Consider the following 144,179-nt stretch of genomic DNA (forward strand, 5'->3'; position numbering starts at 1 on the left):
GACTTTTTAATTGTGGCTTAATACAGTTAATTATGGCAACTCTTCCCCATTTTCCAGGAGGATGAATTAATATTACAGATCATTAATGCTACTAAATTGGCATAATAATATACTAGATTGAACGTCGCAGTTATGTTAAGACCTGCTTTATAATTTGGCTCTTTTGTTATTTGCCTTAAATAGGAACAGCATGCATGATGCTTGCCTCTGAACAGTGGGCTTCATGTGACCACTTGTGTCCTTTCCCTTAATAAATTATTGATACATAAAGTCCCAAATGGAAGACTTCTTCGTCTTCAGACTGTATGTGAAGCCAACATTTTCTTTCTAATATCCACTTCATCGGTATAAAAGTTAGCAAGCTCTCTGACTCTTGAGCCAGGTTTTATAATTAGACAAGACTGCATTTTACATCTGCAAAATACTCATGCTTAGTGGGGAAAAAAATGAGAAACGCGCTATGTTCCATTCTATTGCAATGGTTATACCATTTTAATCTCTTAAGTTCAATATATATCCTCTAGCAGGCTATACTTCTAGGATTTCATTTTTAGATCCTTAAGGCTGCATATATCTGTCAAACCGACATAATGAATTTAAAGTGCTAATGCCAGAAGACCAGAAAAACATTGAAATATATCCTTGGTTGATTAAATTACCACCTCCAGCTACTTTACATCCTTATGTCCAAATAGATTTTCTTTTTACTTACCAAGTGCCGGATCTGGAAGATGTGGAAGATGTAATTTTATGGTAAAAACATGCACATGTCTTTAGACAAGAGCGTTTTATTTAAGCATCTTTTTAAAGTCTGTCCGGTATTTCTGTGATAGGACTTGAAATTTGATTACGGGTCCTTTCAATTACGCTCAACCTGCAGGTTAACCGGTAACTTTCAAGTGTATTCTTGGAATGGAATTCGTGTTTAATATCTGGAGTACTAGTATTCAAATGCGCATGATAACAATATTAGAAATATGTGAACTTGCTTTGCAAAAATAGAAAGACAGCAACGGATCCTAATCTTCATGTTAGAAATTGTTTCTTCAGGAACTGCCTAGATTGACCAATTGACAACTTAAGGTAGCAAAAATGACTCAGTCCTTCCTCCTAAAAGGGGATGCTTAGTCATCTAACTAGTCTGTCACAAAAGGGAGACCGGGTGGAAAATCTTATTCTTACTTGTCAAAGGTGCAGTCAAAATAATTCTAGAAATAAAAACGCTATGGATCTCAGTAAGGAGAAAATACTGGTTTTCCTTTCAACTTTTGCTCCTGGAATTTAAGGTAGAATCGAAGCTGAAAGATAGTCATGTTTTCTATATGCCTGTCATCGAAGACTTCGAGTACACTGCCTTAAACAACTCCACACACCTTCCTGTGTGCTCTTATCACACGGTCTGGTTCGTACACACTTACACACCCAGGCACACTCAATTACACAATCACAACTCTCAAATATACGCATATTTCAGTGATCACCCGCACACAAAGGAAACATAGAAGCAAATGCGGCTGCAGTGTATGGGGTTCATTTTCTATCAGAAGATGGCCCGCTATGAGCATCCGCATCCGCATCTGCTACAAGACACCCTTCCCTGGCCATCAGGCACGGGGAGGACCGATTCTGACCACATGTTCACCATCCACACCCGTCCAAATCTGACCGAGGGTGGGAGAGGATGGTTCTTCCATCTCAAGGTTAAGTTTCTGGAACCTTGCAGAAACAACACGCAATGCAAAGACAGTGGGTATCAGTGCTTAGACATCAGGGTGCCGTCACGTCTGGGGGTGAAACTAAAGACTGCAATGAACGTGAAATCAAATGACGAGTATCAGAGGAAACAGGAGCAGGGACCGAAGGCAAGAGAGCAGATTTGTAGTGCTTTGAAATGAAACGTTATAATCCCTCCGACAATCCTGTTGACTATGAGCTATAGCACTAGGAGTACAACGCAGGAAAAAAGATACATTGTGGGATAAACAGCTTCTTCTAAGGTAAAACTGAATGGCCAAAATAGATGAATAAAGACACACAATGGAGAGAGAAAAAAGAAATGAGTCAGTGGCAATATAAGCAAAAGGTAAAAGTGAACAGAGGACAGAAAGGCAGAACAGAAAAAAAATGTAAATGAGTGAGACAAAAAAGCCAAGAGACGAAGAAGAGAAAGAGAACGAGAGGGGGGAAAGAAGTAATATTTTCCTTGATAAAAATGCACAAAAGGGAAGATGAACTTTGTTCTTTTTCTCTTTCTACTCTCCTCTCTTTTTCTGCTTTTCGCCTCGCAGCACGCCAGCCTAAGCTGAGAGCTGTAATGTCATTAAATTGCAAATGCTTTTTCATTTCCGACACACACTGTTTACTTATCTGGCAAAAACATATGTTGGAAGGAATCCGTTAAATTCTGCCCATTGCCTTGGGTAAAAGTGCAATGGAAACGGACCCACCGAGCGTCCTCTTTCTTCTTCTTTAGCACTCCCCTTATCTACAAGACGGCTTCGCAGAAAACTGGCTAGTTCAATGAAAAATGAAGATACAGCGGGAGATTAGGGGAGAACACTGAGCACAAAATTCCTGGAGAGAGGGTCACTCCATTGCAAATGATTTCACTCCTCTAGATCTGCATAAATTACTATTTTTAAGGCATCTCCAAAGTCTGTATATTTTTCTCACTCTGTCAAACATTTAATTTCACGCCCCGTGTTCTGAATATGCTAAAATGCATATCTCTGATGCACCTTTAAGCCAGAAAAACGAATGCAAAATTGAAGATAAAATGATGTGATTTGCACTACAAGCCTATTACTTGAGGTATTTACATATAGTTTACCTCTGCAGTTCTGAGGATGATTTATTAAAAAAAATCTGGATTAAGCTCATATAAATATGTATAAATCTTTGTTTAGAAAATAGATTTTGCAGCTGTTGTGTCAAAAAAGTTCTTTAAGATTCTGTGAAGAATTTTCCTTTTAGCATGCTTTAAGAGGGAAAAATGGGGGACAGAATTTGACATTCTGCTTGGGGGGGGGGGGGAGTATATCCCACCATCCAGCAGTTATAAAGACTCCTTTATTACTCTTCTTTGCCCAAAGCAGCTTGGCCCGTCCTCGCTCTTTTATTATACTTATTTAATTTTCTTCTTCTTCTTTTTTTTTCCTTTTTGCTTGGGCCCAAATAATAGTGCCCTGGATTACTAAACTCAAATTAAATATCGCTGTTTAATGACTGAAACAATCGTGAGCCTTTTGGACTCGTCCCCAGCCCCTGCCCTGTGGCCTTTCCCAAACTCGCTGTCTTCTAATCAATACATCCTCCAAGAGTCTCCTCACTGACACCAAGCCCTGGACCTACCCGGCGAGAGACTTGTAGCTACCGCCTTGGAAATGATTATTAACACACTGCAAGTAAGAGATCTTCTCCACTGGAGGAGCAATTCTAAAAATACTGGCGTAAAATAAAAGTTATTAAATAAATAAACAAACTGGCGTTTCCTTTAAACAATCCCCACATGTGTGTGTTAGCATCCCCCCGGCTAAAATCTAGAGTTTTGCCTTTTTATCTGAAAAATGCTTCATTTAGTCTGGCTCTCGAATGCCCCCTGATCCCTGTCCCTCTGTAATCACTGTGGGGGGGGGGGGGCGGGAATTACTCTTTGCTGTTTTCTTATTACGCTTTGGGTTTGGGAGAGTTCAGGTAACAAAGTTGACTGGTTCAGAGCTGAGCACACCCCAGACCCTGCACAGACAGCACCCCACTACGTGATGAGGGCTGGGCCCAGCTTCTGCACCGCACCTGCCCAGATGCTGTGGGAACCGTTGCTTCTGGAAGCACGTAGTGGGAACAGCTCTGTCTTCAAAGCCCTCATTAATCCTTTCGCAATTAAAACAAGAAAGGATGTTTGCAGGCATTTGATCACTTTCGGTGGAGATACGAGTTTGCTTGCAAAAGATTGAATTCCAGTTCTGGTGCACTGCGCCTGCTTCAAGGTGACTAATGACGATTTGAAAGAATGAAACGGCATCGTTCTCAAAAGTTAAAGAGTCATTCTTTTTTGCACAAAATGGCTTAACAATCCCCCCTAGTGGTCTGTTTCCTGTTACTGTGATTTATGAACACTGCTTTCCCAAACTGCCTGCTCGGTTTGTTATAGGTTCATAGCAAATAACTGCAAAAAAACAACCCAAACCAAAGGGAGCCTGGAGCTGGGATTCCCTCCTCTCCGACGCCTAGGTGCTGCTTGATTTTCTCCCCCACACAGAGATAGGACTAAATCCCGCAAAGCCTAGCTTTCGATTTCGAGGGTGTTTCTCTGAACTGATGAACAACCCCAGCTTTCTGGTGCTTACGATCTGGACACTGAAATCAGTGGGTGGACTGACCATCATGGGGGGTAAAATGCACTCAGGCTTTCCAACATTTCCAGTGCTGGGTTTGGGTTCCTGAAGGGAAAAGGAATGAATCATAGAAGTGGTCTGTGCCCTTCTTACAGGAAGGTTTGGCTCAGACTGGATTATTTTAATCTTTCAGGAGAATTATCTTTACATGATCAAAAACCCTATTTGTTTTTCAAGAGTCCACAAAGAAAATGCCTCGTCATCACTGCCACCTCGTATTCTAGCCTTTTCTCTACTCTGCACACTAAGGGCGGGAAATCCTGTCTCCTTCAGTGTTTGCAGGTGCCATGAACTCTGGCCTTCTCCTCTGCTTCCTTCTAGACCCCTGTCAGTACATGAAGCTGGCTCACACTGAGTTGGGGCCACCTAAGTATTTCAAGCTTTGAACACTGAGAGGGAGATATCCCATTCACCTGAAAGCTAGCTTCATTTCCCTTGGCCATGCTGCCATTCATGCTCCTTTCACACTCTATGTAGAAACGGAATCTAGCACATGTTGAGGTCATATAGCATTGCCCCTTGATAGCTCCGATGAGGACAGCATCAAGGTTTCTTATGTTACGGTGATATCTTTGTTCAGGCTGCTATAACAAAATACCACTCACTTGGTCACCTCACAAACTGCAGAAATTTACTACTCATAGTTCTGGGGGCTCTAAGTCCAAGATCAGGGTGCCAGTGTGGGTGGGTCTCCATGAAGATCGTCTTCTGACGGCTGGTTTCTCCGTGTCTTCACGTGGTGGGAGGAGAGGGTCTGTATGGGTCCTTTATAAGAACACTAATCTCATTGATGAGGGCTCTGCCCCCAGGACCCAATCACCTCCCAAAGGCCCCATCCCCAATAGCATCACACTGGCGGATGAGGATTTCAACGTATTTATTTGGGGGAGACACAAACATTCAGAGCATAGCCCTGGAATATAGGGCTATGTTAGATATTTATTAGATACACATTTACAAAAAAATAGTACAAACAATGCTAAGACCCTAAGCCCCGACTCACAAGAAGCTTACAACATCAGGAAAAATTAACATGTAAAAATGAATCCATTGCCAACCTCCATGCACTCCAGCCTTGGTTTGCAGACTTGTATCTAGACTATTCCCCTCAATAATGCTCGGACCGGCATTCATTTCCCTCCTTTCAGTTTCTTCAGTCTCCCTCCAGGTGCACAAAACCATCATTTCTTGCTAGAAATACTCTGGGAGCCCCAGCACCTCCTTTCATTTACTTGGTAACTCATCTTAGCCCCAATAGCAAGAATGTTTACCTAACTGTGCGACTTTTCTTCTCAGAAATGTGCTCCAGTTCCTAACTACGTTGTCATGAAACTTCATCTTAGCTTTGAGGCCCCCTAAAAGGACTGGCCTTTTCAAGCAACCATTTAGTAGTGTAATTGTCACCTTCTTCTGTACTCTAGACCATAGTGAGTTCAACCTGTTTGCTCTTCCTTGGACCACAGCTTAGGGTTTTTTTTACACCTACACATACCTCTCCTGCACAGACAAATTGACCAAAGAGCTAATGACGCTTAGGCCTCAGGGCTCAGCCTGGCATAGGCCATTTCTAAGGCCTCCCACCAAATTTTGTGTCAGTTTTCTTAAGGAGGGTCCCCAAGATTTTATAAGGTTCAGGCCCCACAAAATTAGTACCTCCTCCAGCCCCTTTGTTGTTTCACCCAATGTGGACATCTACTCAGTCCAGAACCTTCTTGGGACTTGCACATATGCTTGTTCATTCTCTCCTTCTCTCTAAACTACATATTGTACTTGTGTGTATTGTCACTTTTAGGAGTTTGAGGATTTCCCCCTGCAATTGTGTTCTCTCTCCCATTAGATGACATAATGATTCCACAGGAGGGACTGTCTCATTTTTATATTCTGTACAGAATCGAAGTCTTGGTTTCACATTTTAAGCATACTAAACAAACATTTTGACCAATTGCTTCTGAGGAAGTTTTAAACAGTTTGTTTGTAAGTATCTATATTAAAGATTATTAGAGGCGAAAACTGTAATTTCTCAATACCAAGGTATTTCTCAGGTCAAAATCAAAATAAGCAAACATTCATGGAGCATATTCATTGTTGTATCTTTAAACCCAGCAAGGATAGGTAATAAATACTTCTTGAATTCATCATATGTAAGTCAGGACTGGAGGTAGAGGGTAGAGATTGTTACCCACTGACTTATATCACTAAAGAAACCAGGGCAATTTAACAGGCTTCTGGCATGGGGCTGGACCTAGAAATCACTCTTCCTCCATTGGTTCTACATCTGTGTTGGATTCACTCCAAGCAGGTCTAATCCACACACTGACATGACTTTTAGTACCCCTAAGCATACATCCCCAGAGTGGGAGAGGAAAAAAAAAAAAAAGCTCCTTTTCCCCAAACTTTCCAACAAAAGTTGCAAAGTCAAGTCTCATTAGGCCAACTCGAGGCACAACTTGTCCCTCCTGACTTGTGCCTGGAAAAAGGACCAGAGCTGGCTGTGTGCCCTCTGGAGAGTGGGAAGGAGGTTAACCCCCATGGAAGCCACAGGGATTGGGAAAACAGTGGGAAGTAGCACCTAGCAGAAAATTGAGGAGGCCACTCCCACTTATTTATAGAAAAATGTGAAGAATAATTAGAAAGCAAGAGAAGTCTCTTTTTTATTTCTTTTATCTTTTTAATTTTTCTTTTTATTTAAATCTAAGTTAGTTATGTAGAGTGGAATTATGATTTCACCCAGTGCTCATCCCAATAAGCATCGTCCTTAATGCCCCTTGCCTATTTAGCCCATCCGCCGACTCCAAATGCCCTCCAGCAACCTTAAGTTTGTTCTCTGTATTTAAGAGTCTCTTATGGTTTGTCTCCCTCTCTGTTTCTATCTTACTTTTGTTTCCCTTCCCGTGTTCATCTGCTGTTTCTTAAATTCCAAATAGAGTGAAATTATATGATATTCGTCTTTCTCTGACTGACTGATTTCCCTTAACATAATACACTCTAGTTCCATCCATGTTGTTGTAACTGGCAAGGTTTCATTCTTTTTGATCACCAAGTAATATTCCACTGTATATACAGACCACATCTTATTTATCCATTCATCAGTCGACGGACATTTGGGCTCTTTCCATACTTTGGCTATTGGCGATAGTGCTGCTATAAACATTGGGGTGCATGTGCCCCTTTGAATCAATATTTTTGCCCTTTGGATAAATACCTAGAAGTGCAATTGCTGGGTCATAGGGTAGTTCTGTGTTTCATTTTCTGAGGAACCTCCATACTGTTTTCCAGAGTGGCTGCACCAATTTGCATTCCCACTAGCAGTGTAAAAGTGCTCCTCTTTCTCCAAGTCCTCGCCAATGTCTGTCGTTGCCTGTGTTGTTAATTTTAGCCATTCTGACAGGTGTGAGGTAATATCTCATTGTGGTTTTGATTCGATTCTCTCTGATGATGAGTGATGTTGAGCATCTTTTCATGTGTCTGTTGGCCATCTGGATATCTTCTTTGGAAAAGTGTCTATTCATGTCTTTAAAGCAAGGGAAATCTTTATGATCTGCTGGTTGGAATATGATTTGGTAGAACCACTGTAAAAATAGTTTGGGGTCATGTTGTGAAATTAACATGTGTGTTGTCTGTGACCTGCAGTCTCACTGCTCAAGTGTGTCCCAGAAAACTGCTTTTAAAATAAAAACAGTTTATTTATTTATTTTTGAGAGAGAGCAAGAGAAGGGGAGGGATTGAGGGAGGGGGTGAGAGAGAATCCCAAAGGTGCTCCATGCTGTCAGCACAGAGCCCAACTCAGTGCTCCATCACCTGGTTGGTGAGATCATGACTTGAGCCAAAATCAAGAGGTGGATGCTTAATTGACTGAGCCACCCAGGCTCCCCACAGAGAACTGCTTTCACACAGGCACAGTGACGTCCACGGCAGCATTGCACAGAGCTACCGATTTGGAGGTGGAAAATGGTGATCATCTATCATGCCAACTCTCTGTTTACGAGCTGGAATACGTGTATAAAGAGAAATCTTTCCTTATCTACTAATACAGTTCATATAGGGAAGACAGGGTAAATACTTTGTCACCTTTTTGCTTTATCAATTTTCAAAATCATGATTTAGCTTCCTTCAATGGCAATCAGGTTTTTGGTATTTCATGTGTTTAACCATGTTTGATGCATTTCAGTCCGTTGAGGTTAACAGTCTTCTTGATGCTCATGTCGGTCCATCTTTGGCCATGGAGAAGCTTTTCATGTTGGTTCTCAAGTCTGTTAGAAATCTTTGTTTTTCTCTTTCTGGTTCAACAAGATGCTCTGGCATCATCTTCTACATTCCCTGTGCCAAACCCAGGGCAGCAGATGCTCCAAGGAGTCCTAGTTCCTTTGAGTGAAACATGGCATACGGAGAAGGCCTGGAAGTGTTCATGGCTACTGGGCTCACCACCGGTTCTTGGTTTTTCCAATGGACAGCACTAGGAATGTATATATATTAAAGATACATGATATCAAGAGTTCACAGTGATATTTCTAATTTAAATTCAGGGCTACAGGGTTTTACTTAACCTCTTCTATACTACATTGTATCTCTCTTTTCCCATGTTGAGAATGCTACTTCTCAAAGCACTTAATACTTGATTTAAAAAAAAAAAAGCAACTTCTTTTGAATAGTTGATCATTTTTACTAATTGACCAATGTAATTGGCAATAATGTTTCGATTTCTCTTATGGTTCTAATTAAGCTCACTCAAAGAAAATTATCTCAAAGATATCATTTTTTTCCTAGAGAAAATTTTAAATCGAAGTATTTTACCTTTACATAGTTCCAACATTATTGGGGTATCCATTTCTCTTGTACTAATGCTAGTAAAATATGCAATATTGGCAATGTTAGTATTTTCCAGTTTTGGGTCTGAAGTCCACAAATTATGACTTTTGAGTAGTCCAATTTAGTCAGATAAGTGTTCTGTTCACAGGTAAGACATGAGCTGCTTTGTCCAAGTAAAACCCATGCTACTAAATCAGACCAGTGATTATGTAGTCTTGCACCAAAGAATGTCTATGAGAGAGCCTGGTGATGGCTTACAATGACATCAGTGTATAAAAAGGCCCAAACTTTCAGGTCCTCATTAGCACAGTAAAGATGTTATCAACTCTACCAAGCAGGTTAGTGGAGAAGTAGGATAAAATGCCAGTCTAGGATTAAACGCCCAGAGGGTGCCTTCCTTCTCCCTTGGGAAAAGTATAAGAATTTGAATACAACTTGTCCAAAGTTACATCATTAAGTGATACAGCTGGAGTGATCCTTGAACAAGAAGAGCCCAATATCCATACATGTTCTTTCCACCAAAATAAACTGTTGTGATTGTAAAATATGTGTACTAGGGGCGCCTGGGTGGCTCAGGTGGTTGAGCGTCTGACTCTTGATTTCGGCTCAGGTCATGATCTCACTGTTCATGGGATTGAGCCCCACATCGGGCTCTGTGCTGAGTGCTGACTATGGAGCCTGTTTGGGATTCTCTCTCTCCCTCTCTTTTTGCCCCTCCCCCCAAAATAAATAAATACACTTTAAATAAATAAATAAAATATGTGACCTATACACGTGCCTAGCTCTCTACATACTCATCCTTTACCATATTTGTATATATACTGTACATGTACACACCTGTGTGTGTGGGCATAAACTCATATAAACACACATATATGCATATGTACACACACACACACACACATACATTCGTATATAAATAAGATAAAAGAAAGTAGGTAGAGAGTTAGGCATGTTTATAATTCACAGATATATCCAATACATACATATGGCTGACATGGCTTCTTTGGGTGATGAGTCTTACATATTTACGACATGTTTTAACAACTTGCCTTTGAAGTATATGCCTAATACAGATCATAAGCCAAGGACCGAGTTTCCCTGCCATCTTGCACCTTATTTAATTCTCAGTTTGTACTCAAGAAATATTAACATCGTGACCATAACATTATAACAAACAAACAGAACAATTCAAAATCAGAAGTCACAAGAAGGAAGAAATTAAACTGGTCATTTATGGAAAACTAAGCCATAGTCATTCCGATCTCATCTCTTCTAACCAAGATAATACTCGGAAAAAAAGAACAAGTAGATTACACACTATAGGAAGTATACTTATGACTGTAATCCTTCTTTATATAGACATGTAATAGAGCAAAATCTCGCTTCTGTAGTATATGTTCCTGAGGCAGGGTTGGGCACCTTAATTTTAGCATTTCAACTATAACTTTAAATTTCTTACAATTCAAGTATCTACTGAATTCACTTTTAGGCACACATCTATTAGCATTTAAAATAAGTTAGACCTCACATCTAGTAAGTATGAAGACTCATTTGTTGCAGTGTGGCTAAAGCAAATGCCAATAAATTTTGTATTTCTTGGTAGATGTGAGGAGAGTGAACGAAACTGTTCACTTTCAACACACCATCCCACAAATGTGGAATCCAATGGGTGAATTCAAAATAAAATGAAATGAGACATATCTGAAAAGTAGCTGCTGTACTTATGTGCTAATCACACCTCAAAGCATAACATTGCTTGTTGTTTTTTTTTTTTTAAATAGGAGCAATAAAATCCTATTATGGATTAATCTTGTGCCAAATTTTGTTTTTTAATCAAATCTATTTTGAGCTAAAGAAAATACAAAATGCAAATGAGGGGCCTGATCCTCCAGATCTTGTGAACATGTAAGGGCTGATACACTTCAAAGATTTGTTTAAAAACTCATCAATTAAAATCCACACACGACACAGCAAAACATGCTTATTTGTAAACCTTTTAATTTTATATTCCATGTAAAGTTCCAACCTAATAAAAGTCTTTGGGGGAGAAGGTTTTAAAATTCCTAAAACTAGACGTTCATAAATAAATACTGGCCCAATTTAATTTCTTACATATGTACCAGACTCTCAGGCTGCAAGTTAGAATTTCATGCTGTAAACAAAACCAAACAACAACAAGAAAACCATGTTGAAAAGGGTCGGTGCTCTCAAATATGCAGCCCCATTCTCTCCAGTATACACACCACTTGAACACAAAGGGTGGGTGAGTTCATGGAAGGGTTGTTTGTGCGGCATTTCCCCTGTGTGCTTTCTCCATCTGGGATGAAATATTCATTAGCAGACCTAAACAAACTCTTCAGAACATTTTTATCTCAAAGTGAGAAAATGCTATTCAAACAGGCTGCTAATGAAGCCATCCACCATCTTGTTTGATGTTCTTGTAGTTAAAGAGTGCTCTGAAAGGCTTCAGGCAGTCCCTACTCTCAGTTGGCAACTGTTTCAACCGCTGTGGGGCCATTGTGTAGCTGCAACACAGACTCCTGTAAAATGCCAACCCACATGCTGTAAATGTAAAATACAACAATATTCATGGACATCAACTATATAACATTAGGTATCACATAAACTACATTTTACTACATGAGATCACACTCATAATAACATATCATTATAAGGATGCTGCTTCTGAGAATTCAAAGCATAAGAAGGAATGTGTTTCAGTTTCTGTCCTGAAGCCAGAGAACACAGAAAATATTGGGACATAAATGTATACTGTTGATGAAATATGTAAAACAAGTAGTTTGTGCATATATATACTTCATAGGCATATCTCACACTACGTAAGAGGCAAATATGGGAAATGTATATTATTCCAAGGTATGTGTGGATATGTGTATATACGCAAAACTATAAGTAAAATTAAAGTCTGTAAAATGAAAATTTATACTAATATTGTGATGATTCAAAGAAATTAAAAAAAATTTTTTAAACATTTATTTACTTTTCAAGGAAGAGAGACTGAGCGTGGGAGGGACAGAGAGAGAGGGGGACACAGAATCCAAAGTGGGCTCCAGCCTCTGAGCTGTCAGCACAGAGCCCGATGCGGAGCTTGAACTCGTGAGCCATGAGACCATGACCTGAGCCAAAGTTGGATGTTTAACCGACTAAGCCACCCAGGTGCCCCAAAGAAATTTTACGATGCTTTTATCATACAGGCTATTACTACTTTGGTTCAACTGGATTGGTACAGTTATTCAGAAGATGATTTTGCAGCATTTGTGCTGAAGTGGAATGTGTGCCAAAGCCCATAGGTACTGTGTAGAAAGTCACTAAATATAACAGTCTACACCCAGATGACACACAGGTATTTCAAATTCAATATGTTAAAAGCTAAACACAACATTTAATCTCAATAAAATTGTCCCTCTTCACGTATTTTCTATTTCAATTCATGGCAATCTCTAGGCAAAATTCTAAGAGGTCTAATGGCAACACCCATCCATTGGTGTTGGGTGCTGGATAAGGCCTGTGAATCCAGTGGGATCATATTCATGGGATCACTCCCATGGTTATGGTACACTATGTGGCAAAGGTGAAGGGATTTTGCAGATGTAATTAAAGTCCCTAAATGGTTGACTTTGAGTTATCAAAAAGGAGATGAAGCTCGGCAGGCCTGATATATTCAGGTGAGCCCTTTAAAAGAGGGTATAGAAGGTTGAGAGATTCTCCTTCTGGCTCTGAGGCAATAAACTACCATGTCCGGAAAGGACTGTCAGAGGGCCACATAGCAAGGAACTACAGATGGCCTGTAGGAGTTAAGAGCAGTCCCCAGCTGACAGGTAGCAAGAGAACGGGACCTCAGTCTTACAAGTGCAAGGGACTGAAATCTGCCCACAACCCATGAGCTTGGAAGAAAACCTTGGGCTCCAGAAAGGAACATGGCTCAGCTGCCACCTTGATACAGCCTTGTAAGACCTGGGCAGAAGACCAGCTAAGCCATGCCTGGACACTCGACCCATGGAAACTGACATAAGTGTGTGTGGTTTAAAGCTACTAAGTTTGTAGTAATTTGTTAAACAGCAATAGAAAACTAATAAATACATCAACCTCCCCAGTTTCCCAAGGCAAGGCAGAAATCTTGGGCGTCATCCTTACCACTCATTGATTATGACTGTTCACAATCGATCTTATTTCCAAAATACATTTTTTATTCCTCTTCGGTCAGGTCTGCAGTACTTCTCACCCTTGTATTCTTAGTCTGATAGTCAAAATGCTTCCTGATCGGGCTACTACCCTCATCGCTAGCCTCATCTTCTGGCACTCTCCAACTTAGACTTAGCTCTCTGGTCTTACCAAATGACTGTATTTCTCCATGCACGCTCATTCAAGCCTCTGCGCTTTGCACAGACCCATTCACTTTGCCTGAAACATCCTTCCTTTCATGGGCTACCTGGAAAACCTCCCCCAGTCTTCAAGATCCTGAAATCTTCCCCTTATCCTTCATTTCCTCAATGAAGCCCTCTCTACCCCCTATCCCTAGACCTGGAGTTGCTTTCCTCTACAGTCTTTCTATCAGATTTTGTGCATAATTACTTCACTTTTACCTTGGCATAACATCATTATTGGATTCCATGCCTACCCTTTTCTGTTGTTGTTTTTTATTTTATTTATTTTGGTTTTTGTTTTTTCATTGTTTTTTATTTTTTAAGTAATCTCTACTTTCAAACTCACAACCCTGAGATCAAGACTCGCGTGTTTTTCCGACCGAGCCAGCCAGACACCCTTCCATCCCTATCCTTTATCTGTAAAATTTCTTGAGGACAGAGCCTCTGTCTCCTTTGCCATTGCTTCCTATCTCTACCTCTAACACACTACTTGGTACACAACAGGCGGTAAGTAAAAATTCACAAATGCAAAAAGAGTAGAACCCACTATCATAATAAAATATTTTTTGTGAAACTTCCGCCTGCATTTGGCATTGTGCAATGTGCCATGTAAAGTTTAAAAGGTGCAATGAGTTAAGACCACTAATGAATATTGCTGTAAGACAAATCATAGAAACACTGCAGGCAGGAAGATAATAAAAGCAAACTAAAGACTGAAAAGCAGGAATATTGTTAAATTTGTGCTATGCATTGGAAAGGAAGACAATTAATTTGGGCATTAAAATACGCAGATCCGGATAAGAAGCATAGAACTTCACCCACAAATGGGAAAGACCATTATCATAGAAACTCATTCTCTCCCTCTTGTATGTCATCATGTAAACTGAGTGCCTGCCCTGTGCCAGACAGGGCGCCAATAAAACAGGTGCGACCCAGTATAGCAGAACATTTGGTGAAGATGCATTTTCTTTATTCCACATTCTCCGGAAAGGGCTGCTTGCCTTTACAAATCCTGAAGGAATAATTTAGCATTTTCGTAACAATGGAAAACTGAAGAAAATCCAATTGTTTCAACCAAATGTCCAGAAATTGGCTAAATAAGTGGTGGCATGTTTATACAATGGAATAATGTTCAAGTATTGTAACTGATGCTAAAAATTAGTATATCCTAAACATGATGAAATAATATGGTAGTATCCCACTTCGTATGTGTGTGGTGTGATATTTAGATTATGTTTGACAATAGAGGGGAAAATCTTTTGAGAATACATACAAATGTATTAACGGTGGTATGGACATAGAGTTTTATTTTGTGTTTGGAATATTCTTTTCTTGATTATACTTAACATTTTTCTTCCCTTAAACTCATCTAATTTTCCTATGTATTTAGTTTTGAAATGGAATATATTAAAAGAGGAATTTCTGATTAAAAAAATAACATGGATCCTTTTCTCCATACGTGCACATGGCCAGTAGGAAGGAGGTCATTGTTCTTGCTGACAAACTTTAGATAAATGGTCATTACTCAACAGATACTTACTGAAAACCCACTCCCCTGGTTGGTCATATTCAACGGCAATCCAACATGATTTTGCTTGTATACCTTGTGTCTACCGACTTATGCCCCCATCTTATGTGAAACAACTTTGTTGGCTACCTTCATAGCTATGAATACAATGCAATCTTTTAAAAATACTCTTTAGGTGAAATTTACATACAGTAAAATGTGTGTACATTTAAGTGTGCAACTTGGTGAATTATGATAAATGTGTTTATCTATGTCACAACATCCCAGTCAAGATAAGATGGTTTCTAGCAACCAGGAAGTTCTCTTATGTCCGCTTCTAATCAATTCTCGCTGACCATGTTTCCATGGCCATAGATCAGTTTTACCCATTCTAAAACTTGATATGAACGTGAGGATACTCCATGTATGGCTTCTTTTGCTTAACATAATATTTTTGTGATTCATCTATGTTGCTATGTCTATCAATAGTTTGTTGCTTTTCATTGCTGAGTAATATTCCATTATATGAATATCCCACAATTTATTTATTCATTCCCCTATTCATGTTTTTCCCCCCAGCTTTTGGCTATTATGAATGAAGCTGCTATGAACATTCTTATTCAAGTCAAATGTCTTAATGACATATGGGCTTTTTCTCTAAGATAAAGGCCTACGAGTGGAATTGCTGGATCTCAGGATCAATGGTTTAACTGTATAAGACACTGCCAATGAACTTTCCAAAGTGGTTGGGTCAGTCTGCACTCCCCACAACAATGTATGTGAGTCGGAGCTGTGGCACGTTCTCTCCACCTGGGAGCTGTCAGTCTTACTAATTTCCGTCATTCTGGTGGATGTGAAGTGGTGTTTGGTGGGATTTGTATCTCCCTGAGAGCTAATGCTGTGGAGCATTTTCCCATGTGTTTATTCATCATTCATATAGCTTTTTGCTGTCACATCAGTTCAAGATTTGTGCCCACTTTTAGAAATCAGGTTGTGTTTTTTTATTTATTTGTAGGGCTCCTTGATTTACTCTGGAGAAAGTCCTTTTAGGGACAGATGTACTGTGAATATTTTCAGTCTGCTGCTTGCCATTTGTTTTCTTCATGGTGTCTTTTGGAAAGCGTAAGTTTTGATTTTGAGCCCATTTTATCAACTGTTTTTGACGCTTGGTGCTTTTTGTGTCTTAAGAAATGTTTTTGCCTACCCAAAGGTCACAAAGTTTTCTTGCAGAAGTTTTGTAGTTTTAGCTTCTCTATTTTGGGCCTATTATTCCTCTCAAATTAACTTTTTGGGTGTGGTATGAGATAGGAGTCAAGGTTCATTAGTTCATTGTTTTTTCACATATTTGTGCAGTTGTTTTAGTAGAATTTGTTGCAAAGATTTTTCTTTCCTCATTTAACTGCCTTGGTATTTTGTTATAAAGCAATTGACTACATAAGTGTGGGCCAATTTCTGGACTCTATCCGGCATCCAATGATCTATCTTTATATCAAAACCATATCATCTCGATTAAGGTGGCTTTCTAGAAGGTCTTAAAATCAAGTCCTCTGAGTCCAACTTTGTTCCTCTTTTTCAAGATTATTCTTTCTATATCTTTAAAGTTATATGCTGTTTAACACTAATAAATATAATTTTTTTAAAAAAGTCAATTTTATGAAGTGAACAATTCCAAAATAGTTCTTTTGGCCAACAAAACAATAACCAATGCAATCCTTCTTTATCCTGAGGGTCTTGCCAAGTCTGTTTAAATAGATTAGCAGCCTTATATCCCACATTGACATTTGTACACAGAATCATTCAAGGATGTGTGTGAACAGAACAAACATTGACTCAAAGTTTAGAGTTTTTAATTTTTTTTTATTTTTAAGTTTATTTATTTATTTTTGAGAGAGAGAGAGAGAAAGGGAGATATCAGGGGAGAGGCCTTAGAGAGAAAAGAAAGAGAGAATCCCAAGCAGAACACACACCATGTGCACAGAGCCTGACGCAGAGCTCGAACCCATGAACTGTGAGACCATGACCCGAGCTGAAATCAAGAGTGGGGCGCTTACCAACTGAGCCACCCAGGTGCCCCAATTTTAGAATTTTTAGAATTAAAAGATACCAAAAAAAAAAAAAAAAAAAAAAAAGAAAGAAACTGTGATGAGAGAGCCACATGGCATTGCTAACATACTATTGCTAAAGGGAGCATTTTATAGCTCTGACACAGAACATCTTTATGGAATACAAGGCTATATATTTGTAAAGAGATTTTTAAAATGCTGAAAAGCTACACCTGTTAATAATGGGATGAATAAATATGAAACCTAAAAACACAATAACAAAAGGTAAGAAAAGAATCTAATTTTTTAAACGTATCTCAAGGAAAGGATAATATTTAATAAAAATGAATGATAATCTGGTTGATGAGAATAGTCAATGCTATGAATAAAAATCAGACATATAGTGACCTAGGAAAATTGAATGCCTTTTCCTCCCCTTCCCCACAAGCACAGCACAAAATCATCAGTGAAAGATCCCTCTCACCAAGTGTGTCCCCTCCTACTTCTCTCCCAAAGGGGCTTTGAAATTTTTGGCAAGTCTGTCGAACTATCTCTTGCAAACATGAGAGGCCCGGGATGTTTGTCTTCTTCTTCTTTTTAACGTTTATTCATTTTTGAGAGACAGAGAGAGACAGAGCACAAGCAGGGGAGGAGCAGAGAGAGGGAGACACAGATTCCAAAGCAGGCTCCAGGCTCTGAGCTGTCAGAACAGAGCCTGACGCGGGGCTTGAACTCATGAACTGCGAGATCATGACCTGAGCTGAAGTAGGACACTTAACCGACTAAGCGCCCCAGGTGCCCCAGGATGTTCGTCTTCTATGTAGTACAGAATACCTCACTTGAAGTTAGTTCTATTTTATGTTATTTTTAAAAAGATTTTACTTTTAAGTAATCTCTACACCCAACGTGGGGCTCAAATTCACAACCTTGAGATCAAGAGTTGCGTGCCCCATTGACTGTACCAGCCAGGCGCCCCGAAGTTTTTTTAATCATAAGAAGCGAGTAGATTGTAGCAGCTAATAAGCTTTAGGGCCTGACACACTCTCAATTCTGTCACTTACCTGTGTAACACTGGGAAATTACTTAATCTATTTGAACTCATTTCCTCTCAAGGTTGTTGAGAGGATTACATTAAATAACATGGACTTGGTCTCTCCTTGGACTCTAAGTGGTGAATAAGTCGTCAATGCTAGTTTCTTTTCAGATTTTTCCCAAAGAAGGTGAGGCAAACATCCAAAAACACATAAGCCAAAATGACCACACAGTTTATAAATTCAGTCCTCTTAAAATTACTTAATAACTCTAATCTTCCTCATGTCCCTGAATGTCAGGAATATGAAATAGCAGAAAGGGCACGAGACTGGGATCCAGGGGTCTGGCTTCCATCTGGGCTCTGCTGCTCTGTGACCACGTGATCTGCAGCAAATTATCTACCCCCAGAGGCTCTCAGTTCCTTTTCCATAAACTGAAGGGATTGTTTTAAGAGAATCTCTATGACTCCTTTTCAAATATAGGATTTTCAGATGTGACTAAGCAATATAATTGCCACTGTACTCAGTTCTAACAAATCAAGCATTCAGGATAAAACATCTCATATATCCTCCCTCCACTCGAGCATTTGGGGAAGGTGCCAGACCTATGGCAAAGTAGTTGCTGACATCATTTAACCAATCTCAGTGCTTTGGCAGAAGAACTCTTGCTGGCTACGTTACATTTAATATGACAAAAACAAATGTCTCCAAACAGGTAATTCGAATGTTACTCAGATTGGTAGGAAGACATGGCCTCTGATAAGTCACGTATAAAGTTCATCCCCCACCATAGTACTTTTATCAATTGGACTAAATTATCATATAAAGCCTTTCTTCACTAATCTCAATTATAATATCTACAACTTTACTATAGTGTGTAGAACAATCTGGGTATTAAATCCAAATCCTGCATGTATTGGACAAGAAAATTTCCTCCTCTTTCTGTATTCTCATTTAAAAGAATAACATCTGGGCGTCTGGGTGGCTCAGTGGGCTAAGGGTCTGACTCATGATTTCGGCTCAGGTCATGATCTCCCAGTTTGTGGGATCGAGCCCCGTGTCAGGCTCCACATTGCAGCATGAGCCTGCTTGGGATCCTCTCTCTCCCTCTCTTTCTTCCCCTTCCCTGTTTTGCTCTTTCTTCCTCTCTCAAAATAAATAAACTTTACAAAAAAAATAACACCTATATTTCATTGATACTAAGATGAATATATTTTTCAAGTTTTACGATCTTGAAATTGTACGTGTTAATAGTGTGTTTGAAAAACATTGTACCATAATGTGACTAGCCACACTTTTTCTTTCTTAGTTAAATTAATGGTGAGTCTTCAAAGCAATGGAATCTTAGATTCAGTTAAATACAGTAAAATCCTGCCAACCAAATACAGGAATTATTGTAAGGCTCTGATGAAATAAATGATCTTCAAAAAGTCTTGTCAATTATAAACAGGAACATGGACTGACCATTGTCTAAAGTTCTTAGTCTTTAATGTCTTTAGAAATCCAATATGAATTTACGATCTTATTACTAAAATGAATTCCCTATGCAAAGTAAGGACATGGGCTAACACAAGCTAAGATAAAACCATACTGGCTGTTATGATTCTCTCATTGACCAAAGCAATAAAAAACTGAAGTATATAGATTCTTTTTATCAATTTTCCCCAAACAGTATTTTATTCTCAGAGATAAGGCAAATAAAATATTTAATAAAGTCAGTTAAAATTCAAATCAGTATATGTATATAAAATAGATAAATATCTATCTATTTATAAAAACATAAGCGGCAAACTTAGCAAACCAGTGCGTATGTCTTCATCTAATAAGACACCTTTGCAAACGATAGACTTGCTCTAATGATTCTATCACATTTATAAGGATACTTTTCTATGCACTATTTAAAAAATAATGACTAAAAATTAAACTTTTTAAAAAAATTAAGGTTCCTTTGCAACTAATTTTTTTCTCATATTAAAGGATAATACATGCTTCTTATAGAGAATTTGGGAATTGCAGAAAAAGATAAATAAGAAAATTTAAGTCTCACACCTCTTAGATGATTACCATTGAGATGTGAATGTATTATTTAGTCTTTTACATAGTACTATATACATTAGTATAAACTTGGAATCAGGGTATTGGCATGTGTGTGCTTCCAAAACATCTTTGAGCGGTGGATTGGAACAATTTGAGCAAACGGAACATTGGATGCATACATGACTCTTTACACAGCGATTCCTGACTCTGGTTGCACCTCACAAATCACATGCAGAAATTCTAAAACAATGCAATGGCCAGACTCTCTCCTCAGAGATTCTAAATGAGTTTTTCTGTAACGGGATCTAAGCGTGAGGTTTTTTTTTTTTTTCTTTTTCTCATGTAATTCTACGGCATAGCCATGGATGAGAACTATGGTTTTCCACCAAGACAAATTTCAAATAGATTCAAAAGTTGACTGTAAAAAACCTGTGGAATTAGTGAATAAAAATATAACTGTATATGTAATCTTAGGGTACTAAAGGGAGAAATATCAAAGGAAAATATTCACATATTTAGCTACATAAGAATCTTTAAATTTCTGAATGCCAAAAAAAAAAAAAAAAAACCCACAAAACCACAAACAAAACCAAGGCAAGCAAATCGCAAAGTAGGAAAAATACAGGTAGAGCTATTAGAAAGTATAAAGGAAAAGATAAAGAATAGAAAAGGTTAGGTATAGGTAAATCACTCACGAAAAAAAGTCACGACATACATATATATATATATATATATATATATATATATATATATATATATATATATGGAGATAAAAAGTATTTCCTTTTTAAATGGCAAGCTGATCACTTCAGAATATATTCCTCTCTTCCTGACTCTTCCCCTGCCGCTCATAACTCAGGGGCTATATAGTAGCATTTACATTTATACCCTGAAGCTTTACCTCATTAAAAAAAAAATCAAACTCTAAGCAAATATATTAAAACTAAAATATGAATACATAAAGAGGAAAGTCACACTGACACATAAAGGTCTCATAAAATCAGATGCAAAGGAACATAGCACCACTTTATTACTGCCTGAGTCCAACTCTGCACAGGCTCAACTTGCAATAAAAGGAAGTCTTTTCAATCTTCTGTAGTGACTTTACCCTTATTAGAATGCATACTCATTATTTTCTCATTACTCCTCTACATAAAACATACCATTTTGCACCTTGGTTCCCACACCCCTTGTACTGTATTCATATTTTATCTCTAAGGATTGTAATATATCACTTCAAACACAATAACCCATTTAAGAATGGATTTTACAGGCAAAAAGGCACACCTTTCGTGATGTGATTGCAATCATCAGCCGCTCCAATCCTCAAGCACATATTACACGGCGCGCACACAAACGATGCAGAAGCACAGAAGAAGCTACTGCAGGCTGCACGAGCCAACGCAAGCCAACGTACTTCCTGGTTTCGGGAGGTAACCATAGGAACCCTTTGAAATGTTTTGTTTTATTAATTTGGCTCCTCTCTATTTTTCGCGAGTGCCAACACTTTCAAGATCATGCGGTTTAGACATGTCACAGCTGTTGAAACTCACAGCAGAAGCTTGAGCTGACAGTGGTGTATCCTCAAGAACCAGAAACACCAAAACAACATTATGATAAAGAGCAGAAGTATGAAAACGAAGAAGAAGACAAAGGGCAGGAAATATTGCCTTACCGATTTAAAGCAGAGCCCTGGGGGGAAACATCTGGTTCAGAGCAAACAGTGGTTCTTTCAGCACAGCAAGGGGGTCCTACTGGAGAGAGTGAGGAGTGGCCACAGGTGAGACCCGGAGACCCGGAGGCTGAAGAGCAGGCGGCGAAATGTTGTTCTCTGTAAGGGAATTTCACTATTTAAAGAGGTGAGAGATCTAGGACTTTGAAATCCAGATAGGAGCCATAATTTACGATTTTTTGCTACTGGGTTGAAAACCTGACCTATGACAGAAGCGCTTCCTCTCTTGAGTTCTCAGGTTAAGTGTACGAACCATTTTACACACTCTGAGGAACAAAGGTAGACTTTACAGGGGTTTAAAAGTATTGTTAGTTTGGAAATACTAAACTTGAACGAGTATCGAGTATCACTTATTTCTACAAAACCTGTTGTCCTTACAAGGGGAAAGAAAGAATCTTCCAGTTTACTAATTTGATGAGGAACTCCAGTCATAGCAATTGGTGTATCTGAGGAAAAAAGCCACTTTTCATTTCAAAAATTCACCCCCCCCCCCAGTAAACCTTTTACAAACACTCTTAACTTCTAGGTGAGTCTTTAACATTTATCTTCTGAAAGATCTGTAAGGCTCACAGGCTAGGCAAAAGATTTAAAAGTTTATTTTGTGTGGGTGTAAGTTGGAATGTAGTCGTGTGTAAATTAGATAGAATCTTGAACGTATTCCAATCACGCCTACTTTCTGTTCTAACCACATATGTACGATTATTTAAAGCAAACACTTTCATCTCCTGGACATTTAAATATTATCTCCATGAATGAACAGATTAGGAAGAATCTCAGGTTCACTGAAAGTTTTGCACACAACTTTCAGGACTGTAAATAAAGAGCACTGTACTGAGTAAGCATGAGTGCCACACATAATCTTTACAACAATCCCGAGTTAGTAATATTAAAACCCATCTCTCACATCTGGCCACTTCTCATTCTAGTCGGAGGACCCCTTCTCCGTGCTAAAGGAATCACTGTTAGTTCCAAAACCAGGTAACGAATGAGAGAATCATTGAAAAATGGCAGAGTCTGAATGTGAAATCAGTCTGTCGCGCCAAAACGTCCCTGCTCTTTCCAGTAGATCATAATACCTCCTAGACATAAAAGAATTCAGCACCTTATTTATACCTAACCAGCTATACTCCAAAGCATCTAGTGGCAATAAACCTGAAATATAAGTGACACTTAAGGCAAACATTCACAATAATAATACAACTGACTTTAAATGCACTTTTCAGAACAAACACGAGTCTTGTCTTTCCAAGACAACCTCAAGAAATGAATCTGAATATTTTCATTTCCAAACTGCCTGAAGTTTCTATCCTATGAGATACCTCAGATATTAAAAAATCTTATCAGACTGGGGTGGTAAAACTTCCAAAAATATATTGAATGATGATTCTACATAAGGAAATTTGTTAATACTATTCACTACGTTAATAGAAAAAAAGAAAAATGATATTATCATTTTTTTTTTTTTCGGAAGTAAGCTCCACACCCAGCATGGAGCCCAACTCAGGGCCTGAACTCACAACCCTGAAATCAAGACCCAAGCTGAGATCAAGAGTTGGATGCCCAACCGACCCAGGCACCCATGTATTATCATATTCCTAGATGAGGAAAGGATTAGATAACATGCAACATCCGTTTTTAAAAATTTTTTATTCTTTAAATTATGACACATAAAATTGTCTTTTTTTGGTGTACAGTTCTTTGAATTTTAATATGTGTATAGATTCAGTGAAGCCACAACCACACTCAGTATACAGAAAAGTTCCATTACCCTCAAAACGTCCTTGGTGTTACCCTTTTGTAGTCAAACCTTCCTCCCACTGGTAACTCTGGACAATGACTGATTATTTTTTCTATCACTACAGTTTTCTCAATTTGAAAATTTCACTTAAATGGAATCATACAATAAATGACCTTTTAAGATTGGCTTTTTTTTTTTTTTTTTTTTTAGTTTATTTATTTTGAGACAGAGAGAGAGAGAGAGAGAGAGAACAAACTAGGGAGAGGCAAAGAGAGAGGGAGAGAGAGAATCCCAAGCAGGCTCTGCACTGTCAGTGTGGAGCCCTGTGCCGGGCTGAAACTTACAAACAATGAGATCATGGACCTGAGCTGAAACCGAGAGTCAGACTCAACCAACTGAGCCACCCAGGTGCCCCAAGACTGGCTTTTTAAATTCATCATGTCTTTGAGACTCCTTGAAGTTGTGTGAACCAATAGTTTGTTTCTATTACTGACAGTATTTTTTGTATGGATATATTATATTCTGTCAATTTAGGACATTTGGATTTCCAGTTTTTCATGATTGTGTATAGAGGTGCTATAAACATTAGCATACAGACATTTGTGTGAATATACTTTTTTACTTCTCTAGGGTTAATAGACAGAAGTGGGGTTTCTGGGTCATATGGTAATTTATTTAACTTATAGGCAACTACAGGACTGTCTTCCAGAATGGCTATACCATTTTGCATTCCCACCAGCAATGTAGGAAAGTTCTAGTTGCTACACATCCTTGGCAAGACTTGGCATTTTCAGTATTTTTATTTTAGCCATTCTAATAGGTGCATAGTGGGTATCTCGCTATGATTCTAATTTACAGTTCCCTAATGGATTTTACTTCTGTTGAACACCTTTTCATGTGCCAATCTGTCATCTGTATATTCTCTTTGGTAAAGTGCCTGGTGAAGACTTTGGTCCATCTTTTTTTTTTTTTTTTTAAACTGGGTTATCTGCTCACTAAAGGGTTTTAAGAGTTCTCTATATATTCTTTATGTGGACTTCTTTATTGGGCATGTATTTCCCAAATATTTTCTCCTAGACTGTAGCTTGTCTATTCATCTTCTTAGCATTATCTTTTGTGAGCAAAAGTTTTAAATTCTAATGAAGTCAAATTTATCAATATTTTCTCCTTGGGTTTATGTTTATGTATTTTTTTAAATGTTTACTTATTTTTGGGAGACACAGACAGCATGAGCAGGGGAGAGGCAGAGACAGAAGAGAGGATCCAAAACAGGCTCTGTGCTGACAGCAGAAAGGGAAATGCAAGGTTTGAACTCACGAACCATGAGATCATGACCTGACCCAAAGTCGGACACTTAACTGACTGAGCCACCCAGGCATGCCGTGGGGTTTGTGCTTTTGGTGTCTAAGAACTCTTTGACTAAGCTTTCATCCTAAGTGTCCTGAAAGTTTTATGGTTTTATGCTTTACATTTAAATCTGATTTATTTTGAGTTAATTTTTGTGTAAGATGTGAGGTTTCAGTTGAGGTTCATTTATTTTGCAAATGGATGTCCAACAGTTCCAACGCTGTTTGCGGAAAAGACATTCACTTTTCCACTGAATTGGCTTTACATTTTCTCTCCCTTCTATTTTTCTGGAAGAGATTATGTAGAATTGGTGCTATTTCTTCTTTAAATGTTTCATAGAATTCACCAGTGAAACCATCTGGGCCTGGAGATTTTCATTTCTGAAGGCTTTGAAACAAGAATTCCTTAGTTGTTACAGGACTATTTGGGATATTTAGTTCATCTTGAGTGGGTTTTGGTAGTTTGGTGTTTGTGGCAGTATGCTATGGGCCCTATGCATCCCTGCATACCTTGCTGGTTATGCCAAGAATGCAAAGCTCTAACAACTCTTCATTTCGGCCCTTTCTCAGGACTGTGAGCAGAATGAAGTAACATTTTCCTCTCAACCCAGCACCAGTTATAAAAGAGATAAATTTCTCAACTTCGGTGTTTCTTGGGGGCTACATGAATCCCACTGCCATGGACTACATCTATTGCCACGATGGACTATATCTATTGCCTCCATGGATGTAGGAATTATGTGTAACCCATGCAAACCAACAGGAAGCTCGTGATATTTGCCAAGCTATGAGTAACAAAGTCCTTCATCTCTGACCTAGGAGTCTCATGTGCTCTGCAGCCTTTATGAGAGTAACAGGTTAAGAGTTAGCTTCTTAATAAAATCTCACACTCTTCGTAGTTCTTGACATACACTTTCCAGAGAGTTGATTATTTAACCTAAACTGTCCTATTTATGTAGATTTTTGCAGTATTTCCTATTGTCCTATTAATATTTGCCAAGTCTAATACCTCTTCTTTCATGACTGCTAATTCATATTACCCCTTTTCTTCCTTTGTCAATTTTACTAGAGGCTTATTAATTTTACTGATCTTTTCCAAGAACCAGTTTTGATTTCATTAATTTTCTCCATGGTTTTCTGTGATCAAGTTAATTGAAAGCTACTCTTTATTATTTTCTTTCTCCTGCTGCTTTGAGGTTATTATTTATTTATTTTTTGTTTTCTTAAGTTAAAAGTTTTGGATTATTGATTCAAGACTTCCCTTCTTTATAAGCATTGTTTTTTTGTTTCTTAAAGATTTTATTTTCAAGTAATCTGTGTACTCAACGTGGGGCTCAAACTTACAAGCCTGAGATCAAGAGTTGCATGCTCTACCAACTAAGTCAACCAGGCACCCCTCTGTATAATAGGTATTGAATGCTATAAATTTATTCCTAAGAAATATTTTAGCTTCCTCTCATGCATTTTGATATGCTGTATTTTCATTTTGTCAGTTCAAATTATTTTTACTAAGCCATGGTTAATTTGTTTGTTTTTCAAGTATTTGTAGATTTTCCAGTTATCTTTGTGTTACTGATTAGGCTCAGAGAGACTATTTGATAACTTCAATTTTTTTTTTTTTTTTAGATTTGTTATAATTTATGACCCAGGTTATAGTCTATCTTGATGAATGGTGCATGCATACCTGAAAAGACTATATTCTGCTGCTCTTGGGTTGAGTGTTCTACAAATGTCATGTAGCTCCCATTGACAGTGTTGTTCAGTTCTATATTCTATTCAGTTCTATATATGATGACTGAAAAAGGAGTGTTGAAGTCTCCAACTACAATTAAAGGTTTGTCTATTTCTCTTTTCAGTTCTGTTAGTTTTTGCTGTATGTAGTTTGAAGATCTGCTGTTTGGTGTATATATTTAAGACTGAGGTGTTCTTGATGAATCAACTCTTATCTTTTTATCCTTTGTTTATCCCTGGTAATTTTCATTACTCTGAAGTGTATCTTGACATTAATATAGTCATACTGTTTGCATGGGTATATCTTTCCTGTCATTTTAACTTACCTATATCACTATATTTAAGTGAATTTTTGTATACAGCATAGTTGGGATACAAAAAAAAAATATTCTGACAATCTCTCAATTGGTATATGTAGAACATTTACATTTAGTGTGATTATTGATAAGTCTGGATTTGGGTCTATCAGTTTGTTATTTGTTTTCTGCTTATTTTTCTGTTTTTAATTCCCATTTCCCTTTTCCTCTCTTCTTTTGGGTTATTTGAACACTATTTTAGCATTCCATTTAAACTTTCATATTTTAATTTTGCCAAAATATTTGGGTGTAGGGGTGGTGGTGGTGGTGGTGGTGGTGGTGTGTGTATTTTAGTTATTGCTCTAGGGATCACAATAATATGTACTTAACTTTCCAAAGTCTGCTTGGAATTATGTCATGGGGATGTAGAAATCTTACTGCCATGTTACCAAAACCAATTAACCCTGTTTTGAAGATACTAGCAATAAGGGGGTAAAAATGAGAGGTAAAAAAGGGAAAGGAGAGAAAAAATATGATCATTATATGCAAATGACACAACTGTTTGCCTAGAAAATACAAGAGAACCAACTAGAAAATTATTACAATTATTATAATTCAGTTAGAATTGGGAGCAAAATTAAAATACAGAAATTAACACACTTCATGTGTAAAACAACAGCCATTTGCAAGACAGAATGAAAGAAAACACTCAAGTATCCAAGGGGTATAATGAAATGTACAAGATCTATATAAAGAAATCCTTTAAAAGTGATTGGCAAACACATGTTCACATTAAACAAATAGAAAAGTATTTCATACCACTTTCTTGGATCACTATGAGAGCAATCACAGGTTCACACAGTTAATGAAATGCTTGGCTAAGGAGCCAAAAAGATGAGCAACCATCTGTGGGATTAATATCCAACATGTTAATAAAGTCGTTTCTCCCTAATTTGATATAGGAATTTAGTTCATCCCACTAGAAATAGTAAACAAGATTTTTCTTTTAAAAATCAGAAAAATTGATTCTAAAGTTCATTATGAAAGAAGTGGTAGGTATAATCATAAAAATTATAACAAAGAAGAGCACTAACAGGTAAATCTCCCCACCAGACAATATGGCATATTTTAAAGCTACAATAATTAAAATAGTGCAGTTTTAGATCACGCATCAAACAGTTCACTGAAATAGCCTTAAGCCCAGAAATAGACTAGCAACAAATCAGTAAAGAGAAGGTAGATTACACAATATATGATATTGTAAAAGAGGGCAACCATCTGAAAAAAATTAAGTTGGATCCCTAGCTTATATTTTATAGCAAAATAAATTCTAGGTGAATCAAAACTTTAAATAGATAAAAATGTAAATCTACTAGAAAATATGGACAACTGAAACATAATTTCAAAGAGGTAATGCTTTTCTATCTGTGACATAAGAAGAACACAGAAGCCATAAAAAAATTGAGAATTCCACTGTATTAAACAAAATAAAAACCAAAAAAGCTCACCTGAGCTTGGTGTCGGGTTTTTGTTGGGCTTTATTACATAGGCATAGCCAACTGAATCATTGGCCACAAGGCTGAATTTAATCTCCAGTCCTTCCCACCCCAGAGGTCAGGCTGTTATCATTGTGCCCCAAAGCCCCAACTCTCTAATCACATGGTTGGTATTTTGGGTGTGGCTAGCCTTCATCCTGAGTCATCTCATTAGCATGAACTATCAGGTTCCACCATGAATAACAAAGACACTTCATTCACTCTGGAACTTCCAAGGATTTAGATCCTGGAAAGGGGAGAGGGGCTGTAGTGCTGGGAAGAGGGGAAGAGGCATATTTTTTATCCATTTTATTTTATTCCAAGTGTTTAGAAGCTACTTGTAATAGCAAAAGAGTGGAAACTAACACTGTCCAGTGGCAGAGGACTGATTTAAAAAAATTAAAATATACCCATATAATGGGGTTCTATGCAACGAATGAAGAAAAATGGGGCAATTCTGTAGGTAAGGACACAGAATAAACTGCTGAATATGCAAAACATTGTGTACGGTATACTATAGTACCATTTGTGTTTCATATATGTGTGCGTGTTTATATACACATGAGGCCATCCAGAAAAATAAACAAGAAACTGATAGCAGAGTGTGGATCAATGGAAGGGAAATGGCTGACTTAATTTTTTACCCTTTCAACCTTCTGATTTTTGCACAATTATGCACATAATACCTACTTAACAAGAATAAAACATCACCATGTATTTGCACATTTCTCTGAGGATACTGAACATTACATGTAATTTAATCTTTGATTACTAAGAGCCATTGTCGGAAGTTATACTGAACAACGAAGCCCTAAGGGTCTATTCAGGCCACAGGGCTGTTTTCACCCACACTGCATGACCCCAGGCTCCTGTGATTTGAGTTAGTGCCATTTTTAGTTTTTCCGATTTCTCCCAGCTACTTCTCACTGCCATCAACCTTCTTCCTCTAGTTGACTCAAACTTCTTTTAAATTGGTGCTTTTAGTTGTAGTGGTCTGAGAAACAAGGCACATAGTTCCAATACTATATAAAATAGAGAGAAACTGCCTCTTTGACAACTTGAGGAAGCCTCTCATAACTGATGAGTTTTAGAGATTAAACTTCAGAACAACTACTTGGTTATGCAAGATTTGTACACATTCTTGGTTCCATGTAATTAAATGAAGAACAGGCAAGGAAGGCATTAAGTCATTATGGGAGGTTCTATGATTTAATTCATGCCATACTGCTAAGTGCATGTCTGAAACTTTTTCAAAATTGCTTTCATTAATTCAAGAAACATTTTTGAGCATCTCGTGTGCACCAGGGAATGCTCTAGGTGCTAGGGATACAGCAGTGAACAATCCAGACGATGGCCAAACTCCCTTAGAATTTACATTCTAATTGGGGTGAGAGGCAACAGGCAAAGATAAAGTGGGAAGTTTAACAAGAAAAGGGGAAATGTGACAGAGCAATCCGGATGGGGTAGCATCTGTTCGGATGACCTCTCAGTTAGCATCTGATCAGAGAAGAACCACTAGGGTATCACTCACACACCATTTTTAATATATAAAAGAAAGGATTTGGAATAGGGATTATAGGAGGCTGTTCTTTTGTGACAGGGAGACCCCAAAAAGGGAAGGGGGGACGGATGTGAAGCGGGGGAAGAGAGAACATACTGGGATCTGCCAAGAGAGGAGAGCAGAACCCACGGGAACTCAGTGGAACCCATGCCAGTCTCCCACTGCCTCCAAGCCTCCAACCTCAATGACAGGGTTGTGCTGCAGAACCTGGCACCCTCTGTCACAGAATGAAACACACACCTGGCCGAGGAGTCAGAGAAAGTAAAGGAGGTGATCCAGCAGGAGCTGGCGTTTCTGCATGCCTGGTTGTTGGCCCACAGACCAAAAAGATAAGCCAGCAGATACGCAATAATGTGGGTAAGCCACAACAATGGGTGCCCTGCTTGGACCTTTCAATTATAGAAATCTGGATCTGGCTACTTAACTTCTGCCTTCTGAATCTCACACCACACATCTCTTGTGACCCACACGATCCTAAAATTATGCAGGGAGAATTAAGAGGAACATATCTCCAGCTTAGCTATACTGGCACCACATAAAGCCACTACCGATGGTCAGAGGTCTCTGAAAGATATTTGAGCTGAGAACCTGGAGAGCAAGGAGGATTCAGCCACACAGCCAATGCCAAGATTTGGAAGAGAGTATTCCAGGCAGAAATAGTTACTGCAAAGGCCCTGAGGCAGCGATACAAACACGGTATTTTTTGATGATGGGGTTGGAGTATGGTGAGAGGGAGAGTGGTATGAAATGAGGTCAGAGAGGCAGGGATCAGGTCACATGGGTCCTTGTAGAATATGGTAATGAGCATGGATCACTTTTTCCTAAGTGCAAAGGAAAGCAAATGGAGAGTTTTTGACAAGCCAGTAGTAGTTTGGTCTGATTTATCATTTTAAACTCTGTTTTAAAATAATTTCGAACTTAAAAAAAGGCCTAAGATTAGCACAAAGAATTCTATCATCCAACTGATTTCCCTTCACTGTGCAGAGAATGGGCTTTGGCGGGCAGGGCCACTTCTCTCTAGGACTCCTCCAGATCTCCTGGTTTTCTATGTAAGCCACACTCCTAGAGGACGCTGTGCACGATGCCCTGGGGAGACGTGCAGAAAAGGCTGCCGGAGTGTGGAAGCAGCAATATTCCTTCAAGAACTATTCAAGAGTTCAGGCCAGTGTGCTTCCACACTGCTTTTCAGATTTCACAGGAAAACCAATTTTGTCATTTTAGTCTCAACTCAAGAATTCATGTTGGTACCAAAAATGGTATTACCTTTTTAGATCTGGTCTCAAATTGATTGGTTATATTACTTCTCAAAACAAACAAAAATCTTGAAGATCTGACACCACTGAAGCTATTTAAATAGAATGTTACACAAATAATTCTGGATTTCCTAAGAATTTCCCGAGAATCGGCACTGCCTCCTCAGGGAAACGTGCTGAAGGGGCCAGGGCTCATGTTGATGCATGTGTTCTAGTCTCACTACATCACAGCTGGCCTTGGACTTGCCAATCTTCTAGTTTCAGTAGACTTAGCCTACAAGTTGAGACCACAGACAGCCTTCCTAAAACAAACTCTTTTGCCTCTAGCTGAAAGCCAAGGTTCAAATACTGAAGTGTGCTCAGTGCACACTTACACGTGAAACCTCACTTCTGACCTCAGTACAATTTCAGGTTTAATGTTAAAATCAACAGCCAAAATTAACTATGGATAGCCACGCATTCTCACTGAAAACATACACACCTAATAGGTGCTCATTAAATCACGAGGGTGAAGTAGAAAAATGAAAGAGAAGTCAGGTGCCTTTAGAGAACTCATTTATTCTCTCTCACACGCAGTTGAAGGGGAGCTCTGCCAGCATGGTAGGGCTCAGTGACGAAGATAAGGGGCCTGACGCACAGCAGAATTCAGTTACGTACGAGCTAGTATTGTTACACGTGTCAACAGAAGTAAATATTTTCTTTACCCTCCTAAAGGAAGAAATAAAATGGAAAAAAAAAGGAAAAAAAAAAAGCTCTGGACATACTCATCTTCTTTAAGAAAAAAATGTAAACACAGATTTAGGAAAGCATGATCTGTCAGAAAGAAAAGTAGAGCAGTTTTGATCTTAAGGAGAGTTTGCAGTCTATCCTTCCATGCTCGGCGCTGACAGGTCTCCTGCAAACATCCAGCAAGAGAACAGCGATGCTGTGCCACGACTTACGGACTATAACTTCTGAGCTCTGATTACTAGATTTATTAACAGTGTCTTAGGTGTTATATGTTAATTATTAACAATTGTTTTCCTTCATTTAACAATGGCTCCTGAATAACAAAATAAATTATCAACAATTCAACCATAAATTAAAAGATAATTAAAGTAAAAAAAGACCTGTTAAAGTTTCATATATGCAAGCACAACAACATATTTCATATATTCGGATTACAGTTTCTGTGATCTTTGCGTAAGCAACAGAAAAGTTACTCCCTTTCCACTGTTGCAGGTTCACAACACTTAGGAAAAGACTTCACCTTTTTGTCCTGCTTAATTAACTGCACCTCAGTTGAACGCGACAGACAGAAACCGGGGTTACGAGCGAGACGGGCTAAAAGAAAAGGCTGTGACCCCACAGCAGATCACGTAAACCTAAAATATACTTCGGACTTTCTAGTGGTAACCTGCAGCCCTCGTTTATTAGATAATTTACAGAGAACTGTTAGGAAAATGATTTAATGAGCAGGCTGACCTCTGCCATTCTGCCAGTTTGCTGCTCAAGAACATATGCATCTTGCCTTTAAAATGAAACAGAATACTGTTCATTTCCAATGAGACTAGGTGTCAGGTAAAAACAAAGACGAAGCCATAGATATATTAAAGTTACGCTACGTTAACTACTTAATTAAAAACTTTAATTACCAGATCAGTGCACCATTTCTTGCTTAAAAATGTAATACCTTTGACAGTTGATAAAGAATATTTTTTTTAAAGCCAGATGTGAAAATGAAAAGGTCTGAATGACATGACACACAGAAACAGAATCCTTTCCAATCAGTGACTACTAATGGGAATACTCATTTTATACAGCAGGTATTGACAACCATTTAGCAATTCTTTAAACAGGCACTTGATAGAGTGTTTTGCAGCTAGCATACTCAATACTGGGGCATCACATACACACAAAAAAAATATGGCTTTATTACAAAGGATTCAAGATGGCAACTACTTAGAATCCAGTGCCAACACGGATTATAACAAATCCAGTGAGTATTTTGTTTTTCAATTATTCATAGAAAATTTAATCCTGATTAAGTATCCTTGGGCAGGAATTCATGGGTAGTTGATGACTGAAACCAACATTTATGTGAAATGCTTCTGTTAATTTAATCTGTGTATACGGCTTAATTATGATTGGGGATTCAATGTAAGAGAAATGAATTATATCAGGATTAAAATTTTAGTACCTATCACATAGTACTTTTTCCTTCTTTCTTTTTAAACATAGAACCCTGTTTGTCTCTTCACCTAAGTGCTTACATTTGAGAACTCTTTGTAACGAATAACCTATGTAATGTATCTAAGTGTTATTTTTCATAAATTATCTGTCAGAAACCCTTTGCTAATCAAGCTAGAACCTGAACTAGAGCCAGAAGTGATAGAAGAAAATGGAGAAGAACCCCACACACAAATAAACAAAAGCTTATTCATTTAGCTATAAATATACTTTATATTCACATTCTGAAGTAATTTCATTTTCAATTCCTTTAAACTCCAATACGAAATGCATTTTCCTCAAAGCATAAAAAGAAGCAGTTTTAAATCAGTGTATTACACTGACTTTGTAACTGGAGTTAGATATGTATAAGCAAGTAATCATTTAACTGATTACTTTTCACGAGACTATCAAACCTGAGTTAACTATTGATATGAGACGAGGCATTGTAAGTGGTGAATCTCTTACCAAAATATCATATAATTCTTTTTCATCTTAATTTCCACAGAGAAATTGCATAAATCACCTTATAACAACACTCTTTCTTCAAAGTTTATTAAGCATATTTCAAAACATTTATTACCTTTTTTCAGTTTGATACTGCTTCAATGCAGTTGTATAAATAACATGCTCGGCCTTCTTTGTTCAATTTTCCATACCACAAGTATGAAAGAAAAGTCACTGCATTTGGATCCTTATTGCACTCTCAAATCAATTCACTTTTCCTTTAAAGAAAATCAAGTATCAGAAGTGAGGCCGACTTTTGTGCCCAGATGATATGGTCAGTGGTAGTGTTACTGAAGAAAGTGAAGAGACTTCCCAGTATAGACTGTGGGACAGAAAGAGTCTGTAGAGAATAACCATGGAAACGGACTGGCAAAGGATAACACCTATTGTAATAACCTGAGAAGAAAAGAAAGGGAATGCATTTACTGCATGCAGCAACAGACAAATTATATTCAAGTTATCATGAACCCATGTACTTTATATTTACATACATCCATATATATATATATACACACATAAACTACTCCTCCATCTTTAACATGGGTACATTTTATCAAAGAAATTTTCAGTAGGAAAATATGACCAATGTTCAGAACTGTAACTGTTCAAGGCAAAACTTATTTAACAGTTTATAAACACACTCAATTTGCTAACCCATTCTCTCCTCAGGGTGCACACACCACAGGAAGAGATCCGAAAAATCAGCTTCCTGGATAATCTAGTAATGAGAATGAAGCATGATTCAGGTAGGGACCTGAATCTTGAAGAGTACTCTAAAAGCCCTTTCAGAAATTCTCAAGTTGCTTCTTTATTTTTGTAGACTACCTTCCTATCTATTTACCCCTTGTAAACACCTCAGGTTTAAGAAACATCCATGTGTTCAAGCACAGACTGCATTGCTTGTAAAAGGTACCCGGCAGAACACTTTGAAATGATGGAGTCGTTTACCTTCTAAGAAGGTGGGTTTCAGCACAATGAAAATGGTGGCACACTTGAGCGTGGCATTGCAGTCTGCAGTCTGTTAAAGCAACTAGACTGATTTTTTTAAATCTATTTTGATTTTTCCACTATGCTGTAAAACATCTTAATCAATTTTTCCTAACAACGACGGATTATGAATCGCCTCATTTATAAAATAGTATTATGAAATAGATTAAAATTAACAAAAGCTATTTTTATCATTTTTTATTAACTAAATTAAACATTTTTCTTTTACACTTAAAGTTCTAATTTATATACTCGCCAGTTCAATATTTTGTTTCAAAGCTTTATTTTAAAGAGCTCAATGTGGCGCCTGGGTGGCTCAGTGGGTTAAGCGTCCAACTTCGGCTCCGGTCATGAGCTTGTGGTTCATGGGTTTGAGCCCCACACGGGACTCTGTGCTGAGAGTCCCATCCGGCTCAGAGCCTGGAACCTGCTTTGGATTCTGTGTCTCCCTCTCTCTCTGCCTCTCCCCTGCTTGCACTCTGTCTCTCTCAAAAATAAAATAGAGCTTAAAAAAATTAAAAATAAAATAAAATACATAAAAAGCTCAAAAAAACCTCTAAATGGAAAAAAATAGGCCTTTTCACCTTTAATAATTTCCCAATAAACACTATAAAAAACCACTGTGATCATGTGTTTTACTTACCTTATCTCTTTGGTAGTCACTAAAAACGACAGAAATACATGCGAGACCTGGATGGCATAAAAACCACAAGATACAGCCCTGAAACAAATGAGAAGTAAGTCAAATGCAGGCAGCTGTATCTTTATTTTCAGAGTAACATTACTAGCATATTTAGGAGGTCCTGATTGACCTCAATTGATCTTCAGAGTAGAGCTTGCTACTCTAAATATAAAAAATAAATTTGATGCTGCTAGGATAACATTTTGTTTCTAATCACGTGGATATTTAAAATTTTGTATTTGTACATCTCTTACATGTACACATTTTAATATACTTAATAGTGTACACTATGTTATATATTTAACCATGAAAATTCATGAATATAAGCAACATCAAGCATTGAGAAAAGCAAAGTACAAACGTGTACTATTTCTGTAAAAGGAAAAAAGTAAGACCATGCATTCGTATTCGCATGTAGATACAGGAAGAGATTCTGTAAGAATGCCAAAGCACTGACAGTGCTTGCCCATTTGTGAGCTAGTACGCAGGACAGCGGAACTGGGCAAGGAAGGATGGGAAACTTTTTAACATTATACTTTTCAAGCATCTTTTTCTATCTTCCCTAGAACCACGGCACTGTATTCTATCTTCCAAAATTAAATGTTAAGTGAAATAATAAGTTAATAATAGGAGCTGTTGAGACACCTGGTATACTGAAGAGAAGGGAAAAAACAAGATGTAAAAAAAGGTGTTTAGTATACTACTGTTTGTGTAAATACGGAGGGAAATACACAGGAATACATACATGTTTAAAGTTCTCTAGGAGGGTAAGTCAGGAATTGATAGCAGTGATTATAGGAGGAGATAATAACTGGATAGACAGACGAGAGGTAAAAAAAAAACAAAAAACTGCTCTTTAAACACTTTCAGATGTTTGAACCCATTCAAAAAGTTAAATTAAAACATATAAAAAATTTTTAAGAAAAAGTTTGTTACTATCTGCAATACAGAATGAAAGAGGAAATTTAGTTTTAAACCCCCTTAAACATATATTAACTTTTCAAACAATACGCAAACCCATCCATCCCTGTGACAAATTCAAAAGCAAAGTGACGTGTTTTTTTGCCCGTTTGGCACTCAGAAAGCTGACGTGGGTTCCTGCGGCTGCAACAGCAGCTTTAAGATGCTGAACACTGGGAATGAGGAATTTGGCCCTACTTCCACAGCCACCTCGGAATGGACGCTGAGCCCTGTGGACTCGGGCGGGCAGACTAAACGGCTTATCCGAATACCGTTCTGGGTTGCCAAGAGGAAGGTGTACGGATTCTGTCAATCTGACCGAAAAACAGAACTCTCTAGGAGGTAGACTCCTACAGCATTGCTGCCCCAACTTCTCTCATCTTTTCCTTTGTTAAACGGGTAGAGAAAAAAAAATCAAATTTGCTTTTAGATCCCACGAGGGTAAGGGACACAGAAGAAGTAATAAAGTAAACATGACCTCCTTGGGAGGCAGTGAAATGGCTGAAACATACTATGTCCCCAGGCTCCTGCTTCATCTACTTTTGCTGAGAGCTCCTTACGGCTTGTTAGAAAAGACTGCATAACTCTGCATGTGAACAGTTCATAGTTAATAACTGTTTTTTGAGAAATGTAAGCTGTATTCTAATGTAATTTTTAAAAAACTCTGATACGGAAAAAGAGTGTAGAATTCCTATTGACAAAGAAATTATGACATAGGCAAACTGACCTAAGATTACATGGAAACTACTATCGCAAGGGTTCTGTAAAATGGGATAATACCTACATCTCACAGGTTGTGAAGATTAGATGAGCTGGGGCACATAAAGGGCGTATCTCAGTGCTTTGGCACAGAATACAAGCTTAACCAATATTAACATGGGGTTGCTTAACTTCCCCCAAAAAGTAGAACAAAGCTGATAATCACAAGAAGCCATTTTCTACCCAAACCCATACCTTGGCAAATGTGATGTAAAACTCCCTTTTCAGCGTGCTTCTCTCCACTGTGATGATCTGGTAGAGTCCACAGCCTAATGACAATGCTAGGCAAATTCTTAAAATGATTAGCAAGATCCCTGCTAAGTTGTGATGTGAATGGTAGCTGTGAGGACTGGTATCTTCAAACTGTTCCCAAAGTAGCAAAATACTCTGCAAAATACAATATTACATTTAGAGAGAGAAAAAAAATCATGTCTACTTATAAGTAGAGTACTTGCTTTTTAAACACCTCCTTAAAGCATATATAAATATTCCTAAGAGGTTCTAAGACTTATCACACCATAAAGGTTGTTAATAAAACACAGACACCCAGCACAGACTTTACCCCCCTGATACCCTACCCTACAGCAGAGAAAAGGGATTTTTATTGAATGAGACCAACATACAGAAAATAAAAAATGTGAATGTTACCCCAATACAAGATATCTTTAAGGATGAAAATAAGTTGAAAAGGTTAAGAGTAGAAATCTGAACTTTCTTCTAAATCTTTCTTCCTTCCACACTATATGAAGAATCAAACTGCCCTGTATTCAAGCACCATTGTATCAGGGTGACTTTGAAACATGTCAGTATCTTCTGTAATCCAGAAGTGAATGAGTCGGAGCTGTTGATTTCAGATGTAACCTCTCAGGGTAAAGGAGGGTACATTTTTTATATTCACTAGAAGCAGCCAGGCTATACTCAGATGACCAGCATCGTTACTTATCCATTTGTTTGTTGACTTTTTTCCTCCCGTATGGTTACTATTACAGTAAAAAAAAGCTCACCAAGTTCCTCATTAGCTGTTCTGTGTTTTGCTCTTTTGTAGAAATCACTTTCCCTCCATCTTTTCTAAACACTGATCACAAGCTATTATAATATTTTTGCCATCACACATGTCAGGGGTCCCCGTGTTTCTTTGATTTGCCAGCTCGGCCCTTAGAGTGGTCTTCAGTGGCTTGCAAAGAATTTAGATCAAAATTCAGTTATTAAATCCAATTCTTAGACTTTATGGGGTTTGTCAGAAACCCCTTCCTCTTCTCATTCTGAAATCTTCCTGCTTCCACGCTTGACAGCTGAATTTCTCTGTCATCCCCCACACCTACATTTCCTTCTTAGGGTGAAGATGTGCTCTCCATGACTGAAGTGTTATTTCTTCACTCCACCAAATTACTATACCCATATGATTCCCTAACCTGCATTTCTAAACTTAACTTGTACAAAAAGAAGTCCTATTGTAAACTACTATCTCCTGGTATCTATGTGAGGTGATGGATATGTTAACTAGCCTGATTTTGGTGATCATTTCAAAATGCATACATATATCAAAACATCAAGTTGTATGTCTTAAAAATGTACAATTTCTATTTGTTAATTAACCCCAAAGAAAACCAACAAAAAAGAACTATTATTTCCCATGATTCGCATTTTTACATCCTCAAACCCCACAGTTTCAGATATGTATACTAGCGTGTGACTTGTGGAATATACATGTGTATTTGTACTTATGTAGTCTCATTCACCTTCCTTGTCTGGCTGGTTGAGGACCAGGGTCATGTGTCATGTATTCATCATAAACGCTGACATAAACTCTAGAGAAGTGTCATAATCTCAGTTCTCAATTCCTATTTGTCTATGATAATGGATTAACATTATAAGGAAATCATGAAAATTCAGTTTTTAAAAAAGCTATTTATTGAGAAATGAGAATTTAGCCTGATATGAACACTAGTCTCCATAAGCCCTAGATCAAAAACATTAACTTGGTAGAATCTTGCCCTTATACTTATCATTTCTAATTCAGTTGTCATTAGCCTTTCCATCTAATGCCTGAGAAAGGCATTATTTCCTTTATAAATATTACCACCTGTCATATGGTCTCTTTCTAAATCAATCATGAAATTCAATACACGTATTTCACTCAACACCTATACTAAATAAATACTATGAGTATAAAGATGAATAAAGCACAGGTCTTATCATTCATTAATGAAATTTTCAATTTATTTAATGCATTAAAACTTAGATATAATGTCCTCTGCAGAGCCCAGGTGTAAATTTCATTTTCATCTATAGCTAGTGGTGGTCACGAACTCAGTATAAATTTTTGTTTATACCTTTCTTTGTAATTTTTATAAACTCCATTGCATATAAGCATATTGAGATCTGAGAATAAGAGAAAACAAACAAAAAAAGGGCTAAGAGGACTGTATTTGTTTTTGCATTTGTTCTCAAAAACTAGATCCCATTCTTTCTCATTCTGTAAATTGCTTTTTCATTAATCTCAGATATTCACTTGAATTGTTTCATGTATAAAGTAGCAGAACTGGACCTAAAGATCCATGCCTATGGATGAATCTCAGATTCATTGATTCACTCATTTAAAATGTTGAATACTTACTATGTGTGTTAGAAAATATAAAAGAAAGCTATTAAGTAGGAAATGAGAATCTAACCTAATAGTAAGCATTCTGCACTTGAATAAGCTGAGAGAAATCTCAAATTCAGATAAATTACAATTACATTCTGCAATCTATACTAGCACTCAAAAGATGAAAAGACTTTAAAGTGACAAATTGCTCATGGGTCCCAAGTTTTACCTTTGAAATGAGACATATTCACGTTTGCATTTCTGCATATTGCAAAGGACAAACACTGAGGATTAATCCTCACCTGTGTTATGACGATGAATACAGCAATGCCAGTGGATGCAGGAGTAGAATCCCACTGGAGAGGTCTGCTTTGAGACTTCTTCATCCTCACTATTGTCCAACCCATACACAAACTCAGAAGCAGGTATAACATTTGAATTTGGGAAGCAATGTCAAAAACTAAATGGGAAATGAAAACCAAAGTCAACCAAGTTTTCATAACACGAAGGATCTGGTCTTTTTTGTATTGAGAATATAAAGCAATTATTTTTTAAACACAAAAAGATAGGCATTTTCAAAGAGAAGTTGATAAAATTCAATAATTAGAGATATCCATGTCGAACTCTAACAATTAAAATTTTGCCCTTAAGTTCTTATTAACGGCAATATTCTTTCTCTCTCTTTCTCTATACATCTCTATTAAGACTAACTTTGGGATGAGCACCGGGTGTTGTACGGAAACCAATTTGACAATAAATTTCTTTTTTTTAAAAATTAAATTTCATATTTAAAAAAAAGACTAACTTTAAATCTTTGTGTTTCCCGTTTTTCTTAATTTTTCTAACTACATAATACTGTTCTCTGTAACTTACTGCTTATTAAAATAAACACATTTTAAATGTAATTTCTGCAATGTGGGGCATACTAGTGTCTTCAGTTCTAGGTTGTTAATTTTTTTTTTTGATGGCTGAACTACATAGTGTGAACTTATTTTCTCAAACTGTTAGCAAGAAATAGCCATGACAACAAAATGCACGGCTGCTGTAGCATTCGGTGATGTTGAGTCCGGAAGACAAACGAAACGAAATGATCCGTGCCCTGGTGTGATGTGCCACCAGGCGGCCACCATGTACACTGCAGGGAAAGGCTGCTACTTTAAACAAGTAGCAAGGAGACCACCCACATCCGGTTCCAGCTTCAAGAAAACAACAATCTCCAAATACTCCAAGTTCCATGCATTTTTACTTTGGAAGCTGGTATTTATTGATTTAAAAAAAAAAAAGATGATCACTTTCTCACCATAGTATATTTTGATACCGACTTTGGCACAAACGTGATCAGAATTGAACAAAGTGAAACTTTCTTCAAATTGTCATCCATACCTTGGATGTTTACAGCTTTTATTTCTTTCATATAAAGATTTTCTTGTAGAAATGGATAAAACTAGCTGTGGTATAACATATTAGCAACTTATAACCTGAAAACCTATTCATGATACACCTCTTCAGATATATAATGACCACTGTTCTGCCCTCTAAATTAAAACTGAAGACTCTACATTTATGCTCATATACTTGTAATAGTGAGTTCTGATAATGAACTATCATGACATTTGAATGGTACAAAATGCCATGACCTTTCAGATCAAGCAGTTTTCTTTCACCACAGATTTCAAGTGACAGTGATGCCAAATACTTTTATTAAACATCTCACAAATACATATTCAGTTACTTAAAGAAGCCAGCCAAAGAAATATTCCTGCATAAATTGCTAATTAGCAAAAACAAATACCTGGGGGGGGGGAACCCTGATGTTCTGGCTCATTTCTCTGTATACTAAGTAATACACATATTGATAGAATACCATAACTGTAAGCATAGGTAGAACACTGCTTATCTGTTTCTGAAAAATAACTATAAATAAAAAAAGCAGATCACACAAAAATCCCATTCTGTGTGATTTTATTAAAAATCTTGACATTTAATCATTAAACCAAATTTGTTGTCAGAACACCAAAATTTAGCAACGCTGATTTACTGTAATTAAAAACACACACACAAAAAAACCTTTTGCTTTTAAACCTACAGTGAAGATGCCAGACAGCCAAAAAAAAAAAAAAAAAAAAAAGTGTTTTGTATATAGCAGACACTCACAAAAATCCAAAAGTCTTTGATTTTGGTAATAGCTTGCCCGTGATGGGCTTTTGTGTGTTTTACCTCTCTAAAATGCATAAGCTAAATTATTTCTAAGGTTCTGTTCAGATTTAAAATTCTACGGTTCTGTTAAACATCCTAAGTCACCTAAGAGACAAGAGCAAGAGAAACCAGAGTTCTCAATAACGTTCAAAAAGAAGCAACTCTTTTTCGTGGCCAGGAGGTGACCAGCACACATTCTCTTCACTAGGAAAACAGGTTCTAGAAGGTTTAGAATCTTAAGACAGGCAGCAAGATGAGGATAAATGGGTCTTCAGATGATTACAGAGATTACCATAAGCTACCCTATTAAAGAGGAGACCAGAACTATGGAAATATTTAAAAAAGTAAATCCTAGAATGGTTTCATATTCAGAATCTGCTTTTTTAGAGCAAATCTTGACTATTTTTCCCATCATGCTTAACTGAAAAATTACTTCATGAAAGTTCCTCATACAAATAAAAGAACGAGATGTGAGGTCAGTTCACTTATAGGTGTACTCTATGGCTCTGGGTCAGAAATAGAAAAAGAGTCAAAAAAGGGTTGAAAATAGGACTACAAATGTCAGCTCTGGGATCAGAAAACTTGGGTCTGACTTTTGTCTTTACCGCTCAAAAGCTGCTGACATTTGGAAATGTACTTCCTGTCAACGAGCCCAGATTCTTTATGTGCAAAATAAGGCTAATTGTATCTACTTCAGTGAGTTTTTACTTAAAGTGAGAGAATGTATATAAATATGCTCCAAAAACAATGAAGAACGACGCACATGACTGATAATTAAAAAGAAGTTAAACAGGACACATGGGAACTGAATCTGTAACCCTGTTTTCAGTTGAGCTGAATTCTAACCAACCTTGGATAGAAAAATTGTACTATGACAAAAAACAATGTACAAAAAAGGAAAACAAACAATAAACAGATAGCAAGTTTATGTTTTAAAAAATGAATCTCAGAAAGATACTCACATTCTGCCAAACTTCCCATAAAAGGTATCCCTAGTCCATCTTTGGAGTAACTGAGGAATTGAAGAGAAGAGTATTAGTGTAAATTACAAATGTGAAAAGATTATTCGTAATCAAAGCAGGCATAATTTTGGTGAACTAATTAGGATTAATTAGACATAATGATGAACACAGTTTTAGTGGTTTGGAGTTACCTGGAAAAATGAATGTAATTAGCTAAAGCCGAAGCAGCTTGTAACAGCAATGCAGTTGTCAGGACCTTTAAAATCATGTGCATGGGTCCTCCTTTCTTAATAGCCTGCCACAATGACTGAGCATAAATGCAGGCAATCACAAAGTACACAAGGACTAGGAGGAAGAAGAACTCATGTAGCCCTGTGGAGAGAAGAAAGGAGCTTGCTTCAGTCAAACAAAGCCACTTACAGTGCAGGGTTGCTTTCAAATCTTCCTGCCAATATATTTCTAAAACTTGTTTTTTCACTGGAGTCATAGCATTCACTTTTGTAAGGAAAAAAAAAGGGAAATTATTGAAACTTAAAACAATTTTTTTACTGTGGGATAAAGATTTAAACATAAGAAGGCAGATTAAACTAAAAGCAGGTAAAGTCAATATATAAAAAAGCATAGCAGCCGGGGGATAAGCCCGAAGACTAACTGTAAGATCACAGTTTTGTTAGGAAACAGTAAAAACAAGGGTTTCAGCATTGTGAGACATACTTTTTACCCCCAAAGTGGATTACTTCCATATGAAAGTTAGGAACAGATTCAGTCAACAACACTTTAATATACCCTGACAATGGCTCTCAAAGTGTGATCCCTGGGCCAGCAGCAGCAGTAGGGAACTTGTTAGAAATGCACATGCTTGGGCCTCATCCCAGATCTGCTGTATCAGAAATTGTGGGAGAGGGGACCAGCAAGCTGTGTTTTAATAAGCCCATCAGGTGATTCTGATGCAGAAACACAACTCTGAAATGTACCATTACCTTACATTTTCAGTTGGAGAGTTTCAAAATACCTGTTACGACCAGAGTCCCCTTCTGAAGTCAACTGTCTTCTGCTCTTGTCAAAAAGGAAATCCTATGGAGACCATAAGCCTCCAGTCTACAGTTGACTTAAAACTGTTTAACACCTGACCAGATGGCCAGCAATCCAAAGACGAGCCACTGGCCACCAGTCTAATTTGGTTCTCCAAGGTAAGTTAGGCTAATCATATTCTCTCAGGAAATCAAACCACAAAACATGGAAAGAATCAGGCAATAGAAACTGGAGTTGAAAGGAGCTGATGTTGGGACAGACCAAAGAAGTCGAATGAGGTCACAGTGAAAGAAATATTTTGAGTAAGCAGAAATTTCCAAAGAGCAAAGGGAGCTGCTTGGTAACGACAAGAACCAAGTAAGTGAACAGACTTTATATTAAAAACGGTGCCAGTCATTAAGCAGGCTCTAGTTCCTACTAGCAGCTTGCCAGTACAGTCTTCGTGCAGCCACAAGAGAAATACCCCTTTTTCTGCAGTACCTGGAATCTTTGAGCTGTGTTATTTTTCATAAAATTTGGAAAAAATTTATCATAAACCAGAGGGCTAGCTAGTCTATAATACTACGATTTTATATTATATTCTATCTAAACAACACTGGCGCTTAGTGACGGTGGCTGTGAGCAGAGCTGCCTCTCCTGAGCCTGGGGACGAACAGTCTAAACCGCAATCACCTCTATCGATCATGAACACCGACTCTGCTTTAGCTTCCCCTTTGAGGTAAACTCCAATCAACAGGCAGAGAAAGGAGTATTCTTTTTGAAAAAGCAATCCAGAAGATGCAAATAGTAGGAAAAACAGTCAATAAACAGTTCGATCTCAATCATGTTTTTGGCATGGTCAGGAGGAAAAAAAAAAAAGGTAAGTATTTCAGCCACTGGGTGTCTCTCCTGCTCTACATATATAAATGTCGCTAGTTCATTTCTCTCCTCCAGGTGAAAAAGCATGTTTAGACTTCAGGAAGAGAAGATCAAATAACTGAAGAGGCATAATTTCTTTTTAAACTCCTTACATAGAAAAGTATTCCAGCTTTAGAAATAATGGAACAATAAGCCCAGAATTGTTATAGTAATGGAACAAGACAGAAAATACACTAAACATATTATCACTGGGTCAGTAAAATTCTTTATGCTAGTCTACCTTTCGAATCTTCGTTATTTCTCCTCCTTAGTATGAAGACTTAATTATGGCATTCTTTCGTTCTATTTATTTATAATGCTTTACAGAATATCCATTACAAGATAAAGTTTCAGACTCCATTAGGTTACAAATCTACCATGAAAAGAAAATCCTCAGACTATGTACTGAGTAAACAGAATAATAAAATCGGAGGAGGATACTTTTGAAAGCATGTCAGTAGCAAAAAAATGTTTTAGGATTATTCAAGATTAAGTGTACCTTCCAGAAAAGCTAACATTGTAACTAGTAAATTATTTCATTCAGATAATATATTAAATAACTTGAACTAGCTCAGGACACCTGTGCCCTGTACTTTGTTCATTCAGTTTTGCATAAATTATTCTTACCTTGACCCTGTCCACAAGACAGTCTAAAGATAAAATGCTGACTCTGCACTCACTGTTCTTTTAAATAAAGTTGCTCTCGAAAAAAAAAGTGGTTTTTTTTCTCTTCAGTGATCAATTTTTATTTTGCCACCATCCATCACAAGAAAGCAGTCTGTATCTGTTCACCGTGAGATTAGATTCTAATCCTAAAACAGACACTAACTCTCACCTAGATACGGAAGAAGAAAAGTGCCATCAAATGAGTATGCAGCAGGTGGCAAACACATGCGTTATGAGAAAACGTGTGGGTTTTAAGGCAAGCTGCACGGCAAGAAGCGCTGGCCAAATTCAGCAGGAAGAAAACTTACAGCACAGCTTCAAAAAACCCAGCTGCAGCTGAAGGACGGGAGATGAGAGGAAAGAGGGTAAGACAAGGGGAGAGTCACCGGCCATGGCCACGGCACTGGCCCACTCCCGCCTGCCCGCTCCGCTTGCAGCCTCAGAGCCCCGGTGTCCACACCACCCTGAAGTGTTTCAAGATGGATCTGGATCAGTCTCAACTGATCACAGAAATTCCAACACTCCTGCCAGTAAGAGGGAAGCCTAACCCTTTACTCTGACACGTCGGTCTACCCTCTTTGACACCTTCACTTACATTTCTCTTAGGATGCTGTAGAGCAAAGGCATGTGACCCCGTTCTGCCCAGTGAAGTGTGACGAGGGAGCCTCTGAGGAAGGTGTCCTTGCTCTCAAAACAGATACTGAATTTTGCCGTTATCTAGATGCGATGCCCACACAGTGAACCGCAGTTAACTCTGAACACGAGGGAGCTAGCCTACGGATAACGCGGACAGTCAGAAGACAGGAGGACACAGACACGCTGACTAAACCACCATGAGGAAGCCTCACAAATTCTTGTTATGGAAGATAATTAATTTCTGCCTGATCATTCATTCATTGTCTGTACCACCTGCATTTGAGTTTTCTGTTACTTTCAACCAAAAGCATGCCAACATGTTACCAGAGCTAGTATCTGGAATCTTGAAAAAACAGTGAGATGGCAGACGTAACAGAGAATAATATTATAATATTATTGCGATGAAAACCAGTCTACTTCAGATGATAATGCTTTAACTCTCAGGAGTCTACTTCTGTTCGTCTCTAACAAGAACACAGATACAGTGCTGATTTTTTAACAAAAATTCTAATTTTTTTAAGAAGCAGTTCTACTTTATTCTACCTTAAAGCATAATATTCCTATGTAGTGTTTTGTCAAGTGGCATCATACTTGTCTTAATGGTTTTTTTTTTTTTTAACCTAGACCAATCTGTGAAATAGGAGCTTAACCGAAGTTTGATAGACACAAAACACGTAATTGGTTTGAAAGAAAACAAATGATAAAATCTAACCAGAATAATGTGTAGCATTGATTGCAGCTATCCGCACCAGGTTATGTAATTCAAACCCCTCAGACATACAGCTTAGTAGTCAATTCTCAGTAAAAACCATAGCAAATCAATTTTCCCTACTCAGGAAAGAAAGACAAATGAGAAGAAGTTTCTAAGACGAACTAACTGGGGATTACTCCCTGGAAATAAATTCCATACCTTGAGGCTTCCTATACTGTAGGAAGAATCCCTCTCAAGACTGTACTGTAAAACCAATACAATACCAAAACAATGTGGAATATGGACTTTTAGGTCACTGGTTCTGCACATTAGAGTCAACTTGAAGCTCTGACAAACTATAGTTGCCTGGCTTCCACTCCAAAAGCCAATCTATTGGAGTCTCAGAGGGTGGACATTTATATATTTTCTAAAGCTCTCCAGATGCACAGTGATGGGTTGAGAACCACTGATTTAGACTTCGATGTAAACCATCACATCTCATGGCAATGTGGAATTAATCATATTTTAAGGCTCCTAGGCATTTTAATCAATAAAATGATGTGATCCCTAGGAATGAAGCCAGCTATATAACAAATCTGAATACTTCTGAGTATTTCTGGCACTTGTTAATAATCAATCCCCACAGATTAGCCTTGCACAGAATCCCATGCTTAATGAAAATACATACTATAGTGACATTTTGCCCGTTGTTTAAATGTAACTTTCCCCATTCTAGTATAAGACAGATTTTAGCCATAAGTATAAGCATCAAATCAAAATCAGTCATAGGAGAAGGTAGGTCAGAAGGAGTCAGGACTAAGAGCTGAATCGGAATAGTTTGTATGAACACTAAAGACAAAGCTAGCCATAATTCAGGATGCTGGGAAAAACAATGGAAGATGTAGGCAGGGTTCAGGGTGAGCCAGGGCAAGTATGACTGATGTTCAGTGGCACAGGCCACAAACGTGATCATTCTATGGCCTATAGTCAATGTTCAGAAGTCTAATTAGGAATGAGAAAGAGACCAAAAATGGGAGTCTGGGTAAGGAAGCCAAAAAAAAAAAAAAAAAAGCATATCAGGATGTAGCAGAGTCTCATGGATCCACACAATAAATAAAACCACCTCTTGAATTGAAGCCATATTGCTGGAAGGGCAGGAGGGGAAAGGGCTATTAGATTTGAACTCTGCTTCAGGCTGTAGGGTTTGCACATCCAGGGACCACAGGAGAGCATTACCTCCCTCTGAGCCTTTACCAGGCCTAAAAATTAGTGTCATAGGAAATAGTGAAGACTTATGGTTAAAAGGGACCATACAAGCAATTTAATCCAACTGTCCATCCAATGCTATCAGCAGACCTGGATTTCATCAATGCGTTTCCCAATACAGAAAATGTTATAAAGATAAAAGAAACAGTAGGACTAAATTAACTTCCAATAATGATCCATACTGCTCCAAAGCACTATTAAGTAAAATTTAACTTTTAAGTTCATCTTCATTCAAAAACAACTTGAGTGGCTTACCCTTATGTCATTTCCTTCACAGAAAGAACTTTTTAACTATTTAAAAATGTTTCGCACTCTGTCACTATGTAAACATTGTTTTTAGACTAAAAGATAGTTTAAAAAATTCATCTTTCCACATGTTAAGTTACTGGTGACCTACTGCCCATAACACATGCTCCTCGAGTTACATTTCTAGCTGTGACAATTTACACTTTGAACTAAACAACTGGTTTAATCTAATGTAGCCTCAATTCCTGTTCTTCCTATACCCACTCACCATGATGGTCAATGAGATTTAATGGGATTGAAATTTTTCTCTAAGCAGACTGATTCTTCCAAATGGGTAATGAACTCAGTAAGAAGTAAACTCCTAATCCTTTTCTTTGATAGACAGTCTACAGATCTTAGTTTTCATTCTGACACGCTGATTTACAAGTCTGCTGGAATACTTTATAGCATGTCTATCATTAATCGCAAGAAGTCATTCATTTCTGTTTGGGCTAGGAATCTTACTTCCATAGAGCAATACACAACCAAAAATTAAAAAAAAAAATTTTTTTAACCTTTTAAATTTCTTTTTGAGAGACAGAGAGAGACAGAGCATGAATGGGGACGAAGCAGAGAGAGGGAGACACAGAATCCGAAGCAGGCTCCAGGCTCTGAGCTGTCAGCACAGAGCCCGACGCGGGGCTCGAACCCACAAACCGTGAGATCATGACCTAAGCCGAAGTCGGACACTTAACTGACTGAGCCACCCAGGCGCTCCACGACCTAAAATTTTGATGGCATATTTTATGGGAGTAATTCTGATTTTGGAAAACATTATAAACTTCGATCACTCTTAAAATGGTTGCAAGCTCCTATGAAGATAATCCCTAATCTGTTTAAACAAGTTGGGAAAAGTAGGTCAGTTTCTATCTCACTTAAAAATTGGTTTTCCAATTTAGATTGCTCAATTTATTAACATTTTTCTGTTTATAAAAATAATGCTACGTTATCATAAAAACAAAAAAAGGTTTAGAATGTATAGAGAAGACCAAAAATCATCCATAATACTACCACCCAAAATATAGAAACATTCTGTTAATATTTCTGTACTTCTCTCTGCTTAATTCTGTGCATTCTGTAACATACTTGAAATCGTAAAATATAAAATTTAGCGTTCTGCTTCTTTAACTTAATAGTATAGCTATTAAAATGCTATTAAAGGATTCATTTACCATCTGCCTACTACTACACACTTAAGTTGCTTTTAAGTTTTAATATTCTAAAAACACAACATGAAGATATTTGTGCATCAATCTTTTTCTATACTTAGAACATACATTTGAGTATATATTCTTACCAGATTCTCCAGCACTAAAATGATCAAATGGATTCCCTTCGGCATCCGGGTTTAGTAACATCATTTCAAATGGGATATCTTCTGCCAGAGAATTCTCATTGTCATCTTTGCACGTATACTTGTCTGCATAAAACACGTGCCACGTTTGTGGATATGGAATCTGGGACACAGTCAGATTATGTTCAGTCTGATTCATGGCCACTTTAAAAAGAAAGAAAATAGCACTTTCAAAGCAAAGTTCGCAAATGTATTCGTTGTTTTAGTCATATAATCAATTCGCAGTTTTGTTTAGTTCTTATTACCTTGAAAATCAAACCCCTGGTGTAGTTTTGGAATAAGGTCTGTAAATCCTAAGGTAGATAAAAATAATGTTATCTTAACCAAAGGAGTCATTATAAAAGTCCTGTGAAGCATCACAAATGAGTAGAATGGTTTCAATGAAATTCTGAATTTGAATTTTAAGTATGTCAAGATTTTCATGTGGATTAGCAACACTAAAAATAGTTTCTTTTTTATTGTGGTAAAACATGCCTAACACATGACCGTTTTAACCATTTTGAAGTGTACAGTTCTGTGGCATTAAGTACATTCACAAAGCTGTGTAACCGCTGCAGAGACATTTTTGAAAATTATATTTGCGTTAAATTTAAAATGGAGCATTCAACTCAGGGAATCACTGTACCTAAAAACTATGACCGACATATACCTTCAAACGATTTTCCAAAATCTTTTTCTCGTTGATTATTCATTAAAAAGATACTCAAAGTGGAAAAATAGAAATGATGGGAACGTAAGAGTTGTCATACTGGGCCCGGTCTATATCGTGGGGGAACAGGGAGATTCATGAAAGTTGGCATCACACAGATCTGTGTTTGAATCCTGGCTTCCAATACTTACCTACCATGTAAACTTGGGCAAGATGTACAAGCAATGACATTTACTCTCTTCATCCGTAAAATGGAGATAATACTTGGAGCAAGGAGCGGAAGAAAGCACTGAGGTATAGGAGTTACGTATGATGGTACCTGTCATACAGTAGGTGCTGAATAAAGGATAATTCTCCTTTTCCTTTCTTTAAAACAGGTAGTTATACCAATAAATGGTTCTCTATGCAGGGTAATCCTGCTCCCCTCCAGGGCATTCGCAAATGTGCAGGGACAGTTTTGTTGTCACAATAGTGGACAAGGTCCTTGGAGGGAGGCTGTGCCAAACCGCATGTAATCCAAGGTAAAATTTCATACAATAAAGACCTGTTCCACCGAAAATGTCAACAGCACCCCTTCTGAGAAACACTTAATGATGTCTAGTATGCATTCCAAATCTGAAACTATGATTCTGACTTACGAGGTACTCTCACGTAGGAGGGTTATGTCTCAAACACACTATAGAATAAAAAAAGTAGCAGAGTTGGTGCTATTACTTAATAACTTCATGACTCAGCAAATAAATTGCTTAACCTCTCGAAATGTGCTTCTTCAGTAGTAAAATTAAGGTACCCGACCTGTCTGGCTCACAGTTCTTGTCAGGAGCAAATGAGACAGTATATAAAAATCCTACCTAAAGAGTCTGATTCTATACAAAGTATTCTTAAAATGTAAGATAGTGATGGGCCCAATCTCCAACTCTAGATTGCCCCCACAGCAGGCCAGCTAGTCCTGATCTTTTTCTCAATTGAAGAAAAAATACTTTTTAATAAATAAAAGACACTTGTTGAGATAAACTTGATGATCTGCATGTGGAAGAGATTTTAGAGGATATTACGAACTTATTCCTTTTCTTAGGCATCATAATGGTAATGCTAACGGAAGAATTTCCTCACTCTTATAAAATACATGCTGGGGCAAACTGCTCATGACATCCACAGCTTATTTTCTTATGCTGTGATTTAAAACAAAAATCACACACGTACGAATAAGAAGCAAATGTAACAAAATATTAACAATTATTGAATCTAAGCCAGGATATACAGATGTTAGTTGTACTACACTTTCAACATATCTATATGAATGGAAATGTTCCTAACAAAATGTTTAAAAAATACTACTTATGGATGGTCTTTAAAATGAGATACAGATTTATCTAGTCAGGATTCAAATTTTGAGGACTTAAAACTTTACAATTGGGAATTTCATTAACAGCAGTTGAAGTGGACAAGCTGATTTTATTAATAATGCCACAGCATTGTTTTTTGGGGGCTATCTTAAATTGGCTGGCATTTATACTGCGTTTTTTTTTTTTTTTTTTTTTTGCTTACTTATTTATTTTTACTGTATAGCTTCTTGAAATGGGTAGCAAAGACTCTAGTTTCTGATAAATATTTGAAGACCTTTAACAAGAATTCAATATATGATCACCAGTGGTTCAGAAATTAGGCATGTGAACTGTGCAGCTCACAATGACATAATTTGGACCTCATAATATAACGGTTCTGCTACTTTGCTATTTCATCACTTGTGATTTTTTTCTTAGATGACATAAAAAATAAAAATTAACTATTATATTTTTCACCAATATACTCTTTAATGTTTCATTTTCAATTGTGCAGATTTACATCAAATAAAAACAAAAGTGTGCTTCAAAAAGTGATACTGGCCTTCAGTTTTTGTCTTGTGGCCTTTTTTAGCAGGCCTGGGAAACAAACCTCTTCACAAAACTGTATGTTCATTGTTTTTGAGACAAAAGACTACCACACAGCATGCATGTTCTATGCTGATGTAATTAGTATCTCAAATATTAACAAAACTTGAATTGCAGACAATAACGTTAAATGGCTAGTTGCCGAATCATGTTATTAAAGAAAATGAATACTGTTAACAAAAATACACAAAATAATAAAATGCTAATATCTTTAAATGATTTATAAAACACATCAATTGTACAAAGGGAAATCTTATGCATATGATGTAAAAAAATAATACTGAAAATGTTTTATATGCAAAATATTTAGCTCTTGTAATATGACAGCAAATTACCCCAAACCTCCTTGTTAAATATTTTTTACATACAGTTGTAATTTTCAGTGCTTTTAAATGTCTCCTTCGCTTGCTTTAAAAACCTACAAAATAGTTTTTACCATTGTTTTAAAATTTGATGTTTTATAACATTACTGAAAGAGGAAAAAGGAAGACAGAAAAATAATTTCTCAAACATTAATTTGGGGGAATATATATACTCACAAGCAACATCTGACACTACAGGATTTTTCAAATCTGCTAGTCTTTTCATAGTTCACAGTCACAAGGTTTTTCAAAGGAGTTAGAAACAGTTAAGGAACACATTACCAAGTAGGTAAAAGGCTATTCAATCCTCAAAGTCTCATTAATGGCCAGGAAATGAGAATATTTCTACAAGAAATTACTTAAAAATATGTGGTACTACTACACTGTCATGCATTTAAGGATATGTTTTGTGTTTCAATGCACCAAAGCCTCTAAATAATAACATACTATAAATATGACCACTAATATGTAAAAGGTAGAGAATATAGATTTTCTTAAGACTTGGCTTTTGGTATTGGGAAAAGAATTGATTAGATTTGTAAAAAGCGATATATATATATTACCAGTACTTAATTTATTTCAGGTCCCCAAATTTAACAAAACAATCATCATTCCCCACAAATTCTTATTACCTGAGATCTTCCATTCCAATAATACCCTTGCAGTCAACAGAAGAACAGAAAAGAAGGAAAAATAGTCTAAGAAACATCTGCTAGAGATTTTACATAAGTTATAGCCCTATATAGATTCAACTCCATCCTGAAGAGTTATATTTAGAATTACATCAGGTTAGGACTTTTGGGAACCTTAGCAAAAACTAACCCAACTTTCCTGATGTACAGATAGGTAAAGTGAGGCTCAAAGAAAACAAGCCATAGTTCTCAGTTTAGCAGCCTTTCCATCACACCATACTGTCTCCTTGTACCCATAAGTTCTGGGACTGAAGGTATATGACTGATATAAAAATTATGTTTTTGCAAATGTATACAGGGTATGGTATAATATTAACAAGGTAATATAAAAAAACAAATCAATTCCTAGAAGTCAAAGCTTTAAATGGCCTCATAAGTTTTTACTGGAGAGAGAAAAAGACTTTGAGGTACCAAATACAAAGCAATCAGCCTACCAACCAGAAAAAAACCCTCAATATCTTCAACAAATGGTGTTGGGAAACCGGGACAGCTACATACAAAGGAATGAAACTGGACCACTTTCTTACACCAGACACAAAAATAAAAGTCAAAATGGATTAAAGACCTAAATGTGGGTCCTGAAGACCTGAAACCATAAAAATTTTTGAGAACACAGGTAGTAATTTTTCTGACACTGGCCGAAGCAACATTTTTCTAGATATGTCTTCTGAGGCAAGGGAAATAAAAGAAAAAATAAACTATTGGGACTACATCAAAATAAGAAGCTTCCGCACAGCAAAAGAAACAATCAACAAAACACAAAGACAACCTACTAAATAGAAGATATTTGCAAATGACATATCTGATGGAGGATTAGTATCCAAAATACATAAACAACTTAAAATACATAATACAACTCAATACCAAAAAACCACAATCCAATTTAGAAATAGGCAGAAGACACAAATAAATATTTCTCCAAGGAAGACATCCAGATGGCCAACAGACACATGAAAAGATGCTCAACATCACTCATCATCAGGGGAATACAAATCAAAACCACAATGAGATATCATCTCACACCTCCCTGAATGGTTTTAAAAAAATGTAAGAAATAGCAAGTGTTGGCGAGGATGTGGAGAAAAAGGAACCCTCATGCACTGTTGTTGGAAATGGAAACTGGTGTAGTCACTATATGCAGAATGGAGGTTCCTCAAAAAATTAAAAACAGAACTGCCATATGATACAGTAACTGCACTACTGGGTATTTACTCAAAGAATATGAAAACATTACTTTGAAAAGATATACACACCCCTATGTTTACTGCAGCATTATTTACAATAGCCAAATTATGGAAGCAGCCCAACTGTCCATTGATAGATGAATGGATGAGGAAGATGCGGTATAGACATACAATGAAATAATACTCAACCATGAAAAAAATAAAATCTTGCCATTTGCAACAATATGGATGGATCTAGAGAGTTACTGCTAAGTGAAATAAGTCAGTCAGGAGAAAGATAAATACCATCTGATTTTTCTCATATGTGGAATTTAAGAAACAAAACAAACTAACAAAGAGACAAAAAAAGAAAAAAAGACTCTCATCTACAGAGAACAAACAGGGGAGGAAAGTGGGGGGACGGGTGAAATAGGTAAAAGGGATTAAGAGAACATTTATTATGATCAGTACTGAGTAGTGTATAGAATTGTTGATTCACTATATTATACACCTGAAACTAATATAACACTATGTTAACTACACTGAATTAAAATAAAAACAAAAAATGGGGGGCCTGGGGGCCTCAGGTGGTTAAGCATCTGACCCTTGATACTGGCTCAGGTCATGATCTCACAGTGGTGAGATCAAGCCCCATGTCAGGGTGGAGCCTGTTTGGGATTCTCTCTCTCCCTCTTTGTCCCTTTCTCACGCACCCTCTCTCTCAAAAATAAATAAATGTTAAAAAAAAAAATTTTGTTAACATTTATTTATTTTGACAGAGCATGAGTGGGGAGGAGCAAAGAGAGGGAAACACAGAATCTGAAGCAGGCTCCAGGTCTGAGCTGTCAGGACAGAACCCGATGTGGGGCCCGAACCTACAAACTGTAAGATCATGACCTGAGCCGAAGTCGGATACCCAAAAGACTGAGCCACCCAGATGCCCTTAAATAAATAAACTTTAAAACAAACCAAAAAACCAAAAACCAAAAGCCCTTCAAGCCCTAAGCTCTATGACGATTCATCCTACAAATACTTAGTAAAAGCTACAAAGACATATTATAAGTTTTCATTCTCCTAACACCATGTGACTAGCATCCATAGTACTTACCACAATTGCAATTTCATATTTATTCACATTGATCAGATTCATTCCTGTGACCCCCACTAGCCATAAAGACAAAGAGAGTGTATTTTAGTCTCTGATTTATCCTAAGTGCCTTGCCTAGTACATGAAGCATGAAAGTGCCCAGTGTATGCATGAGTGAATGGGTAGACCAGAAGAGCTTTGCTTCTCTCGCTGATTTTATAACAAATAAATAAAATGAAAAGCGGTAACTATAATATGTGCTGTGGAGGAAAACAAGCTGGAAGAGCTTTGCTTCTCTCACTGATTTTATAACAAATAAATAAAATGAAAAGCGGTAACTATAATATGTGCTGTGGAGGAAAACAAGCTATAAAAACTCACATGTTAACTTAGTGTAGGAAGGAGCCAAAAAGGGAAGGAAGAACAAGAGAGGAAAAGCCTGTGCAAAGGCCCAGAGTAGCACTGAAATAGAACAAGCCCACAGATAAAATGAGGCAGGAGGGGACAATGCTGTGAGACGGAACTGGGGGGCAAACACTGGCCAGACTATGATGGCTTTGCTAATCAGGTTAACGAGGCATGTCTTTGTCCTAAGAGCAGTAGAAAAAGACAGATTTATGAGTGTGGTAAGAAGTGAATGTGACGTGATCTCTGTTCAGAAAGATCACTCTGGTTCCGGGGGGCACCAGCACGGCAGCAGTGGCCACATGGGAGACTACTGCAATGGGCAAGAAATTATGGCAGACTGGAATAACATGGTGGAGGCAGAGATGAAGAAAAGTAGATGAATTCAAGAGAGATTTAGAGGTCACTCACTGATAGACTGGAAGGAGATGGAGAGGTCAAAGATGGAGTGTTGGAAGACTCCTTGATTTCTAGCTTGCTTACTGGATAGATGGTGGTGTTGGTTCCTGAAACAGGGAACACTGGAAGACGGTGAGGTCTAGATGGGCAAGAGGATGAATTGGTTTGGGACATTATAAGAAGTAGGAATGGAAGGCCAGAACTTTTTATACACATGTGGAACATTCAGATGACCAAATTGGTATAGAAAGGAAAAGATAACTGATAATGAGCATTTGCACAAATTTCCCAGGTTAGTTCTAAAATTCAAGGGAGAGGTAAATAAGTTTATATAACTATCTCTTTGATATCTGAATCCAGTCATTTGAGACTTCTTCAACATACTGTTAATGCCATCTCATAAATCTAAATAAGAGATCCCTACACGAGGTGGCAAGGACTGGGGTCTTCTACTCTTAATCCTACTGTAGCTAGCTACCTTATGAGGGACCTAAGAGAGCTGCTAAGACTATGAAGGCTGAAAGTTTAGAAATGGCAATGTTTTACTTGACTAATTAAAAGAAGATTCAGAGACTCACTGATATGCAGAAGACAGTAGGGGAAACAGAGGGATAATTCTGCTTCCCTACAGAAGGGAGAGGGGAGAGAGGAGAGGGATAATTCCTATTTCTTCTAATGGAAGTTTCACATTTCTCATGTCTTCTACAACCAATTAACTTCCAGCGGGTAACATGGGTAGCATGGTATATGCCCTTCGTTTATACAGAAATTAAAAAGAGTTGCACTAATTCTGGATAGTGCACCCTAATACATAGGATAGTCTTGATGAGAATGGAAGGGCTCCAGGATACAGGCAACTAGGATAATAAAAGCAGAGCTTCTCTAGAGGCAAATCTAGAAGTTTACAAATGATGTGGTGCTTGTACATCCCAAGATGACATACTGTGTCACCACATGATTAGGTCCCATGTTCTAGTAACATGTTGCAAAACAGCATCACTTGGGCTAAATTATACAATTAACTGAGATAATACATGTTTAGTGCTTTGCTCAGTGCTAGCAGATAATAAGCATTCAACAAATGCTATCATTCATTCCATGCTGCCACTGGGTCAAAATATATTTGCCATACTGGTGTGAATTATGTGACTTGTAAGAAGTCCAAATGAATGAAAGTATGCCTTTATAAATTAGCTAGATATTTTTAAAAAATTTTTAATGATAAAGGGAGGGAAAAGACATTCTACCCCTTGATCAAGGAAAAAGTCAGTTTCCTTAAACTTCAGCTTAAAATGTACTAGACAAAATGTCATCAAAGCATGATGTGTCATGAAACATCTTGGTATATAAACAACAGACTTCAACATTCAGGAGTCAAAAAACAGATCCAATGATCAAAAGAAAAAGGAGATACTCACTTGTCAACTGAGCTTTGGACAATTTTTCATTGCAACTATAACCATGACTGCTTTCCTGGAGCTTTAGCCATTCCTGGGCTTGGAACAGGTAGAGTTTAGCTTCTTTCCCAACAGCTCCTGCTATGTTGTTGATTCTGACACACAGAAGAGCATGGTCACCTTGACATTAAAACAAAAATTATCAACGAGTTTGGTCTTGTATGGAACTGAAATGACAAGACAATTCAACATCTGTATTTATCAAAACAGGAATTTAAAGAGTTTTTCTTCAATCTCACTTAACTAGGTAGATCACATGAGAATGAACAGCCCATTCAGAGGCAAGTCAAGAGACTATTCATATGAATTATCCAAACTTAACCTGTGGTGTCTCCATCTACTTCTGAGGAAAACTGATGACATTTCACTATATCTGGACATTCACTGTCACAGAATTTTTGCCTCATTTTTAGAACCACTCCACATGGCTTTAATCTTTGTTTATAAACCATCTACAGCAATTTCCCACCAAAGTTGCTCTTGTTTTCTAAAGTAACATGTATGTTAATATTTAGCTATACTTTTAATGTAAAAAATAAGCATAGCTAATAGCAAGAAAGTTTAAATAAATTAGTTTGGGGGTAGACATTTTATACCATGTAAAAAATGTGACATCTGTGACTTTTACAAAAGAACTTTCAGAACAATAGATACTGTAAGACACTACAGAATAAGCCTGGTTGCACACACTAACTACATTTAAGGCCCTAACAGAAATGGTAAAAAGTTGTTGCCTCTAGGTGAGAAGAAAAGCTGGAGACTTATTTCATTCTAAGATATATTCTTCTGTTGCTGTCATCACTTTATTATAATTTTACTCTAATTAAACATTTTAAATAAATTTAAACGTACAGTATGTATCAAAGAATGTCCAAGTCTCCTACATAAATTGATCACATTACAAATTATCAAAAATTTTATTTTATTTTTGATTTTTTTTAAGTTTATTTATTTTGAGGGAGGTAGAGAGTGAGATCAGGGGAGGGCAGAGAGAGAGGGCAAGAGAGAGAGAATCCCAAGCAGGCTCTGCGCTGTCAGCGCAGAGCCCAAAGCAAGGCTCGAACCCTCAAACTGTGAGATCATGACCTGAGCCAAAACCAAGAGTCAGACACTTAACTGACTGAGCCACCCAGGTTCCCCCAAATTATCAATAATTTTAAGAGTGACTCAAAGGCTTACCATCTTAAATTGCACTGAGTTAGAGTTTATTATTTCAGTGTAGTTTAGTAATATTATTCTACTGAATTCAAATTCACTGAAAATTGGTAATAAATACACACAATGAGAGTGTGTGTGTGAATATACTTGAACACTCAATTCCTCAATCTTCCTTAAAACACCTGGATTCCCAGCGTATGTTTCTCCTCCATGTTTATGGAATATCATGATGATATTCATGAAATATCATCATGAAATATCCAGGTTGTCTAAGTCCTCTGCTCGTCTTGAGTGATAATCCAGGTTGTAGCTTCCATATAGCCTAGATTTTCCAGCACTGTCCAGGTTGTGCCATTTATTATAATGTCTTTACTATCACTGTCAATATTCAAAGTACAGTTACAGCCAGTTGATTAAAAAAACTAAAAATGTGACCTAAAATATAATAACAAAACCGTTTCTAGAGTTTCTTCTTCACTCAAGATCTGTGCCACACTGGATTTTGGAAAACTGGGTTGCTTTTCTTTTCTCAGTTGTTTTAAACACTTTGAGTATTAAAAAAAAAAAAAAAAAAAAAAAAAATTCAGGTTCCTCTTCCTTTCCATCACCAATTCTGTACCTTCCCAATACTTTAAATTCCCTACACCAAAATAGCTTCTTGCTCCTATTATCTTCTCCTAAGAATCCTCTCTAGGACCACAGTCTGACATTGCGTCTTTTCATGCTAAAAGCTACATTAATCAAGGATCCCAACCTCATCAAGGCAAATAATTATTTGCAATATAGTACTAGTCAAATAGAGTAGCAAGAGTACATACCAAGAAAATCACTTAAATTTCGAGAGTGCAAATAAAGCAAAAATCAGAATGAACTGCAAATTCATTCATTCAAGAATTATTGATTTTTGAGGGAGACCAGAAAGTACGAATCAAATGCACTTCTCATTTCAGAAGGTCCAAACAGGATACAAATTATGAAGCTCCCAGGACCCATTTACAAGCATTTCTGTGAAGTTAATTCTGGGCCTCCTGGTCCAGAGTCAATCTCCTACTTTAGGCGATTTGACCTAGCAATTGTGACCACCAGATTAGCAGGTGTTTTATTTGGTTTCCCACACTTCTCTGCTTCAAGGAGGTTAGAGCAAATTGATCTTAAAAACAAAAACTAAACCCAGTAAATCTAAGTTCTGGGGCTTCGATGAACGCGTAAGTACAGTGCCTTAGTGTCTACAACCAGTTTGAGTCAGGGGTGAGCAAACCCTGCTTCCTTGAGGGAAAGATCTCGAAAGATGCATTAGAGTCTCCGTACTTTCGTGCGTGTGGGGAGGGTTGGCGAATCGGTGTTCCAAGCGCAGAACACAATCACTCCTGGGGGAGGGTGCAGACTAGGGAGTGGGGAGCAGCAACACCAGAGCTGGCATTCGAGCAGCCCAAGATTCCGGCAGCTGCGGTCGGGGGAGGGCTGCAAGCGACGCTGGGAGTCCGGGTGGGCTGGGAGATGGGGGAGGTCCCCGCGTCGCCGCCGCCGGCTCCAGGCCTCCCGAAGCGAGGTGGGGAGGCGCGGCCCGCGAGATGGGCCCACGCGCCTGCATCCCGCTCCCCGCCCCCGCACCTACCGTGGAACTCGAAGTGGCCGATGCTCTGGCCCTGAGCGTCTCGGGCCGCGGCGCTGCTGAAGCTGCCCCGCAGGGTCTTACCCTGGCCGCCCGGCGGCCACCAGCAGCAGGTGAGGGCCACCGCCAGCAGCCGCAGGCCTCCCATCCCCCCTCCCGCTCGGGACCCACGCCCCGGCCCCTAACAGCCTGCGGCCGCCTTCCCCACGTCGGCAGCCGGGGGTGGGGGAGGAGGGAGCAGGACCGGCGTCGCGGACCCGCCCCCGGGAGACTGACAGCCTATGTGGCAGGTCCCTCCACCACGAGCCAAGTACATCCCCCAATCAGAGGCTGAAATGGGCGGGACGTGCGGAGGCGCGCGTCCCATCACTCATCAGCCTGTTGGCTAGTTCCCGCCTTTTTTATGGAGACTCAGAAGGATGTTGCTTCAGGTTACGGAAAAAGTATCCCCCTCCGTCTCTGTGCGTGGTGCCACGGCGCATGCGTGGGATCGCCTCCGCGGCTCCCGAGGGCTCTCGGGGGAGTGGAGGGTGTGGAAATTCGAAAGAACTGAGAAGCGCACGATGGCACCGTTTCTGGCGAAGAAAGGAAAGCCCCGGCAGAGCTCTAGGTGCCTATGCAACCTGCTGGACGTTTCCGCTTTAATGTCTCAAAGACACGTAACTGTACTCGTCCAAGTTTAACGCATGAATTCTCTTGGCACCTCTAACCGATTTTAACCTCCTAGGTTCCCTATCTTCTTGAGTTATGTCATCAGACACCTGGGAAGTATAGCTTAGACCCCTACATCCAATCATCTCAATGAAACACATGCCTATTTAGCGCCTCTTCTGGGCGGCGATGGTAGGCAGCGCTGCCATTTCTATCCAGGCCATCACGGATACATCATCTTACTTGGCCTGTGGCAAGTGATCTGGCACCAGCCTTAATTTTCTCCAGTTGGTTACACACAGCCCATCTCTACCCTGGAGTCACAGAAAGCTGTGGGAAACGCAATCTGACTGCATCACTTTCCTTCAAACGCCTTTGATCGCCTGTAGTACACAAGTCAGACTTTAGAATATAGCTTTCAAGGCTCTCAAATTTCCATCTCTCAACTTTTTGTCTCCATCCTTACGGAGCCACTGTCAGTTTCCAGAACACTCCAAGTTGTCCTCTCTGAGCCTGGAGCACTTGCAGATCCCTATGGCTGGAAGGCTTCGCTTAGTCTACCACTCAACCTCTCCATCACCTTCCATTTTCTACTTTAACTCTTCTTTCCCAATTGGCTTAAACAAACAAACAAACAAAACTTTTCTTGGGGCGCCTGGGTGGCTCAGTCGGTTAAGTGCCCAACTTCGGCTCAGGTCATGATCTCCCGGTCCAGGAGTTGGAGCCCCACGTAGGGCTGTGTGCTGACAGCTCCCAGCCTGGAGCCTGTTTTGGATTCTGTGTCTCCCTTTCTCTCTGCCCCTCCCCAACTCATGCTCTGTCTCTCTCACTCTCAAAAATGAATAAATGTTAAAAAAATTTTTTTTTAATTTCCTAAACCTCTAAGGCTGTGTTAGATACCCTGGGAACCAGAATCCCTTACTTTCCTACACTGTGTTGTAAATGTCTCTAGATGTCTCTAATCCTCCATTATATAAGAAGCTTCATCTGGTCAGAGACTGTATCTGTCTTGATGAGAGCAGAAGCTCAAAAATTTCATGAATAAATGTATATAAATTATTTTCATTTCACAACATGCTTTCATTACATATAAGCAACTTCTCACAACAGACCTCACTATTTAGAAAAAAAAAAAAAACAACTTGATGAAATGCTTTCTATAGTATACCCAACATTTTCTATATTGCTGGTCAACCAGGAATAAACTAAAGGTATTAATATGAGATTTTTAAAAATTGCACTCTTTTTTTATTATAAAAGTAATTCATGTAACTTAGAAAAAAAATTTCACAGCCAATAGTGTATGAAGTAAAAATGGAAGTCCTCATTTTTTCCTTGCCCTGCCTGATATGGTAACAAGGTAACCCCTGTTAATAGTTTAGGGTAGATCTTTTTAGACATGTAGTTACAAATGTACATGGTATTTGCACACCAAGGACAGGAATAAAATTGGTCCTGGAAAAAAAATCAGAACATAGGCCATGAATGCTGTGAGGCCCTTTCTGTCTCTTCTCTTCATGATCAACTCTGTTTTTCTTTCACTGAAGACAGATTTTTTTTTTTTTGATTCCTCACTTCATTTGAATGAAAATGGCCACCAACTAGTCCCAGATTTGTAGGTCCTCAAGAGTTCAAGAAGAGCAACCAGATTATACTAGAACCTTAGTCCAATTCCAAATCCCAGGAAGATGCTTCAGTTGGCCTAGTGTGAGTTCGATGCTCCTGTGACCTTCTGAGGTGGGGGAGTGGTCAATTTAGGGTGATTATAAAGGGTAGGAGAGTCTGGTCAGATAAAACCATAAGTATCCACTACAATATATTTTGGTCCTCATTCCATGTGCGTACATTCTTTTGAAAGTGTTTATTTCAGCCCATGGTATTTATTTATTTATTTTTTTTTTTTTAACGTTTATTTATTTTTGGGACAGAGAGAGACAGAACATGAACGCGGGAGGGGCAGAGAGAGAGGGAGACGCAGAATCAGAAACAGGCTCCAGGCTCTGAGCCATCAGCCCAAAGCCTGACGCGGGGCTCGAACTCACGGACCGCGAGATCGTGACCTGGCTGAAGTCGGACGCTTAACCGACTGCGCCACCCAGGCGCCCCTATTTCAGCCCATGGTATTTAAAAGGTGAGACTGGATCTAAAATATCATTAGATTGTATCCAGTTTTTCATTACTACATATAAGCAATATAGCAATGAACATATTTGTGTTTATTTGCAATTATCTATATTATACATCATGGAATTTGGGGATCATAGGGTATGTACATTTGAACTTTTCATATATGTTACCACTTTGCCCCTGAAAAAAGTTGTAACAAATGGCATTTCCACATATACTGCGTATTCTCATTCTTTTTAGACTTTGCCAACACATTACATGAAAAAAGAAAAAAAACCAACAACCAACATATCTATTCATCTATTCAACAACATTAACTGATCATTTATTCTGTCCCAGGCCTTGTCCCATGGCCTGGGCATTACGGCAAAAAACAAAACGGAGCCCCTGACCTCATGGAGCAGTATCAATGAGCAGTTAATTGACATCAATGACCACTATGTAGAAAATGAAAGAAGGATAAAGTGGTTCTGCAGGGCTGGGGTAGAGCTTGCTATCTTAATCGGGGTGGTCAAAGAAGGACTCTCTAGAAGGGTGACATTCAGGCGGAGAACTGACGAAGTATCGGTAAAAACTAGGCAGATATCTGGGGAGAGGCCCAGGAGAAGTAGCAGACCTGACAAATTCAAGGAAGAGCGAGAAGGGCAGGCAGGCTGGAGCATAGGGATAAAGAGGGAGTGTAAGGGCAGAATCTAGGAAATATCTTTACCACTACGGTCAGCAGCCTGCGTTGTCGGTAAAAATATTAACAAAGTAAAAGGCATTTTGCAATTCTAACCTCCTATTTCCACACTTTGCAAGAAGAGAACGCCTGTTCTCAGCTCAACTGGTGGTAAACAGTTGGTGGAGATCGTTGCAGTACAAGAATGAAAAGAAGGTAATCATTCATAACTCCGACATCTGCGTATCTAAGTAAAAACCCGATCCATACTGGTGTCACTTGTCACGAACCGTACCTGACCTCATCTTCCCAGCCACCCCAATTGCGCTTAACCTGGTAGGTTTGAACGGAGAAGAGCTGCGCCTGCGCAGTAGCGCTGCACCGCCCGCTCCCCCGCGGGCCCCGCCCAGCCCGCAGTGGGCGGGGATAAGTCGGCCCAGCTCCGGAAGCTGCTGCTGCCCACCCCACTGACGTGTCGGGGCAGCGAGACGTGTCGCGAAGAGTCGCGGTGGAACTTACCTACGGTGTACAGATCTGGCGCTTTACGCTGCTAGGCACTGCTGAGCTGGGAGATGTCGGCTGCGGGCAGGGCGGAGCCCTTGGGTCCTCCCGGCAGCTTTGCGAAGCGGCTCCTGGTGACCGGGGGTGCTGGTTTCATGTAGGTAACGGCGTCGCTGGCCGAGTAGTGGCTCCCCAGAAACCCCAACCTTTTCCTGCACCTCTACTTGCTCTTGGCAACTTGGGACCAGCTTAGGGGGTCTGAAATGGGAAGGGTCTTAACGCATGACTAGGATCAGCCTACCTTCTGCCATCACCCCCCTCCCCGCCCCCCGTCCCCGCCTCCGCCTCCGCCTGAAAAGTCTTGGTTCCTTTGAAACTCCGACTTCTTTAAGATGCTTCCCAACCAAAACCAAAGTGCTGTGGTACCGTCTGTCCTCTTACCTGGCCTGGGATGCACCTGTCACTCTTCTGAGTGCACCCACGTTGCAGTAAGCTTCCTCCACTGCCCCAGCCTCCAGCCCACCCCTTCCGTACACAGGCCTTCTACATATAGGCGCCAAGTAACCATTTTTGGGTTACAGTAGCACATTCATTTAGTTAGCGGGCTTTAACAAACACCCCTCTGTTAGTGCTTTGACCTGGACTAGATGTGTGATGGCTCTTTACCTCTCACACCCATATTCAATCAGTGAGTCCTCTATCACTACTTTCAAAGCAAACACTTCTCACACCGCCACCCCACCCCCCGCCCCGCCCTCCTACCCTAGTCCACGTTACTGTCTTCTTCTGCCTAGATTACTACTGTTACTTCCCAATTGGTCATCCTGCTTCCACTCTTGTTCCCCTAAAGTCTGTTCTTCCCACAGAAGTCAGTGTGTATTAAGTAAATAAGTGCATAGAGTTTTACCCTAGTGGTTCCTGTCAAACTTAGAATAAAATCCAAACTCTTTAACATATCTACAAGACTCAAGTGTCCACGCCCTACTTTTCCAGACTGATCTGTCATTCTACCTCTTTGCTTTTCTGTGCCTGCCACACTTACTCTTTTGGAGTTCCTGTAAACACCTGAGGCCCGTTCCTCCTGTCTTGAGGCCTTTGCACTTGCTTCCTCTTTGCTTAGGCCACTTGCATCACTCAATTCGGATGGCTACTTAGACATCACCTCCTGGGAGAGGTGTTACCTGGCCATCTTACCTAAAATAGCCCCTTTCTCAACTAACGCAGTAATCACTACCTGAAATTATATTGCGTATTAGTGTTTACTTGCTTATTGTCTGCATCCCCACTCTAGAATGTAAACCGATGAGGGCAGAGATTATTGTTTTCAACCATTGTTTATAAGAATGCCTGGCTTATTTTACAAAGGTCTTCAAAAGTTGTTGAACGGATGAATGCACAGGTACCAACAAGAAACTCCCAGTGTCTAGTGGAAGAAGAGAAACAAGGGAATAACCTCCCCCATTAGCACCTTAAATAAGCTCTTCTAATCTGACTGTGATTTGGAGGAGGGTACCAGACAGGCAGGGGTTACTTAATGAGAAGAGGAGCATAAAAGGGTGGAACTTGTGTGAGAGTGCTGGTCCTGGAAGGGCAAGTCCTAGAAAATGCTGTGAAAGGGCCGTCAGGTACAAAAGTCTGAGTTCATAATTTGGTCAAGGGCTGCCCTTGTTCCTGGGGGCCCAGTGTTTTAGTGTGTATGAGAAAACCTGGTGAATCATCTCACTGAGATGCCTCCGGTTCCACTTCGAGGTCCTCTGAAGCCAGGAGCCACTATGGCTATCCAATTCAGGATGGCCTCAGCCATTATTAGCCTTGGAAACCCATGTTATTCTGAGGATGCTGGTTTACACCACTAAATTCTTATACCAAGAGACAGAAATTGTAGTAGGGGTGCTGTGAACATAGACAATTCCTATGCTCATACTAACTTAATTTTTGCATAGTTATACCTAAAGTCCCTTAAAAGGTACGTGATAGTTTCAGTCTATCTGTACTGACCACCACCCATTGTGTTTATCACCCTTCTTTACTCCCACACGCAAAGCACAAATGGACAAAATCATTTGGTCAAACTAATTTTTTCTTATACCCAGGACCAGTAAATTCTCTTTTCCCCACAGTGCAAAGGCATATCCATATATCGATGCTGATTATTGATGATACTGTTGAGAAAGTTAGTGAAAAGTGGAGGGGAGTATGTATTCAGTATCGCTATGTTATTTCTGTTATTTTGCAGAAACTGAAAAGGTATCTTTGAATAGTTTTCTAATACTCGACAGCTTAGGGTAATGTTTAGGAAATGTTTAGTTTAGGGAAAAGGTTAAGTTTTCTAACAAAATATACTTTTTTCTTACAGCGCATCACATGTGATTGTCTCTTTAGTACAAGATTATCCAAACTATATGATCATAAATCTAGACAAGGTGAGTTTTATAAAATGAGTTTCATGCACTGACATTGATGTACTTTTTTAAATATTAAAATCTTATGCTGATATTTTAGTTTTTTATTTAGTCATTTGAGCAACTTAGGGGGCCTACATAGTCATGTGATCATGCTGTATTTAATCTTAGTCCATTTAAACTATAAACTAAAGGTTTTAAGTGCAGTATTTTTACCAAAAGAAAATCTTCAACCCTAAATTTAATATGTAGTGTAATCTTGTGATTATTAACTTTTTTTGGAGTTGGGATACTCTGTTTATTTGATTTTATCATTGTTTTATTTGATTTTGTAACTGCCACCTCCTGGAAAATTACATATTTATTTCTTAAAGTTAATTCAGTTTTGAGAAGTTTTCAGTAATAATCGAAGTCTCCTTGGAGAGTCCAAAAGCCATGATTGGTAATCACTGGAATTTTTATTTTATTTTATTTTTTTAATTATTTTTTTTTTTTGAAAGTTTATTTATTTTTGGGACAGAGAGAGACAGAGCATGAACCGGGGAGGGGCAGAGAGAGAGGGAGACACAGAATCGGAAACAGGCTCCAGGCTCTGAGCCATCAGCCCAGAGCCTGACGCGGGGCTCGAACTCACGGACCGCGAGATCGTGACCTGGTTGAAGTCGGACGCTTAACCGACTGCGCCACCCAGGCGCCCCTGGAATTTTTATTTTAAACACAAGATGCAGATAGTTACCTTAATGTCATAAAACATAATACTAATAGTCCATAAACAAAGAATAATATGTGGGGCTTATCAATTTTTGCCTACCTTACTATCATGGACAGTAATTTTTTCCCCATCTGTACACTGATTTACCAACAGTTAACTCAGGAAACAGTGTGATCAGTCATAATATGCATAACACAGGTGTCTTTGTTTTCAATTACTAATTCCTTTGCAGTAAGAAATGGTAAGCTTTTCTGATGGTTGGAGGCACATGTGGGCAGGAAAATTTTTTAAAGGAGGGGTTTCTACAATAATTTTTTTTTGAATTTTAAAAAGGTAGCAGAATTACACTTTTTAAAATACTTTTTTAACATATCAGAGACTTCTAAAAACACAAAGAGCAAACACTTTAAGAAGACATGTTCTTGTATTACAAGCAGAACATCTATAGTCTTAAATAAATTGATATCTTATAGGAAAAGCTACTATCACTTTTTCTGTTGTTTCTCTCCCATTCTTCACTTACTTATTTTAAGCTGGATTACTGTGCAAGCTTGAAGAATCTTGAAACCATTTCTAACAAACAAAACTACAAATTTATACAGGTATGAGAGTTTTCTTATAATTATATAATTATTATACTGTGCCTCTTTAGCCATTCAGACATTCTGTCTTTCTGCTTTGCAAACTTGTGTAATGTAGGCATGGAAAGTATGCTTCTTAAAGACCTTTTAATTTCTAGAAGTACAACATGCTACAGAGAATACCACTTTTAAATCGATACCACATATAAAGCAGCATGTGACATTGGGCACGTCGGCCGATCTATGGGTAGCTGATTGAACTTAAATGGTTTGTTATTTTTTAGGTCCTTACCAGCCTTCTTGATAAGGCCTTGCTGGGATTTAAAGAGATTGGTGTAAAGGGGAATGTTACTCAGGCCAGGCAATAGTCAAAAAGCCCACCATGTAGCCCCTGGGATAGTCTTCTCTTATGAAGGTGGATTAACTGGCTCTGGAAGGCTGATTCTTACTGGCCACCCTTAGACGAGTCCAAAGTATAAACCAGAGAGTCAGGTCATTGACTTGCAAAGGGAAATTTTAATGTCAGATGAAACTATTTAACTCATGATTTGTGTGTGTGTGGGAGGGGGGGTTGTTTTTTTTTTTTTTTTTTAGAGATATTCTATAAATTCTTTTAAAAAATTTTTATTTAAACATTTTTGGGGGGACACCTGGGTGGCTCAGTTGGTTAATCATCTGACTTCGGTTCAGGTCATGATCTCAAGGTTTGTGAGTTCAAGTCCCGTGTCAGGCTCTGCTGACAGCTTGGAGCCTGGAGCCTGCTTCAGATTCTGTGTCTCCCTTTCTCTCTGCCCCTCCCCCACTTACACTCTGTCTCTCTCTCTCTCAAAAGTAAATTAAAAAAAAAGTTTAAAAATTAAAAAAATTTTTTCTTCATTTTTATTTATTTGAGAGAGAGAGAGAGAAAGAACATGTGTGAGCAGGGGAGAGGGGAAGGGGGGGTAGAGAGAATCCTAAGCAGAATCCATGCTCAGTGTGGAGCCCAGGGCAGGGCTCGAACCTGTGACCCTAGGACTATGACCTGAGCCAAAATCAAAAGTTGGATGCTCAACCAACTGAGCCACCCAGGCGCCCCTACAAAGTCTGTTTTAACCACAAATCGTAAAGAATATACTGAGCAAACATTTTATAATTCTTTTCTTCTATATGAAAGTATTTCAGTCATTAAAGAATTGTTGAGAATATGTATTTTTAGAAGAATTAAATATACACACAACATCAAAAGTACTCATAATGAGGCACCTGGGTGGCTCAGTTGGTGAAGCGTCCGACTCTTGGTTTCAGCTCAGGTCATGATCTCATTTTTGTGAGTTTGAACCCTGGGTCGGGCTCTTCACTGACAGCTCAGAGCCTGGAGACTGCTTGAGATTCTCTGTCTCCCTCTCTCTCTGCCCCTCCCCCACTCACTCTGTCTCTGTCTCTCTCAAAATAAATAAATAAACTTAAAAAAAATATTCACAGTTCACTTAGTTGTGGTAAAATACATTTTTCAAAATGTCATCTGGTTGTCATACTTTAAACATATTTCAATAATGGTTACCTCAAACTTAAAAAAAATATGTTTAAAAAGTTTCCTGTTGGGCGCCTGGGTGGCGCAGTCGGTTAAGCATCTGACTTCAGCCAGGTCACGATCTGGCAGTCCGTGAGTTCGAGCCCCGCGTCAGGCTCTGGGCTGACGGCTCGGAGCCTGGAGCCTGTTTCCGATTCTGTGTCTCCCTCTCTCTCTGCCCCTCCCCCGTTCATGCTCTGTCTCTCTCTGTCCCAAAAATAAATAAAAACGTTGAAAAAAAAAATTTAAGAAGTTTCCTGTTAACATAATGACCTGAGGTTGGCAGGAATGTTATGGGAAAAAGCCAGCACAGTTTTTAGTAGTAGTTGGTGCTCAATAAAATATTGTTTTAGAAACTTATTTACAAGAAAGCATCTTGAACTGAATATCTTATATCCTAGGATGCTGGAGAAATACATCATTACTATACTTACTTGAGCCTTTGGTTGAATTTTCAAGATATTCTCTATTCTCTCTATTCTCTATTTTCTTATCATTGTTTTGGTTCATGTAGTAAAATGGTTACTACGAATGACAGTGCTCAATGAAACTTAGTTTTTTCATGTTTGCTTTTTATATAGGGTGACATATGTAATTCTCACTTTGTGAAACTGCTTTTTGAAACAGAGAAAATAGATATAGTGCTACATTTTGCTGCGCAAACACATGTAGGTAAGCATTGTTTTATGTTACAATTATGATGGGAAGATTTTTTTCCCAGTGACTAGTCCAAATCAAAGTCCACCATTGAGGTTGAATAAGTAGGTTCTTAATATATATGTCTTTGAAAGAGCACATACCATGCTCCCCCAGGAGAATAGGACAATTTTAATAATGTAGGTTGAAGTATAACCTTGAATGCTATCTTAAAACTTTGAGTTTAACCAAATTCAATATAGTGATTACTTCTGGGGAGATGGGACTTCAACTGCATTTTTTATGTCGTTTCTTAAAAGCTGGGTGGTAGGTACACGGTTGAACATATTATCATTATCTATACTGTTATGTGCATCTGAGATCTCTTCTAATTGTCTAACATCTCATAATTTGAAACATACCATACATTCAGAAGAAGTTAGAAGTAAAGTGAAATGAATAATGATAACGTGAATACCCATGTAGCCATCACCTAAACAAAAGATAAAGTGTTGCTAAATTCTCATTAGTAGTAGTACTCTGTCTTATTACCTGATTTTAAAATTATCATTTCCCTTGGTTTTCTCTACAGTATACCTAGGAGATTATTCTAAACAGGATATAGAGATATTCCTCATTCCTTTTTATTTTCATACACTCCATCACATATATGTACCCCAGTTGGGTTTATTTCCTACACATTGCTATTTAAATGGCACTGCAATGGATGGCTTTGTGCCTGTGTCCTTGTGTAGTGTCCTTTTGTATGTTTGTCAATTGATGTTGGGTAGAGATTCCTAGAAGTAAGAATTGAGAGTGGATTAGTTTGCTAGGGCCCCCATGACACAATACCACAGGCTGGGGGGCTTGAACATCAGAATTCTATTCCTCACAGTTCTGGAGGCTGAAGTCCAAGGTTAAGGTGCCAGCAGGGTTGGTTTTTTCTCAGGCTTCTGTCCTTGGCTTGCGGATGGCCACATTCTCACTGTGTCCTCACCTGGTTTTCCCTAGTGTTTTTTTGTGTGTCAGAATTTCTTCTTTTAAGGACACCAGTCATGTTGGACTAGGGCTTACCTGAATGGTGTTGTGTTTAATTACCTCTTTAAAGGCCCTGTCTCCAAATATAGTCACACCATGAGGTACTTGAGGTTAGGGCTCCAACATGAATTTGGGGGGAACACAGTTGAGCCTACTAACCAGGATTGAGGGGGTAAAATCATATGTAGTTTGCCTAGATATTGGGAAGTTTCCTTCCTTAGGGGTTGAAAACACTTTGCATTCTTATTCCTAATGCATGAAGTATCTTTCCCCTATAGCTTCACCAACAGAAGTTATTGTCAAACTTAAATTTTTGCCAATCTGGTAGGTAAGAAGTGGTATCTATCAGTTTTCATTTTGGATTTTCATTATTATAATTGAGGGTGAGCATCTTAAGCTTAACGACCTCTGTATTTCTTATCTAAACTATTTGTTCATGTCTCCTATCCATTTAAAATAGGGTTATTCCTTTTTATTTTCTTATAACTTCTTTATAAATTGAATATACTAGCCCTTTGTTTCTGAAAAGTTTAAGTATTTTCCCCAGCTTGTCATTTATTTGTATTTTTACTTTATAGATTTCTGGTTGTTTTTTTCTGTGTAAGAGCTTTTATGTAGTCACAGTTAGCAGTTTTTTTTCCTTTTACGTCTGGATTGTGAGCCATATTTAGTAAAGTTCCCCTCATTCCCAGGTTATAGAGAATCTATTCTTCAAAGTAAATTTATTTTCAAAAATAATTTATCTAGCATTTATTGTTCTTTCAGCAATAGCAGGTTGATCTGAAAAGCCTAGCCCTCTATTAGTAGAAACTAGATGTTTCAAGTTTCAAATTTAAGAACAATTTTAAATTTAGATGTCTTTTTTTTTTTTTTTTTTTTTTAGAATAGAAGTGTTTCCTGGGGCACCTGGGTGGCTCAGTCGGTTAAGCTTTCTGCTTGCTTTCAGCTCAGGTCATGATCTCATGGTTTGTGAGATCGAGCCCCACATCAGACTCTGTGCTGACAGTGCTGACCTGCTTGGGATTCTCTCTCCCTCTCTCTCTCTTCCTCCCCCACACATTCTCTCATGCGAGTGCGCATGTGCACGCTCTTGAGAAAGACAGAATAAACAAACGTAAGAAGTAATAGAATGAAACAGTGTTTCCTGCAAATTTAGCACTGATAGTTTTCTAGGTTCTAAGAATTCACATGTACTTTATAATTTCGGCTTAAAGCAATAATAAGTAGCAATGTGTTTTTGTTATTTTTTAAACTATTACAGTTGTAGTGAATGAGGAGAAGGGAGTAGAACTTTCCTTATACCTGAGTCTACTGTTTGGTGTTTGTTTTGTCCCCTGGGTGGCATTGTTCTAGCTTTCTCTCTCTCTCTTTTTTAGATCTTTCATTTGTACGTGCCTTTGAGTTTACATATGTTAATGTCTATGGCACTCATGTTTTGGTAAGTGCTGCTCATGAAGCCAGAGTGGAGAAATTTATTTACGTTAGCACAGATGAAGTGTATGGAGGCAGTCTTGATAAGGTAAGCTTAGAAAAGTATATGTTTCACCCACTTCCCATGAACCATGAAACAAATGTGTCTTATTAAAACTTACTCTGGGGGCGCCTGGCCGGCCGAGTCTGTGAAGTGTGCGACTCCTGATTTTGAGGTGGTGAGTTTGAGCCCTGTGTTGGGTGAAACAATTACTTAAAAATAAAATTAAATTAAAATTAAAAATTAAAATAAAAGAAGTAAGACCTACCCTGGGCTTTTTCATCCTCTCATCATGCACACTTATAGGACTCTCCAAACTAGCAGTTCTTTGTGTCCTCTCTTCAAATCAAATAATACCAGCCCAGGGGCGCCTGGGTGGCGCAGTCGGTTAAGCGTCCGACTTCAGCCAGGTCACGATCTCGCGGTCCGTGAGTTCGAGCCCCGCGTCGGGCTCTGGGCTGATGGCTCAGAGCCTGGAGCCTGTTTCCGATTCTGTGTCTCCCTCTCTCTCTGCCCCTCCCCCATTCATGCTCTGTCTCTCTCTGTCCCAAAAATAAATAAACGTTGAAAAAAAATTTTTTTTTTTAAAAAAAAATAAAAAAAAAAAACAAATAATACCAGCCCAAATGGCAACAACCATCTAGTCTCGGTACATATTTATATGTAATTTGACTGACAGTATTTTTACCAGAGAACAGCACGTCCCGCCTTTCTGTCCCAGTCCAAACGTGATGAATGTCATTCCCACGGGCCAAGCAGAGCATACCGCCCACTCCCCTTCTCTTCCATTCAGGATAGCGCATCGGAACATCAAGGGGTGCATGTGAAATTATTGCAGCAGCTGGAATCTGTTCTCCTTTTTAAATCACTTGTACATATTATGCTTCCTATGCAAAAGATGGCTCCATTCTCATCTATATTTTTCACAGTCAGTGTTTGCAGTGACCTCATTCTGTGTTACGTTTTTATGAAAACACATAAGTGAAAAAAAAAAATCAAGCGGTTTGAAAAAAAACTTGTAATAAAAAAGCAGACCCTGACCACTTCTCTTCAATATCCAGTCCCACCCATGAGAAGCATTTTCAATTCTCTTTGCAATCTTTATGAAGGAACCCTTTTTTCTTCTTGTGCCGTTATCCTACATCAGGTCTGACACAGGAGCCAGAACAATTTTTAGAATATAAGTCAGATGATGGGATTACTCTGCTCAAAACCTGTTCACGTTGTTTCAGTGACCTTCAGGGTTCCACAGGTTCTGGCCTCCCTCTAGCTCTCTGGCCTCAACTCCCATTTCTCTTCCCTCACACTAACCTCCTTGTGGTACCTTTGGACGCACTCTGTCTCAGGGCCTTTGCACTTGTTGTTCTCTCTGCCTGCCTTATAGGGTTACTGTGAATGCTACCATATAAAAAACGCTTAGGAAAAATGCCAGGCAAGTAGTTGGGGTCCAGTAAATGTTTTTTAAAATGTAGTAATTAATATTTAAGGTTTGTGATATGTTTTCTGATTTTTCTACTTAGAAACTATGCATAATACATATTTATTAAATGCATCTTTTTAAAATTAGGAATTTGACGAATCTTCACCCAAACAACCTACAAATCCATATGCATCATCTAAAGCAGCTGCTGAGTGTTTTGTACAGTCTTACTGGGAACGATATAAAGTAAGAACTGATTTCAGAAACTCTTGAATAATTTTTCTTTGGACTTAGGTGTTAAAACTCCAAGTTAGATTAGCAACATTCCATTTTTAGAGTTAAAGACCTAGATTGAGCAGTTTATATACTAAGGAGTTTAAAATACTTATTTCCTATATTGTGTGGACAAAGTAGGACCTACTTCTTGTTCAGTTCATCATTTAAAGGAATAATTTGTGGGTGGCTCAGTCAGTTAAACATCTAACTCTTGGTTTCAGCTCAGGTCATGATCTCACGGTCATGGGATCGAGCCCTGTGTTCGGCTACCTGCTGAGTGTGGAGCCTGCTTGGGATTCTCTCTTCTCTCTCTCCCTCTGCCCCTCTCCTGCACTCTCTCTCTAGAATAAACAAAAATTAAAAAAATAATAAAGCAATAATTTGTATACATTTTTTCCTACTTCAGTGATACATAGAGAATTAGAGCTGTAGGGAAAACCTGGTTGGAATATCCTGATTCCCAGAATCCTCCGGGTGAAAGAAGACAGAGGGAGGGCAGGTTCCATGACCTACCGCATGCTCCTCTCTGCATGATTCACCTCTCTTGGCTCCTCGCGAATGGGAGTTGACATTCCCTTGCCTTTTGTGTTCCATAACTTTGGCCCTTTTCCCATTTGTGGTAGCTCCTTTTATTTGTAAGGGTTGGTGCCTCAGAGAAAGACAACTTGCAGTTTCACATCCTAACCAAACCTGAGGTCCAAGATAGAGTCTCTGAAATCATCAGGTAGACATTTCTGTAATTTTTCTGCTGTCAAACCTAACAAACCTGGCCCTATCTCTCTTCATCCTGCACTTGTCCAAGTAGATATTCCTCTTCTTCCTTTTGGGAACCTCTGCCTTTCTCTGACTCCCATCCTCTCCTGTCTTTTCAAGAACCTTACATTAGAAAACTGTCCCTTCACTTCTGTCCTTAAGATGTGTGGGGTTACTTAGCTGCAAGTGCCCAAATTTTAGAACTGTTTGTCTTTAGATAATTATTACAGTTGGACCTCTTATTGCATTAATGTCTACAACTCTTTAAGTTTCCAGCTGTCATCACACGAAGCAGTAATGTTTACGGACCACATCAATATCCAGAAAAGGTACATTTTATTCCTGAATCCATAGTGTGCTTTAGTGATCGTAGCTTCTCATCATTTAAAATAATCTCTCTTCAGTATTTGTCCAGAATAATTTCTGCTGTAATTGTACATAATTATAAATGCTGTATAGGCCAAAGGCAAATCTCATCAGGTTTAGAGTCTGGAGACCTGAGTTCAAGTCTCAACCTGACAGCAGCTGGTGTGACCTTAGGCCCTTGGAGCGTGGTTTTTAAATTGAGGGATAATGAAAATGCTCAGTAGGGACTTTGAAGGATCCAGAGAGATGATCTTCTGAAAATGCCTTGTACTTGGCAGGATTCGGAAGCACCATAGAGTACTACCATTGCTCCTGTCCTGGCTGCTGAAGACTCCTTCCTGGTTTGCAGTCTAGAAATTTCAGAGCTAGTCAGAGCATGATGCGGGAAGCTGGTACAGAAATTTGTCTCTCCATCAGCTGGCTAATCGTTCCCCAGATCCTCTTTATTGTTGGCTGGCCTGAACGTCTTCCAGAAAGTAGTACAAGTACTGAATAAAGAAATGTCGTTAAGAGGCTGAAGACACCAGTGCAGTTGGTTCTGTATCATTAAGCCCAATTTTAAGTAACCATTGCTTTCTTCTGCTTAAATTTGGAGATAGGGTTTTCCACTTTCCAGCTGGTTGCATTAATCTCTTAGCCCAAAGAAAGGGGCCGGCCGTGTCATGATCTGCTGGTCTTAATATCTACTTTGCTTAATTTGGGGAGTATCTTTCAGAGGTGCATTGTTAATTTAATAATATAGCTCGCCCCATTTAACATAAATTTTCTTTGAATTCAGTGTCACTGGGATTTACTTTTTATTAATTTAACAAGCACTGAGTGTAGGTGCTGTATGCAAAGCAATGAGTAAGATCAGATTCCTGCCCTTAATGAAATCCGAGGTGAACTTTTGTGATGACAGCGAACTGTTCATGAAGACTTCTGAATTTTTACACTATGTGTCATTTTGTCTTTATATTCGTCTAGCAGATAACTTATCTTTGTGCAATAGGAAGCTATCTTAGAGTTCTTTCACTTGTCAATATTATCATAGGTTTCTTCTTGAACTGGTAAGAAAAATCAGAATTTATCCCTATGTATAACTCTTAATAATCATCTTTTAATCATATGATGAGTTAGATTCATATGGATCAATGAATTTCCAATGTCTGAAACAATATTTAAATATTCTTTTAGGTTATTCCAAAATTTATATCTTTACTACAACACAACAGGAAATGGTATGTTATCATTTACCTTTGTACCCATATGTTTTTCTGGTACATGGATAGTATTCAGTGACAGCCAGTCTTGAAAATCACAAAGTCTTAAGAGTTGAAGGCCGTAGGATTGAATGTTTCAACAAATTTACAAATTCCTTCTACAATCGATGTGACAGATTTTTAAATAATTACCATCTGTTATCCATCTTTGTAATTTACTTACTAACATCATTGCAACCTTTTTTTTTTATAACTTCAGTTCTTAAATAATGTATCCTAGAACTTTGAATTTTAGCATTAAAATTTGACATCTATCTTTATATAATTTTACTTTTTCAGAGGAATTATTTAATTCACAGAGCTATATGGATTTCTTCAAAATTAATTTAAGGTAGAAAATTGATGAATAACTTATTTCTCAGGGGTCATTTAGATGCTTGCCACTTTCCTGCTGAGTGCTGAAGGAGGTTTGGAGATCATTTACAAATTATGATAAAATTTAGAAAAGTCTTGAGACTTTGTGTTTTCAGTAAAAGATTTCTAGGATCTCATGGCAATTGGCTGCTCTAGAATGTACACAGTCATTGTGGTACCTTGGTTTGGGAGAGCTTACATTTTTATACGTTGTGATTCCCTTTCATTTCATCTTTTTAGCTGCATTCATGGATCAGGGCTTCAAACGAGAAATTTCCTTTATGCTACCGATGTAGTAGAAGCATTTCTCACTGTCCTCAAGAAGGGGAAACCAGGTGAAATTTATAACATCGGAACCAATTTTGAAATGTCAGTTCTCCAGCTTGCCAAAGAACTAATACAACTGGTATGTATATATTGCAGAAAGGTCGTGTTTTCAAAATTGTCACTAAATTAGTGGTAGTAATCACTAAGGTAGTCAAAATCAACAGTTTACAGTTTACTCAGTTGGAAAGTAAACGTGTAAAAAAAATGAAATGTACGTGAAGATATGTCATTATTTGAAATTACATCACTCGTTTATAACAGCTTTTCAGGAAAATAAAAATCCTAACACATTAAATGTAGATACTCATTATAACAAATATCTCAATATCAGCAATATAAACTTGTATGTGCTAGTCTTAAGAATCAGTGATATATAAATAATTGTAGCTATGAGTGTAGGTACGTATTAATGCACATCAATATAGATCTCAAGGATTCAGTGTATAGAAACTCTTCCTTTATACCACTCTCAGAATACTCTGGACTCCAACCATGTGGGCCTTCCACACCAAGCAGTGCTCAGACACAAGCTGGGTAGCCTATAATTGAACTCAGTTCTGACATTATCTGCCTGGAAATTGCTTCAGATGCCATAGGTTAAGTAAGGGCTCAGTCTACAAGACTATCCCCTGCTTCAGATGCCAGTCACAAAACCTGGTTGTCGCCTGTGCTTCTGACCAACTGGCTATAAATCAGAGGTACTTTGCTAGAGTGACTCACAGAGTTCAGGAAAACAGTTTACTTTCTAGATGGCTGGCTTCTCACACTGGGTGTGACTCCGGAATAGTCAGATGGAGGAGCAGTCTGGGGCCAAGGAGGAAGAAAGATTGTGGATTGACCATGTTCTCTGGGCATACCACCCTCCCAGCACCTCCATGTTTTCAGCAGCCCACGTGTTCTCCAAACCCCATCCTTTAGGTTTTTTATGGAGGCTTCATTAAGTGGGCATGATTGGTGAAATCATTGACCACTGGAGAGTAACTCAATCTCCAGCAATCTGAACATGTGGTTGGTTCTGTTGGCAACCAGCCCCCTCCATAGGGGCTTTCCAAAATTCACTCATTAACATAAACTCTGTGCTTAAAAGGGGCTTGTTATGAACAGCAAAAGACATCTTTATCTCTCATCACTTAGGAAATTCCAAGGGTTTTAGGAACAGGGATAAAAACCAAATATATATTTCTTACTATAAACCACAGTATCACACTGAGTAATAACCAAAAGTCAAAAAAGTTAATTTTTTCCCATAGTTTATGCAATGTGTATTTTTGCTGAGCTTCAGATGGAATTTGGGTTATAAAATATAGGAAGTGTACTAAAATGCTGTTCATTTTAGCTGTCTCCCCCCCTTTGAAGCGGTTGTTCTTCTAGTCTTTTAAATCAGCTATGTAATACTTTTGTTATTCTCTGGTCTTATTTTGTAATTCGACACAATCCATTTTCACAGATCAAAGAGACCAATTCAGAGTCTGAAATGGAAAACTGGGTGGATTATGTTAATGATAGGTGAGTAATAAGCTAAAACATTGGGGAAAAGTTGTGAAATCTTAGATACTTATAAAATTCTAAGATATGTTCACTTAATCAGAAACTACCATTATCTCTCTTTAATTTTCTGCTATAAGAACATAGGAGCCCTAATAAGTTTATGTGTATTTATTTATTCATTCATCAAACATATAGGTATGGGCTGCATTCAAACCCAGATCGTGGCTGAAATCAGAAAAGCATAAGCCACAAAGAGGGTTCGGCATCTGGGATTATAGATGATTTTTTTTTTAACATGTACTTTATTTTACAAATTTTCTATAATAAATTCAGGGAGAATTTTTTTAAGGAAAAATGTGAACTATGGTAAAGATTCATGGACACACATTATTTACATTTGTAAATATATATCCACAATGTCATTTTAAATCTGTTTTGTTTTCTAAGACCTACCAATGACATGAGATATCCAATGAAGTCAGAAAAAATACATGGTTTAGGATGGAGACCCAAAGTGCCTTGGAAAGAAGGAATAAAAAAGACAAGTACGTTATGAATTGATCCTTTTGGGGGAGATTCAGAAAAATTTAAAGGAAAAGTAATTTATTTTTAGAACACTCTAATTTCAGTAGAATGTTATGATGAATCCTTTCCACTTTTCAAAGTGTTACATTTAGTATGTTTCCAGCCATAGTAATCTATTTCCTAAGCATCTTGAATTTCACAGACTGACTTCTGATGAGTCTTCCTGTGTCTCATCAGTGTTTGTCAGAAACCTATTTCATTGATTCTCAGGTGCAAATTTGTCACTTTTTTCACATCCTTTAAAGGTATGTGGTTTAAAGTCACAAATGTCTTATTATTATTGCATCTTCCTTTCTTTCTTTCTTTCTTTCTTTCTTTCTTTCTTTCTTTCTCTCTCTCTCTCTCTCTCTCTCTCTCTCTTCTTTCTTTCTTTCTTTCTTTCTTTCTTTCTTTCTTCCTTTTCTTGGTAACATGTAAAATAACGTTTACAGGTCCATTTTAACCTCAGTGGCATCTTAGATTTGATGACATCTGGACAGTTGCGGTCTTTGAGTGTCTGAAGCCTTTTTTACATTGAAACAAACAAAATTTAGTTGTGTGAAGAAATGTCCATTAAAATAAGTGTATAGAATCTGTGTATATATATGTTAAAGTTCGGTTTAAAAATGTATTCATGAGAAAAGATAAACTCACATGTAGAGAAAAAGTCTTCATTCAGAGCTTGACATACAGAATACTTGTGTTGAATTTTTGAAAGCAAATTCAAAGATAATTTATCATTTTTTAACTAAGAAAAACTTTCCTGATAATATAACAATATAAAATGACTTTACATATTAACAGAAGAAAAATCACACCTTCTCATTGTGCCTGGAATGCTGTATTGCTACATTCACTTGAACAAAAAATTACTTGTCCTATAGCTTTAAAACCAGTGCAAATGACGTATCTCTCCTTCTCCCTCAATTTCTTAAAGTCAGAATTTCTTCAACACTTATACCAGCACATTCAGTATTGAATGGCTTTTGAAATTAAAAACAAACAAACAAACAAACGATAACTGTCTTTTAAATCTAAGTTTTCGGGTACTGAAACATCTTGTGATTAATGACCCTGGTTGGTTCAAAATCAAGCTGTTTTCATTAGGCATCCCTTTGGCAAGACTGATTCTTACTTAAATTAAGAATCTGAGTACAGTTAGCTGAGTGGCTGATGGGTAAGATTTTTCTGACTTAGCGGGAACTCAGTAAATGCTGATTAACTGGTGTTTTGTGTTTTGTTTTTTATTTTTGTCCTTTGGTTTTTTTCCTCTCAGTTGACTGGTACAGAGAGAATTTTCACAACTGGAAGAATGCAGAAAAGGCATTGGAACCCTTTCCAGTACAACCACCGTTTGTATAGTCAAGACAGTTTTCAGAGAAAGAAGAAAATTATCCTACCTCCACAAGCCATGGGAAACCAAGTGACCAAAAGGTGTCCTCTTTTCTTTTGGAATTAGATTCATGACTTTTTGCATAAAATTCAAATGCAAAACACCTCAATCTTTAGAATAGGTTTGGTGCTGGCATAGGATTTAAATTTCAAGATTCTTTCCAAAAACCTTTCTCCTGAAAGTTAGGCACCAGAAGTCCTAGAAAGACCTTTCGTAGGAAGGGGCCAGGAAAATGGAATCTCATGGTTCTGAGAACAAGGACCGAGCCCAGTTCTGCGCTGATGACAGCCTTCGCGGGCCCTGAACTCAGTTGCCCAACCTTCCCCACTGCCTACAAAGTCTCTCAAGTTTCCATTTTTAGGCAACATAGGATGAGCTGTCTGTCCTCATTCATCTTTTTTATTAAAGGTCTGATATGCTATAATTGCTTTAAAAGTGGAACAATGGAAGCATATCTAGCACTTTTTAACTTTAGATAATTTTGTAAAATTAAGTTAAATGTTTTTTAAAAGAAGGATGTAGTTTTTACATTTTCAAAATCAGTTGTTGGACTATATATGAGTAATCTCATAGGAGAGATTTTTATCATGTATTTGCCATTTAAAATGATTTTATTTATAAAAGTATCACTATTGTAACATATTTAATGTAGAACGTGGCTGTATTTTTACTAAGGTATGTTTTTATTTTGCTGTAGAAAAAATTTTTAAATATCTTGATTAAATACTTTTAATTCCTCTCTCTCCTAAAGACTTTAAGATGGCTTGAAAAAGCAGCTGACTGGATATTGCATTGAGAAAGGGTGAGGAGTTCAAGGTTGTGCCCAGCTTTCTGGCTTCCGTGCATGTGTGATGACTTCTTTCCTCCGTGAGGTGGAAAGCTAGGTCATTCACTCACAGGTGGTTAAAAGTAAGAGGGGTAAGGGTGGAGTAAGGGCCTCGAAGAGGTGGAGATCGGGAAAAGAATAAGCAGCTCCAAAGTTGGAAGAGGATTTGCCAAGCAGGAGTGAAACACAAACTGACGTTGAATACAGTCATTTCAGGATTCTGAGATGTGGGGGCACCTGGGTGGCTCAGTCAGTTAAGCATCAGACTCTTGATTTCGGTCAGATCGTGATCTCACAGTTTGTGAGTTCAAGCCCCGAGTTGGGCTCTGTGCTTAGTGTGGAACCTGCTTGGGAGTCTCTCTCTCCCTCTCTCTTTGTCCCTCCCCTGCTTGTGGTCTCTCTCTTTCTCAAAATAAATAAACATTAAAAAAAAAAATAATTTTGAGATGTGCAAAGTGGATTGATCCAGAGGTAGGCATAGTAGGAGTCGGGAGGGGCCGAGGGGCAGAGGACTAAGAATAAGCAAAGAGTGAGGCCCCCTAGTCCCGATTGTTTAGGGAAGAAAATTCCTCCTGGGGGTTGGCTGTAGCTAGAGGAAATGGAGAGGGGACCAGGCACGGAGGTGTGGCAGTGAGAGGTTGCGGAGGCTGGGAAGTTACAGGCAGAAAATGGGACCAACTGAGAGCAGATGGTCTTTTGGTAGAGTCTGGTCATTGAGAGTAGATGACAAAAACACTGTTTTCTGTGGCATTTAGTTTTGTACATATTTTTGTGTGCCTTTATTCCCAACTTTAATATACTCAATATGGCTTAACTTTATCATTTATTTAGTCTCAGGAGATGACTGGACAGGCATTAAGAACATATAATGAAAAACCAGTGGAAACAAATTTATGCAAAAGTGTTAAAAAAAATGAACGTTCTACGTCATATGTCATCAGAGAAGCACAGATTAAAACAAAAACTAGATACCTATTAGAATGACCAAATCTGGAACACTGACAGCAACAAATACCGACAAGGGTGCGGAGCAACAGGAACTCTCCTACACCTGCTGTTGGGAATGCAAAATGGTACAGCCACGTTGGAAGACAGTTTGGCAGTTTTCTTACAAAAGTAAACATACCTTTACCACATGATCCAGCATTCACACTCCTTGGTATTTACGCCAAGGAATTGAAACTATGTCCACACAAAAACCTGCACACAGATGTTTCTAGTAACATTATTCATAGTTGTCGAGACTTGGAAGCAACCAAGATGTCCAATAGGTGAACGGATAAATAAACTGGTGCATCCAAACTGCATGAGCTGTCCAGCCATAGAAAGGACATGGAGAAAGCTTACATGCACATTACCAAATGTAGGAAGCCAATCTGAAAGGAGCGTGCGGGAAACATGCTGAGACAAAGTAACGCCTGTAACGATAAAAGAGGAAGCAAGACTGGGCAGGATAATGGTGCTGGCTCGGGCTCTGCAGGCAGAAAGGGCAAATCCATATGGAAAACGTTATCTCTTGTGAGAATAAACCACTGGCCCTTTCAGGATGAAAAGGGCTCCAATGGAATCAACTTGCCACCAAGTACCTGATGGGTTTCTTCAAGGGATCGTGCCATATTGGGGCTCAGCCTTTGTCTGTTGCCAGCAGGATGGATGTGCAGAAGTGGCAGTGGCTAGATTGGCCTTGGTAAGTGAGAATCTGTGCTGGGGGCCCCACGAGTAGGTTCCGTCTCTACAACTATGGTGACTGCATTCAGACGCCCACTGTGGCAGTTCTGGGGTAGTTGATGGTGAAGCCTAGCCAAAGTTAACTGACCACCTCATCTTGTCTACCAAATGGTTCAGTGACTCTTCCATGGTGGTTGTTTTCTGGTGGGCATTAACATGGGATAAACAGATCTTCATACTCCCCAACCACCCCCATGTGGCCATTCACACGCCTCCAAACCTGTCTTATCTCTGCATCTCTAGTCTTTTTCCTTCCAAGTCCCTGAAGTGGCTTAACCAGGCCATTCACCACTGTCTATGAGTTCATACATTTCTCAGTTCAGGTCACTTCTCTACAGAGTGAATAACCAGGTATGCTGCTCAAAGCTCTGCCCTTTCATGGATCTCTCCTTTGCACATTCTTTTAAAGCCACCCCTATGTGGCTTTAATGCAGCCACCATCCATCCACGTTTGGTTTGTATACACATGACAAGCCAACCCATCTATAAGCTAAGCTTAGGGTTTTCTTTTTTCTTCCCCTTTTCAGTTGGTTGTACAGAACCCTCCACAAGGCCACAGGTGTAAGCTGAGAGAGGTATAACCAAGCTGGTGACATGGGACTCTAGCCTAAATGCTCTTGCAGCTCGGTCCTGATGGGCCATTTTCATCTTACCATGGACTGCTGCAGGGGCCACCTGACTTTATGGCTAGTTGGGTGTGTCAGTTTCCTAGAGCCTCCATAACAAAATACCACAGACTGGGTGGCTGAAACAAGAGAAATTTATTTTCTCCTAGCTCTGGAGGCTGGATGTCTGACATCAAGTTGTTGGCAGGCTTGGTTTCTTCTGGAGCCTCTCTCCTTGGCTTATTGATGGCGACCTTCTCTCTGTCTTCACGTGGTCATCTCTCTGTGCATGCTCATGTCTGTGTCTAAATTCACACTTCTTACAGGGACATTGCTCACATTGGATTACCGCCCCCACCCCCAAGACCTCATTTTAATTTAATTCTCTCTTCGAAACCCTTATTTCCAAATGCAGTCACATTCTGAGGTATTAGAGGTTGGGACTTCAACATATGAATTTGGGGAGGGAGGCTCAATTCAGCTCACAATAGTGAGTCCAATAGAACCTGGCACATTATGGACAGTCCTGAAATGTGGTCGCTTGATGTCCTCTAGTCAAGCATTCTGTCTCTTCCAGGGCCCAGTAAACTGCCAGGAGCTGTTTTCTAAAACCCTAAAATTCTCAGGGCACCTGGGTGGCTCCATTGGTAAAGTGTATGACTCTTGATATTGGCTCAGGTCATGATCTCATGGTTCACGGGATCAAGCCCCGCATCAGGCTCTGTGCTGATAGCACAAAGCCTGCTTGGGATTCTCTCTCTCTCTCTCTCTCTCTCTCTCTCTCTCTCTGCCCCTCCCCAGCTCATGCTCTCACTCTCTCTCTCTCTCTCTCTCTGCCCCTCCCCAGCTCATGCTCTCACTCTCTCTCTCTCTGTCCCTCCCCAGCTCATGCTCTCATTCTCTCTCTCTCTCTCTCTCTCTGTCCCTCCCCAGCTCATGCTCTCACTCTCTCTCTCTCTCTCTGTCCTTCCGCTGTTCATGCTCTCACTCTCTCTCTCTCTCTCTCTCTCTGCCCCTCCCCAGCTCATGCTCTCACTCTCTCTCTGTCCCTCCCCAGCTCATGCTCGCTCTCTCTCTCTCTCTCTCTCTGCCCCTCCCCAGCTCATGATCTCACTCTCTCTCTCTCTGCCCCTCCGCAGCTCATGCTCTCTCTCTCTCTCTCTCTCTCTGCCCCTCCCCAGCTCATGCTCTCACTCTCTCTCTCTCTCTCTCTCTCTGCCCCTCCCCAGCTCATGCTCTCACTCTCTCTCTCTGCCCCTCCCCAGCTCATGCTCTCACTCTCTCTCTCTCTCTCTCTCTCTGCCCCTCCCCAGCTCATGCTCTCACTCTCTCTCTGTCCCTCCCCAGCTCACGCTCGCTCTCTCTCTTTCTCTCTCTCTCTGCCCCTCCGCTGCTCATGCTCTCACTCTCTCTCTCTCTGCCCCTCCGCAGCTCATGCTCTCACTCTCTCTCTGTCCCTCCCCAGCTCATGCTCGCTCTCTCTCTCTCTCTCTCTCTCTGCCCCTCCCCAGCTCATGCTCTCACTCTCTCTCTCTCTGCCCCTCCGCAGCTCATGCTCTCTCTCTCTCTCTCTCTCTCTCTCTGCCCCTCCCCAGCTCATGTTCTCACTCTCTCTCTCTCTCTTTCTGCCCCTCCCCAGCTCATGCTCTCACTCTCTCTCTCTCTCTGCCCCTCCCCAGCTCATGCTCTCTCTCTCTCTCTCTCTCTCTCTCTCTCTCTGTCCTTCCGCTGCTCATGCTCTCACTCTCTCTCTCTCTCTCTCTCTGCCCCTCCCCAGCTCATGCTCTCACTCTCTCTCTCTCTCTGCCCCTCCCCAGCTCATGCTCTCACTCTCTCTCTCTCTCTGCCCCTCCCCAGCTCATGCTCTCTCTCTCTCTCTCTCTCTCTGTCCTTCCGCTGCTCATGCTCTCACTCTCTCTCTCTCTCTCTCTCTCTCTGCCCCTCCCCAGCTCATGCTCTCTCTCTCTCTCTCTCTGTCCTTCCGCTGCTCATGCTCTCACTCTCTCTCTGCCCCTCCCCAGCTCATGCCCTCACTCTCTCTCTCTCTCTCTCTGCCCCTCCCCAGCTCATGCTCTCTCTCTCTCTCTCTCTGTCCTTCCGCTGCTCATGCTCTCACTCTCTCTCTGCCCCTCCCCAGCTCATGCCCTCACTCTCTCTCTCTCTCTCTCTGCCCCTCCCCAGCTCATGCTCTCATTCTCTCTAAATAAATTAATAAATAAATAAATAAAATCAAAATTCTCCACTGTAATTGGGAAGTTTCTCCCCCAGAACCCCAGGTACTTGCACTGTGATTCCCCCACTGGGGCTCACCATAACATCTCTGCTGTGACTCTTTCTACGACCGACATCTCCAGTGCCACAGGGCCCACCAGAGCACATGGCCCGAGTGACGGGGAGTTGTTCCCCAGCTTGGACCTGCTGCACACAGCCCTTTCCCTGCTCCAGAGAGCCTTTGTGTCACTCTGTTTATGGGCAGAAGCATCATCCCTAAGTGTGGAATGTGTGGCCTCCAGAATCCAAAGAGGCTACCAGGCACTGTGCTTCCCTTGTGGAAGGGGGTGCAAGAGGCAGCAGTTTGATTTCGTCACTGCTCTTCTAAGAATTTCCTGAAATGGCAAGTCCTGAATCTTCATAGGGTTTATCTTCCACCCTCTAGGCTGCACGTGAATTAGCAACGCCACCAGTGTGCTACGTGCTCCTGCTAATTCTGCCTGATCAGCAGGACGCCATCAGTTTAATAGATGCATGTGACATTCCACAGGAGGTCAGAAGGTCCAAGTCTCTTCAGAGAGCGGAACCAGTAACAGAGCCCCGAGGCAAAACTCTAAATGCACCTGGTTTCTGATATTCTTTTTTGATTGAGATAGAAAAAACATATTCACCGGATCAATGGCTGGATACCATGTTCCAGGGACCGTAGAATCTGTTCTAGCAAAAGAGATGCCACATGGGCCCAGCAGCTGCTGTGGGAGCCACTACTTGACTGAGCTGTCAGTTGTCCGCAGCCATTTTTTCCAGAATCCACCCAGACTGGTGAATTCAATGGAGAATTGATGGGGACCCAGCCCGGTTTCCTGAAATACTTCAGGGTGACACTCACCTTCACGGTCTCCTCCAAGTTGCGATTTTGTTTTTGATCTGCTGTCTCTGCGAGAGAAGGAGTTCGAGCTGTTTGGAAAAACCTGGGACCCTGACACTTGGGAAGGGAATATCTGGGTGGATACCCATGAAGATTTCGACTCTTCTTTTAACTATTAAGTTTTGAGTTTGGTTTCAGGCCTTTTCTGTTCTCCTGGTTTAAGAACTAAGGCCCTCACGCTAAGTTGTCAGTGTTGGTTAACTGCCCTCAGCTTTTCATTACGCTCTGTGGGGCGTCCATGTGACTCACTAACAACCAATCAATTCCATTGTCCTCGTATGACTTGTTCCCTGAACTTCGCAAATGCCTGAATTATTGCGAGTTTTAGCATTTGGGTTGCCACCTTGTGCGAGGGACGCTCTGTGACCCATGCCCCACTCAGGGTGGTATTGTCTTGACCGGCCAGGCAGACAGTGCGGTGATCTGTTCCCAAACCTAACCTCCCACCTGCTTGGTTGGACCATCGGCCTCCGTTGGATCCCCGGGGAAGGGGTGATGGAGACAGAGGTGGGGGTGCAGGCACTTTATGGTGAGGGGGGATGCTTGTGAAAAGTGTGCAAGGGAGGATGTGCAGGAGGAACCCTCGGGCTGCAGTGCAGGTCGGACAGCTGTGAAAAGAAAGGGGAGACGAAGGCGTGGGGAGACAGCCTCAGCCCGCGATGCAGATCTGCCCAAACACCAGGCGACTGGACAGGGAGCTCCAGAGCAAGCACAGCGTGTGGGAGGAGGTCTCGAACCGGGCAGAAATGCGGGGTGCCCCGTTGTGGTCGGTCATGGGCTGCAGGCTGCTCAGAGACAACTGAGATGGATCCCGAAGGCTCTGCAGGCGTAGGCTGTCAGCATAGCTGTCTTGGCAGCTTGCGTGTCAAGCCTCATCTTGAAGGGAAATCCAAGTGGTGAGACCTCCAGCGCTGCTACGGGGCTGTTTGCCCTGAGGAGGGTCCTGCGGCTTATCTGCTCCCGACACAGACTTTCACTCAAACTGCTTGCTTTTACTCCAGGGCCTTGCCCTCCCCCACCTCCCCTGGGCCCACCTTCCATAGCTCCTCGCGCTGTGGGGGCCTTTTGTGAGGTCAACCAACCCAACCCAGATGTTCTGAGAGAACTTTTTGCAGATGACATTTGAGTTGTGATTTGTTTTAAAGGATGACCCACAGTCAGCAGAGGAAACTGAGGCAGAAGGGCCAGACCAGCGAAAGCACCAAGCTGTAAATGATACTGTGTGTTCGTGGAATACGGGTCAGGTCCTCTGCGTTACTCTAGCACAGACATTCTCGTGTGTCTCCAGTCCGTTAGGGAAATGCAAATAAAAGCTATACTGCGATGCCACTTCCTACCTATTAGGATGGCTGTTAGTTTAAAAGGCAAAAAATAATAAATGTTGGCAAGGAAGTTGGAACCCTGGTGCATCACTGGTGGGAATGTGAAGTGATGTAGCCACTGTGGAAAACAGCATGGCGAGTCCTCAAGAAGTCAGACGTAGAATTACCATGTGACCCAGCAATTCCACTTCTGGGTATATGGCCCTGAAAGAATTGAGCGCCAGATCTCACACAGATACTTGTACGCCAACATTCGTAGCATTATCCACCGTAGCCAGAAGGTGGAAACAACCCCAACGTATACCTGTAGATATGAGTGGATAAGTAAGATGAGTAAACGTAAGACGTGGAATGGTATACAATTCTGCTTATATGAGGTAACTAAAAGGGGTAAATTCAGAGACACCGAAAGGAGGCTAGAGGTTTGCAAGGAGCTAAGGGAAGGGGAGAAGAGGGTGTACTTGTTTAATGGCTCAGAGTTTCTGTTTGGAAGGTGAAAACGTTCTGAGAGTGCGTGATAGTCAGGGCTGCACAACACTGTGAATGCACTTAGTGCCATTGAATTGCACGCTTAAAAGTAGTTAAGAGGGTAAATGTTATCTTTATATATTTTGCCACAATAACAATTTTTTTAAATGTGTCCCCCCAGACCGATAGCATCTTTAGAGCTGCCAGTTCCTGAGCCCCACCTCAGACTTACAGAATCAGAAACTCTGGCGGGGCGCCCCCATGTTTGAGAACCACTGCTCTATAACACGAGAGAGTAAGTAAAGCTAGAGAGGGGTGTAGGGGCCCGGGCCAGGTCACCGAAGGCTTTGTGTGCTCTGAAAAAAAGTGCTTGGACCACATCCTGCCAGCAGAGAGCTAGCTCAGGATTTTAAGGAAGAAATTGACATTGTTAGATTTGTGGGATTAAACTATTTCCTGATTTCAAAAATAATATGTTCTCATTGCAGAAAGCATGAAAAACTAAATCAATAAAAAAAGACAATCACCCATGACCTACCACTGGGAGATAACCCCTGTTGATATTTAGATTTCTTGGAGCATATATACACATTTTTAAAAATCCAATATGGGATCATAATGGAGACATACTGTTTTGGAGTCTGCTTTTTTTCCCCCACTAAGCAATATATCATGAATGTTTTTACATGTTATGAGATCTTTTGCCATTTTTATTGACTGCAGAATTACGTTTTTGATAGCTTATTCTGGCAACAGTATGGAAGATGAATTTGAGATTCTGGCAAGATTGAGCTCCTGCAGGGATCTGAGTCATGAAGCTGTTGCAATAAATCAGGCTGGTGATGATAAGGCCTAAAGCACAGCACTGGAACAGGTGGCGTCGAAGCAGACGTGAGAACTCTTTGGATCAAAAAATTTGATTGATTACGCATGGGAGGTGCGCTTTCTTGATGGGGGTGGTATTTTAAGGTTTTGAATGTTGAATTGTTAAGAGAATGGTAAATTATGTTTGGGAGATGTTGAACTGTAGAGATCCATGGGATGTGCAAGCAGAGAGATCGAAAGCAAACTTACGAATCTAAAGCTTGAATCGGTGGGTGGGGTTCCAGATCGACAGGTTCATATTTAGGAGTTAAGTGGCTATTAAAACCCTGAGAGTGGATTAAATCTTCCCAAGGGAGAGCACACAAAATGGCAAGGTTGATAGTGGGCAGCATAATTTACAGACAAGCCATGAAGAACACCAACGTATAAGCTGTAGGCAGAGGAACCAAGGAGAAGATGAAAGAACGATTAGAAAAAAAAAAAAAAAAAAAAAAGGTCAGCAGAGTGGAAGAGAACAGGAAAAGCTAACACCGCAGAAACCAAACGGGTCGATGTTCAATAACAACCAGGTGGCCAGCTGAAGTTCAATAAGGCAAAGACTGTTAAAAGTGTCTGATGTGGCAATGTGCAGGCAAATTTGCTGGTCGTTTTTAGTGGAGTGTGGGGGAGAAGAGCATCTGGATAAGAAAAATTGAATAGTGATTAGGGATCCAAGATTGGGGAATTGAAATGTAGCCCAGTTTTTCAAGGAGTTGAGAGTCAAGGAATGGCCAACCCTTTGGAGGATGCAGGGTCATGGAAGGTGTGCTTTAGAAATCTATTTGGTCTTTGTCCAGGGCTCCTGGCACAGCTCCTAGAACCCTAGGAATTTTCTGAGTGGTAGGAGTGTCTTTGTTTTTCATAATAAGCCCCTTCAGATCACAAGGGAGTTTATACTAATGAGGTGACTTAAGATGGGGCCCCATGATAGCCTCAGGATAGGGCTGGTCACCAGAAAGATCAAGGAATTAGGGAATGGGGTCACTTAGCACCGCCCACTGACCTGGCAAGGGGAGAAGGTCCTGAGGATCGAGTGCAATAAAAACTCTTGAACCAGGAGATTTGTCAAACTTCCACGTTGGTGATCGCCTCTCCCTGGGGTGCACCAGTGGAGGGGGTGGGAGCTCTGTCCTCCTTATCCCATATCTTGCCCTATATATCTCTTCCATCTGGCCGTTCCTGAGTTGTATGCTTAATAAGCTGGTAAATGCCAGTGAAGTGCTTCCCTGAGTTCTGAGAGCTATTCTGGCAAATTACCAAGCCCCATAAGGGCGTCATGAGAACTGCAATTTATAGGCAATTGGTCAGAAGCAGAGGAAACAACCTGGACTTGCCAAGGGTATCTGAAGTCAGGCCAGTCTGGTGGGACTAAGCCCTCATCAAGATGGAGTCCTGTGGGATCTGATGGCGACTCTGCTTGGATAGCGTCAGAATGGAATTGCATTGTTGGATGCCCAGCTGGTGTCCACAGAGAATTGGAGAAATGCTCGGTGTGGGGAAAAACCCATACATTTGGTGGCCGGAAGTGCAAGTGTGGTAATAACAGAGACGAGAGGAGGCAATCTAGCTTTTCCTTCAGAAGGGTTTCCAGAAGCCGCCCTCTTTTGTTTTTAGCCTGGAAGGGACTTCTGTACTAATGTAAAGCGATGCCTGGGCAGCAGAGGAGGAAAGACTGATGATTGTCAGGGGCGGGATGGTCCTGGGGTGCAGCGTCTGACATGGGCATCACGGGCAAGACTAGCCTTGGGGTGGAATGGGACCAGGCCAGTTCACCTCATCCTCCTGGACCAATAAAGGCAGGAGGTGAGAAGATTTTGGATGTAGAGACTTTGGGGACGGAAGGTGAGGGAATTCAGCATGGCTACAATTTCTTCTTGAGAGTAAGGGGGGAAGCAACTGAGGAGAGAAGTGAGAGTTTTGATGAGTCTCAGAGCAACATGAAGGCACAGCCAAGTCAAGGCAGCGGATGTCTAGCGGCACCCGGTACAACGACTGGAATCACCGCTGCCTCGAGCATCCCTGTACACACCTATCTACACAGGTGCGCATGCTTCTGAAGGTCCAAAGCTCAGAAATGCCACTTCTGGGTCCAAAGGCACAGGCATCTGAGGTTGGAAAGGCACAGCCGAACCCGCCTGTGCTGTGGCCGGTCGTGGGTATTAATAAACCCTTTGGTCTGGGCCGATTTGAAAGATGCAAACATTCTGTTGTTTTATTGCACTTCTGTAATCTTTAGCCAGCTTAAATCTCTGTGTGTGTGTTTATTGGCCACTTGTGTTCCTTTTTGTCTGATTTGACTGTTTATATTGTTGCTGGTGTTCCAACTGGGGTGTTTGAGGCAAATCTTTTTTAGTGACATGATTGAACATTAATTGGAGCATCTCCTTGAAGTCATCTCCCCTGACATGGGCTCCGGGGACCATCCAATCCTGCTTCCACCTAGAACCTCAGTCGGATGAGCCACGACGGTCTGTCTCATCATGCCCAAGGTGGCTTCACTCCTCTTCCTACTCAGTCTGGACCCACCATGGTCCAAACTGGTGTAAAGTCATTCCTAGTGATGAAGTTTTGGGGTGGTGGTGGGGTGGTCTCGAGCCGATGGCCAAAAAAGAATTCTTGGACGTCTTTGGTAGAAAAAGGTGATTTTACTAAAGCACGGGGACAGGACCCGTGGGCAGGAAGAGTTGCACTGCAAGTGCGGGGAGTGATGTTTTATGGAGTCCGGGGAGATACAGTCAAGGAGGAGTTCCCAAAGAGACTTTCACAAGCTAAAGATTTAACTGGAGGCCTAGCTACTGTCAGGCTAAGGTTGTTTTTCCCTCCAGTAAAGCATTAACGTTAAGACAGTAGGGATTTCCTGGACTTTGGGCCATTGATGGGATTGCCTTTTTCTTGTAAACTGGCGGAGACTCTCATTTGTGTTTTTGGCCTTTCCTGTTTTGGGGTAGCCGGAGTGTCCAAGGAATATCATACATGTCCCACTCGGGGTGGGGTGGGGGTTGTTCGCCTGTACTTTGCCCTCAGCTTGCCCCACACTCCCTCATCACTAGCACTCTTAATTTCGCTGCTTGCTCTCTTGCTGTCTCATCCGTCCATTTATCTATTCATCCACTGCATGTTATTGAACACCTACTGTGTTTTCAGCACTATCTCTACTTAGCCCAACCTTGAATGAACCTAACCTTTATCCTTCTCTCATTCTACACCTATATTATAGGCTATCGCTGGAAAAAAAAATTCAAAGTTTTACATATTGGTACCACAAACTTAAATAGGTAGGAAAAACTGTAAGCAATGCCTTCATCTGTTCCTGGCCAGCTCCCTTTTATATGCTACAGGGAAGAGGCTCTCAATTTTGATCACACTGTAACATTCCTGACCCTCTTCTGCTCTCAGTCATTCTCAGCCCATTCTTCTGCTACTATTGTAGAAAGAGGCAAAATGATGCAATGGTCACAGGGGCCTGGAGTTGTGTTTCTGAGGCCAGAGCAAAGGTGAAAACTGGCGCTCACCTTTGAACATTCTTGACTTACCTTGGAGGAGATGTGCTCAAGCTCACAAAATCCTAGCAATCTAGGGGTGCCTGGGTGGCTCAGTCGGTTAAGCGACCGACTTTGGCTCAGGTCACGATCTCGCGGTCTGTGGGTTCGAGCCCCGCGTCGGGCTCTGGGTTGATGGCCCAGAGCCTGGAGCCTGCTTCCGATTCTGTGTCTCCCTCTCTCTCTGCCCCTCTCCTGTTCATGCTCTGTCTCTCACTGTCTCAAAAATAAATAAAAACGTTAAAAAATTTTTTAAAAAAATCCTAGAGATCTAGATACATCACTCCTATGAATTTCCTTCTGCCATTCATTCCGCGATTGAGGACATTCCGAAAGAGGATCAGCCCAGGGGAGTGCCAGGACAACCATGTCCAGACAGACTTCCTTCTGGGCTGTCACCTGCTTGGAGGGACTGAGCAAGGAATCAGCCACATGGAATCATACTGCTGGCGAATTCTTAAGGAAGCATAAACCCACCTTTCTAAATCTGGTATGGAGGGCTACCGTGTCCCAGTATCATTTTGTTAGCCTCCCACTGGGCATGAATCAAGTGAGTACCATGGTTAGTTGTAACGCTGTCCTGACCTGTTTCTCAGCCTTGGACACTGCCTTTGATCCATCAAAACAGGCAACTAAAAATGAGCAGCTGCAGCATCTGCGCAGGATAAACATGAAACACCACCAAGCTTATGAGAGCCCCTAGCACTTCAAGTTCAAAGTTCCAGTTCACCACTTCCTGCTTCTGTGATCTTTCGCACATTTCTTCAACTGGGGTTCAATATCCCCCTTTGTAAAATGGAAATAGTAGTTATTGTGAATTTTAAAGCTATCTTTGTTTATCTTGAGAGAGAGAGAGAGACAGAGCGAGTGGGGGAGAGGCAGAGAGAGGGGGAGAGAGGGAGAATCTCAGGGGGGCTCTGCACTGTCAACGCAGAACCCAGTGTGGGGCTCCAAGTCATGGACCATGAGATCATGACCTGAGCCAAGATCAAGAGTTGGATGCTTAACTGACTGAGCCACCCAGGTGCCCCTATTATGAATTTTAAAGATATTGCATGTAAAACACTCAGCTAGTGCCTAGTACATAAATTAAAAGTAATTTATTCTTATTTCACAGGAAAAAAAACAGAGAAAACAAGAGTCTCTGTTCCCTAAACAAAAAAAATTTTTCCTTGCCTCCTGTCTGGTCTACCTTCTCTGTTTACCAAGAAACCTGAGACAGTGTCCCCACTCAGTGTTCCATGTGTTCACCTCTGGATCCCCTGACTTGTGCCCCATTACTTTCTGAGTCTGTTTTCACCATCCTCACTCAGCCTCCTAAATAAGAAACCAAAGGCCAATTTTCTTCCTCGTTACCTGGCAGCTCGTGTCCCCATTTGTTTAAAATACCTTCTTCCTTTGCCTTTGGAGGCACTATTCTCTCCCATCTTGCTTACCATTTCCCTCCTCTCACCCCTTTGCTGCTTCTTATTCTTCTGCCCATTGCCTAACCTGACATTTTGGGCTGGATAAGTCTTAGTTGTGAGGAGATATCATGCGCATTGTAGAAGGCTTAATAGCATCCCTGACCTCTCGTCTCCCATCCCCACGCCCTCCCCCCGCCCCAGTTGCGACAAACAAAAATGCCTCCAGACATTGCCAACTGTACCCTGGTGAGCAAAATTATCCCTAGTTGGGAACCACTGCCCCTAGTGATGGTGTTCCCAGAATTCCTTCCTCGGCCTCCTTACTCACATCCCTTCTGTGTGTGGTCTCATTCATTTCTGTTGCCTCAACTGCCATGCTCATGGCGACCATGATACCCACCTTTCATTTTCCCAGCACCTGCCTTTTTTTCCTGGGTTATAGGCTCAGAGTGCCTATTGCTTCCTTGGTCCACCCATCTGGATTCTAGAAGATAGCTCAACTTTTACAGGTACAGGAGGGAACTCCCCTCCTCCACAGCCCTGGATTAGTTGGCCCCATGTTTGCAGTCTTCACAAAAGCTATCACCATCCACCCTATCCAAAGCCACCAACTGTGACACCACCGTTGACTGTCTCTCACTGTCCCTTTCTATGGTCACTAAATCCCAAAGATTCCTCCTTGACCATCTCTGAAATCTGGTGTCTCTTCTAGAGCTCCCACTATCACTGCCTTATAACACTTGTTACATCCTCCCCTCTGGTTTCCCTGCTTCCAGACCCACTCAGACCTTTCCTTCATACATCCCCGGACTTGCATTTTTATAAATCAAACCACTTCCTGGTATAGAAATATGCTCTAGTTCCCTGATGCTCAGTGTTTCAAATTTCAAAGGGTTATGCATACACGGGCAAGCTCTCCCTCCTTCCTGGCAGCTCTGTCTGGGCTGTCCTCGCACTTGCCACCTAGTGCCCCAAGGCACCAACTTGGCCTTGCCAGCAGATGCTGAGGTTCTGTCCTTTATACCACATCGCTCTGTATTCAAACGATTCACGAGTTTATGGGTTTGTGCGCCCCACTGGACCTGTTGCTCCTGGGAGTGTAATCATCTCTGTATCCCACCACCTGGACCCTTGGCATCTCTATGGTCAAGGTAGCAGGGTCTTTGTCATGTCTCTTGGTCCCTCAGTTTCTCTCTGCCTCTCTTTCCATCCATCCATCTCCCTCTTCTGCTCTCTGCCCCCACTCCAGGCAGAGCCCCTTGCTTTTTCTTACACCACTGACCACTTAATGCTCACTTTTTCCTTGAGCCTCACACTTCAAGAGTTAAAGCGTTTTGCAAGTTTTGCACTGGCTACTAATTTCACTTACATTGTGTTGCTGTTTAGGACTGATCTTTAACCCTCACTTTGGTTCTTCATGGTAGAAACATATCTTTTGTGAAAATTAATAAAAGGAAACCTCATTTAGAATGGAATCAGAGGGCCGGCAGGGGGACCTCTCATGCCCAGCACTGGCGTTCTTCTTCTTCTTCTTCTTTTAAATGTTTATTTATTTTGAGAGAGAGCGAGAGAGCACAAACATGGTGCACACACACATGCAAATGGGAGGGGGGCAGAGAGAGGGGGAGACCGAGAATCCCAAGCGGTCTCTGCACTGTCAGCACAGAGCCCGATCTCAGGAACTGTGAGATCATGACCAGAGCTGAAATCAAGAGTCATAGGCTTAACCAACTAAGCCACCCAGGCGCCCTACTCAGCACTAGTTTTCAATGACAGACCCAATAAGAAGAGAGGGACCTTGTTAGTCCGTATACCTTACTATCCCGGCAGCAGGAAGGGAGTTTTCTCTATCCCTCCCCTCCTGCAAAAGCCCAATGAGAGTCACAGCTCAGCCAACGAGAAGCTCCTATACTTCAAACTCCTGGTTTATTCCAATGGGCTTACAGTTTATAACAGCCCCTCCCAGCCTCCCCTCTTTCCTCTATAAAAGCGGTCTCTCTGTTCTCCAGAATTGCCTATGGTTTTGCCTCAGCAGGTTTCTTTCCCTGCTTTTCCCAATGAACCCATTTTTGCTGGTAAAATAACTGGCAATTTTATTTTTAAGGTTACATTTTGAATAATTGCTCTTTGATCTTTTCTTAGCTTTAATAGTATTTCTAATACTCTTGTGTTTATAGCTAAACTCATTATGTTCTAATTGACACACTCTTAAAAAGATGAGTTTTACCCAATGGTGGAAAACTTTCTATTTTACCAATGTAATCTTTCTATCCTAACTGCAGAGAGTGGGAAGCCCCCTTTTCATCATCTTGACTTAATTAGGTCAGTTTTAAGAAGCGAAAGAAATAATTCTAATTCATGGTCTCCCTCCCTTGGCTCTAAACTGATGGAAAACCCTTCAATCAAATATCTAATGGCAGTTCTACTCTTTGCTTAGTCCCTCATCTATTGACTTGGAGTGAAAATCTCACTTAATGAAGATAGCTGTGAGCATTAACTATAGAGTTAGGAGAGGAGACAAAGCACATTTTCAGGTTAAAATGCTGAGTAAAATTTACGGAGTGGGGGGATAGTAAATAAAATAGGCCAAAGAAGCCCTTGAGAAATGTCATTCTATTTCCAGAAAATTTTAAAAGTTTGGTTAATGGTTCTGGAATTCTGACCTTCACATTCTTTCTTTCTTTTTTTTTTTTTTTCTTTTTTTTAATAGAATAAGCTTAGGTGAAAATATAAAGCAATTTTCTTTGCCCAGAAAAAAGCCTCCAATATACAATGTTCCTTTTAGGTATTTGCATGTTACATATCAAGGGAAAACTCCATGTGCTAACGTTTAGAAAATACACATTTCCCTTAAATTAATCTGCTACTTTGCAGGTATTCCTTTTGCCTTGGTAACATTCTAAATAAGTATGCTACCTCCGACTTACTCAAATATTTCAGCTGTCATAAAAAAAGAATGGTGAACCACACAGCTAAAATTAAATCAGTTTAAAATTCTCAGGAGTTGAAATTATGGTTGCTTAAGTTAATGGACTAATCAAACCATAGTTTTAGATGATGTTTCCGCAATATTCTAATTACTGCAATCTGATTTTCTTTAGTCATTGTGAAGGTCAAAACTGAAAGCCTGATTCAAAAAGGAAATTAAAAGTTAAGAATAAAAGACAAGGAAGACATTTTTATCCCCAACATATGTCATGATAGATTATTAAGTTGACCTTGTAAAGCTAAAGAAAAGATTTTGCTGTAAATCACATTGGAGTTGACTCTAAGATACGGAAACTGCATTCCACATTTTCTTGAAACAATATAATTTTCTTTAATTGTGTTATGTTTCTTTAAGAAAGGTGATTTGTTCTATATTAAATAAACAAAAAATAACATCTATGCATGTTTTGGTTTTTATGCCTTTGTAAGGCTTTCATGTGAGTAAAAGCAGAAGTAGGGGGAAAAATCCTTTGTCAGACCATATATACTGATTTGGTGATTCCAAAAATATAGCCCTTGTATACACAGAACAAACCTTAGCAACAGATGGACAAAGGGGCTACTTAGACTGATTATGGATTTTGGCAAAAGCTTCTCTAGTCTTACAAAATATATCTCTAAGTCACATTCTGACACTGAAAATTCCATTAATAAGGAACAAAACTCTTCAATCTTTGGTGAAAAATAGCATTGTATTTAGAAATTTCTAGGATCTGTAAGATAAGATATTCATCTTATTAAATATTCATCTTTTTAAAACTGTTTATTATGAAAAATTTTGGACATATAGGAAATATAGAAAAAGTGAAAGAAATATTTCTCCTCCTGCCTTCAACAACTGTCAACACTTTGCTATATTGATTTTATTTGTGTGTGTTTGTGTGTGTGTGTTAACACATTAGAAAGTAAGTGAGACATCATGATGCTTTAACCCCAAATACTTCAGCATAAATCTCCAAAAAGAAACCATAGCATTTTCCTACATAATGGCAATATATCATTTCATACCTAAGAAAATTAATAGTTATTTCTTAATATACATATTTAAATTTCTCCATGTTTCTCTAAGAATTAACAGAATATGCACCCTCCCCCCAAATGCGCCACTTAGGCCTACATAAGGATTATTTTGAGCTGAAGGCAATTGAGAAGAAGCAGATACAAGAAAACTGTGCCTTCCCCCTGTTTGCCTAAAAGCCGGCATAAATTGGAAAAGATGCCCCCCTCCCTTCTTACCAGGAAGGACAGAAGGTAATCACCAAAGACGACAGTACATCCTGATCAGCCCACACATGGCGCCAGAGGAATCTATGTAACAAACTTTACTAACTGAACTTATCTGCCATCAGTTTCCCATACATTTACCTTCCCACAATTTGCTGCCCTAGAAACTTGATCTTTTCTCTTTGTCTTGTCACTACTCTACAAATTTATTGTTCGTTTGCTAAGATGCTGTGTAAGCCCAAGTTCTCACCGTCCCCCTGAGTTACTCATCACTGGGTACTCCCACGTGTGTGCCCACACAATGTGCAGGTTAATATGCCCGTGTTTGCCTTTCTCTTGTTAATCTGTCTTTTATTCGTCTAATCTCTAGGGCAAAATTCGGTGCTGAGTGAAGTCAAGAAGACCATGTGCCTCAAAACCTAATGTCCCCAAAGTACGTGTGGGTCGTAGATTTAAACCACAATGTTTTGATAAAGCTGGTTTGATATGGGACAAGCACAGTGCAGTGTGACAGCTCTGGCCTGGAATGAGTTGTAGTCTTAACTCTGCCACCAAATAACTATGAGATACTGGCAATCATTAACCGCTTTCATTGACTGACACATGGGGTAGAGGCCATTGTCCCAGCCGATCTGAGGTCGTTCTGTAAATATTACAGAAACACCGATGGGATTGAATGTCAGAAGTTACTTCTTGTGGAGACGAGGAACAACACTTTGATTTTATTTCTGGCATTCCTTATGGGGCAAGCAGGGAGGCATCAGTCATACCCCCTTATCCAATCATTCAATCCTTGCTCAGAGGACAACATGCACAGTCCGAAGAGGGTACTTCTGTCTGGTGAGACAGGTTCCTTCCTGCCCGTCCAGGAGGATTTGTACACTGGACTGTGAATGGGAAAACACCAAGCACGAGTGATGCAGAGAAGCCACAGCTCCTTCTAAATCACATGCAGCTCTATGTGTTGGGGAAACCTGGGTGTAGCCAACTTTTCCTCTTGCTAATGATGGGAGAAGGCCGGCTATCTGAGAGGTGGGATCTGACGTCAGGACCCCGCTTTCTGCCCTTTTGACAGCCCTGGAAATGTGCCCAGAGAGCTCCAACTGCTGGACAGAGGAGAGCCGAGCTGGTCATTTTATACCACGATCTTGTGTATCTTCACTGGCACAAAGGAACAGACTGATTTATTTCTTGTGTCTGTTTTGTTTTGTTTTATTTTTTGTTTAAATTATCAGAGGACTTAAGAAACTCCTGTGCTAAGTTTATTTTGTCTTATTTCTTTGGGTGAATAATCAGGCTTTACCCCTCAATTGCTGGATAGGTGTGGAGTGGGGAGATGGGGTAGGGATGCTGGTCCCCTTCATCAAGAAAGAGAGGCAAGCAATTACGCTGACAGCACTTAAAAATCACCCATGTCTCTGGAACTCAAGCTCTAGAATCCAAGTTTTCTGGCCTTGAGGGCATTGTGCAAAATCCACATGGTTAGTTAGGCATTTGTTTGATGGATGTGGGAGGATTGGATTAGAACATATGAAAAGCTTGGTAGGTTGTTCTTGAGTATAATTTACTTGATTGTTTTTGGCCTGGTAAGTACACCCAGAGGCTTTATACTGATGTATGTGATTCAACAAAAACAAAAAACAATAAGGTCTTTATAGATTTGTGGTTTAATGGCTTTAAATAAATTAACTTCTTTTGGATCAATTCAGCACACTGATGATATTTACAATCTATTAACTTTTTTACACTTCTCCCCCAAGTTGCCACTTTAATATATAACTTTGGAGAAATGGCTTTATATCCCTCAAGCAAAAGTGTTACTTTCTACACACAGGAACTTCAAAATGCATAGACATGCCCATAAAAAAGCATCTACAAGAAAAAGCTGAGCCCTAACCCCAGATTCCAGCTTCAGATTTCGACTCTCATACCAATTTTTAATTGAAACAGGGACTTTCTTAAAAAAATATCCAGAGCATTTGGTGCAAACTAAAGAATATGCTCTACTGGTCCCCAGTCAGTTCAGCACCAGATTAATTGTACAACTAGTATGGACTGAATTGTGTTTCTTCAGCCCCAGTTCATATGTTGAATCCCTTTTCCCCACTGTGACTGTATTTGGAAATAGGGCTTTTAGGAGATAATTAAAGTAAAAAAGCTCATAGGGTAGGGTCCTCATCTGATAGAATTGGTGGCTTTATAAGAAGAAGACAGAGAGAGGTCTTTCTATGCACGTGCAGCAAAGAAAGAACACGTGAGCACGCAGAGGGAAGACTGACATCTGCAAGCCAGAAAGACAGCTCTCACCAGGACCCTATCCGGCTGCCACCTTGATCTTGGACTTCACAGCCTCCAAACTGTGAGAGAATACATTTCTGCACCCATCTATGGTGCTTTCTTGCGGCAGTCCAAGCGAAGCAAGACAGTAACCTTAACCAAATTATAATGTCTCTGGGCCTCAGTTTTCTGATACGTAAAAATCTGTGGATCAGGTTAAATTAATCCTAAATTCTCTTCCATCCCTAGCATTCTGATCTGTGATTCTAACTGAAATTGTCTGGCTCCACAAGAGCACCACATTTGTATTAACAAAAAAAATTTTAATGGAGTTTTCCAATTTTCAGAATAGTTACAAAACGGTACAGAGAAGTGCCATATATCTCTAACTCAGATTCACCAACTTTTAATATTTTTCTCCATATACTTTTTCATATTCTCTCTCTGTATTTGTACACCTATTATTTATTTATTTTGCTGAACCACTTGAGGGTAGATTGCAGATATACTTCTTTATCCCTTTAGAGTTCAGGATGTATTCTCTAAAAACATGCATATTTTCTTACCTATGGTTCCCAACTCTAGGACATTTAACACTGATAATAACACTTCTATGTAATCTACAGCTCATGTTCCAATGGTTCTTCAATGGTTCTGTTAATATCCCTTAAAGCATTTTCCCCTCCCAGCTGGGAATCCATCTGGGATCACCTACTGCTCCTTATCACACTGTTCTCATGTCTCCTTCTCCCCCTTCATCTGGAACAGTTCCTTTGGCTTGTCTTTCTTTTCATGAGTGTAAGAGTTTTGTAAAGAATACAGGCCATTTACTAGAATGACCTTTATTTTGGATTCGTTCAATGTTGCCTCATGATTAAGGTCAGGTTCTGCATTCCTGGTCGGACCACTATATAATGGATGTTGTATCCTTTCCAGAGAATCACATCAGGCAGCACGTGATATCTGAATGTCATTCATTGGTGATATTAATCTTTATGACTAGATCAAGGCGTTGTCCCATTTCTTCACCATTTATTTATATGGTTTCTATTTTTCTCCTTGCAACTATTATGCAATCTGTAGAGAGACACTTTGAGGCCATACAATGGTCCGACAGGCTTAGTAGTATCCACTCACGGTTCTTGACTGAGCCAGTCGTTACTATGATGCTTAGAAAATGGTGACGTCCATTGCCACCACTCCATCCACTTTAATCAGTTCGCACAAGTCACTTACCTGTAAACCAGAACCCTCAGTCCCCTCCCCTCTACTATTGTACTCATGGATTTTTATTTTATCCAAAAGATAAATAATCTATTACTCTCCTTATTTATTTTGATGCTCTGATTGTATCAGATTTGGCCAGCGGGAGCCCCTTCAAACTGGCTCCTATGTCCTTTGGATACACTTCCATCTTTTTAACACTTTTGAGAAATGTTGATCCAAATCAGAGGCAAATCAAAATAAGTGCTTTTTGTGTGTGTGTGTGCTGTGGGGCCCTAGGAACGAAGCTAAGGACACATTATCAACTGACAGGAGCTCAAAAATGTATTAGATGTTGTAACTATGTACAACATATTCTCTTTAGTTGTATTATTCTTAGGTTTTCCAGTTAGTTGTCGTAATTAGTTTTCATAGTTATCATAGGTAATGAGACTGGATTGCCAAAATCCTAGGGCTAATTTGGAAGACAGGACTGCAGCCTACGCAAAGCTTCTTTTCAACATGGAGGTTTCTTCAACATCTTATCTTCATTTGAATGCCAACATCTTTATCATTTGTCCCTTACTGTGATGCGTGTGCACAGGTTTACACTTCACATTAGCTCTTGGCACTTGGTCTCTGTGGAAGTTCTGACGGTTCTTCTCGCCTCTGCAATCTTGCTGAACAAAGCCAGATTTTCTCCCAAACTCGGTAATAATTGTCATTCCTGCTATCAACACTAAGGCACTAGGCTGGAAGTTTTCAAACTTTCATAATATTCTTAGTGTCGCAGTAATTTTTTCCAATGCTCCCATGACAAAAGAAATGCTGAACAGTTCCTTTTATTAACCATTCAGGCCCAAATAACTTAGTAAGTGTTTATGTCCCCAAGCTTTGTAATTGTTTGGAAAAATTATATACAGAAGTTGAAAGAAAGTTGTATGTTTATTTCATCTGTAAAGAGCCATCACTACTTACCTGTGGGGTGTGTGCACCTGTTGGGTAGGGCACAATTTCTCAAGCCTTGAAGCAGCTTGGACATAACCATTTTTATTTCCTTTAACACATTTATTGTCACGGGCAATTGCTTTTTATCAGAACTGCTAAAAACCTAGCTTTGCAAAGTGATGTTGTCACTGAAAGCGATGTAGACTGATCTATTGCTGAAACTATGAGCTATTGAGTAGCTCGTGCGGTGTCCCAAAGATGTCCAGTTATCACTGTGTTTCCCTCAAAAGTGTAAAATATCCCGCACTACAGTACTGCAGGGTGCTTTGCCGCACAGTTGGGAAACTGTGACACTAAGCCCTGGAAACTTCCAGTTCCCTTGGTAAAACAGCGACAACAAATACTGAGCCGATGTTAAAAATCGTGTCACTAATGGTGTAACCAGTAGAGTTCGTTATGTAGTACCAAGCTGTGGCCCTTTTGCACACTTGATAAATTGGGGGATCACACTGTTTATTTTTCCAGGCGCTGGAGACTTTTAAAGAGTGAAAGAGGTACTAACTAACCATGACAAGGTTCTGGGACAACAGGTGCAAACAAGGACTGTGCTGGGCAAGCCAAGCTGTGCGGCCACCCAGTTCATCCTGACATGCATCACAACACCTAATATTCTGAGATGCGTCTTCACTCAACAAATGATCACCGCTACAACGTAGTTTCCATGATCGTGTAATTTGCAGAAGGATCTTATCGCATGGCATGGTGAAAACGTGAAATTTGATTGTTGTGCTCTTCTCTGTCCTATCCTTTTTCCTCCATCTCCCCTTAGACGCTGGACCTTCCTTCTCCCCCCCCCCCCATCCCATCAACACTTACCTGCCACTTTCCTAGCCACCCAGGTTCAAGTCTTCACCTATAATGTGCTGAAGAGAATGTGAAAGGTACCTACATTCATGGCACAAGAAAGCCCGTAAAAAATATTCTCTTTTCTCGTCTCTTTCTGTACGATCTGCACCAGGCAGGTGCTCCGAATTTCTTCTTCTTCCACTCTAAGCCCCACAAAGCCCTCACAGATCAACGTCCAACCCCAAGGTCTTTTGAGTCTCTTTTTCCTCCTTAGCTACAAGGTCTTTTAAATCTCAAGCTCTTCTCTTAGCTGCATTCGACACAACAAAGGAACTCAGAAAGCGACTCTGCACCTTAGAGATTACAAACGCTTCCAATATTCAATCTTTCATCCTTTTTTTCTTTCACGTTCGAATGCACTCATCCATGCATCTCTCAAGATTGCCTGTGAAGGTTCCACCTAATTTCAGAGCTCTAAAGGGCGGGCCAAAAGGGCGGTACGGTAATCATTAGGGCTTTTAGAAAATCACGAATTAATCGGAAAGAAAAAGTATAGAAAACAATAGGATGTTTGGGCTTTGCAGAATGTCTGCGCCGGGCACGTAGCGGACGCCTCGGAAACATTTGTCTACGGGTGTAGGAGTAGCATTGATACTGGAAAATCGTCCCTAATGAGCTCGCCGAGCTCTTACGGAGCGCCCTCGGTGTGCCAGGCAGACTCCGTGCAGAGTGGTGGTATGTTCCCGGGGCATTCGGAGGGTCGCAGGGAGGCTCAATCCTGCCTCCAGGCCCTTGTCCGCTCCTTCATCTCCGTGGTGACACACGTGTGCGATCACAGGCCGGCGCGGAGCGGCGGGAAGGGTCTGCCTCGCGGGGCCAGGAGGCTCCCCGCGGACGGCGGGGACGAGCTGGGGGGACGAGCCCGCCCAGGGAGGCGCGGAGGAGCCGCGAGGCCCGGACCGCCGGACCGCGTCCCGGGCAGCTGGCGCTCCGGCGCGCTCGGCGGCCCCGCGGCTGATAATTGAGTCAGAAATGCCGGTTACGTTGAAGAAAGTAAGGTTTACGCGGCTTAGGCTGGTAAAGAGCAGAGCGGAGTTCTGACGCAAGCGTTTAAGTGACCGGGAAGGAACACTCTTCAGCAGTGACTGAGAACAGACGGAAGGGGCGGACGCAAATAGTTCAGTGATAGTCTACTTTAAAGAAAACTGAAGGGGCGCCGAAATAGCTCAGTTGGGAGAGCGTTAGACTGAAGATCTAAAGGTCCCTGGTTCGATCCCGGGTTTCGGCAGCGCTCTCTTTTTAGTCCCTAAAGGAGTCAAATTTCCAACGAATCCCTTGCCCTGAGTAACCTGGTTCATTAATGCCAGCCCACTGGAGAACGAGGACTTGAAGGATAAGCGAGCGTGGAAAGGAAACAGCCAATCTTAGCGCCCCCTACCCCGAGACGGCGGCCGCCCCGCACCGCCACTTCCGGGGCGCCTTCCTGGCCGGCAGCCGAGGCTCTGCTGCGCATGCGCGATGCGGGGCCTGGCGGCAGGGCGGCCCACGCCCCACCCGAGTCCCGCAGCTCCCGGCGCCCGGCGCGCCACCGGTGACCCGAGGGTGCTGCTCCGAGAAAGCGCTCCGTCTGCCTCCCGGGGAACGAAAGACAACTTCACCTCAAGCGAAATTCCCCGAGTATCCCAACTTGAAAAGCCAGACCCTGCTGTGCGCTCAAGTGGCCCCGGTCGGGCGTTGACCGTAGGGGAACCGGGCGGCTCCGTATCTCCGGGTAGAGGCGCACTCAGGACCGCTCCGAGGGCATAACCCTGAGTTACTTGCCAAACGTGGAAGAGCGCGGCAGCATCACAGCTCTGTAAAATCGATCTTGCACCTGAGCAACTTTATTTCGAGTGTAGGCCAGTGCTTCTCAAAGTGTGGTCCCCGGAACAGCAGCAAGGGCTTCAAATGCCAATTCTGGGTCCCACCTCGGACCTACAGTATCAGAAACTGGTTTCCAGCTGTAGGTGTCACAGCCCTGCGAGTGAGATTCGGAGGCAGCTAAAGTTTGAGGATCCACTTATCTAGAAATTCCTTTGTATTTCCAAAAGGGCCCTTTCCTAAGACTGTTTTTGTGAACAAACCTTTTCCTTTTGCTGCCTCTTACCTGCGAGTCTGAAATAAAACTTTGTCACGTGCTCGAAATACACCTTTTTCCGAGAGGTTTTGCTTTCACAGTGAGTGTGTGCGTTCCGGGTGTGATCAACTCTCCTAGCTACCGGGGGGAGCCCACTCCCCAGCGCTAATCTAGGTGGTGTGGCCTAAAAAAAAAAAAAAAAAAAAAAAAAGGAGGCCCAGCCATCCCTCCGATTCTATGTTGTGTGGCTCCTGGGAGCTGAGCCAGGACCCAGGGGGAGCAGGAGCAAGGATGTAGATTTGAATTAAAGAAGGAAGAAATTTCAATTTGTTCAAGGCTCCAGAAAAGGAATGTGTAGTTCAGCAGGGTGGTGAGTTGTGGATCAGCACATGACTGACAGCTTGTGGGACTTATGTAGTGGTTCTTGCAGATCTTCTTGTTCTCCTGGGTCGACAGGGTACTTCGCCTTTATGAAGTACTGTGTGCTCTCAGGTTATTCATTCATTCATCAGTTGAGCATTAATTATTGACCTCCCACTGTGGGCCAGAAATTATTACATCTTCATGATTACCTAATAAAAAATGCATCATTATCTTCACTTTACACGTAACAGTCCTTGTAGGATGGTAAAGATTAAACCTAATATATGTCAGGCATGTAACATCTGCCACCTCTTAAATGATACTGTACCTGAATACTTGTTGGGATGTTTGGTTAAGATGGGTGCTTAAAAATGAGGGTTAGTTAGAGGAAGAAACCAAAGGCCTTTGCTGGTTAATCTAAAAGGCTCTATGGGGTAGATGGCATTGGTTGGGACCACAGAGGAAGATTTCTTGGATGCGGGAGAGCAAACTGGGGTACGAGCAGCTCTCCATGCGTTTAAATGCAAGGGGAATGGTGTGGGCACTAAAGGTGAGACAGGCGGTTTTCAGACTACCCTGTAGGGCAGACACTAAGATCGGGTATTTGCTACTGGACATTTGGTATTGGGGGAGGTGAGAGGCACACATCAGGTTAGAAGTCTGCAGAGGGAAAGGTAAAAGGGGACAGTTGGGCAGGCCCCCACTGGGACATGGTTGTAAAGGGTTTTGCTGGCCTCGCGGGAGGGAGGAATGGACGTGAAAAGATAAGCAGCATTTAAAAAATGTGATGCATGTATATGTTTTAAAATAATTATATAATATGTATATACCATTTTTTTTTTTTTTTTACCTTAAGAATTAAAGTCTCGAGTTGTAATCTGATCATTCTTAGTGCCTTTCATTGACGAGTGAAGTGCTCTGATAGATATCAAACACTGTCACTTCCTGGAGTGAAGGCTGAGAAAGACTGAACATGACTTGTCTCTTAGGGAGCCCCCTGACACCGGGGACAGCTCTTTCTAACGGAGGAGGGGGTGAAGGGTCAGCCCTTACCTCAGGAAAGAAATACTTTCAATGGAAAGAATGTGGTCAACATCGCACAGTTATCAGTGAGTTCTCAGCCCAGTCCTCTCCCGGCAGCGAAAAGGTCATGGAGGTGTGCTCGTGCTCCAGGTTGGTCATCCAGTGCGGAAGGGAAAAGGCATCTTCTCAAATTCCCTTGATAAGTTTTTAGAAAGAAACTTGGGTCATCTGGCTCTTGTGACAAATTTCTAAGGGACACACAAGCGCTGTGCTACGTGACTGTTTATTTCTTAATTACTCTCGGTGCTACATTCATTTTAGGCCAGCATTAAGATATGGTAAAGGTGTTATAATTGTTCTATATACTAAAACGAGATGAGCATCTGCTAATTCATTGGGACCTTTTGTGTAATCATTATGGAAATACGTCAATGCCCGTTTTATTAGTCTTGGGTTATATGTCTATTTTAAATGTGTAGTGGCTTGTAGCTTTTTAGTTTTGTGTTATATTTGTTGTTATAGCTTGGATTTGTATGACGTTGAGCCATGGTCAGAAATACAACTCCTTGTTTGGATTTCCCTCAGATTCCAGATTCCAGGAATGTATGGCCCCTACATGATAATCCTTAATATGTGGTGTCAGAATGGATTACCTTGTGTAAGTGTAGCTCATCTATCTAGCTGAAATCTTGGAGTGTCGCTTGCAGTTCTAGCTGTTGGAGCCTGGGAATGAAGGAGAACAGTTTGAGCAAAGGCAAGGGTCTTCTTCATAACAGACACCCAAGTCACATATTACTTCTGTAAATTCCAATTTCCATATAATGGGTTGTCTTAAAGTCAGGTGCACAAATATATGTCTATTCATTGCCTTAAACATATCCTACAGTGCATTTTGAGCAACTTCTCTTCCTATATACTCATCGACTCTCTATCGAGAATATACAGAGTCACCATTTCTGGAGTGCTTTTCACATGCCAGGAATTCTAATGAGCATGTTTCATACATAATCCCACTAAACTTGTCAACAACTCTATCAGGTAGGAGGCATAGTTGAATATAAGGGGGGGGGGGGGAGCTACGTAGGTGTGCTCTTGCGAAAAGCCGGCGTAATTCCGAGATATATTAAAATGAAATATGAGCCATAAAAATAAAGGAGTAGTTCATTTACACACTGCATTAGTGAGATTCCTGTGAGAGCATTTGGTTCAGTTTTGATTAACTCAGTTTAAGAAGAAAGGGTTAACAAAGAACAAAAACATGGTTAAGGAAGAGGCGATTTATTTTAAAGACAACAACACAAGGATATGAAATAGACTTGCTAAGATAAAAGAAAACTAAGGGTCACTTGATTCCAGTCTTCAAATTATTGTTTTGCAGGAGGGTATGAATTCTAGGGAGATGCTACAAGAAGAATGGGTTTAGATGAAAGCAGGAGAGATAAACAGAGGAGCTGTGATAAGATATTTAGCCTATTTTGTGATAGAAAATGGTCTGACCAAGATAGGAGAAACTGGAGAATTGCTTTTGAATAGATTTATCGGTGTTTAAGAGGACTGCTAGTCAACTTTTGGGGTGTAGGGGAGGAAAAACACTTTTGATCACTACGTCTTAGCTTCTCAGCAGGGGCCTTAGAAATAAGACTGACAAAAGACAGATTAACAAGAAAAAACAACAAAGCAAACAGAAGATTATTAACCTATGCATTGTGCATACATGTGGGAGTACCCAGTGATGAGTAGCTCAAAGGGGTGGTGAGAACTTGGTCCTATATAGCATCTTAACAAAAGAACAGTAAGTCTGTACAGAAGTGACAAGACCAAGGAAAAAGACTAAGTTTCCTGGCTGGCAAATGGTGGGAAGGCAAAAAAATGGGAAACTAATGGCAGATAGGCTAGTTAGTAAAATTTGTTACATAGATTCCTCTGGCGCCATTTATAGGCTGATCAGGGTGTACTGTTGTCTTTGATGATTAACTTCTGTCCTTCCTGGTAGGAGATGGGGGAGCTGGTAAAGGACACATCTTTATGTCCTGCTTTTAGGCAAACGGGGAAGGGCAGACAGCTTCTTGTCAATTACCTTCAGAGTCAAAATAATTTTCATGCTAAAGTGGTATGTTTGGGGTGGCATCTTCATAACCCATCGGACACTTTAAAAAGATCGGAGTTGTGGTTTCTTTGTAAGTGCTGCTGCTGACAGTTCAGGAAGGAAGCAGATGGGGCAGCATGGTGTCAGCTGAAAGAAAGCCAACGTCAAAGTAGGTTTGTAAATGCTTTTATTCGTTGTCCTGCCGAGAACGACAGCCCAGGAGACAGTCTTTCAGATCGCTCTGAGGCACTGTTCTGAGGCTGGTTAGCTACAGGTGATGACATATACAAAAAAGGGAAAGGGTCTGCATGCTTGTAAGCAGTTCTCCAAATAGCTGTGCATCAGAAGGTGTAATCTGGTTGTAAAAATTCAGGTTTCTGATTTCCACAGGGACATGGGAAAGTCCCTCGGGTCAACTTAATGCATTGTTTCTATTGTATCCGGTTGGTCAAAAATACTGCCTGCAGGCCTCTGCTTAACTGGTTTTCCAGTTCTTATTTTGACTTCTCCTTGAGGTCGTGTGAGATGGTCACAGGGGGCTGACATTAGTCACTTGTACAGTTTTAGTGCACAATGGGGTGCGGACATTGCAGGCAGGGACCATAACGATGATGGTGGTCTCAGAGAGATGGATCCTATTATCTCTTAATGCTAAGTATGTCTAAAAACAATATGACATTTGTCCCTGCCTCTGCGATGAGTTAGTGTGCATGAGAAATCATGCACTGTAGTCAGACAAAAATTTTTAAAAAGTACTTTGCATCCTGAGATAAACCAAGACGGTCTTCCAGGGGATCCATCTGTCTGCTTGGAATCCCCATAATAAATTAAACCATAGCTGTCCCTGAAAGTTATGGACCGCATCAAAGATAATTTTATCTATGACAGTTTCAATGTTGACATCTGAAGACATGTGGTGACCTTTGTAGATAAAATACTGTGACAAAATCTGTTTTCCCGCCATGAACAGACTAAATGTAAACTTGGTAACACGGCTTGTCTGGCAATTAAAAAAAAGTGTTTATTTATTTATTTTAAGAGAGAGAGTGAGAGCACAAGCAGGGGAAAGAGAAGAGAGAGAGGAGAGAGAGAATCCCAGGCAAGCTCTGTGCTGCAGCGGGGGTTGAGCCTAAGAACCATGAGATTACGACTGAGCCAAAACCAAGAGTGGTCACTTAACTGAGTGGGCCATCCAGGGTCCTGATTTTTTTTTTATTTCAGTTTTTTGCTTGCTTTTGTTTTGTTTTGTTTTTGAATGTTTATTCATTTTTGAGAGAGAGAGAGAGAGAGAGAGAGAGGGAGGGAGGGAGCAGAGGAAGGGCAGAGAGAGCGAGGGAGACACAGAATCTGAAGCAGGCTCCAGGCTCCGAGCTGTGAGCACAGAGCATGATGCGAGGGCTCAAACGCATGAACTGTGACATCGTGACCTGAGCTGAGGTCAGACGCTTAGCTGACTGAGTCACCCAGGCGCCCCAACTTCTGTTTTGTTTTTCAGCTACTCTTTTTAAAACTTGGGCTCCCTCATTAAACTTCTTTGCAAGTAAACTACTTTCTTTCTTTTGTTTCCTAAATAACTTTCTCAGAGCAGCTGTCTGCTTAAATATGAACTCAGTGTCAGGAAGGTAAAAATTGGGGGCGTTTGATAGAGTTTCAGGCAAATTGAAACACGTGGAGACGCATGTTTGAGGTGCTGGCTGCCTGTGGTGAGAATTCAGGAAGGAAGTTTGCCATCACATTCTTGGTGGCCTCGAACGAAGGTGACAGGCCTGTAAAGGGGAATGTGAGGCTCGTCTCCTTTTTATCGCTGAGCCTAGTTCCCGTCTGAGACCAGCACTGTTAGTAACTTCTCGTGTATCCTGCAGTAACTAATTTTTGTATAGACGAGCACGTGCACATGTATTTCCTTTTACACAAGCAGTATCGATGCACACGCTGTTGTAAAGTTTTTAAAGGGACGCAATACCTCTTCTTTTTTTGTTCTTTCTTTTTCTCCTAGCCAGTTGTAAACCTGACCTGAACTTTTAAACCATATTTACTGTCCCGTGAAGCATTCAGAGATCATCTCACCCAAGAGCAATGGTGTTTACATTCCCTAACTGAAGTTCCAAAGATATGATTGTAAAAGGACTTTAATATTAAAGCCATAAACTGTGTCTAAATTCGAATGGTCTGATCTCTTATTTTAGGAACAATAATTAACATAAAAATTTGGTTTTATTCTTTTTGTAAAATGAAGCCTTGATTTTGTTGAGTAGGTTAAGCTATTGGTCAGGGAGGGATGGAGGACAGGTCTACAGCGGCATGGAAACATTTTGCTTTTAAGCATTTCTTATGTCAAGTTGGTAAATTGCTCAGGAAAAAAATACAATCAGATGTTTGTCTATTCCACACCTTGTTCCTCTAGTGTCTCCTCAAATTCATATCCATCTTTCAAATTCTCTCTCAAGTATTGCTTCTGCACAGAACCTCTTCCACAGTTTAAGCTTTTCTGGATCTCTCCCATTTTGACCTCCCAGAAAGCTCACTGTCTACTGTACCCTGGGCATGTGACTCTGTCCCGGCCTGCACTTTTCTGTTTGGAAGGTGTGTTCGCTTCCTTATGGCAAAATGCTACCTGCTCAAAACGGTGGCTTTGACTTCAGGAAGAGATACTTGAGCATTTCCATGTTCCAGCAAGAAAATGCTATTATCAAATAGCAGTGGGGACTGAAAGAGGTCATGTGACCTGGAATGGCTGTAGGGCATGCACTGGTCACCCTACAAGGCGGTGGCGCTGGGCTCACAGAACCGGAGGAAGAGGGCAAGAACAACAGAGAAGAAGCCAGGCAGGCTGCGTGGAGTAGGACAGTCACATCCCCTCTCCCGCGATGGTGGGGGTGAGGGTAGGAAGCAGACGCACAGCGCTGACAATTGATCTAGCAGGCTATAGCGGGAATCCTCAGAAAAGGGCTTTTATTTTAGGCACAGAGAGAAGCTTCCAGACAGCCTGAACACAACTTCATTCCTTTTAAATCTGAGTTAGCTGCACGCGTGGTGGGCAATGGTGGGCCCGTTACCCTCAGCCAAACTGGCGGAAGTATTCGAGTTGGGGCTCATTGCAGCAGTCTGTTGTTCATAGCCTTGAACTCTCACATTGTGAAAACAGACGGATGGTACACCAAAACTATGTTTTTTTTCCGACTGCAGTGGATGAAGAGGAGGAAGTGTGTCGCAGCAGGAGTTAGAGGAGAAGCCAAATGAAACCAAGTGGCTGCTGTCGCCACCACGGCGTGTATACACCTGGCGTGGGGAACGGTGCAGAGGCCGGCCCCTGGCCGCAGGTACCTGAGCTCGGGCTCCACCTGTTGGCTGAGTACTGTTCCCACGTTCCCTAACCCTGCTCGGTTTCAGTTTCTCCATCTACAAAATAGGAAAAAAGTAAATGGCTTCTTTTCTTTTTCTTTCAGAATTAAAAAAAAAATTTAAATAAAAAAATGGCTTATTTTCTAGCGCTATGGTGAAAAGTAAGCCAGCCGGGTAGGACAAGTGCTCAGTGCGCAGCGCTGGGCACACCGCGTGGGCAGGAAGGCCCCTGCACGCCCAGGTCGCCGCAGGAAGCTCTGTCAGCATCAGCTTCGCCTGAATCCCCAGGAGGGTTTAGACGCTGCATCTTCCTGCACCTCCCACACCTTGTCCATGGAGCTGTGTAGGTAATATTTTATTGAATTCCCCTGGTCTTTTTCCCTGACTGGCTACTGTTACTTCCTGAGACCTTGATCTGTGTTCATGGCAAAGAGCTCTGAACAGGTGCTCAATGCCTATTTAGTCAACAAATAATAATCCATCTCCTCCCTTCACATCCCCCAAAGATGGCTCATTAACATGTCATGGCCCCAGGCTGTATTCGTCTATGTTATATTCCCTAACAAGAGAATGAACTCTTTTGAGGGCCGAGACTGAGGTTTTTTACTCCTTTTCTATGCCTTTCCATCACTTAGCCCTGTGCCAGAAACCTTTTATGTTCTCAAGAAATACTTCTTGACATCTATTGATTTGACAATATGGCAACTCTCTCAGAAAGACCAAAAAGGTGGTGTGGTTAATCTAAGCTTGTGGATGATTTTCAGTGTTTTTGTTGGTTTGTTTGTTTGTTTATCTGTATTTTACAAAACTTCTCACTTGCATAATTTAAAAAACAAGGCGCCAGAAGGTTCTAACCCTTCAGCAAAGCAGAACAGGAGAGCAGGGAGCTGGGCTGCTTTGTTAGTGTTCCAAAATGAGCATGGCTTGTCTCCATCTGACAGAGACAAGTTGAGGCATTTTGGAGAACAGGATCTGTGAGAGCACTAACCCAGGTTAATTTAGGTCACAAACCCGTGAGCTAGGGCCGCAGTCACACATGACATGGTGTCATTACCTGTAATGACATTCAATAAATGTCTTAATAACAACAACAGTAACATTCCGTCTATCTTTCAAGTTACTTAAGATGTTCTGACTGCTACGTTTAAACGTAAGATTCAACTAACTTTCTAGATAAACATGTTTTGAAAACCTTCCAGGTGTAACTGAGAGAGTAAGCACTAAAGAAAGGTTTTGTGTTCAGAGAGATATGAAGAAACCAAACAGGCCGACACAAACAGAAACATGTCTTAATACTAGAAATGTGTGACTTAATCCACCAATTACCGGTTCATTCGTTCGTGAGGGGTTGAGAGCCTGAGTAGGTTGGTCTTCAGTAGGTGAGCTTGGGAGGGTCCCCTTCAAAGAGCAGCTGCCGGACATCACGGGCCCCAGCAGCTCCCCAAACGTTATTGTCCGTTGTCAACGTTCTGTCATCAGGTCCAGGCCTTGCGATTAGAAGATTCTTGGGAGTTGGGCCTGTTAAGTCTGTCTGGATCCTACACCGTATCTACCACTGGCCCTTCAACAGTTGCCACCTTTCTGTGTCATCCTTTGGCTCGCTGGGCCTTAACTGAAGGGCTCACTTTCTCTATTTGTAGAGGGATTTTGTGTCACTACCAGCTTCTGAGCTGGTTCTTGACACCATTTTGGAAGCATAGCCCTTTTCCCCTTGCATGGAGGGCTGTCCTATTTCCAGCTAACACCTCCTTGGGATGCCTGATGAGGAGCTGACTTGACTGCAGTTTTCCATAGAGCCTCTGGTGGGGTGGCAGGAGACATTTGCCCTTGAAGAGGGCGACCTAGGCAGGGCTGTGCTATTGTGAAGTACTGATATGCCATTAGCACGTTTTTGCGATTCACCACGCCTTACCAACTCAAAGGTATAGACAGGGTCACGATATTGGTAATAACCCAGAGTTTTCTGGCTTTTGCCCCAACTATTTATTGGAGACCTCAGCAATCGGAGAGAATCTTGCCTACCTGCTTGGGGGCGTTTCACGGATTCTCAGGTTGCTGGGCACCCCCATTGGAACTCCGGTCTATCGGTTTCTCTCACCTGCTTGGCCGCACGGCCCCTCCCATGGTTCTGCCGGGCACTGACATGGGTACATTAGCACCCTCAGGGTGCTGAATGTTGCTGTGCTCTCTGTGGGGGCGCTGCCAGTGGCTTCCAGTCCTGCTAGTCCTAAGGTATAATACAACCCACTGACAGTGGACTGAAAATGTATCATCATCCCAGATTCAGGGTCCCTGGGATGAGCAGAGATGACTCCCACCTGGAAGGATGGGCCACATTCAAAACCCACATTAATGCTATTAAATCTGCTTGCAAGATGCATAGTGGTTCAGAGCACAGATTCTGGTGCCAGGCTGCAGCCTGGATTCGAATCTGATTTTTTGGAGGAAGTTATTCAATCTCTCCTTGCCTCAGTTTTTCTAACTTGTAAAATAATGATGATGATGATGATGATGATAACATCTCCCTCATAGGATTGTTGTGATCATCAAATTGCTAATAGATGTAACTAAAACAGAGGCTGGCATATACTAAGCTCGAAAAAGATATTTGCTACATTCCTGTGCCAGTTATTTGTCATGTGAAAATAACTCATCTCCTTGAAAACTTAGTACAGAGACATAAATGGAATGAATTTATTAAAAGGAGACAGCGTTCTAGTATTCTCAGCTGGGCAGAGGCCTCTAGAGCCGTGTTCAATGTTAACGCACTGCACCGTCGCACAAAGTCCTGTGGAGGCGAAAGGAGCGCCCCCGCCTCGAAGATGAGACTGGGGGGCCCCTGGGGGACTCATTCGGTTACCTGTACGACTCCTGGTTTCAGCTCAGGTCACGATCTCATGGTTCGTGAGTTCGAGCCCCGCGTAGGGCTTGACGCCGACAGCTTGGAGCCTGTTTGGGATCCTCTCTCTCTCTTCTCTTTCTGCCTCTCCCCTGCTCCTGCTCATCTACTCTCTCTCTCTCTCTCTCTCAAAATAAGTAAGCAAACTTAAAGAAATAAACAATAAAATGAGACTGGAATGAGAGAGGCTGGCTTCCCTGACACGAGGGAAGGATACAAGATGAGGTGGGGAGTAATTCTGAAAACCAAGGCGAGGGGTCTGCATTAGTTGGCTGTGGCTGCCATGACAACGTACCACACGCTTGGTGGCTACTGTCTCACAGGTGTGGAAACTAAGAAGTCCAAGATCAAGGTGTGGGCTGGGTTGGTTCTTTCTGAGGCTGTGAGCCAGAGTCTGCTCTATGCCTGTCACCTAGCTTCCGGTGACGTGCTGGCAATCTTTGGCGTTCCTTGGGGTACAGAAGCGGCACCTGATCTCCGCCTCCATCTTTACATGGTGTTCTCCCTCTGTGTGTGTCTGGTTCCAGATTTCTCCTTTGTATAAGGACACCAGTCGTACCGGGTTATTGCATCTGTGACAGCTCTAGTTCCAAACACAGTCACATTCTGCGATACTGGGGGTTAGGACTTCAAAATGTGCATTTGGGGAGGACAAAATTCAGCCCATAATGCAACTCTGCTGGGGGTCTCTAGAAACAACTACTGAGGATGAACCAAGAGAAGATTTCGTTATTCCCTGGGGGGAAGAAAGCAACTGAGGAGCAGGCGCTTAACATGGAACAAAGTCTTTCTCTTTTCATTGAAGGAAAGAGTCACCAAGGAGCCCAGTTAGTGATGCTGGCTCAGCTTGTACTCTCCTACCTCAGTGCACAGGGCTCTGAGTCCACGTATCTGAAGGGTCCCAAGGCCATTTGCAAATGACACCGGGTGAGGGTCTGGGCTGAACATGGACCGAGGGCTGCTGAGAGCTGGCAGGCCGTGGCGAAGGTCAAAGGCTGGTCTGGTCCTGGGTCCTCTGTGGCCACACGTCCTTCTTGTCTGGAGCAGACAGGAGGCCACACACACACAGCAGCTCCCCAGCTCGCCTCACGCACTGGGCAGGGCTGCTCTTACTCCTAGAGTCGTCCTGAAGGTGCTACAGCCCGCTGCACTTCTCTGTGCTGGGTTGACCACAGCTTCCAAGAGAAGGGAGCAACTGATAGTTCTTGGTTACGTTCCCACGTTCTAGCCCCCATCACAGCTGGTTTTGAGTTTTGCAGGTGAGGGGGGAGAGGGGCCAGTAATAAGCTCATTTTACTGAATTTAAATCCACAGATGGATTTCCAACCCCTTTTTTTTCTCCCCATCTCCCTAAATCTCTTCGAGATTTTGTATACACGTCCGCACGCACTAGAGTCGGGTTCCTGAAAGATTATTGTTAACAAATCGCTTTGATTTAGGCTTGGGGGGAAATAAAAAAATGATTAAAAACTAAAGTGCTCAGGATGTCTTCTGAAAAGTAAAATAATTTGGGGTCATTTCTCCCCGGCTGAAGGAGCAGGGCAGTTTAAACAACAGGAGGGAGCCAGCTCTTATGCCCATTTGCAGCAAAGCATACAGGGTTCACCTGGGGGTTTCAGTACAGAAGGAAGTGTTCCTTCTCCCATCAGTCCAGGGCCAGTGCATCTCTGGTCACAGTGGTGATGCTTAGAAATGGCATTGGTGTAAAGCCGCAGCCAGGCACTTAGCCAGGGGGGTGGGAAGATAGAATACTTAACAAGGCTACTGTTGTTTTGCTTCTCCGGGAACGGGTCAACTCCAGTAGTAGCTGTGATATGAGAAGTGATAAATTCACTTGGAAGTTGCACAGCCAAGATCCCCTCCCCCTGGCAATGTAGTTGCCGCTGACTACATCTGGGGAGCAAGCGGAGGTCATGGAAAAGAGCTTTTATTTATTACCTTCTCTCAGCTCCCTCCAAGACACCGAAAGTGTACCCTGAAGCTGTGACCTTCCCCTACCCTCGTTGTTTGATAGGCTGACGTTCATTGTAGCTCAGCTGTATCAGGAAACATGTGGGCTCTACCCAGAAGGTCTGAGTTTGAGCCCCAGCTCCCACAACCGTGTGGCTGTGTAATCTCTGCTAAGATGTATAATTTCTTTGGGCTCATCTATGAAATGTGTAACAACACCTGTTGTGAGCTGCAAATAACATTGTGCATGCTCAGGGTCCCCCGGGTGGCTCCGTCGGTTAAGTGTCTGACTTTGGCTCAGGTCATGATCTTACAGCTCGTGAGTTCAAGCCCCCCGTCGGGCTCTGTGCTGCCAGCACAGAGCCTGGAGCCTACTTCGGATTCTGTGTCTCCCTCTCTCTCTGCCCCTCCCCTGCTCACTCTCTCTCTCTCAAAAATAAATAAACATTAAAAAAAATTAAAAACAGGGGCGCCTGGGTGGCTCAGTCGGTTAAGCGTCCGACTTCGGCTCAGGTCATGATCTCACGGTCCGTGGGTTCGAGCCCCGCGTCAGGCTCTGTGCTGACTGCTCAGAGCCTGGAGCCTGTTTCAGATTCTGTGTCTCCCTCTCTCTGTGACCCTCCCCCGTTCATGCTCTATCTCTCTCTGTCTCAAAAATAAATAAACGTTAAAAAAAATTAAAAAAAAAATTAAAAACAAATTGTGCGTGCTCAAATGAAATCACATCTGTCAACACACTTTGTAGGCTAGAAAGCAGCTCTATATGGATAAAGATTCATATTATATGTCATATAATATATACATATAATAGATTTATATATATGTATATATTTATGTGTAAACATATATTTATGCATAAATATATGTTTATGCATAAATATACATATTTATTCCTAAATGTATTTATTTATATAATTATAAATAAATATATTTATACATATAAATATATTTTACATATATTTATACATATAATATATACATATTTAGCATTGAATTTACAATTACTCTATCATGGAAAAATAGCAATGGATAAGCAAAATGTACATATATTCTTGTAATAAAATAATTTTCAACTGTGAAAAGGAATGGAGTCCTGCTATGTGCTGTAGCCTGGACGAACCTTGAAAACATAATGCTCAGTGAAAGAAATCATTCACGGAGAGACTACATATCCTATGATTCCATTCATATGAAATGTCCCAGGTAGGCAAAACTACAGACAGAAAGTGGATTAGTCGTTGCTTAAGGTTGGGACAAAGTAGGGACTGGGGAGTGATAATTCCCCATGAGTATGGAGTTTCTTTTTGCAGTAATGCAAGGTTCTAAACTATGGTGATAGGGGCAACTGGGTGGCTCAGTCGGTTGAGCGACCAACTTCAGCTCAGGTCATGATCTCATGGTCAGTGAGTTCAAGCCCCGAGTTGGGCTCTGTGCTGACAGCTCAGAGCCTGGAGCCTGCTTCGGATTCTCTGTCTCCCTCTCTCGCTGCCCTTCCCCCACTCATGCTCTGTCTCTCTCTGTCTCAGAAATAAATAAACATTAAAAAAGAAATTTTTAATTGTGGTGATAGAGTGACAGCTCCGTGAATGTACTAAAAGCCATTGAAGTGGGCACCTTAAATAGGTTAATTGTACCATATATGAGTTACAGCTCAGTAGAGCTGCTCCCTAAAAACAAACAGCAGCAATTAGAATTATCAAGGTTCTTAACATGGAACAGGATCTTTCTCCATACTCATTAAAGATATCTGGGTTCCTCTATTGACAACAGTAGCAGCTCCTTAACGAGCACTAGTAAAGTGCCAGGTTCTGTTGCAAGCATTCTCTGTTTCATCCTCACAACAGTTTTTGTCCTCCCTTTAGAGATATGTAACAAAAGCTCAGAGAGGTTAAGCGACTTACCCTAGATCACACAGCTAAATGAGCTGCCACGGTGGGTTTTGAAGGCAAGCGGATGGACTCTACAACGTCCAGATTCCCCGTCGCCTCCAGTGTCTTCATTGAGAGCGTATGTTAAAATGTTTGGGACTCTCTTCTGTTTCCATGAGCTTTCCACCAAGTTTAAATGGATATGGCTAATCTTATTTAAATATTTACCATCAGAAAATGAAAAAAAAGAAAAACCGACTTCCAGGGGGGGAATAATTGTTCTAGAAAAGCATAAACTCCGTACCAGAAATTCCATTTGACCTTATTGCCAGCTCGATAGTCTGATCTTGAGATCATTCCAGGAAGGTGTTTGTTTCTTAGACTTTTCTTCCACCTCGATAGAAAGTCGGGCCTTCAGACATTATTTAATGCCTGTGTATCCCCATTTTCAGAGGGAAAAGGAAGGTGGGTTGGGTCAGTTAACTGGGGAATCATTCAACATTTTTCTCAGAGTTGGGTGCCCAATATGGTTTTGCGATGTAACTCGTCATGCATACAAAAGGCTCTCGGCCACGAGTCCGCTGTTTCTCCATGCACTCGGAATCGCTTTCCCTTTGACGCAGGGTCAGAGGCTGTTTTCTAGAACTGTGGAAGGCCTTGCCATCCAAATAGATTAATTTTGTCATTACCCTTTCTCAATTTCTGTCTTTAACCAGAAAAAAGAGGTTAATTGTGTGCCATTTCTCAGGAGAATGAGGTATCAGCATTTTAATTCCTGATATTTTATGAATTGTGGGCAGCTAATTAAAACTTAAAGATTAGAGGAGCTATTTTGGCTAAGAGGCCATTTGCGGGATTGTGAAATGAAGAGAACAAAGGGCGGTCTTTTCTTTTTATTCCTACAGCTTAAATGAACCTTCAGGCTGAAATAGAGCCTTGAATTGTTTTACGTCCTGGGTACTCATTGTATTGATTCTAATTTTAATTTTGCAGCTGGTGGTGCAGTATCTGAAAGCAATGGAGGGGTTAACACTGAGATTATTGGGAATGTTAAACAGCAAGATGTGTGTTTGGAGGCTCTATTTGACCCTTCTTGACTTCGAAGAGACATCTTAAAGTCAGAGAGGAACCACTTACAGACTCTGTTAGATGTCCTTAATTGCCATCTCAGAACTCAATGCGTATTTAGATCTTCTCTTCTGTTCTGCCTCACAGTTAACTGTTTGAGTTGCTTCGTGGTAGAGTAATGGACCCGTCACAAGCACTGGGCTTTGTCTTGGCTCCTTTATTATCTGGTTGACTTTCAGGCTCTTCCCTTTCTTTGGATACCTCTGAAATGACCAAAGGGCCAGCATCTTTGGGATGTGAATCAGGTAGTCCCAAACCCACTTTGTGCAGAAAAGAAGGCACATCTTCAGCTGGTGCAGTCCCCACAGACGTGTAGTTTGGCATGTCAAGTGTGGATGGATTTTAGCTCCTACCCACCTCCTGACGCTGTTCCCTTGAGCAGGACAGAACGCACACGGCAGATTGCAGTGGCCATGATTCAGACAACTCTTGCCATCTTAAATTCCTCATCCGTGTGCCTCAGTACACTCCTGGATGTAAAATAATTTCTTCTTTTCGAGGTGGGATTAGGTTAGATGAGATTGAGCAAGTGTCCAATGCAAACTCCTTATGTGCAAAACCAAGCTGTGCTTGTCCTTTATATCCCCAGCCTCTTAGTTTTTCCCCTTCAGTCCAAATTAAATAGGCAGTAACGAGGGCTAAGAAATAACCAGGCTGGAGAGTGACAATAAAGCAACGGAGAAAGGGCATTCCATCCAAACAGAAGAGTTTGGGCAAAGACTCTGAAGCTGGAAAGAATCTAGGACATTCTAAGAATTGAAATAAGACCCACAAGACTAAGCTTGGGGATTAAGGAGAGGCATGGGGAAAGATGTAACTGCAGGGAGGGCAAGAGGCCAAATCTCGGGGGAGCTTGAGTCCATGCTAAGAATTTGGGACCTTCCCCTATGAGGAACTGGACTCTATTCAGATGCTCAGTTTTAAGCAACAGACATAAGATGATCAAACTAGTATTTTACAGTAGCTCCAGTGGGGAGAGAGAATGGGTGTGGGAGATATACACAGGCTATGGACCCTGCGTAGGCAATGGATGACGTTGAGTCAGCACAGTATAGGTGAAAAGTAGAGAAAAGTGAACAGTTTTGAGACAATGTTGGGAAGTAAAATCAACAGTATTTGGTCATGGATTGGGCAAGGGCATGAGAGAAAAGTCAAGCTAGAGGAAAGAAGGAATTTATTGGAGATGAGGTCAAGGAGACAAAAGCCTAGATACTGGATGGGTGTTCACACAGACCTTGAATTGGACAGAGGCAGGGGTCAACTGTCAAAGTCTTCAGAGAATGAGGAAAAGTGATTGGAAATTGGAAGGGACAGAAAAGGAAGGATGCTGTTGGTGGGTGGAATAAAACTTAGAGGAAGAGAATTGTCTGGAAGCTGCTTCTAGCCTATGCCATTCTCCTCAGCTCCCCTCCTTCCCCACTTGCCCTCTTGTGATTTAGCAAATGATTACATCTGGGGGAAATTGTAGAAGTTACATATTTAGTATGCCTTGAGATATCTTCGTTGCAATGGCGAATGTTTGTACAAACTTTGTTTTTTCGGAACACGTTTTTGATATCGGTTTATTTTGCCTTTCCTCGAATGATCTTATACGTTGCTTGGTTGGTAAACATGGATTGCTTTCAAAAGTTTATTCTTTTAAAATGTTTTCTCCTCCTATTACAAATGAGGCAAACCATGAAATCTTTAGCACAAAGAAGCATTGCTTAGTTCATTTCATTAGAATCATGTGGTTTTCATCAGATGTATTTCTCTTGCGGGCTGCAGTTATAGAAAGGTTTAAGTGTAAGGTAGAAAACAGCCTACCCAGCTTTGTACCTCAAGCCTTAATTCTGCCAATTTTCCTCCCCACCCAGCCACCCGCACTTGACCATCATTTCTTTCTACTTTAAGCTAATTGGGGCTTACAATACTTGCCAGCACACTGAATCAGCAGATCTGATTCCATAATCAGGTCCGGTCAATAGTGCACTAGACAACACGAGGCATGGGAGTTGCAGGGGTCACTTGAACCTGGGCCTTGAAGACTGGGTCACACGCCTCATCCTATGCTGTTATAGTCCAGGGAATGCACAGAATCTTCCAGTGACTCAACCCAGCCAAGGGGTCCCAATGGGCCACCTCCTGGGAGCTGTGAACTTTGCTTACCTTAGATTCTGCATTGGTCAGCCCAGCCTCTGCAGGCGGGAAGGGAAACAAGACAGTGAAGTTCAGAAATTCATATTTAAGACAGCTTAAATTCATATATGGTGAACCCTATCTACCCCTCCTGTTTTAATGGTCTGTTCTGAGCACCAAAAATTTGTCCCCAGATTTGCATTTTCCTGTCTCTTCTTCCTCAGGCAGCCTGGGAGGTGGCTGTGGCATCCTATCTGCTCTTCTAGTATTTCATCAGGAGGGAGATGGAAGCAGTAAATGCATAGCACAGTAGGCAGCTTATATCCACCCTTGACCTTTCAATCTAGATCAAGGGAAGAAGTAAGCAAGGCCATCTTGCTTTATCCTCCAGCCCGACTCCTGGGTGAAGTCTTCAGGGTCTGCCTAGTCCCATTTGGTGGGTCTAAGGTCAGGTCGTGGCTTCCCCTGATGGTTTTATCTCCCTCTAATATACCACACCCCTATAATCTCAGGTATAGCAAATTCTACCCACAGTTTCGCATGTGAGTTCTGAAAAATAGACGGTCAGAGGTTATACAAACTGCTTGGTGTGCTAAATTTGCTCAAAGCTCAGGATTGTTCCATAGATGTCAGTAAAACAGTAACAGACCTCCGTTACCTCCCCACATGATCAATTTTGGCCATCTCTGAAGCACTTGGAGTGCAGACGGTAATTTATATGTCCAGGTGGAACGGGGGTGCACAAGCCCGCTAACCAGCAGCAGAACAGCGTGTGAACCGTGAAGCAGCCTGCTCTCACCTCAGAGGACTGAAGGAGTGAGACAATGTTGTTTTCGTCTCTGACAGTGCTATATCCTGGGGAGTGACTGGTGCTCATCAGAAAGGCACAGTCCTTCACCCTGCACCACAAATGAGGCAAAAGCACAGACATGAGTCAGAGGAGATGAAAAAAAATAGTCTGTTGCAATGTTTAAAGACCCGGGTGAGATTTAACTTCACAGAGAAGCCAAACCAGTGTTCTTAGAACATGCTCAAGGCCTCTTCCATGCTTTTGCTCAAGCTGTTCTCCTCCGCCTTGAAAAACCCCTCTTCTTGCTTACCGTGCATTCAATCTGCGTCAGCTTCCGCTTCAAATCTTACTACCTGCCGGAGGGGTCCCTGGTTACAGCAGTCCACATTTGTCTCTCCGTATTCCGAAGTTCTAATGGGCTTGGAGACCTGTTTGGCCTTTGTTGCCTGAAATGATGCGTGTGTTTCTTTTCTGTCTCTTGATTATTTTCAAAGATATATATCTGTATCCCCATACATACAAAAGCATATGTTTAGAGAAATATAATATTCATCGCCACACCATGCTATACATATCACACAGATTGTTGAATGGATACACTAAAGGGATTATTTAAGATTGGGCAGAAGCATCCCATGCTTCATTAATGTTGGTGAACAAAACCATATTCTGTGTAAGGTTTTGATTTCACTTTAATAAATTACAAGTTATTTGCATGATGTCTGTCTTTAGGTGGTGGTTTTGTCTGGAATAATCATGCACTATTGTTGTTACGCAATTATATTTTCAGGTCCTATAGAGAATATTCTCCTTAGTGGTTTTTTTGTGGTGTTTCATACAGTCCTGGGCACTTGCTTAAATTTTATTTTATTTGTTTAATATTTATTCATTTTGAGAGAGAGAGAGAGAGAGAGAGATTGACAGAATCCCAAGCAGGGTCTGAGAGTGCAGAGCCCGACGGGGGGCTCGATACCATGAAGTGTGAGATCATAACCTAAGCTGAAATCGGTCACTGGACGCTTAACCAACTAAGCCACCCAAGCGTCCCGTAAATTTTATTGTTTTAAGAAACATGATAAACTTCTTACTGAAAATGCAACTGTGCAGAGAAGAGAACACAGTTTCTGACAGGCAGCAACTGCTCAATGTCTGTGGCTATTATTATCATTGTCGTGATGATGATGATATTTTATTATCATGCACTTGGCACTAAGTGAGACGCTGGGGATACAGAGACGTACCAGGAATGGCTGTTGCCTTTCAGAAGCTCGTCGTCTGATGGGAGAGATAGACAAAAGTAAAAAGACAATATGGCGCCCACCGAGGCATATGATGCAAGGGGACACAGGTGGCTATGCGAGCAGGCGGGGGCCTCCTTAGCCAGTCTGAGGGTTGGGTTGGTTGGGGAGGGCTTTGCAGGGAGGAGCTTGGGAGTCCTGAAGTATGAGAGCCACGCCGGCACAAGGGAACCAGAAGGACATTCCAGGCAAAATTTGGGCAAAGATCCAGAGTCTTGGGAGAGTGGGGTACATGGCAGAATCGGTGGTTCAACACAGCTGGAGGAGCAGTGCCATGTGGGAACTGGGAAAAGGCAGGGAAGATAGTATCCTAAGGGCCTGGGTGACTCCTCAAGGCCACTGGAGGCAGAAAAAGGACATTTGAGCCGGAGGCGATTTGCATTTTAAAACACCCACCTATTGTTAGGTGTCTAGCATAGGTTAGAGGGAAGGTAAGGAGCGTGGAGAACCTGCTCAAAGTCTGTGAGGGCAGTGATAGTGGAAATGGAATGTGGTGGGAATCCTGAGGGAAAGTTAAGAAGTAGGAGGGACTAGAGTTGGTCCACAGGGTTTGGGGAAGATGTGAGGAGAGCGGGAACCAGGGAAGCGCCGTAGGCTTCTGGTCTACCGACTCAGTAGGTATAGACGCGGCCTAGGCAGCTGTAGGAGGAGCAGGAACAGATTTTATGAAGGAGATGTTGTGTTTGGGTTGAGTATGTGAATCTGAGGTTCAGAAAAGAAATAAGTGCTGGAGAAACATGCTTGAGGGTGATTGGTGTACAGATGGTAGGAGCCATGAGAAAAGATGGCACCGGGGCTCCTGGGTGGCTCAGTTGTTTGAGCGTCTGACTTGACCTCAGGGTTCGCGAGTTCGAGTCCCACATCCGGCTTGCTGCTGTGAGCCTGTCAGTGCAGAGTCCGCTTCAGATCCTCTGTCCCCCTCTCTCTGCCCCTTCCCTGCTTGCGCTCTCTCAAAAATGAATACACATTAAGAAAAATAAAAAAGATAGCGACATTCATCAAGTGTGTGAAGCAGCTCTTTCTAGTTGGAATGTAACATAAGCCAGGTACATAATTTAAAATTTTCTAACAACCACATTAAAAAGTAAAAAGAAAGAGGTAAAATTAATTTGAACGATATATTTTATTTAACTCAATTATCCAAAATGTCATCCTTCCAGCACATGCCCAATGGAAAAATTATTAATGAACTACTTCACATGCTTTTTTCTTCATACCAGTCTTTGAAATCTGGTATGCATTTTATGCTTAACAGCACATCCTACATAGACTTCTCGCCTTTGAAGCGCTTAATGGCTACATGTGGCAGCCGGCCACTGCGTTGGACAGGACAGGTGTCGAGCACTAGTTTACTTTGGCCACACATTATAGTCACTTGGTGAGCTTCTAAGTACGTTGACGCCCAGATGCTCTGAATCCAATTACATCAGGATACCCGGGGGTGGAACCCAGGCATTAATCAGTATTTTATTAAAAGCTACCCAGTGATTCCAATATGAGGGGGAACCAAAGCCCTCACTCTGCAGAAGGGCACTGAGAGTAAGGGATAGAACGAGGATCTGGAAAAGGGGTTGCAGAGGGGCCAGAAAAATAGGGGGAAACCAGGTCAAGAGTGGTATCTTAGGAAGCAAAGGGAGAGTTTTAGGGGGGCGGCTGCCATTAGTGAGAATATTCAACTGAATATTCTTCACCGGGTTAGCACTGGCTTGCGGAGCATCACCAATGTTCTTGTCGAGAACAACTTAATTTCCATTTATGACAAATTTTCATTGAGTGCCTGCAATGTGTCCAGCCACGTGGGTCCTGACCCAATGGTGCTTATGGGGTAGCGGTAATAGTAGACAACATTTTTGAGCACGGACTTATAAGCCGGGCACTGGGTGAAGCACTTTGTGCGCATTAACTTTCTCACTTGATTCCCAAAGCACTTCTATGAGGTGGAGGCTACTATTCTTCCATTTTATGGATGGGAAGCCTGAGGTCTAGAGATGTTCAGTAAGTGGCCCAGAGCTTTGGTATCACTCAGGGGTGGCCGAGTTATACTCAGGTCACATCCCCAGACCTCAGTGGGCTAAAACAACAAGGATTTTTTTTCTCACGCACGCCGCATGACCGTCAGGAGTGGCTGGGAGCTCTGTTCTGCACTGTCCTCATTTTGAGACCAGGCTACAAATCACACACTGACTTTACAGCTTTCGGGTCACGGGCCACAGTGGGTCACATGGTCACAGCAAGTGTATGGTGGGTGACGTCTAATCCTACCACATAGGAGAAAAGATCTGGAAATAGGTGGGTAAAGAATACCAGTGACTGCCCCAGTCAAGAGATGGGAACCACAATTTATACCCAGGCAGGCTAACTCCAGAGCTGATCTCTTAGCACACTGCACAGCCTTCCGCTTGTAGGTAAGGGTCGACCAGGACCATCAGGGACAGAAGTTCACAAAAGCAAGTCTTTCAAATGTTAGAACTCACTTAGATCTCTCTTGGCGATGAAAGATTCTGACATCAATGTACTGCTTGTCTAAGTCAGCCTCTTATCCCCCAACACTATTCAGTTTGCTTCTCCACAATCAGTGTGCAAATGGACTAGATTCGGGACACCATGAGCAAGGAGCTGGAAGTTGCCATCTTGCAGATGGATCCGATCCAGTGGCAAAGAGGACGCTCAGAGTTCCTCAGGGAGCTTCTTGGCTAGAAGAGACTTTTAAGGTCATCTAATTTAAGCGCCAGTCCCTGCTTTTATCCTTGTTCTTTGAGGGCTGGATGTCCAGAGTCCTCTGGAGCACCTCTTGGGGCCAGGAGCTCACCAAGTCCTCAGGCAGCCTCACCTGTAATTGGGCTTTGCAGCCACAAAGAGTTTCTTGATAATAAGTTGAAATATGTCTCCCTAAACTTCCTTCTCAGACCACAGTCGAATCCCACTTTCCCGAAACAGCCCTTCACATTTTTAAAGATGGCTTTCATGTTCCCCCTGAGTCCTTCTCCAGCTGGAAACTTCTCTAATTTAAAACACATCAAACTGAAAGTTTTCTTTGTTTGTGACAACATTGAGATTCTTCATACAATTTGAGATGTTTCTTTCCTACTTTCTTCCCTTTCTTCCTTCCTTTTGTCTCTCCTTCCCTCAATTCCTTCTCCCATCTTCCTCCACCCCAGTGCTAATAGAGTAACCTGATTTAAAAGAAATAAATAAAAAGGGATCAATCAAATAAACGATGACGCCGGTGGCAACTCAGTTATTTCCCCTGCACAGAAGTTCCACGGGGCCCAATGACATCCACCCTGGTCTTTCTCTGAAACCAGAGATTACCAACGAATGTCTGTTTGCTGTTGCATCTACGCCTACCTCAGGGCTACTGAAGGATTAAAGGGAGTAATCCATAGAGTGATCTGCTCAGTGCCTGATACTCAGGAAGAATAAAAGGTTAGTTATTATGAGAAATAATTAAGGCAATTTTAGACAGCTTCTACTACCAACACATACATAATGATTAGTAGAATCACTTTTTCCTCAGATCATTATGAAGTGTTGCTTGCGTCATATGTTCTGAACACATTTGCAGGTAACTGAGGTTCGACTAAGTAAGCCATGTGAAAAGCATGTAAAAACATGATTAAAGAGTAGGATATACACACTTTTTCTTTTGTTGATGATTTGTATCAACAATTCTACCATCAGTGATTTGAAGGACAGAGACAAACACCTGTGGGTTCTTGACTCTGTAAAGTTAAAAGAGATTAAAACTGCCTTATAGGGGTAGAAATAAAAACTGTCAATGTAGCAGAAATGCACCCCCTGCTGCCCAAAAGCAGGGTGTCTTTTGATATGGGTGGACAAATATCTCCTAAGGAGAGACTCCTTTGTAACTTAGATCAAAGGTCTTGTACCTGTTAAGTTGTGATGTGAGACCAAAGACTGTCAGGACCCCAATTTTAGGATGGTAGGTGGAGTTTCTTATTTTTAAACTCTGAATTTTGAAATAACTTTAGATTTGCAGAAAGGTTGCAAAAGAGTCAGGAGACTTCCCGCGTACCCTTCACCCCAGTTTACTCTCGTGTTACCGTCTTGTGTAAACATGGTATAGTGATCAAACCAGGACATATTGATACACTTAATTGACTTGATAATTAATAGATTATTACGCTTAATTGTTACACTTAATAAATTATTTCACTTAATTATTAAACACTTAACTGACTTAATAATTAATAAACAATTGATACAAATATACTCTTGATACAATATTAGCCAATCTAAAGATCTTATTTGAATTTTACCAGTGTTCCCTGATGTCCCTTTTCTGATCCCATATGGCATTTTGTTGTCATGTCTCTAGTCTTTTCTGAACTGTGAAAATCCTGTCTTTGTCTTGCATGACTTTGACACTTTGGAAGAATACCGGCCAGTCAACCCCCTCATCGTCCGGAAAAAGAAACTAAGACCAAGAGAGTACAATACAGTAAGATAATAGTAAAACTCTCAATGCACGTCTAATTTTTTTTCATAAATAAATTGAAGTTAAGCATTTTTTGGCAAGAATACTACCAAAGTAACCTTGAACTTTATTTGATGGTATGAGTTCAGGAGGAGGTATGTGATGTTTCCATGTAATGTCTTCTTGTTGGTGATGTTAGATTTGATCATTTGTTAAAATGGTATCTCACAGGTTTTTCCAATTTCTCTCCACCCCCCCCTTTTATAACTAATAAATATCTTATTTTTAGACTATGTCAATACATCATTTATCATACAATGACTCCTGTGGAATTTGTCTCTGGTTAGTTTCTATTCGCATCATTCTTTCTATGTTTATTAATTAAGCTCTACTGTTCCTTTCCCCATGCTTATTTATGTTGTAGGGATTCATGAATATTCATTTTATTCTGTGGGCTATAATACATTACCATCATTTGTTTACTTGTTCGACTTGTTCCAGGTTGAACACTGCAGTCTCCTTCGAGTTGATTCTTTTATCCTTTTACTTTCTGGCACCACAAAATGTTTCAGCTTCTGCGTTTGCTTTTTCTGCTTCAGTGCTAGAGTCAACTATTTACCTAAGAAAGAGCTCTACTTCATTTTAATGGAAGAACCAAGATCTGGATGCTGGGGACCAGATGGAGTTTTAATCAACAAAGTGACCACCAGAGAGGAGAAAAAAATAAGTCATTGGCATTTAGTGTCAGGTAACAAACTGTATGTGAATTCTTGACACCAAGTATAAGTCAGCTATTGCTGTGTAACATATCACCCCCAAATTTAGCAGCTTAAAACAACACACATTTACTATTATCTGACAGCTTTTGTGGGTCAGGAAATCTGGGCATGGCATAACTGGGTCCTCTCTGTCAGGGTTCCTATCACTCCACCATCAAGGCGTAGACCAGACTGTTGTCATCTTAAGGTTCGACTGGAGAAGGATTTGCTTCCAAGCTCACGTTTTTGTTGGCAAGATTTGCTTCTTTGTGGGTTGTTGGCCTGAGGGCCTTGGTTTCTTGCCGGCTATAGGCTGGAGACGGCCCTCAACTTTTTGCCACACGGGCCTCGCGAACAAGACTGCTTGCTTCATAAATGGTTCAAGCTGAGAAGGCAATAGAGAGTTCGTTAGCAAGTTGGAAGTCAGTCTTTTACAACCGAATCACAAAGTGGCATCCTGTCATTTTTTCCATATTCTCTTCTCTCTGCTTTTGTGCAATACTCATTCTCTTTGCCTCTGACTACCTAAAACGGCTCTTGGTATCCTCCTTTTCTTACTTCAGGGCTGACAAGAAAAATATTCTACCATGGAAACCAAGACGACACACGACCACATAGCTTACGTTCTAGAAATAGCCACATTTTTTTTTGAAAGGTAGTTTCTACAATGGATGTTTGGCCAAATCTCTGACATTGAATGTGATAATGGCTGCCGTTAGAAGATTAGTAGAGGATTTTAAATTGTTTGCACCTGGCGATAGGGCTAGGGTGTCTACTCTTGATGTGCTATTATCTTTATTTAACAAAGATGCAGAACTTCTGAAGCTGGAGCAGACTTTAGAATAATGCAGAGACCAAAGTCCAACTCTCCTTACTCTCCAGATGAAGAAACCGAGACCTCGTAAGATAATGGTAGAACTGGTATGTCACAAACCCTAGAAAAGGATAAATCCTGTGTTCTTTCCCCCAAAGAGTACTTCTATAGCCAAAAGGACAGTTTGTTCTAAACTTTTAGGTTTGCTAAGGTTTCATTCCTTCATTCATCAAACTGAATTGAGCAGTCATTCTGTTCCTAACACGTGCTGGGGATACAAAGATGAATGAAGGGTGTCTCAATGCTGATGTAACACAGAGACTAGGGGAAGATGGACACGTGAACGCACCATCTGACAAGAAAAGGGTCTAAGGGGGTGATGCACAAGGTACCCTGGATACAAAGAGAGGAAGCCAATACAAGTCACTTTTTATTGTTTTTCTCACACCGAAAAGACAGATGGCATTTCTTTGGCATGTCACAAATGTTGCATTGGTTGCGTTGGAAGTCCCTATCAGTGGTGCTTATGGGCATTTTGAGTTGGGCAGTCTTGGCTCCTGTCCATCGAATTCCAGTGACCGGCATCTCCCGGATCAAAAACAAAGTCCCAGCACCAGCGATGGCGTGTGCGGCATTGGCTGAGAAGCCCTGCCTAAGCTAACAGACAACAAGCGTCTACCTGCAGTAACGTGGCTGAGCTCGCTCTGAGAAACAAACAGAAGCATAATGGTGCTTTCCAAATGGTTTGAAGCACTGAAAATAGGAGTGTAAATCTGGAGCAGATGATTTGGGCTGATGATTAACTACATTAGCCAAACACAAACACAAGCATCGCATTCTATAAAAATAGCAAAGATCTCACCATTTTACAGTGGCATGTTCTTAATTCCCTATCTCGCAAATTTGGCTTTGGATCCGGGTAGACTGGTGTTTGTTTTTGCTTTGACTTTGATGAATGAGTTCACTAAGCAAAAACATAAACAACAGAGAAAGAAAATGTTTACCTCGCTTATGCACGAGCAACGTCACTCATCTTACAGGTATAAAACAAACGCGTAACTCATGGATGATTCTAATAGTTATGAAAGCCAGGGCCTCCGCTAGATAATTATATGAGCAATTTTAAAAAGGAGAATAATGAATATGTATCGTCTCCTAGGGCTGCCATACCAAATGACCACGACTAGGTGGTTTATAACAACAGAAACTTACTCTTTCCTTTTCCAGACACATTCCAATGGTCTGACTCAGGACCTTTGTAATACTGTTTCCTATGCTTGGAACACCACCTCCCTCCTCACCCCCGAGTTCTGATGTTCTTGCCATTGTTCCCACAGCCCTGTCACTTTCTTTATCTCAGTATGTCCATGTGCTGCGGGTGCAGGAATCACGGCTCTCCTCTTCTTCATTACTGTGAGCCTGGTGCCTACTGCAGGGCCCAGCGTACAGCAGGTGCTTAGCAAACTCGTTTTCAAGGAATGAATCAATAAGAAGGCAGGAAAGGAATAAGGAAGGAAGAACAGATGGAGGGGCGGGAAGGTCAAGTTACTTTTATGTACTAGATGTGCTAACTTGTTTAGTTTTCCCAACTGCTGGATCAGATGGGTGTTAGGAATACTATCTTCATTTTATAGATGGTGACAATAGAGGCTCAGGAAGATGCATGTGTCCAAACTGCTTTAAAACCTTTTTGGAACAATTATTTAGAAAGAAAGAAACTAAAAAATGAATTGTGTGAGGCTGGCCATGGTAGAAAAGTCTGGAAGGAAAGCCATCAACTGATAATAGGGTTATCCCTGAGTGATGGATTGTGCTACGAAGTTTTTGCTCTCCTTCCTTATTTAATGATTTTTTAAATGAAAGAATACTTCACAAGCGAAAGGCAACTGCATTTGGTCTGGACCACAGGGGGGTAGAATCATCTCCTATGGAAAGGGGGCAAGTGTGGAACACAGGACGGGCCAGCGTTGCAAGGAGAGAGTAGTTTCACGTACTTTGTGTTGTGAAGTTTGAGGTTAGACCCAGGAGTCAAATGACTTGTCAGTTCATTTTTGTTTGTTTGTTTCCAGTGTAAAATAGGAATGGTGTTTAGCCACCAGTGCTACTCTGTGCTTAGTTTTCAGTAAGAATCAGAAATGTTCTGTGTGTTTCTAATTCCTGCAGCCAGTTTGGCTTTTGAGCCTCCTGAAGAAAATGTTGTTCTTTCTGTTATGTTGCTATCGACAGCCCCTGTTTAGTGCTTCGGAGGGAAAAAGTCCTTCCTCCGTACCCTTCCTGCTTCTGGAATGGGAATAAGTACCTCGCGCTTTTAGCTTTCTTCATGCTAAATTTTATTCAGGAGGGTAAATGTACAGCTCCCAAGATTTTCTCCTCTGACTTATTTACTTATGCTTCTTGGACAATTTTAACCAGGGGATTGAACGGATAATCAACAAAGTCCCTCTCATTATGCTGGGCCCTCCTGCTCTCTCTCACTAATGGATTAAACATGGCACTTAGTGTCTGGTAGGGTTCCCTATACACTTATCTACATGCAGCTCTTGATACGCCAACCTTGGTGGTCTGACTCGTCCAACATTGTTCCCTTCCTGGGGGGAAATGAGACTTGTGACTGTCTTGTTGTTGTCCTCTAGCCTATGTTTGCTTCCTGAGAATGGGGGCTCTATTTAGGCCTCCAAAAGATAACCTTGTTCTTACAATTTTGGAATCTTCCCATCTGAAAAGTGTAAAGCAGGTGCATTAGTCAGGGCTCTACAGAGAAACCGAACCAACAGAATGTGTGTGTGTATGTGTGTGCATTTATACATGTAGAGAGATGTGTATATTTCTCTCTATACATATACACATGCATATACAGATACACATATACATATATCTATATCTATATCTATATACACAGTCTCTTATCTATCTATCATCTATCTATCTATCTATCATCTATCTATCTATCTATCTATCTATCTATCATCTATCATTATTTGTCTATCTATCTATCTATCTATCTATCTATCTATCTATCTATCTCCCTGCTTATCTTCCTATCTACAGAGATTGTAAGGGATTGCCTCACATGGTTATGGAGGCTGGCAAGTCTAAAATCTGTAGGGTGGGCCAGCAGGCTGAAGACTCAGGAAATAACTGATGTTGCAGTTCAAGTCCAAAGGCCATCTACTGGCAGCATTCCTTCTTGCTCAGCAAAGTCAGTCTTTGTTCTATTAGGGCCTTCAGCTGATTGGATGAGGCCCACCCACACTATGGAGAATAATCTGCTTTACTCAAAGTTCACCATTTTAGTAGAGATACATATTCCTTATTTTTCCCTGGCCTATCAACTGAGGTTGTTTTGACATCTTGTGACATGCTGAAGTGAAATTTAGCTTTAATTATGTTGGCGTCTGCTGTTTCTCTTTACAATTACCAAGGGAGAAGATGGGTATAATGGGGAGAAAATTACACAGGAAGCATTTTGTTAAAAGAGTAATTAGAAGGAAACAAGTGAAGCAAAAGAAAAATGCAGTCAATGTGTAAATCTGGTTGGCTCCATTTTTGAGACCATTCTGGTTCTGGATAATTTTCTTGGGTTCTGGCCCCGCTGAGGTCTTTTCTTCTCTTTTCCATCAGATTTTCTAACACTTCTGCAACTTTGAATCATTCTTAGGAGCCTTGGGAGTTTTCATTTGTAAAACTTGGGCATTTAGCTTTATTTGAAATCTAGAAGGTCCACCTATGTTTTGGCAAACAACAAGCCAACATTTGGCAGGGGCGTTTTGGAGCCTGACCCACTGCCCCAAGGTACTGGGGATCATGGTGACCTGGGGTTGTTGGAAAACCAGCCTAGGGTGATTTGGCTGGCATACAACTGGCCATTCCATTGAACTGGTAACCTTTGGAAATCCATGAGCGGTAGAAGGTAGCAGTAGGACTTTGGATTTATATTGGTAACTGACTGCCAACCAGATTTCACACAACATTGCCATCTTAATGCTTTGGAAGTTAAAAAGGGATGCTCAACACATCAAATCCAAAACACACCATACGCAAATATCTTCTCTCCTTCACGGCTACTGTTTCTATGCCTTAGCACATTCAAATTATGCACCTTACCACCAGTTCATACTTGAAGGAGATCCATGAGATCTGTACATGCCATTGTAACATCTCTGAGACGGGTGAAAGTGTTGATAACATGCCAGAACCCGTTCCAAAAACAACTAGCATAGAAAACACCTCTTAAGCCCTGATTTGATTAATCTGGATTGCACTTTACAGGGTTCAGAACAAGGTCAGAAGATAGGGTTGGGTAACAGCATCATGTCGTTGAAGGTAAGTGAAGGTTGATGACAGAATGAATGGAGAAGGAGAAAGGCAGAGAAAAGAGTTGATTGGCAATGCTCAGAGGAATGCAGGTGTGTTACACCCTTCTGGGAGAAGCAGGCCTTCTTTCATACCACAGACTCACCATGCAAGGTCCCTGGGCCTTTCAGACTAATCTTTGCCTGGATTCTGAGAAGGTGCCATGTTACATTATTTATAAACAGGTTTAAAAGAAAGGCTTAGACAGTGAAACCATGTTTCCCTCTTGCTTTGAGGCACGGTTACATCTTCTATTCTCTACGGCTGTAGAGTGGTTAATGTGGAGTGGCTAACAATACACATTTAATGGAAATATTATACTACCAATGTCATGACATATTCCATTAGAGTCTCATTTTATATTCTTACTTTCTCTCCAAATTTTTGCATCTTACACTTTGACAGGCACTCTCCAACGCACTGAAGTTTACACTCTGATGTGTTTTTTGAGTTTTGGCTTTAAGGATGAAATCACTTCTTGGGCACTTGTGTGCTCCACTTTTGGGAGTGGAGATGATGCAATCATTCAGGATTGATTTGGAAACATATAACAAAAACATTAAAAACAAACATGTATTTCAACACAATAGTCCTACCTCTAGGCATTCAACCTGTGAAAATGATCGGAGATGAATATAAAAGTTAATTGATAATGATGTTTGTTGCAGAATTATTAGTAGGGTTGAAAAACTGCAAACAATACTAAGTGTTATAGGGGAATCAATTAAAGCAATTATGATAACATCACAATTATTTATTGTACTGTGAGCTATTGCATAGCCCTTAAAATCAGATGAGAAAGTGCAAATAATATATTGTTCAGTGAAAATAGATTATACTACAGAATGTAATATGATCACAGTTTTGTTTCAAATTATGCTTATTTCCTGAAAAACGATTGAAAGTATAAATATCAAAATGTAAACCACAGTTATCTTTGAATAAAGGAATAATGGGTGAATGCCTTCTTCCTTGACTTCCTTAATACATTATAACCTTTCTATCGTGAAATGAAGCCTTCCTTCCTAAGAGGGTAAATGTGAGGTCAGTGCTAGAGAAGGCCACAAGAAGCCAGATGGCAAAAAGTTAGACAAGATTTCATACACAGATGCCTTGATTTTGCTGCACAGGGAGAGGTAGGTGTGCATGAGGAAGGGGGGAAGGAAGGGAAGATCAATGAATAATCCCAATGAGGCGTTCTTGAGTAAGATGCTGCCTAGGAAATCTCCAAATGTAAAGAGGAGAAACAAGTCTCAGGGAACCCTCAATGAAATGTATGAGTCAGACTGCACCTAAAATAGACCTAAAAGAACCCAAACAGAAGGATGGAGCCTGGACACAGGCTGACACAGGAAGGAGACCAAATCTCCAAGATGATGTTTCCTGGGGTCTGTCAGGAGCCGGGATGCTGGGACCCCAACCCCACAAGGCAGGTGTCACGGACTGTAAGACTTACAGGGGCCGGGGGTGCAGGGTATGTGGGGCAAGAACTGGTTGTGAGAGCTTGGGGGGTTGTGGGTGGATTTAATGCGGAGTTCCTGGAGTTCCTGGTCTTTTGGGATGAGCTTGAGATTTGAACTTTGAGGTGCAATCTCCTCATTTTATACCTGTTGGCATCTTAAAAGATTTTTTTTTAATGAATAGACTATTTGTTTAGAGTAGTTTTATGTTTACAGAAAAATTGAGCAGAAATAGAGGGATTTTCCATGCACCCCTTCACCCCGGCCCCCAGTTTCCCCTATCATTCACATCTTACATTAGTGAGGTACATTTATTACAATTGATGAGCCAATACTGGTACGTTAGTATGACTAATGTCCAGAGTTTCCATTAAGGTCCAGTCTTTGTGTTATGCATTCTATGGGTGCTGACAAAAGTATCCGCCATCACAGCGTCATTCAGAATAATTTCACTGCCCCAATGATCCTCTGGGCTCCACCTGTATTCATCCCTCCCTCTCTTCCCCTGAGCCCCGGGGGGATCTTTTTACTGTCTCCACAGTTTTGCCTTTCCCAGAATGACATATAGTTGGAGTCATATAGTTTATAGCCTTTCAACTGACTTTGTTCACTGAGCCACATGCACTTAGGTCTCTACATGTCTTTTCATGGCTTGATATTTTAAAAAAATTTTTGACCAAAATTTTTATGGATATAGCATCCAGTTTGTTTATGCATACATCTATTGGAGGACATTTTGGCTGCCTCTAGCACCTTTATTTGTTTCTACAGCTTTACTGAGATATAACTGATATATAATGAACTTGCACACATTTGAATCTGACATTTGATGGACTTTTGCATACCTATATACTAGTGAGACTTGCCAAATTCAAGATAATGAGTGTATCTACTACCCCAAAGTTTCCCAATGCCCTTTTTAAAAAAAATTTTTTTAATGTTTATTTATTTTTGAGACAGAGAGAGACAGAGCATGAACAGGGGAGGGTCAGAGAGAAAGGGAGACAGAGAATCCGAAGCAGGCTCCAGGCTCTGACCTGTCGGCACAGAGCCCGACGCAGGGCTAGAACTCACGGACCGTGAGATCGTGACCTGAGCCGAAGTCGGACGCTTAACCGACTGAGCCACCCAGGCGCCCCCCCCAACGCCCTTTTATAATTCCTTCTTCACACCCTTACCTGCCACCCTGTCCCCAGACAAACACTCTGATTTCTGTCACCTGAGGATAGTTTGCATATGCTAAAAGTTTATATAAATGGGATCATACAGTATGAATCCATATGGTCTGACTTCTTTCATTAAGCACAAGGGAGGGGGAGGCATTTCCCCTGGATTCTGTAGAAGTCTAAATTTCAAGAAGTTGGCAAGTCTCCTGAGGATGCTAATATGTAGCCAGAGATTTGCCTTAATATCAACTATCCCTTCATTAAATATCTCCTTATATTCACCTTTAGTTATGAAAATAGCCCAAACTGTTTTCTCCTTCCGAGTCATGTTGCAAAAGAGTCTCCACTCTCTTTAGTACAGACACGAAGCATTTTCAGTCTAATACAATGAACCTTCCAAGCGCAGTGGACCCTCCGGATGCTGCCACTTTCTGTGACTGCCATGTTTTGAAACGACTGACATGATTTTGACTGAGTGAGGCTTTCAGCCCTTCCTTAGCTCTGTACTTTGACAACTGCAAATTGTGGAAAAGCTTTTTTGTTGTATAATTAAATGGAGAATAACAACGGATTATTAAAATGTGTGTACTATAATTCCAATTTGATTAAAAAGACTATTGAGGAAATGAATGGTGATATTCATCTGGAATGATAAAAGCAAAAGATTTATTAGCATTTTTCTTAATGGTGAAAACATGAGTGATATGAGTGATATAAATTTTCTTCTTCATCCTTTTGTGTGTTTTTTAAATTTTCTGAAATGACTGTGTGCTGTCAGAAATAGTGTGAAAAAAAAATTTTATACTGAACTCCAAATTTGGGCTTTTGACTTGCAAGAAATCAGCACGTTATTTGGAATAGCTCCCATCTCCAACTAACTTGAACCCTAAGGCAACGAGAATCATTACTTATCATCCATCAGTCATTCATTCACTTACTCCTCCAACAAATATTTTTTATTCACTTGCAGGGTGCCAGGCTCTGTGTTAGATGTTAGATATAAAGATGGGGCACCTGGGTGGCTCAGTCGGTTAAGTGTCCGACTTTGGCTCAGGTCATGATCTCACGGTTCATGGGTTCAAGCTCCATATTGGGCCCTGTGCTGACAGCTCGGAGACTGGAGCCTGCTTCAGATTCTGTGTCTCCCTCTCTCTCTACCCCTCCCCCGCTCACACCTGCTCATCTCTCTATCTCTGTCAAAAACAAATAAACATTAAAAAAATAAAATATAATAAAGATGAACAAAATAGCTACCCCTTTCCCTTGGAAAGATCTTTCTAGAGTTAGTCAATCAATTATCCAGGTCACATCACTGGCTTGAACAAGTCAGTCAAGAGAGGTGATTAAGATTTCAACTAGGAAGTTGGCCTTGAACGGGAAGGAAAAATGTGCTGCTCTAGGTTCCCAAGGGTGTGAAGCCACTGCGATGGCAAGTGGTGTTCTGTATGATGATCATGCTGGTGCTTCCATCAGTCAACTGCAAACACCAGGAAGGGCCTTCACAGTGATTCCGGGCAATGGCAATTTCTGTTCTATCAGTGCGCATGCCCACTCTGTTATTCTAGGGATTTTTTAAAGTTAATTTTTACTTTATGCTACTTGTGGATTCCCATGCAGTTGTAAGAAATAATACAAGGAGATTCCATGTGCCCCTTAGCCAATTTCTCCTACTGGTAACATCTTGCAGAAGTCTAGTGCAGTATCACACATCCTAGAGAGTTTAATGCTAGGAAAAGGGGGAAAGAGACAGCTTTGACTCCTCATCAAACTTCAAACATCGCAGGTGCCTCTTCCTTTCTTAGCAGGATTGTGCAGCACTGACTCTTTCTCTCATGCTTTAATAAAGGCCTCCCTCAAGACAGATTTTTCTTTACATCTTAAAACATTTAAATATTTCCTTAAAGGGTTATGTGGCAATCTGGATTCTTTTCTTGGGTGAAGTTAACATGTAAATGTGAAAGAACACCAGGTTCTGGGGACCCTGGAAAGAATAACTTCACCTGTGAACAGTTAGTATGTTCGAAGGAAGGAGAGTGATGGAAGGAATATTCCTGAAGGAGATCATTCAGCTGTGCACAGTCTCCAGGGAGCCTTAACAGTGGCAGCCAGAAGGGGATCCAGTCTCCAGCCACTGCTGTGGGGCCATACACAAGAGAGCGGCTCTTTCTTTTGCAAGAAGATGAGAAGCCACACTTAGAGACTCTAAAGAGTTCAGTTCCAGGCAAAAATCTAGGAGGGGAAGAGAGGGAAAGTGGTCCCAGGAGGAGGCCTACCCACCTCCCAATTCAGAAGGAAGTAAAAGGAAGTCCCTTGGTCTTTCCATAGCAGTGGAGATGAAAGCAAGTCAGGAGGCCACTTGGATGCTCAGCGGGAGTTTTAGTTTTAAAGTCACAGTGCATCTTTGTTCTCATTCACAAATGTATTTAATAAATAGTCTTGAGCAGATGCTATCCGTCCATCCCTAACTGTTGAGTTGGCAGAGAGACAAGAATTAAGAGTGACTTTTTAATAGGAGATGCTTGAGACGAAGATGGGAGAGAAAAATTATCCCTATCAGGAAGGTGATATCTCATATTTTACTTATTCTGATTGCCTAGCGTCAGGAAAAAAACACTGCACTGTGGACCAGGAGACGGAGGCTTTGTTGCTAACTAGATGGGCGGGCCTTGGTTTTCTCAATGGAGAGTCTTGGTCTATATGATTTTTAAACTTCTTATCCAAATCTATAATTGATGAGAAGATATAGGTCAGAGACCATGGGTAGCACTAACTGTAGAATAAAAGGAGCTCCTGGTACTGCCTGACTCAGGTTCACCTTTACAGAAGTAGGCTCCCCTCCACCCAGTCTGGAATTTTCAATGAGACTAAGCAGAGTTCAACATGTCACTAGAAATTAGCTAAGGCTTGCATGATGGTGTCTCCCTGACTTCTCTTTAGTGTCTCTTCCCCATCCATGTGACCCACACCAACTCTCCATCTAAACCCAAAAGTTTGAGCATGTGGTGAGGGTGACCTAGTTGTGAAAAGAGAATGAGCTTATAAGCTTTGACACCCAACTTTACCACTGAATTGTGTCCCCTGTTACAAAACTTATATGTTGAAGTCCTAACCCCAGTACCTCAGAATACACCCCTGCTTGGAAATAGGGCCACTGCAGATCTATTGAGATGTAAGATGAAGTTGTATTCGAGTAGGGTGGGCCCCTAAGCCAATATACTGGTGTCCTTATAAATACGGGAAATTTGGATATATGCGCACACATGAGGAGAGGGCTATGTGAAGACTGAGTTGTGTTGCCGGAAGCCAAGGAACCACCAGAAGCTGGGAGAGAGTCCCAGAGCAGATCCTTCCCCGTTGCTTTCAGAAGGAGCCTAGCTCTGCCAACAGCCCGATCTCCAACTTCCAGCCTCCAGAACTGTGAGAGAATAAACTTCTATGAGTCGAGCCGCTCAGTCTGTGGTACTTAGTGTACAGTAGTCAAACAAAGAGGTCATTGGGCTGAGGTGGCTCTAATGCCTTGGTAGTCTATGTGAGCAACCGCAAACCTAAGCCAGAGCGAATGCCTGCAAAAGGTTAGGAACAACCAGTCACAGATAGCCAAGGGGTCTTTCCCAAAGGATGCAACCACATAAGCTATAATCAAGCAAATGATTTCCTTGCTTTGCTTCCCCATTTTCTGTGTAAATGCCTTGTGCCTAGGTCCTGCAGGGGGAGTGTTCCTAACCACTTCCAGTTTGGGGTTTTGCAATTTGAATCAATGTTGACTCAAATAAACTCTTAAAACTTTTTAAATGCTTCAGTTTATCTTTCAATAGTTCCTCATGACAGCCATAGCAAACTAATATACCATCTGTGCAGTCTTGGGCAACTCATACAAATTCTATGAGCTCAAATTTTCTCAGTGGAAATTGAAGACAGATAGGGAGGTTGTTTTTTCTTTCATTTTTTTTTTTTAATATAAGGTGTTGTTTTTTTGAAAGAGAGAGTGCAGAGAAGGAAAGAGGGGCAGGCAGAGGGGAAGATAGAGAGAGTCTTAAGCAGCCTCCACACTGAGTGTGGAGCCCAGTGTGGGACTAGATCCCCACGACCCTGGGATCATAACCTGAGCTGAAACCAAGAGTCGGACACTCAACCCACTGAGCTACCCAGTCACCCTGATGTAAGTATTTTTCTTCAATGTACTTTATTTACTCTTTAAGTCTTCACCCTCCATGGTTCCCAATCCCCTTATGCACCGTGACTTTGCTTGTTCAAGTGCAATTTTATATTTCCTCAGGCCTTCAGTGAGGACAACCATGTTTCCACCAACAACAGTGCTCACCCCTCCATCATTTCTGCATCTTCTGCTGAGTTCTGACCTGGCCTTCAGATCACCACGCTCAAGATGGAATCCATTTCCATGGCGTCAACTCAATAGATTTTGTGACTGTAAAAATAATGCTATTATAAGCTTCTTTCATAACTAAAGTGAAACCAAAACCTCCATGAAATTATCTTGTTTTGTCTGTTTTCCTTCTTAGACCAGAACATTTTTTAGAAATGAAAACTTCATAACAGAGAAATTTACATTTAGTAGGCAGCTGTCTGCCATGATTTGTAAGAACATATATATTTTTTTATAGCTCATGAAATGAGTTGGAAGTTTAGAGTTATTCTTTTAGGCTGTGTGTGTGTGTGTGTGTGTGTGTGCATGCGCACTTGGCTTATTAAAAGTAGCTGAATTCGTGCAGCTGAGATTAAATGAGGAGGTCATTTTCAAAGAGAATATCAGACAGACATCATGGTTAGATGTTTTTGACAGCAGTTATAAAATAATGAGCATGGTATGAAGCACCAGATTCAGGTCAAGTATTTTTTGAAGAAGATTTATTTATTTTTCTTATTTTTAATGATAACTCATTTTTATCAGCTCTTTAAACTAGTAAGAATGGTTTCAAATTTGGTTTACCCATAGTCTATGTGGCTTATTTAAGATTTGTTCATACATATATTTGTTATAATTGATTCCTAAATTCCAAGGCTAAGAGAATTAGTATACCTATAAACACACATATTCTTTAATTACTCTTGCAGACTCTAAGAAAAAACAGTTCTGGGGCACCTGACCGGCTCAGTTGGAGGAACATGTGACTCTTGATTTCAGGGTCATGAGTTTGAGTTCCAGGCTGAGTGTAGAGATTATTTAAATAAATACAACTTAAAAAAACTTAAAAAAAAACACAGTTCATTTCATTTCTAGGTAGTAACATTGCATTATGGATGAGAACATTTTCCATATGCCAAAGTTAGAAGCACTGATGTAGTTTC

The 144,179-nt window shown here is 40.7% G+C and overlaps 2 protein-coding genes and 1 non-coding gene across 8 annotated transcripts; 2 read left to right on the plus strand and 1 right to left on the minus strand.

The window, feature by feature from the left end:
• Nucleotides 1-21,195: 21,195 nt before the first annotated feature.
• Nucleotides 21,196-61,229, minus strand: GPR180 (G protein-coupled receptor 180). 3 transcript variants are annotated; one of them, XR_015252265.1, is made up of 10 exons: nt 60,991-61,229; nt 58,179-58,337; nt 50,016-50,216; nt 43,437-43,617; nt 43,246-43,295; nt 40,390-40,547; nt 37,696-37,887; nt 35,743-35,820; nt 34,189-34,508; nt 21,196-22,036 (listed from the first exon to the last, which is right to left on the minus strand). XR_015252265.1 is itself a non-coding variant. In XM_025924853.2 (9 exons), exons 1-9 carry the CDS (start codon nt 61,133-61,135, stop codon nt 34,350-34,352), a joined length of 1,323 nt encoding a protein of 440 aa, XP_025780638.1. In that variant the 5' UTR covers nt 61,136-61,229; the 3' UTR covers nt 27,645-34,349. The 3 variants fall into 3 exon arrangements, 1 of the variants encoding a protein (XP_025780638.1); XR_015252268.1 differs by having other exon boundaries at nt 21,196-22,052; XM_025924853.2 differs by lacking the exon at nt 21,196-22,036 and having other exon boundaries at nt 27,645-34,508.
• Nucleotides 61,230-64,856: 3,627 nt separating this feature from the next.
• TGDS (TDP-glucose 4,6-dehydratase) lies at nt 64,857-82,161 on the plus strand. Of its 4 annotated transcripts, none has more exons than XM_086709498.1 (12): nt 64,857-65,084; nt 67,284-67,350; nt 68,575-68,643; nt 70,753-70,843; nt 73,222-73,283; nt 74,884-74,982; nt 76,035-76,094; nt 77,308-77,351; nt 77,988-78,153; nt 79,522-79,580; nt 80,010-80,107; nt 81,403-82,161. In XM_086709498.1, exons 1-12 carry the CDS (start codon nt 64,999-65,001, stop codon nt 81,486-81,488), a joined length of 987 nt encoding a protein of 328 aa, XP_086565624.1. In that variant the 5' UTR covers nt 64,857-64,998; the 3' UTR covers nt 81,489-82,161. The 4 variants fall into 4 exon arrangements, with proteins under 4 accessions (XP_086565624.1, XP_086565629.1, XP_086565617.1 ...); XM_086709491.1 differs by having other exon boundaries at nt 64,859-65,084; nt 73,222-73,364; XM_086709503.1 differs by lacking the exon at nt 77,308-77,351 and having other exon boundaries at nt 70,753-70,839.
• Nucleotides 82,162-106,117: 23,956 nt separating this feature from the next.
• On the plus strand, nt 106,118-106,190 carry TRNAF-GAA (transfer RNA phenylalanine (anticodon GAA)). Its single transcript has one exon. It is a non-coding gene; the product is annotated as a tRNA-Phe (tRNA).
• Nucleotides 106,191-144,179: the final 37,989 nt, after the last annotated feature.

The sequence above is a fragment of the Puma concolor genome, chromosome A1 (assembly GCF_028749965.1).
Source record: "Puma concolor isolate L17-30 chromosome A1, mPumCon1.1.hap2, whole genome shotgun sequence".
NCBI classification, from domain to species: domain Eukaryota; kingdom Metazoa; phylum Chordata; class Mammalia; order Carnivora; family Felidae; genus Puma; species Puma concolor.

Excerpts from the sequence above, each read along its gene's own strand:
- GPR180 (XM_025924853.2), bottom strand. The coding sequence starts at position 61,135 with ATGGGAGGCCTGCGGCTGCTGGCGGTGGCCCTCACCTGCTGCTGGTGG. Across the intron at positions 58,338-60,990 it reads CGGCCACTTCGAGTTCCACG|GTGACCATGCTCTTCTGTGT; the intron begins GTAGGTGCGGGG and ends TTTAATGTCAAG. Across the intron at positions 40,548-43,245 it reads TATGGGAAGTTTGGCAGAAT|TTTTTGACATTGCTTCCCAA; the intron begins GTGAGTATCTTT and ends TTTCCCATTTAG.
- TGDS (XM_086709491.1), top strand. The coding sequence starts at position 64,999 with ATGTCGGCTGCGGGCAGGGCGGAGCCCTTGGGTCCTCCCGGCAGCTTT. Across the intron at positions 65,085-67,283 it reads ACCGGGGGTGCTGGTTTCAT|CGCATCACATGTGATTGTCT; the intron begins GTAGGTAACGGC and ends TTTTTCTTACAG. Across the intron at positions 77,352-77,987 it reads CTACAACACAACAGGAAATG|CTGCATTCATGGATCAGGGC; the intron begins GTATGTTATCAT and ends TCATCTTTTTAG.